We start from the raw sequence: 144,179 nt of genomic DNA, 5'->3' as shown, positions 1-144,179 counted from the left end.
GGGAAAATACTTAGTATCGTAAAATGAGTTGCTCCGTTTGTATTAAGGTCTGAAGTGATGATTCGAGGGTCCGTTTTATCCAACAATACCTGATTGCCAATCTTAATTTGGTTCGTCCTGTCATCAAGCTCGTCATGGAGTCGCTTTGGTTCATCATGAATTCTAGGTTTCTCCTTGACGTGTGCCCGCCATTCATCTAGTTCATCGATTTGTAATCTTTTTTCTTTGTGATTTGTTCTGTTTTTGTCATGTAAATTGGACTGCGGCTCTATCACATTTTTCTGAGGTGTTTCCTCGAAGAATGTTGAGCCATAAGGTTATTGAAATTAACATAACTCATAATATCATCTCGATCATTATATATCGTAACAGAATCACGAGCTTGGAGTTTAATCGTGTCATCACCTACACGAAGTATTAACTCACCTGTACCAGCATCTATAATAGTTCTAGTAGTTGCTAAAAAGGACCGTCCTAAAATCAATGGTACGTCACTATCCTCATCCATGTCTAAAATAACAAAATCAACTGGGAAAATAAATTTATCAATTTTGACGAGTACGTCTTCAACAATATCCCTAGGAAATCTAATTGTTCTATCTGCCAATTGAATGCTCATCCTAATTTGTTTAGGTTTCCCAAGACCTAGTTGCTTAAACATTTTGTAGGGCATGACATTAATACTAGCCCCTAAATCAGCCAAAGCAAAATTAACACTTAACTACCAATTAAACAAGAAATAGTAAAACCCCCTAGATCTTTCAATTTGTTGGGTAGTTTATTCTGCAAAATGGTGGAGCACACTGCATTTAGCTCAACGTGCAATGAATCATCTAACTTCTGCTTATTTGCTAAAAGCTCCTTTAAAAATTTAACAGAATTTGGCATCTTTGAAAGAGTTTCAATAAACGGTAAGTTAATATGTAATTTTTTCAACAATTTAAGGAATTTACTGAATTGTTCGTTTGTATGGTTTTTTCTTATCGCATTTGGATATGGCACACGAGGTTTATATTCCTTACCGACTGAATCTTGCTTATTTTGGCTTACCTCAACCTTACCATTGTTTACCACAGTTTCTTGCCTTGGTTCAGATTCAGATTCAATTAACCCTTCTTCATCTCGAACAGTGATCACATGAATATGCTCTCTTGGGTTAGCTTTGGTGTTGCTTGCCAAGCTACCTTGTGGTTGTTCTGAAATCATCTTTGCCAATTGACCGATTTGATTCTTAAACCCTTGAATCGACGCTTGTTGATTTTTGAGTGCTATTTCGGTGTTTTGGAAATGAGTTTCTCACACCGCAACAAACTTTGTCAACATCTCCTCAAGGTTTGGCTTCTTCTCCTGCTGGTAAGGTGGTTGAAAGCCTGGAGGGGGTTGTGGTCTTTGATTTCCTTGACCACCCCAAGAGAAGGTTGGATTGTTCCTCCAACCTGCATTATAAGTACTACTATAGGGATTATTCTGGGATCTAGAATTATTACCCATATAGTTGACTTGTTCGTCTTCTGTGCTTAGGTTGTAGGATCGATTTTCTAAATGGTTCCCTCCTCTATTTGCGTCATATTGCATCACCAGATGTACCTACGTAGAACCATATAAACCATCAATCTTTTTATTCAAAATTTCTACTTGATTTGACAACATGGTGACCGTATCAACGTTAAAAACACTGGCTACTTTTATCGGCTTTGTCCTCATGACTTGCCACTGATAATTATTCAGTGACATCTCCTCTATAAACTCGTAAGCCTCCTCAGGTGTTTTATTATTTAGAGTCCCACTAGCGGATGCATCGATCAATTGCCTAGTTGAGGGGTTCAAACCGTTGAAGAAAGTTTGAACCTGTAGCCATAGAGGTAACCCATGGTGAGGGCACCTTCTCAATAAACCCTTATACCTCTCCTATGCATCATATAGAGTCTTTAGATCCATTTGTACGAAGGAAGAGATATCATTCCTCAGCTTGGCTGTCTTAGCCGGTGGAAAGTACTTCAACAAGAATTTTTCGATCATTTGTTCCCATGTTGTGATAGAACCTTGTGGTAGGGAGTTCAACCACTGTTTAGCCTTATTCCCCAACGAAAAGGGAAACAACCAAAGGTAAATGGGATAGTCAGAAAAGCCATTAATTTTAAAAGTGTCGCAGAATTCCAAGAAATTAGCCAAATGAGCATTTGGGTCTTCGTCCTGCAAACCATCAAACTGAACAAACTGTTGAATCATTTGAATAGTGTTAGGTTTCAGTTCAAAATTATTTGAAGCAACAGAAGGTCTAACAATACTCGATTTAGCCCCAGTTAAATTGGGCTTGGCATAATCGTACATAGTACGAGGAGTAGGATTCGGATTTACATGATTTTCAGCAACCACAGGAGGTAGCTAATTATTATGATTTTCTGCCATCTTATCAGTATTAATAACAACGTCCTCTTGCTCTTCTATTGTACTCTGTCGACTCTGCCTCGCTTCTCTACTGTTTCTGCGAGTTGTACTTTTGATCTCACTATCAAATACTAGAGGTCCTGACGAGTTTCTTCTAGTCATAAACTAAAGGAACCTGCCACAAGCAAATAAAAGAGAAATTCGTAAATTAAAGTAAAAACAAAAATAAAATGCAATAAAAATAAAAAAAATGGCTAAAGTAATAAAAATTAAGTGTTCCTAATATTTTAGTCCCTAGCAACGGCGCCAAAAACTTGATGACTTCACGAACTAACTAAAATACGACAAAGGTAAGCGCACCTATTGAATGGTAGTATAGCTACGGTGAGTCGGGAGTATCGTATCTACAAGGACTAAAAGTACTAGTAATTACTATCTTTTTATTATCTATCCTATAAATGAAGGGTTGTTTTTAATCTAAAATTAAACTAAACTAATTACTAAGCGACAGAGAGCGAATTGGGAAAATAATCGAAGAAAACTTATGAGAGAGACAATACCCAGGAAAGAATCCACCTAAACTTCACTTATTATTCTAAATCTGAATTAAATGATTTATTCATTTGACTTGATCAGTAGAAATCCCTAAATTATATTAATATCTCTTTCGAGAGTAAAAATAACTGACTCTAGATTGATTAATTAAAAATCTCTTTCTAATTAAAACCCCTATCGTCGCATTAACTCGATCTATGAATTCCCCTATTAGATTTGACTCTAATCCGGTAGATTTATGTCATCCTATTTCTATGATTGCAAGCAACTCCACTCAATTATGCCAGATCTACTCTTAAACAGGGACTTTTGCTCCACTGAGTAAGCACATCAATCATGAATTAATATCCTGAAAACGTTAAACATAAAGGTAAGTAAACATAATTGAGATCAAGAACAAATATTTATCATGTAATTCAGAAAAATCAAATAATAAGATCTGTCATAGGTTTCATCTTCCCTAGGTATTTAGGGAATTTAGTTTATACTTGGAAAGGAAAACATCTCAAAAATAGGAAAATAGTAAAACATAAAGAAACCCAAAAAACCTCTAAAGAAATTGAATGGAGATCTTTAGTCTTAAAGGAGATCCTGCTTTTGAGTTGAATCCGTCGGCGTTCTTCGAGTAATTTCTACCTTTTACTCTATGTGCCTCATTTAAGTCCTCTTCTAGTGTGTATTTATAGCCTTTAGAATGCTCAGAAACCATAAAAATTGGGTTTTTCCGTGTAACAGGGAAGCAAGGTGATAAATCGACACGGACTTACACTTGGGTGTGTGGCCAGCCCGTGTGGCTCACATGGGCGTGTGGCTAGCCTGTATGGAAATGCCTAGGCCATGTGGATCCTGGAAACAACTCTTTTTGCTCGATTTTGGCTCGTTTTTTGCTCCTTTCACTCCCTTATGGTCACCTAAGTACAGAAACATGAATTTAAAAGATTAGGAGCATCAAATTCACTAATTCATATAATAAATCAGCCAAAAAAACATCACGAATGAGATTAAAAACATGTTACTTTTATGGCTTATCACTCATACTTGCTTGTTCGATATTTGTAGCAATTCAATGATAATAAAACATATATAATTCAATTCAAAGACATTTATTTGCATATTAACTTACCTTATAGTCGGAATAGACGAATCGGATCGATTACACGATAACTTTCAATTTCCCTCGATCTAAATGCGATTTCATTCTTTCAGGATCTATATAAATTAAAAACTAACTTTTTTATTCCTCAATTCATTCAATTTCATCCAAAGCACACAATTTGGGGCATTTTAAACATTAACCCTTATAATTTCACATTTCTTACAATTTAGTCCTTATTTCACAAAATCACAAATTACACAATTTCTTTCTAAGTTCATGCTAGCCAAATTTCATATAGCTTCATATCAACCCGTATTTTTATTTATTTCACACATTTAACCACACATTTTCCTCTTTTCACAAATTAATCCATTTTATGCAATTTCACTAAAAATCACTTTATAAAACATAATAATCTATCAACAAATACTCATTTTCCATCATTAAACATTCAAGAACTCAAGCATTCATCAATGACAACTTTCAAAATCATTAACACTGTAAAAAATTGAAGCATGGGCTAGCTAGAACATAAAGTAACGATCAAAAAACGTAGAAAACAGCAAAAACCGAGCTAAAACAGACTTACACTCAAGCTTAAAGATGGCCGAATGCATGAAAGCTTCCCAACCCTTATTTCTTTCCTTAGTGTCGGTAAAAAAGATGAATAGAGATGAACATTTGGTTTTGTTTTACTTTAATTATCATTTAAAAACCATTTTACAATTTTAACCTTAATTAAACCATTTAAAAACAACTTAATGGATGCCCATTTATGACAATTTTCACTATCAATGGTCTAATTATAACATAAGGACCTTTCATTTAATAAGCCATGACAATTAAGCACTTTTAACAAGTGGAATGCAACTTTTGCATTTTACGCGATTTAGTTCTTTTTCTCAAATTGAGCTATTAAACGATAAAATTAGCCCACGAAATTTTCACATATATAGATTCACATACTGTAAATACCAAAAATAATATTAAAATAATTTTACGACCTCGATAATGTGGTTCCAAAACCACTGTTCCAATTTAGCTAAAACCGGGCTATTACACCCATTCCTCATATCCATCATCCATCATTCATCATCTCTCAAACATTATTCATTCCTCATTCCTCATTCAATATTCAACATTCATTCTTCATTTCTCATTCTCTCCTTCACATTTTCTCTCCCTTTCATGCATAACCATCCCCATTTTCCCTCTTCATTAGCTGGAAAATCTTTGATAAAATACTCTATTGGCTGGCCACCTTGAGGAGCACTTTTCGAAAGGGCAAACACGAGGATTGAAGAAAGCCACTACGATTGATTCCCAGAGAACTATCGAATCAATTAAAGTTTATTTTTCTCTATCTTTGTTTTATTTTTGATATTAATCATGTTCATAATTTGTTTTGTTATTTTTTCATCAACAATGGTAGCTTAATTTTGTTTAACTGGAATGATCACATCAATTAAATGAAGTTCATTTACATCATGTTTATGATGTTCTGTGCCTCAGTTGTTCATACTTTCAGTTAAAATCATGCATAAATTTCAGTCATGAAAATGTGATTGAATGCATTAGAATTAGTTGATTAGTCCTAACCAGATGGCGATTAAGGGATGCAACAATTGAAAGGTGCATGCTTAATTTAGACCCTAACCTGATTATATTAAAGGTTCATAATAACTCGAGAAAGCTCTATTACCTTGCATAGATTATAGATTTATGTGATTAAAATTTTTCAAACCTAGCCCATCCCTGTTACTTTACATGAATTCTAAGAAACCCTTAGTTAAATATGATCATGGTAGTATGTGTAACACCCCTCACCCGTATCCAGTGCCGGGATAGGGTTCGAGGCATTACCGGAACTTTTCATTTAAAACATGCTGACTCGACTCACCAGGTTTAGCTCCGAACTGGAACTTACAAGCATTCACATCTCGTCCTTTAAATGGGCCTCCGAGGCCTTAAATATACATAGAGATGATTCGGGTTAAGACCGGGAACGTTTCATAACTTTAGAAAAATTTCCTTATTTAGAAGTGTCACACGCCGGTGCATGAGGGGCTGTGTGATCACCCACGCCCTTGTGGTCTAAGGCACGTCCATGCCTTTAACCCGTCGGCAACACTGAATTTTAGACACGGCCAAGGCACACCCCCGTGGGCTCACCCTGTCTCTAAAACTTGAGCATTCTCTTAAATTAGCACGACCCAGACACACGCCCGTGTGTCATACCCGTGTACTAATTTGACTTAAAGTTTTAGGTGCAGGGGACACACGGCCAAACCACACGCCCATGGAGATAGGCCGTGTGTCACACACGGCATAGACACACGCCCGTGTGTCTAACCATGTGGACTTTAATAGGCTATTTACCAAGCCTTTAATCACCACTTTCTACTTCTTTTTCTTAAAAGATACCAAATTCAAAGTAAAACATGATTATAAGTTTGTAAATGATCTTGATGAAATTAGTTGTATTGAAACCTCATATCATTGGTTTCATTCAAAAAGGTTATTTCCCATCTAGTATTTATGGGTTATTATGTTATTAAAACATATTCAAAACTTGACTCGTTTTTGAACTCATTGCCACTTGAAGCAACCCATCATAATGGAGCATAAACATACATATAAAGGCATGTCATAGCCTACTTTCAAATATGCAAATTTCTATGGCCTTGTACAAAAAGATGAATGCATCTTTACATGCCTTCATTTGGCAATTCAAATGACTCATATGACAAAATACTCAAAGTCCTATACATGCCATTAACAAAATAGAAGTGTCTTTATACCAAAGCTTGACTAGTTGATAGTGTGTTGACTTTCCAATCGTCTTCCAATCTTTATGAGTCCTCGAGCTCTATAAAACAGGGAAAAGAGAGGGGGTAAGCATTTTCATGCTTAGCAAGCTCAAATAACTGGAAATTAAACTTACCGAGTAATTAGCATACATCCATACTTAATTCATGAAATCATCCATTATGAGATGATTTCCTATCACATGCACTCAATCAATGAGTTAGTCACATAATCATGCATCATATAATCTAACTAGATGAGCTCATCATTCAACATTTCATTCATATATGTATATCCCATGTTAATCTCGTTGAGTTTATAGGAAATCTCGATGGAATACCCATTATCCGTCAATTCATAGGAATGATCATTCCATATATGTACTCCCGCGAACTTCACATCATATAGCAGGATTACCAGTCCAGGTTAAATCCCACATATCATGAACTCGTAAGGTGATCTCAAGATTACCAGTCCAGGCTAAATCTCTTATAGCGACAACACCCTTAATGAGCTTGGATCTGAATTACTAGTCCAGGCTAAATTCAGACCCTAATCAGATTACCCGTCCGGGCTAAATCTGTAATGCATATATATTCTTCGGGAGGCTCGATCATTCAAGGAACACCCGTTCGGGCTAGATCCTTTTCATAATTGATACCAACGGATTACCTGTCCGGGCTAAATCCTTACTGCAACACATACAGGATCTCGTTACACATATCAATCAGGGTTTATCCATCGAATCCCCTTTATCAACCTCAACCGAGATGATTATCAACAAGTCATTACCAAAGATGCATTTCATGCATCTTCATACTATCAATAAATGCAAATTCCATGCATTCATAAATCATACAATTATGCATATTAGGGGTTTACTTTAAGTTATCCGAACTTACCTGGTATTCTCCTCGTGATTGTGTTTCGGTTATTCCGAAACCTTGCGTTTACCACGATCGACCTCCGGAACTTGTTCCTCGGGGTTTATAACAGCAAAATTAACTCATTAATACCCCATATAATACATTTCAAGTTTAATATCCACCCCCAGTCTAATTGACCGTTTTGCCCCTAACCTTTGACATTTTTACGATTTAATCCCTAAGCTCGTATAATGAAACACATGCAATTTCTATCTTACCTAAGCCTAACCGAACATTTTTCTCTCTTATGGCAACCCACATTTTTCCTTATCTTCTCCATTTCTACCACACATTTACATCTTTTGCAAAATAGTCCCTATAAGGGTTTCTCATGAAAACCAACTTGGAAAAGATGTTTAACACACATTAATCTTTCATATTCCTCCATAATCCATCAAAAAACCAATAAGTCATGCATGGGTAAATTTTTGAACATAAACTCTAGCATGAAATATGGGTAGAAACTAGGATTTCAAAAATACAAAGAACATGAAAAATAGGGCTTGGGGGCACTTACTATTTAGTTTGGAAAGCTTGAAAACCCTAGCTATGGTGACCCTTGAAATTCGGCTGGATAAAGGAGAAAATGAGCTGATTTTGGTTCATTTTTTCCATTTTAATTCATTAAAAAGCCTAATGACCAAAATGCCCTTATGCCCTTTCCTTAAAATTTCATCCATGCAAGCCCATTTTTGTCCAAAAATTTCAAATTTGGGAAAATTACTATCCAAGACCTTCTAATTCATAATCTAAAGCAATTTCATACGAATTGCTTCTAGAAACCAAGTTTTGCAATTTATTCAATTTAGTCCCTGATTTCCAATTAGACACCTTATACTTAAAATTTCTTCATGAAACTTTAACACATGTATATACTCATATTATAGGCCTCATAATAATCATAAAATAAATATTTTGATGTTGGATTTGTGGTCCCGAAACCACTATTCCGACTAGGTCCTATTTCAGGACGTTACAGTATGCATGTTTTTCTAAGTGAAAAATTCTAAAAGGACTTAAAATTGATTTCAAGCTCATGAAAGATCTAGTTACCATGGAATATTTTACAAAACATTATTAAGCATGATGTAAATGAATAAAGTTGAATGATTTGATTATTCTAGCTTATTCATGTTATTGATTGTTGAAGTTTTTTGAATTTTTTGGTAAACTCAACTCATTCATTCCATTGCATACATTACATTTAGGTTAATTTGCATTAGAGATCACTTTATATCTAGATTATTTAATTTAATTTCATTATCAATCACCTCATAAAGATTGTGTTTTTCTTACCAAATTGTTAATATTAATTTTATAATTAATTGATCAACATACACAGTCCCTGTAGAGACGATAACTCTTTTACTTACTTATTACTTGATAACAACTATGTACACTTTCATAAACCACGCATTACAAGCACTCACCTTTGTGTTTTGTCATTTAGGCATTGAGGCCCCAAGATAAGTTGGAGAGATAAGGGAATATTTAACTAAGCTCCATTCATTGGGACATGCTAGTATGTTGGAGAGTGTTTAATGCTACACTTTTGGGACATGTTAGACTTTTTGAGTCATTGGTGTGATGGAGATTAGTTTATTCAATTTGTGGTGATTAAGACCATCTATATTTTCATATTCCTAGGTTTCCAAATTATCATTATTTGAAATATATATATATATATATATATATATATATATAAGTTGTGTTGTATGTGAATATATGTAAATGAATATGATAAACTCATGAGATAATAAAACATGAAAATGTTTCTTTGAGTTGATAGGAAAGGATGCAAATGTGCCTTTGTAATGCCCCAAACCCAGCCTAGACATAATGGGCGAATCTGGCAATGTCACATAGAATGGAATTTTGAAAACTAATTTATTACGATAAAATCGTGTTCGTTTGTTACTCTTTTTGATTTCAGAAATCACTTAATCTAGTCAATTGTTTTAAAACATAATTCGTTGCGGAAGCTTTAGCAGTCATTTATTTTAAAAATAGTTTATTTTATGGAAAACATTGGTTATTAGAAAAATTCGTATTTTGTTAAGTTTGAAGTTGTAAGTGCGTACAAGCAGTTAAAATTTCCAAAGTTAAAGCAAAACAGTCCATAAATTCCAACTACATAAAAATACCATATAATCAATAAAACCTTAAAAGAGAGTAAAGCAGTATAAATACGTGTGGCAACCGTCGAGTAATCCGTCGCACCGAACCGTCAGGTCTGGGGATTACCTGTAATATTAAAATAGAAGAGGGTGATTTTACGTAAACTTAGTGTGTAATCCCCACAGAAAACATTCATACAGTCAATCACAATCAAATAGTCAAATACAGTCTAAGCCTAAACCCATTTCACTATCAGTAGCAGTTCGGGCCTTAGCCTATTTCAGTTCAGTGTCGGATATGCATGGGGGGTTTAGCCCATCACAGTAACAGTAATGCTAATAGTATCAGCGAACAGAGTCCTACCTAACCAGCCTCTATACACCATCTCTGTCCAACCCTATACTCCATGTGGGGATTAAATCAACCCATTCATCCCTACACTCTAGGTAGTACCGAATGCGGTACAAGGCAGTAGTTTGCAGCTAAGCTGCCAGTATATTAGGCTTAAGAGCCTTTCTGCATATTTCCTCCAAATAAATTCAACCCAACCTCATGCAATGCAACATATACTGGAATGTCATGCTATCATAGATCTATCAGATACACATACAGTTCAGTATATATGCTTTTATATATAACATGCTCGTTACATCTTTCACATAGTCAATTTCACACAGATAAGGGTCTAAGTAGTACTTACTGACCCTATGGAAGGTTCACAGTTGGCTTGCTCAACCTGTGCCACCTTAACAAACATTTCAGTGAGAATAGGCTCACACCTATGTAGCCTACCCGTGTGGGCCTACACGCCCATGTGGCCTACACTGCCCAAATTTACCTTGGCCTATGAATCACATGGCCTGGACCAAAATCTAACACGCCCTAGTGGACTACCCGTGTGGCCCACACGGCCCAACTCAGTTTGGCCCGTGTGTTGCACAAGGCCAACTTGGCCATCACACGGTCGTGTCGTACTCGCACGGCTTGGCCTCGTCGAACACACGCCCGTGTTCCATCATACGGCCTACCACAAAAGCGACCACACGTTCGTGTGGTATCGATAGTGAGGTTTTTGGATTTCGTCGAAACTTCGTTTTTTGTGCAATTGAGTACACACTAGTTTTAATTGAAGCTTAAACGATCTCCGAGCACTCAAAAACTTATAATCGACAATACCAAAGCCCGAATTTAGTAAAATGACAAAAAATAAACCAAAAATATTTTCCCAGCTTAGAACGTCAAAAAGTAAACTCGATCACTTACCGACAACTTACTAAATCCCTAACATTCAAATCTCCATAGAAGCATTAGTCGTTGCTTGATCTTTACCTAATCCAAAAGAACCAAAAGTAGCCCTCTATTAGAAAACCAATTATGGAATGATAAAATAGAAACAAAATGGTACTTACCGAATGAGCGAATCCAATAGTTGAGCAAAACGGAAGCAAAATGGAAACTAAAAGAGTAGAGAAAGGAAACAAGGAAAAATTCGGCAGGAAAGGGAAAAACAGACGTTAGAAGAAGCAGATACAGATTTGTGTCACATTTTAACAGAAACAAAAATAAAATTTTGGGGCGTTACAACTCTACCCCCTAAAAGAAAATTTCGGCCTGGAAACTTACCTGATCAGAACAGATGAGGATACTACTGACGCATTGAATCCTCAGGTTCCTACGTAGCTTCCTCAGTGCTATGATTATGCTACAACACATTCACTAAAGGAATAGGCTTCTTCCGAATAACTTTACATCGCAATCCAGAACCAGAACCGGCTCCTCCTCGAAGGTCAAGTCTAGCCTAAACTCAATCTCCTCAACAGGGACAATATGCAAGGGATCAGAGCTGTAGCGCCTCAAAATTGTGAAGTGGAACACATCGTGGATATGGTCTAACTCTGGAGGTAGCTCCAACTGATAAGAGGCCAGTCCCACTCGCTTCAGAATACGGTAAGGTCCAATAAACCTAAGGCTCAGCTTGCCCTTAAGATCGAACCTTAGAATCTTCTTCCATGGAGAGACCTTAAGAAAGGCCAAGTTCCCCGAAGAATACTCAATCTCACGCCTCTTCAAATCAGCATAGGATTTCTATCTATCAGAAGCCAGCTTTAGACGATCTCGAATCAGTCAAACCTTATCCTCTATCTCAGAGACCAACTCAGGACCCAATACACGTCGCTCACCCAATTCAGTCTAACATAGCGATGTACGACACTTACGATCATACAGGGCCTCGTAAGGTTCTATCTGAATGCTAGACTGGAAACTGTTATTATAAGCAAATTCTGCTAGCGGTAGATACTCCTCCCAACTGCCTCCGAAATCAATAACACAGCTCCTCAACATATCCTCTAATATCTGAATTACCCTCCCGATTAACCATCAGTCTGAGGATGGAACGCAGTACTGAAGTCCAACCTTAAACATAGGGCCTCATGTAGCTTTTCCAAAATCGAGACGTGAAGCGAGGATCCCTATCAGAGATAATTGAAATCGGTACCCCATGCAGTCTCACTATCTCAAAAATATAAAGTTTTGCCAACTTCTGCAAAGAATAATCTGTTTTAACCGATATAAGTATGCAAACTTTGTCAATCGATCCACGATGACCTACACTGAATCCTTCTTAGTAGGTGTTAAAAGCAACCCATTAACAAAGTCCATCGTTACTCGTTCCCACTTCCATAACGGAATCTTAACCGGCTACAGCAAACCCAAAGCTAAATGATGCCCAGTCTTAAGTTGCTGACATGTCAGACATTTAGCCACAAAATCAGTAACCTTTGGCTTCAATCCTGGCCACCAATACAACTCTCAAAGATCTTGGTACATCTTATTCCCACCAGGGTGATAGCGTAAGGGCTATTATGCGCCTCTTTCAATATAGACTGTCTCAAATCAAAATAATTCGGTACAAATACCCAACCTCGGAAACACAACACACCCTCATAGTTCAACCCAAAGTTCGTACTGTTACCACTCTTAATCTGTCAGAACCGAAGACCCAAAAACTCATTCTCCAGGTGTTTAACCATAATCTACTTGTTCCAAGTCGGTTTAACTTGTAGCTCAGCCAAAAAACTCTTATTGTCTAATAGGCTAAGCCGAGTGAACATTGCTATCAGATCAGTTATAGCCCTACGGCTTAATGCATCAGCCGCCACATTGGCCGTGCCTGGATGGTACTCAATGGTACAATTATAGTCCTTGAGCAGCTCAATCCATCTACGCTGCCTAAGATTTAACTCCTTACAAGTTAGGAGGTACTTAAGGCTTTTATGATCAGTGTAGATGATATACTTCTCACCGTACAGATAGTGCCTCTAAATCTTTAGAGCAAAAACCATGGCGGTTGGTTCCAAATCATGCGTCGGAGAGTAAGCCTCATGTGTCTTGAGCTGGCGAGATGCATATGCCACAACCTTACCATCTTGCATCAACACACATCTCAAACCGACATGTAAAGTATCACTATAAATTGTGAACTCCTTTCCATGTTCAGGCTGTATCAAATAGGAACCTGAGTTAGAACTGTCTTAAGCTTCTCGAAACTCTCTTGCTGTGCATTAGTCTAGAAAAATGGTAAACCCTAACGTATCAGCTTATTTAAGGGTACTACAATCAGTGAGAAACCTTCTACAAACTGTCGGTAACAACCTACCAACGCTAGAAAGCTGCAGATCTCAGACACATTCTTAGGCTGCTTCCAATCCAGTACAGCTCCAACCTCTCGAGGATCGACTTGAATACCCTCAGTAGACACCACATGACCCAGAAACATTACTTAACGTAACCAGAACTCACACTTGCTGAACTTAGCATAGAGCTGCTTTTCTGTCAAAATTTGAAGAATAATCCTAAGGTGCTCGTCATGCTCATCCTCAGTCCTCGAATAAACCAATATGTCATTGATGAACACTACCACAAACCGATCTAGATAGGGCTAAAATACTCGGTTCATCAGATCCACTAAAGCTATCGGTGCATTAGTCAACCCTAATGGCATCACTATGAACTCGTAGTGACCATAATGAGTCCTAAACGTCGTCTTATGTACGTCAACCTCCTTAACCCTTAACTGATGATACGCAGATCGTAAATCAATCTTAGAGAATACAGAAGCCCCTCAGAACTAGTCGAACAGATCATCAATCATTGGAAGTGGATACTTGTTCTTAACGGTCAGCTTGTTTAGTTGACGGTACTCAATACACATCTGCATGGATCCATCTTTGTTTTTTACAAACAGCACTGGTGCTCTCCATTGAGACACACTAGGGCAGATGTACCCATGATCCAATAATTCCTGAATCTGAACTTTAAGCTCGACAAGCTCTTTCGGCGCTATTCGGTAGGGAGCGATGGACACTGGAACCATACCAGGAAGGAGCTCTATCCCAAACTCCACCTCACAATTCGAAGGTAACCCCGGTAGCTCTTTAGGGAAGATATCCGAAAAATCCTTTACCATTCTGATGTCCTTAACAGTAGAATCCCTAAAATCAGAAACACTTACGTACGCCAAAAATGCCTCACATCCCTTACGAATCAACTTTTCTGCCACCAGCGCAGAGATCATATTAGATAAATAATTCCAGCGCTCCCCAACCATGACTACCTTATTATCCTTTTCAGTTCTCAAGATGACCCTCTTCATCACGCAATCCAAACTTTCTTGGTGCTTCACCAGCCAATCCATCCCCAATATCATATCGATCTCCCCAAACGAAAGCTTCATCAAGTCAGCCAGAAATACCATCCCTTGAACCTCTAAAGGAACATCCCTATACAGTTTACTAACTCTAATCGATTGCCCCAATGGGCTCAGTACGGTGACATCACTCATAGTGCTCTCAACCGATAACCCCAGCTTTTCAGAAATAGAGTTGGCTATACAGGAATGGGTAGATCCTACGTCTGTCAGAGCAAAACATGGTACATCAAAAATAAGGAACATACGGATTGCATAATTTCGTGATAGATTTTAAATATTTATAATTAATCGTTTTTGAAACTAACTATTATCGCGATGTAGGCAAGTGTACCTATCGAACAGTAGTATAGTTTTAGCAAGACCGGATTGTCGAACCTAAAGGAACTAAAAGTACTGGTAATGACTGTCTTTTTATTGTCTAGCCTAAGAATAATGGGGTTTTGTTTTAACTAACTAATTATCTAAACTAAGAACTCACAGAGAATAGAATTGGGGAATTTTTTTTGGGAAAATCGATTGAATTAAGACAATACCTAAGGAAAAATCCACCTAGACTGTACTTGTTATTCTAGCTCCGAATCGGACGATTTATTCATTTAACTTGTTCCGTAGATATCCCTAAGTTATGTTATTATCCCTATTCAAGACTAATAACGTCTAATCCCTAGATTGAATAATTGAGACCTTTCTCTAATTAACACCCTAGGGTTGTATTAAATCGATCTATGGATCCCCTTATTAGGTTTCACCCTAATCCGACAAAATCTTGTCACCCTATGTCTAGGCGCGCAATCAAATCCGCTTAATTCTGAAAAATATTCTCTTAAACAGGGTCTATTCCTCCTCTAAATAAGAGCTTATCTTGAATCAGTATCCTGAGATATCAAAACAAGAATTAAGAACACATAATTAAGAACAAGTTAAATATTTATCATACAATTCAGAAAATAATAACAAGATTCGTCTTAGGTTTCATTCCCCTTAGGTATTTAGGGAATTTAGTTCATAGCTAAATAAGAAAACATTTCAGAATAATAAAGAATACAAAACCTAAAGAAAACCCAAACCTCCTGAAGGAGAATTGAGGAGAGATCTTCAGTCTTGATGATGAATCTAGCTTCTCAGATGAATCAATCGGCTTCCTTGTAGTAATTCCTTACTCCCTATTCTGTGTGTCCCCTTTCTTCCTCCTCTAGGGTGTATTTATAGGCTTTGGAATACCTAAGAGCCTTCGAAATTAGCCTTTTCTGAATTGGACTCAACTTGGGCTCGACAGGGACACGCCAATGTGTGATTACTTTAGGCCGTGTTCGAGCCTGTTAGAATGGCACGGGCGTGTGTTTCTACCCCTGTGAGTCGTGCTTCGATTCTGCCATATTGACACGGCCATGTGGGATGCCCGTGTGAGGGAGTCCAGGTCGTTTTGATTTCATACTTTGGTCGGTTTCACTCTCCTATGCTCTCCTAAGTATAAAACATGAAATTAAAGTATTAGGAGCATCAAATTCACCAATTCTAAGGAAAAATCATCCAAAAAATGAGTTAAGCATGGGGTAAAAATATGTATAAATTACGATTTATCAAATACCCCCACACTTAAGCATTTGCTTGTCCTCAAGCAAAATCCTCAACTCATAATCAAAATAAATACTTCTCAACTTATAATTTCTATCTATAATATCTTAAAATAATCCACAGGTAATCATACATTGAGAATTCAACTAAAAGAACATAAAAGTTTCAAACGTTCCCAGTTGAGTATTTAATCCTGCAAACATAGGTGTCTCCCCTCATCTAACTACTTACCTTTGATTTAGAATATCACAGAGTTTCACATCCTTACTAAATATTCACTCAAATCACTCAAGGTGTTTAAGGACAATAACTGAAGCACTCAATAGTCAATAATGAAAAGTCATTACCAAAGGCTTGCATGAAAATGAAATCCCACCACTATAATTTAAAATGATACATCAATCAAAAGGTATTTAGAGGTTTGTAGTGAGGCTTGGTTAGGGGGTGTGGTCACAGGCTAAAAGAAAGGTTTAGAATCGAGATTGAATTGAAAAATTGCCTAACTAGAAAAAGAGTTAATCATTACTTGCGTACAACAGAGCTTCTTCTCAGAATATGAAATTACTGATATGTATACATAGTTTTTTTTTTAAGAACAAGTTAAATATCATAGCTAAGTGAGACATAGCTAAGCAATTTACTCAACTTAAATCTCGACAAAAATAGGGATCAAATTAATTTAGGGGATTTCAACAATAATGGGTTAAGGGTTAATATTGAGGTTAATACAAGGAATGGCTTGTTAGGCTCAAAGGGGTTTACTAAGGGTTAATCGTGGAGGTAGGCTTTTCATGGAATGAGTGGGTTAATCCTAGGTGCCTTAATCATTTTGACATATCAAATCAAATGGTATGGTCTTGACATGTATACTCAAGCAAGTTCTAGAATAACAATTCGATATTGACGCACTCAAAGCAATAATAAAAGTGAGCATGAAAGAATTAATAGATGCTCAAAAGGCTAAAAAATCTCACAAAAATTATGGCTTTTTTATTTTTAGACTCGTGAATACCAATTCAAGGTAATTACCTAGACTTAGGGAAACAACCTATAATTTTAAATTCTTAAAAATCAACTTATCATGCTTGATTCTCTAATGTCTTAAAGTTTAAACAATCAATGCATAAATCCCTATGTTTTAATTCAAGATATATCAATAAAAATCATAAATCAATTAAAATTTATCCTAAATATGATATGAGAGCTTTTCAAGAGAACAAGGTAATCATTCAGGGATTTTTCTGATAATGAAATGAATGCCCCCACACTTAAGATGTACATTGCCCTCAATGTATAAAGATAGACATTTAGAATATAAAAATAAGATAGAGAGAGAAGTGAAACTTCCTGTATGATGAATTCCTCGAACTAGAGTTTTAGAGAGTAATCGGTGCGAGAGTGGAGGAGGATACTCCGGCGGTGGTAGAGGTTCATTAGTCCATAAGTCCTACGCAAAAAGAATATTATATCTAGTGGTAACTATGGTCGTGGTCGATCAGGACATGGCAGTCGTGGAGAACCTTTCCTGGTGGAGTTTTTTAGTTCCTATGCGATGATGAGCTTAAGAGCTCTATTTAATTGTGATAAGACCAGGAGCTCTTTAAGGGATATTAGGAAGAATAATTAGTCATAAAAAAATAATCGAAATTGATAATTAAAAATAAAATTCTAAAATCTAATAAAAATAAAAAGTAGTTTTTGTAATAATTAAAAACAAAAATAATAAATAAATGTTTTTAAACATCTTCATCGCTGGATGATTCGCGAGGTGGGACTGGCAATGAGATGTGGAGGTGCTGACAAATCTGCTGTAGAGTAGCATCAATGTTGTCAAATCATTGAAAACACTGTTGCTCGAATCGAGTGAGGCGCTCAGAGATGTCAGCGTATGAAGCCTCCGCATGAATTGAACGAGAGGGTGGTGGCGGCTGAGTCGGTGGGTCCTCGTGCTGCTAAAGGACATATCAGAAATGTCCTCGTAGGCCTCCTCCTCGGTAGATTGGGCAAGACGATATTGAGGATGGTAGGTTCCTCGGCGCCTCTCGATTATCCTCATGCTAAGCATGCTCGAGATGCCTTGTGGAGACATCTGGCCAATGAGGGTCAAGCATGATTCTTGAGCCGCGATGTCGAAGAGCCCAAAGTGTCGAGCCAATCGCATCAAATAGGGGCCAATAGAGATGACCCCATTTCTATGCCACTCCGTCTAGTGCTAAATCGCAAGGGCGGTGAAATAGGCAAGGTCGATGACGTGCCCGTGCGACATACACATAAAAAGTAGGCATCGTGAGTGTTGATGACGCCAGTGCTCTCTTGCCTTCCTGTAATTGTGTGAGCCAAAATGGCGTGTAGGCACCTCAGGGAAGGTGGGGGAACTGATGCCTTGGAGCTGCTAAGATTGTAGGAGGCCGCGCCAGGGGCCAAAGTGTGCCAGCACTTCGAGGGGGAGAAGTGTATGTGGCGAGTGAGAGTATGTAGTTTATTCTCTTCCTTGAAGTCCTTCACATATAAGCCCAGTGCAGCACTGAACTCTGGGATGCCTAGCTGGCGGATTAATCCACCTAGGCAAAATTGGACCATGCCGGGATCATCGTAGTTCATCATTACGGTCTGAAGATGGAACGTTGAGCATAGTTCTATCGTGAGCTCGAGGTATGTTGGCTCGATGATCCCAAAGAACAGCTCCCAAGGGTCGGTGGTTAGGAGGGCCTGAATTGCATCAGCCAACTGAACTTGTTCTACGGTAGCCCAGTCGATGTAGCGGCCCGCAATTAAAGGTCGAGCCCGAAGTATTTGGAAAAGCTCTTCTTGGGGCCCACAGGGGAACTGTCAGAGAGGTTGATGAATTTTCGCGGTTGGACCTGCAGAAGAGGAGGCTCCCTTCCTCTTTTTTGAAGCAAGTACGACGGTCTTCTTTCCTCATGAAAATGACATGGTACATGCAATCAAAACTATTAATTCATCTTGAGGAATGATCAAAGTAAAATGAAGAAAAATAACAATCATAATTTCAGCAACTACTAAGACTAACAAGTTAATCAAACAATCAATTGTGTGGTGTAAAAATGGCAAAAAAATTTCATGGAATACAAAATGTGTGATGGATGAAAAATGTTAACACTAAAGGGATGAGTATGTCTATTGTTCTAATTATGAATATTCACTTCTAACTAATCAAATAAAGTGTGAGTGATAGAAAGATGAAAATAATCATGAAATATGCATAGTTCTATGATAACTAACATGAAAAATGAGTGCAATTAAAGGGAAAAAAGTAAACAAACTCTAGAAAAAGGTGAATGAGCGGCAAAAATGGAGTTGGATGCGGTGCACGGGTGTGAAGAGAGGTCGTCTGGACTTGCAGCTGCTAGGGTTAAGGTTTTTTGGTGGGGAAGACAATGAATAGTGCAGGGTTTTTATAGATTTTGGAGCACACGGCCAGGTAACATGCCCGTGTTCCCTAATTTCAACCCGTGTGATTCACGAATTTTTGAATTTGGGCACGTCTGACATTTAGTACACACCCGTGTTCCTTGGGCGTGTGGGTGCACACGGCCGTGTCAAACAACCGTGTCTAGCTTCGTTCACTTCTCCCACACCCGTGTATGCAAGGTCCACACCGTGTTAATTTAATAGGTTCGACCACGGATACTAGACATAGGCATGTCGCATGCCCGTGCTATTTTGGCAGGTTCGACCACGGCCATGTCGCACAGTCGTGGCATTTTATCGTAGCCCATGTTGGGGAAATTTTTTACCTTGTTTTCATACGGCCCTAAGCACGCCCGTGTGCTTAGCCTTGTCTTTGTGGAAAAACCTATATTCAAGATTTCTATTAGTAAGTTAGGTGTTAAATACTAAAATTTAAAGAAATTAATATTGTTAATGCTCAGGTTGCCTCCCGATAAGCATTTATTTATAGTCTAAGCTCGACTTACCTCTCCATTGAATGGTCATGGTGGTTCGAGGAGTTTATACTCCTCATTCCTGCTATTAATCTCATCAAAATAGGGTTTTAAACGGGTGTTGTTTACTTTAAAAGTGCTGAATCTGGGATGACTCACCTCTACCGTACCGAATGGAAAAATACTAAGTACCGTAAAAGGGATTTCTTCATCCGGTCTGGCAGTGACAATGTGAGGATCTGCGGCATCTAATAAGACTTTATCGCCAACCTTAAGTTGATTCGGAAAGGTATAGAGCTCGTTTTGGCGCAGTTTTGGGTTATCGTGTTTTCTTAGTTTATGTGTTCGCCATTCATCTAGCTCCTCTATTTGCAGTCTTCATTCTTCGTGAGTAAGTCCTCTATTATTGCTTGAGAATGACTCATGTGCTTCCTTCAGACTCATTTCCTGCAAAGTAGGTTGTACGATATTGTTAGTTTTAGTAGAATGGGTTAAACGATCACGTTCAATTTTCGATGTGTTGCCAGAATTGCGAGCTTGAAAGGTGATTGTTTCGTCCCCCACCCGGAGTGTGAGTTCACCTGTGCCAACATCAATGATCATTTTAGCAGCTGTTAAAAAGGGTCTTCCGAGAATTAAGGGAGTGTTGCTATCCTCTTCTATGTCTAGAACAATGAAGTCAACGGGAAATATAAATTTATCAATTTTAACTAGCATATCTTCAATAACACCCCTACGGAATCTTATAGTTTTATCTGCTAATTGAATGCTCATCCTAGTCTATTTGGGCTTCTTGAGACCTAGTTGCTTAAACATTTTGTAAGGCATGACGTTAATACTAGCCCCTAGATCAGCTAATGCATTATTAACATCTAAACTACCAATTAAGCAAGGAATCATAAAACTCCCTAGATCTTTTAGTTTGTTGGGTAGTTTATTTTGGAGAATAGCCGAGTAAACTACGTTCAGCTCCACATGCGACGCCTCGTCCAACTTCCGCTTATTTGCTAAAAGCTCCTTTAAAAATTTCATTGCGTTTGGCATCTGCGATAGAGCTTCAATAAACGGTAAGTTAATATGTAATTTTTTTAAGAGTTTAAGGAATTTACCAAATTATTCATCTGAGCGGTCTTTCCTTGTCGCATTGGGGTATGGCACATGAGATTTATATTCGACAGTCACTGGTTTGTTTTTATTATAATCTACCTCACATTTACCTTTGCTTACCACCGTTTCTTGCCTCGGTTCTGGCTCGAGTTCAACAAATCCTTCTTCATTTTGAGCATTATATCGCGTTGAGCTTTTCCCTTGGGTTAGGTTCAGTATTACTTGGCAAGCTACCTTGTGGTCATTCAGAGATTAGTTTAGAAAGCTGGCCTATCTGAGTTTCGAGCCCTTGGATTGACGCTTGTTGATTTTTAAGTGCTGTTTCAGTGTTCTGAAAGTGGGTTTCTGACACCGAGATAAACTTTGTGAGCATCTCTTCAAGGTTCGGCTTCTTTTCCTATTGATAAGGTGGTTGTTGGTAGCCCGGAGGTGGTCGCTGATTTCATTGGCCTCCCCATAAGAAATTGGGGTAGTTCTTCCAACCTGCATTATAAGTGTTACTATATGGATTGTTTTGAGGTCGAGGGTTATTACCCAAGTAATTTAATTGCTCGTTATCCATGTTGTGGCCATAAGGTTGGTATTCCGAATGACTTGTTCCACCTCCACTTGCTTCGCACTGCATTACTGAGTGAACATGTGAAGAACTAAGAAAACCATCAAATTTTTTTATTCTAGAGTTCTACCTGATTAGAGAGCATAGTGACTAAATTGACATTATAAACACCGGTTGTTTTTGTTGGCTTTGTCCTCATGACTTGCCACTGATAGTTATTCAGTGACATCTCCTCTATGAACTCATAAGCATCTTCAGGTGTTTTACTGTTGATGGTTCCACCAATAGCTGCGTCAACCATTTACTGAGTCGAAGGATTCAGGCCATTATAGAATGTTTGAACCTAAAGCCAAAGCGGTAACCCATGGTGAGGGCACCTTCTCAAAAGGTCCTTGTATCTCTCCCATGCATCGTAGAGTGTTTCTAAATCCATTTGCACAAAAGAAGAGATACCATTACGTAATTTAACCATTTTAGCCGGCGAAAAATATTTTAGTAAAAATTTTTCGGTCATTTGTTCCTAAGTAGTAATTGACCCTCATGGTAAATAGTTCAACCAATATTTAGCCTTGTTCCTCAATGAAAAGGAAAACAACCGAAGACGTATGGCATCATCAGAAACGCCATTGATTTTAAATGTATCGCATAGTTCCAAAAAGTTTGCTAAGTGAGCGTTGGGATCTTTATCCTGCAAACCATCAAACTGAACAAATTGTTGTATCATTTGAATTGTGTTAGGTTTCAGTTTAAAAGTATTTGCAGCTACAGCAGGTCTAACTATGCTTGATTCAGTTCCTGTTAAAGAAGGTTTAACATAGTCATACATAGTGCGTGGAGCAGGATTTTGATTAGCCGCAATTGCAGGAGATAGTTGATTGCCTTGGTTTTCAGCCATCTCTTCAATTGGGGGTTAAGTATCGTCCTCTTGCTCGTTCTCTGTGTATCTTAAGCTTCGCCTTATTTCTCTTTGGTTTCTGCGAACTGTGAGATTGATTTTTTCGTCAAAAAGTAGTGGCCCTGACGGGTTTCTTCTAGTCATAAACTATAAAAATCTGCCAGAAGAAAGAAAAAGAAAATTAGTAAATTAGAATAAAATTAAAAATAAAATTAGATTGCAAGAAAAATAAATGGCTAAAGTAATAAAAATTGAATGTTCCTAATATTTTAGTTCCCCGGCAACGGCGCCAAAAACTTGATCGCTTAATTTTGTGACAGGTTTTAAATATTTATAATTAATTGTTCTTGAAACTAACTATTATCGTGATGTAGGCAAGTGTACCTATCGAACAGTAGTATAGTTTTAGCAAGACCGGATTGTCGAACCCAAAGGAACTAAAAGTACTAGTAATGACTGTTTTTTTATTATCTAGACTAAGAATAATGGGGTTTTGTTTTAACAAACTAATTATCTAAACTAAGAACTCACAGAGAATAGAATTGGGGAATTGCTTTTGGGAAAATCAATTGAATTAAGGCAATACCTAAGGAAAAATCCACCTAGCTGTACTTGTTATTGTGGCTCCGAATCAGACGATTTATTCATTTAACTTGTTCCGTAGAGATCCCTAAGTTATGTTATTATCCCTATTCAAGACTAATAATGTCTAATCCCTAGATTGAATAATTGGGACCTTTCTCTAATTAACACCCTAGGGTTGCTTTAACTCGATCTATGGATTCCCCTTATTAGGTTTCACCCTAATCCGGTAAAATCTTGTCACGCTATATCTAGGCAGACAATCAACTCCGCTTAATTATGACAAATTTACTCTTAGACAGGGTCTATTCCTCCTCTGAATAAGAGCTTATCTAGAATCAGTATCCTGGGATATCAAAACAAGAATTAAGAACACATAATTAAGAACAAGTTAAATATTTATCATACAATTCAGAAAATAATAACAAGATTCATCTTAGGTTTCATTCCCCTTAGGTATTTAGGGAATTTAGTTCATAGCTAAATAAGAAAACATCTCAGGATAATAAAGAATACAAAACATAAAGAAAACCCAAAACTCCTGAAGGAGAATTGATGAGATATCTTTAGTCTTGATGATGAATCCGGCTTTTTAGATGAATTAATCGGCTTCCTTGGAGTAATTCCTTACTCCCTATTCTGTGTGTCCCCTTTCTTCCTCCTCTAGGGTGTTTTTATAGGCTTTGGAATGCCTAAGAGCCTTCAAAATTAGCCTTTTCTGAATTAGACTCAACTTGGGCTCGGCAGGGACATGCCTGTGTGCGATTACTTGAGGCCGTGTTCGAGCCTGTTAGAATGGCACAGGCGTGTGTTTCTACCCGTGTGAGTAATGCTTTGATTCTACCAGATTGACACGGCCGTGTGGGATGCCCATGTGAGGGAGTCTAGGCTGTTTTGATTTCGTACTTTGGCCTGTTTCTCGTTCCTTTCACCCTCCTATGCTCTCCTAAGTATAAAATATGAAATTAAAACATTAGGAGCATCAAATTCACTAATTCTAAGGAAAAATCATCCAAAAAATGCGTTAAGCATAGGGTAAAAATATGTATAAATTACTGTTTGTCACATACCAACAATAATGTCCGGAGTATCTGTTTCCTATTGACGACATGCAGCATAAACAAGAGCAGGCTGCCTCACCTCAGTCTGTCCAGCACCTCAGCCCGGTGCTCTTTGTCCATGGCCCATATCGTTACCACTCCTAGCCTGTCCACGACCTCTCCATGGCTACTGTGCTACCTTCTGTGGCTGTACAATACCAGTACCCTGAGCTTGCATCTAATCAGCCCTCAACAGACACTCCCTAATATGGTGATCCATGATCTAAACCTCAGGTATGCTTCAGTCCTCCTCCAACATTCGCCCTGATGACGTCTACCACAATCGGCACATGGCTACAGTCCAGCAGCAGTAACAGGGGGCCCAGCTCGAATCGGCCCATCAGATCTGGCCTTTTTCTTAGGCCTCTGTATAGTACTCGAGGGCTCCGAAACACTCTTGTTCTTACCTCTCTCTCTGTCACGGTTTTGGTGCTCAGTACGCTTAACCTCCTCGGCAATCTTCGCCTTTTCAACCAGTGAAGAAAAATCACACTCCCTCTGCGGAGCTATCAGGACTCTCAAATTATCCTTGAGGATATCCTCAAAGCGGATACATCGCTTATACTTAGCCTCTACCATACCTCGCGTTTAGCGGCTCAATCGTAGGAATTCAGCCTCATACTCAGCCACAGATCGATCTCCCTGAATAAGATTTAGGAACTCCCTCCTACAAACATCCGCGTAGCTCGCCCCCACATATTTTCCCTGGAAAGCAGTCTTAATGAATTCCCAGGTCAAATGATCGGGCTAAGTGCCCTTCTTAATAATCAGCCACCATTGGTAAGCCTCATCACGTAGTAGCGAAACTGCACCCTTTAATTTCTGCTCAGGAGTACAATCCAGATCGTCCAAAATCTGCTCTGTGGCCTTAATCCAGTATTCATCCATATTAGGGGCGACTCCCATGACACCCCTGAAAAGCTCAGCTCTATTGGGCCCGAGTCATTCTGTAACCGACCATCAGCCCACAGATCTAGTATTAGGCTCAGCAACCCTCTCTAATATTCTTAACATAGCTTAGGACAATGCTTCGTCCCCAGCCATGAGATCTTGAGACCCAATCCTAGTGGCAGATGACATCGGCGTCTCACTCGTCTCCAAATTCGGTATACTACCCAGGGAGGAGGACTCAGTTTGAACCCCTCTACGGCCTCTACCTCGGCCTCTGGTACCTCATCTGTGGATACCTCGTGCACTCATGACTAATCGAATTTATCTGTATTACAAATTTTATGAGTCAATTACGGTTTTAGTATTTATTAGTAGATGATTTGTGTAACAGTTTCAATAATTCAGAGTGATTTTCGTAAATCGCATTGTCTATCAGTTTTGCTACAGTCTCAATATACATTAACTAGAGTGTTTTTACAGTATACAACCTACAGTAGTTTCAAAATCTACTATCTATAGTATTTTCAGTTTAAACTTGTCACAGTTTTAGAAAACTTACAAGATCGGCGCCGGAGACTCGGTGTACCACACACTAAGTCAAATCATTTCAAATCATCTGAAAATCAGTTATTAAAACCAAATTTTAAAACCCAAATCCATAGCCAAATTTTGCAACATGACTCTGATACCACTAAATGTAACGCCCCAGACCCGATCTAAACATTATGGTCGAATCTGGTGATGTCACATGGAATGGAATTTTGAAAACTAATTTATTACGATAAAACTGTGTTCGTTTCTTACTTTTGTTGATTTTAAAAATCTCTTACCCATCTAGTCGATTGTTTTAAAATATATTTCATTGCAAAAGCTTTAGCAGTCATTTATTTTAAAAATAGTTCATTTTATGGAAAACCTTGGTTATTAGAAAAATCTGTATTTTGTTAAGTTTGAAGTTGTAAGTCCATAAAAGCAGTTAAAATTTCCAAAGTTAAAGCAAAATAGTCCATAAAGTCCAACTACATAAAAATACCCCATAATCAATAAAAGCATAAACGAGAGTAAGGCAGTATAAATACGTGTGGCCATAGACAAGTCCTCTACCGCACCGAACCATCAGGTCTGGGGATTACCTATAATGTTAAAACAAAAGGGAGTGAGTTTACATCAACTCAGTGTGTAATCCCCACAAAAAAATACATACAGTCAATCACAATCAAACAGTCAAATGCAGTCTGGGCCTAAACCTATTTCAGTCTCAGTAGCAGTTCAGGCCTTAGCCCATTTCAGTTCAATGTCGGATATGCATAGGGGCTTTAGCCCATCACAATAACAGTAATGCTAACAGTATCAGCGAATAGAGTCCTACCCAACCAGCCTCTACACACCATCTCTGTCGAACCCTACACTCCATGTGCGGATTAAATCAACCCACCCATCCCTAGACTCCAGGTGGTATCGAATACGGCACAAGACAGTAGTTTGCAGCTGAGCTGCCAGTACATTAGGCTTAAGAGCCTTTCAGCACACTTCCTTCAAATAAAATCAACCCAACCCCATGCAATGCAACATTTAATGGAATATCATGCTATCACAGATCTATCAGATACACATACAGTTCAGTATACATACTTTTATATATAGCATGCTCGTTACATCTTTCACATAGTCAATTTCACACATATAAGGGTCTAAGTAATGCTTACCGACCCTACGGAAGGTTTACAGTCGACTTGGGCGACCCGTGCTACCTTAACAAACATTTCAGTGAGAATGGGCTCACACGCCTATGTGGCCGTGTGAATCACACTGCCTAGCCCAGAATCTTACACGCCTGTGTAGACTACTCGTATGGTCCCACACGCCTATGTAGCCCACACAGCCCAACTTAGTCTGGCTCGTGTGTCGCACATGGCCAACCTAGCCATTACACGGTCATGTCGTACGCGCATGGCCTGGCCTCGTACAACATACGCCTGGGTTCCATCACATGGCCTACCACACGAGCGACCACATGCTTATGTGGCGTCGACAGTGAGGTTTTCGGCTTTCGCCAAAGCCTCATTTTTTATTCAATCGAGTATACACCTAGTTTCAATTGAAGCTTAAACAAATCCTTGAGCACTCCAGAACCTATAATCGACAATGCCAAAGCCCAAATTCAATAAAAAGACAAACTAAACAGGAAATATTTTTCCAACGAAACCTTAGAATGTCAAAAAGTAAACTCGGTCACTTACCGACAACAAACTAAATCTCCGTCGTTCAAATCTCTGCAGAAGCACTAGCCATTGCTTGATCTTTACCTAATCCAAAAGAACCAAAATCAACCCTGTATCAGAAATCCAACTATGGAACGATGAAATAGAAATAAAGTAGTACTTACCGAATGAGCGAATCTAATAGTTGAACAAAAAGGAAGCAAAACGGAAACCGAAAGAGTAGAAGAAGGAAACAAGGAAAAATTTGGCAGGAAGGGGAAAAACAGACGTCAGAAAGATGGAGAGAGTTTTTGGAAAAAGATATGGATTAAAATTCAATCCCCACTAAAGCACAATCCCTAAATTTCCTCCCCTTAATTCCACTACTCAGAATTCTTGTTTGACTAAAATTGTCTCAGTCAAACAAGCAAAAATAAACTCCTACACTCGTGTAGGGATTCGAACACAAAACCCTCTGCAAACTTACACTCCACTTAACCACCAGACCAGTAGGCCCATTCAGATATGATTTTACAAATAATTAAATATAAGCCCATTGCTCAAGTATTAGGCTTAACTCAGAAAAATACCAAATTTTTCCAAATGCAAGACTTGAACTTCGGACCTCCCACACACACCCAAAACACTTAACTACCGAAGCAGATACAGATTTGTGTAACATTTTAACAGAATCAAAAATAAAATTTTGAGGCGTTAGAGCCTTAGTGCTCTTGTTTAACTTTTGTTATTGTGTATGCTTAGTAGTACTTCCGAACATTCACGAAGCTTGTTTGAGCTTAAACTCTTTATCTAAATCCTATAGATAAATAGTGCATTCAGGGAGTGTGAAGTGGCAAGGAAGTGATCCGTACAAGGCTACGTGGTTAAGTATGTTTTATGGTTTTGAACTTTAAGAATAAAAGCAATGTGGGATATTTTTGTTAGAAATAGATTTTCTTATTGCTGCAAATGATTTTAAGTTTTGATTTGTGGGTTATTTTCTTATGGTTTATAGATGATGTTTATTGGATTATAAGTTAGGAAATTGAAGCATGAACATTTTCGGAATACTAGATATAGGCTTGGTTGAGTTAAGTATTATTTGTATATTAAGTAGGAACATTGCTTCAAGCACAAAATACATTTTAACTTATGAATTTTTAGCAAATTAGATAGAAGTATCGATACTCTAGACCAAAGTATCGATACCTTGCCAAATGGAAAGTTTTCAAAAATTGGCAATAACCAAGTTTGGTATTGATACACAAATACTAGTATCAATACTCATAATAAAAATACCAATACCTCTACAAGGTATCGATAAAATATTTTGAACCAAATTTGGGAGAGAGCTAAAATGGTATTTATATGTACTTTAGTATTGATACCTAACACATAAATAATGATACCTACTTGTCTGGTATTGATACTTATGTTGGGTTTCAATTTTTTTTCAAAATGGTCCTTATTTTTCGAATAAATCTATTTCTATTGTCACCTAAAAGTTTAATTAGTGATGATTTCATCTTTAACGGTTAATTGTGATAACAATTATACTTATTTTTTATTGTCTATGTATCTGTATAAGTTCCGAAAGTTGTTGTAGCATCCTATAACTTTGGTCCATCAACCGAACCGACTGAGAGGTGTTACATTAAAGTCTAGTAAGCACTTATAATTAGACCCAATACATGAAGGGCCCAATTTGCTTCACATAAACATGTAAGGGGTGACAACACTAATAGAAATGGGAAGGTGTGCCCCCTTCTAGTTAGACTAGAAGATTGTTTTTTTTATTAAATAAATCTTACTTATGCTATTCTTATTTAACCAAGATTTTCCTATCCCTCCCTATAAATAGATAACACTGGTTGAGCTATTAACATAAGTTTTTTTTTATACATAAGTTTCATATATTGTTATTCTACTAGAAAGTAGTGGGAATTTATTTTCTAAAAAAAAATTCTATTTTCTGGAAATTACAATTTATATCGGTTTTTATATGAGAGAATTACTTTCAGTATTAAATCATTTCTTGTTATGTGTTTCGTTTGTGTTGCTTGAGCACACACTCGACATAATTCGAGATACGAGGATAATAGAGAAATCCGTTCTATTGAAAACCAGGAACAATACACATCCTCTTTGTACAAAGCACAAGTATTTTTCAAGAAAAAGTTTATTACTATAAATATCACAAACTAGTTCGGTTTTCAAAATTTTAAATTTCAGCCATGATTGGAAATTGTTTTTTAAACCGGATTTTTCCAACATAAACATATTCAAGTTAAATAAAAAATCAAAGTTCAATTTAAAACCCTAACATGGGTTCAAAATACAAATAAAATTTACAAATTCCAAATTCAATCTAAGTATTTGTATACATGTCAAGATTTTAATACCAATGGCAACCAAAATAAATGAATTGCAACCTCAAGACTTGAATGGTGATGCGATGCTCCCAAGCCAAAATCCAAATATTTTTGGGAAGTTCTCAACCTACTCATTTAAGCAACTAGCACGTGAGCTCAGTAAGCATACAATGATAAACCTGTTTTTCTTATTCCTTATTAGTGCTAAGCCCTTTAAAAGTGATTATTATGGAGTTCACTAATATCACATTTTAGTGTTACTAATGAATTCATTTCTTGTTATCAAATTATAGGGCTCAACTTACATATTAATAATTTATTAGTCTAGCACATTATGAAGTACAGATAAATGACTTTTATGTAGTGCTAGAATGGTCTTTTTAATCACACATATGTCTAATTTTTATTAGAGTTCGTTTAACATAGTTACACATAAGTTCTTTCCTTTTATAGCCAAATGTTTATAAGCTTTATTTAGGAGTTATACATTACACTTTTGTTTCCTTTATTAGGAGAATAAGTTTTAGAATTTTAGTTCTTGTAATTTTTACTTACGGACTTTATGCTTATATAATAGTCCATAGTTTTTCCTTTATTAAGGAACATTTTATCTATCATCTTAATTTACTCAAGATAAAAATCCAATTATACTACAATTAATTAGAACATATATCATGTCATATTCTTTATTTGTTTACTCATTTATTCAATTTCTTTTTCATTTATTTAGCTTATAGCCCTTAGTAAAACTCTAATAAAATGTAACTCAGATACTCATAACCTATTAGACACAACTAGTGCACACATAGTGCTAAGCCCGAGGGCATCAGAGGATGCACATGAATGTAGAGCCTAAAGGCGACAGAGAAGCTCTAAGTAGATCATCTCCCAAACCTAATTTGCATCAAATCTCTATTGGCATGCCAAACATACTATCCTACTATTTCACTAAGTTTGCAACGACACCTTACATCCACAAAAAAACTTATATCAATTAAGGTCATTGACATTTTTATTATTCATACAGAGACAGATTCAGGGTTTACAAAGTTTAGAGCATGTTAGACAATACTTTGTCTAATTACACATATAGGCACGGTAAGCACTTTCACATATACGTTCCTATTCGTATATTACCATAGGCTATACAATCATATTCTTTACGGATTCAAATAAATAGAGGTTACAATTTCATTTATTTATTATCTTATACGTAGTCGAGTTTTGAGAAGGATCATTGTGACCTCATATACATGGTCATACCTCTATTGTATGTCATACACACATTATCACATATCAATTCCATCTAGTCTACAAGATGGTTATATTAAAAAAAATAATTATTAGAGTGATCATGTGACATATTAATACATTGATTTCATTAATACCACATTTCATGCTTGTTCACATATACCAAGTCACATTTATTGACCATTCTATGGCGACAATGTTTTCATATCACATTATTAGTTAATATGGCATATATGGCTAAGGCTTACTAAGTCACGATTTTTCAAGCCATTTATTTCTAATACTTTACGCTACGGAACTTACACATACTTATTTCATAATCAGTTTCATATTTAACATACAATTTTATCATTTTCCTAAACATATTAGTATAGGAGAAGTAAGAGTCTTCAAGGGTATTTACCTTTTGAATGCACTTATACTCAAAACCAAGCCTCCAATCACTTGTACCCATCCTTATCCTAGCTTGAAATCTCATTTCTCATCATTTTCTCATTTTCTTTTCAAACATAAAAATATAACCAAATTTTAGCATATAAGCTTTACTAGCTTTCTCATAGTAAACAAATTCAAATATTAAACTAGTAGTGATGGAAAACACCATTACTTACCTTAATGAAGCTTTCTCTCTCTAGCTTCAACTTCTCTCACTAAACACATCTAAGCCCTAAGTCTAAAATAGAGAGATTGATGATGGAAATGAGATTAGAAGATAATTTTCCAAGTTATTTTAGCAAGAACTCAAGGTTGGGATGTGGAAAAGAAAAGAAAAGAGAAAATTTTCTCTCTTCTTCCATGGGCTTCGGCTAAGCAAGGTAGAAGATAGCGGTTTCTCCTTTTTTTTCCCTTTTTTTTATCCATTTAAAAAGAATCCCAAGTCAAAGTCCAACTTAAACTTGTGATCCATATTTAATGTCTTTATTTTATTCTCATCCAATTGTCCAAATTCATTCTATATATCAAATATCTTATCAAAATAATATTTCCAATATAAAATCTTGAAAATGACTAAAATGCCATTAGGTGGTAAGATTACCATTACCCATTTTTGGCTTTTAGCACAATTTCTTCACATTGAATAGGCACTTAACAAATAAAATTCTATAATTCAAATTCCATGTATGGTGAAAATTACACTCACGCCTTTTTCTCATTAAAAATGAGAAAATTATAATCTACTCTCTTTACTTTGAAATCTTCTCCAATGTGGTCCAAAAGTGATTTTCATCACACCAATACACATTCCAAATTATTCTCATGCCAAATAATTGATAATAGCTCACATTTTCTCTTTTTGGTCAAATTACATTTTAGTCTTCCAACTTTCAAAATCTTATAATTTGATCCTTTATTCACATTTGTTTTCACTAATTTCCATCTCCAATATCAATTTAATTTGGTAAGAACTCTCTATCTAGCTCATTATTTGAATTCTCTCAAAATTTCATTGTGTATGATCTTGGAACTGTACCATGTGTCATACTGGAAATTTGGAGAGTTACAAATTAGATTATTGACCCATTTCTTTTAGAGAAGTAAGAACCAATAATATCAATTGGACGGAATATTGATCTATTGATCATAAAGAATTAGAAGAAACTATTCTTGGATTATTATAATTTTTCCAAGATGAAAAAGAGAAAATTCTCTAAATTTTATGTTCATAATTCAAAGTTGTTCTTAAAAAAGGCGGCCAATGCCTATTTGAAAGAAAACTAGAGTTTTGATTGAAAAACCTACAAGCCTAGCTTAGTAACCATAAGCCCAATTAAAAGTTTTAATTAAAAAGAACAATGCAATTTAAATTTTCGATGTCAGTAAAGCAGAGAAAATAGTTAAGTAGAACGCGTACAGAAATCAACAAGGATTCTAGTGATGCAAAAGGACAAAATATGTAAGGACGTTAGTGGAACTAAAAGACTGGTTTGGTTTAGCAAGCAACCAAGTTTGTAGATAAAATCTTTATAGCATTATCTTCCTTGTTGACCACATTGGTTTTATAACCCGGTTTGTCTAAGTGGGTTCATTTTCAAGAATCCGTAACATCAAGCTAGAGCATGATTCTTGTATCTTCCTATCTCATTCTTCCATATTTGAACCCATTGGTACGTACATGTCTTTATCATTATCACTAATCTTTGTTACAACTTGAAGCTCAATTGTATCGAACTTTTAATCCACCAATAGGATCATATCATCGATTATGTCAAACTTTTGATTTGCTATCAGGATTGTATCATATCAATATCAATTTAGGGATCTAATGATGATCTTATTGAATTGAATAAATTCATTTAGAATTATTCTCTCCAATGCTATGGTTTCTTAGTTCCCACTTATAATGATTTAAAATATAAGGTTGCTTGATTTTTATTTGGGATTTAAGATTCGACCGAAGGAAAAAAAATCTAACTTTACAATATAAAATAATAAGTAAGAACCCAACTCTTCAAAATGAAAAAAAAAGTAGGTCTTAATTTATAAATAATAAATTCCCATTATTAAGGATTTAAATCCATGTTCTTCAATATACAAAAGCTTAATGATTTGTTATGTTACATCCCAAAAATTGAGAGTTAGTAGAATCGGGTTTGTGAACCGAGAGAGTGATCACGCCTTGATTTTTGAGATTGTCTTTGCATTTTTAGAAAATAAATGTTGTAAGTTTTTTAATAAGGATGAGTAATTGGGTTAGTGGTTAATAACGAGAGTGGTTATCTTTGAGACTCAAGTTTAATTTCTTTTGCTTACAAATTTTTTTATTTTTACTTTTGAGGTTATCATTTCTCTTCTTTTTTCCTTTTGTGTCGTCTCTCTCTTCTCTTGCTTTCTGTTTTCTTTTCTTTCTTTTCCCCTTCTCTATTGTTTCCACCCAAGTCTAGCTTTCTTTTTATTTTTGTGTTGTTCCTCCTCTTTCTTCCTCTAGTTGTCATGGCTGTCACTTTCACTATTGTTTTCTCTTCTCTTGATCCTAATCTTTCTGGTTTTTGTGTTTTCTCACCCTTGTCCAAAACTCCTTGGCCCTCGTGGTGGTTATTCAGGTCATTCCTTGTCTATCATTCATTTTAGAGCTGAAACAGGTAAAGTGTAAGTGTTGATTCTAACAAGATTTAACGTTGTGTCCCTTCTTCTTTTTTTTTGATCGATTATGTTTAATGCTTTAATCGATCTTCTTATATTGATTTTGTAAATTATTCTCATTGAAGAGATGAATCTAAACATTCCAAATTAGTGGTGATAAAAGAAGTTGTTCGTATCTCTATTGTTAGTCAAAACAAAGTAAGTAGGAATCCTAAAAATGAATCTAAGTGGTCACTATATTTTCCCTATTATGGTCAAACCCTATAGGGTTATTTTGGGCTAGTTCTAACTCATGTTATTCTTAGAAATGTATAGATCTAAATGAAATTTAGTCGGATCTCAGTCCTAGGAGCTGCAATGTTAAGTTAGGACATCATATTCATGTTAATCTGGTGGGGGTCTTCCCTGAAACTAAATAAATTAAATTTAAATTAATATACTTAAATATTATTGTTTCCTTGGTGATTGTTGTTTGACTGAATGACCTAAATGTTAATAAGTGGGGTGCCGAATCAGGTACACAAATATTTCAAAAATTGATTGTTAAACATTGTTTTTGGGTGACAAATGTGTGAGCTGAATGCAAATATAACATGATAGGTTATGTATCCTTGTTTACGTGTGTCTATGTTGCCATGACTGAAATTGTGATATGTATGAAATTATGTTACATGCCATATTTAATTTTAACCGTATTAAAAGCATGTACATATGCCACTGATTTTGATTATTGAAAGTATGTTAGATGTACACTGTTACTATTTACTGAAAAGCATGATAAGCATGCTACTGTATCAAAGCTTTACTAATAATCATGATGTGCTTTACTGATGGTATGTCAAAATTGCATTTGCATGGAATGGGTTTTTGAGGTTAGCGGAGGAGTTCTGTAGAGAACTAGGCGGCATTTAAAGTCCGCATTACTACTGCCAATGTACTGCAGCGGAGATTTAAGGTGTTTGGGCGATTTATCGCATTTATACTACAACTTGTCTGCAATTAATTTTTACTAGTAGTTCTATCTGTATATTGATATTGGTGGTTTTAACCACAACGGGCTTAAGCGCATACTATTTTGGAGTTCGATTAATGGGTTCTGGGGAACTTGTGGTGTGTAGCGGATGAATGTGTAGGATTGTTGCATTGAAACATTTAGCATGTCATACTCATATGTTGTAATGCCATGACAGATTGGTTGAACTATGTAATAAATGAATGTTTGTTTGATTGATTGAATGTTATACTGTATGGACTCAGACTGAGCTTTTTAAGCTCACACTTAGTTTACTCCTTACAAATAATCCTCTGGACTAGGCTCAGATTCGACATTTGAAAGCCAATTTAAGGAATTTCTGGCACACAAATTTTTATTAAAATATCTTTAATTATTTTGGTTTTATTTGGGATTGTAATTTTTTTTAAAGTATAGACTGTGGTATGGGACATTTTTTAATTGAGATTTTTGCATGCATGAGTTTTGATGGAAACTAAACAATTTTGGAAACTGGTTTAAATATGACTTGAAATATAGAATTTTCTATGAAAATCAAACACGATAATTTTCTGTTGCACAGTGGTAATACTAAGATTTTAACAAGGGATTTTTCAACGTAATCAACTAAGCTTTCTTCAAATGACATGATTATTAAATAAATCGAATTTAACAATGGATGACCTAATTAACCAGTGTTTTCAATAAAGCTTTATGCAAACACACTAAGTTTTGAAATTTAACAAAAATGTGGTTTTAAAACAGGACCTTTTTTTCTTAGCCATTTCGATGACTAATGTAACCTTCAGAATTTAGCCATAACGTATAGGTCGGGTTTGGGAGGCTAGATGTGAATAGCTAGGGATTCGAATCCCCTTTGTAAGGATTCTAGTAGCCTATTCAACTTTATTGGAGTCATCTATTTGAAGACAATTTTACAATATATTTAAATCTAAAAAAATTCAAATATTGAACCCAAATCGAAAATTTCTAAATAAAGAAAAACCTCCTCAAGATCTTAAACCCAAATCAAAAATCTTAAATTAAGAACTCTCAAATTGGAAACCTCTTCCAAATCTTAAACCCAAATCGAAAATTCCTAAATTCAGAACTCCCAAATTGGAAACCTCTTCCAAATCTTAAACCCAAATCGAAAATTCCTAAATAAAAAACTCCCAAATTGGAAACCTCCTCCAAATCTTAAACCCAAATAAAAAATTCCTAAATAAAGAACTCCCAAATTGGAAACCCATAAATCACCATACTACCCCAAATCAGATACCAAATGGAGAAAAGGATAGGGAAAATGACAATCACATCAAATATGGATTTTTGGGAGGATTTTTTTTAATCATGGGTCGAGTTGGGTTAATGGTGAACCAATTCACTATGAGTTTATTTAAACCAACTCATCAAAATGTTATTTCAATTATCCATTTAAAAAAACAACTCGTGTAACATTTAATGGCATAGGTGAATAACTTAACTACAAATATTTTTTGACATCCTAATTTAAACCATTTATTAACATTAAAGGCTTGATTTGAAGAATTTTTAGTGAAAGGACTAGAATAAATCTTGACTAGTGGTACAAAGAACCCTAATAAATTTTAATAAAAATGCAAAAATAAGAGCTATGGTATTGTAAAAAAATCAATTTTTTTAGGCATAATTGTAAAAAAAAAAAACTCAACGTCTGGGGGTTTTTAGTTTTGTGCCATTAACTTTTTTATTTTTTGATTGACGCCTTCAACATTACAACTTTTTCATAAATCAGTCCACTTTTAACGTTCAATGTGAGTTGATCGTTAATCACACTATAGGTCAACATAATAGCCCATGTGACATGCTACATAAACGCACGACATCATATATGACGTCATCTATTTAACTTTTTTTTTCCATTTTGTTTCCATTTTGTTTCTTCTTCTCTCTTTCTCTCTTCCCCTGCAAATCGCACCATTGAAGGATTCTTTTAAAACCCAAAACTCTAAATTTGCTCTTTAATTAACAATTTAAAGCAAACACCTTTAAACCCCTTAAAATTTTAAAGGTTTTATTAATGATAAGATCTACCTAAAAAGTAGAAAAGATAGATGAGAAAGCTTCCTTTGTTTCAAGATAATCGAAATTCAAATGCAATTGAAACAAAATCAGATGATAAAGAAGAAGAAGACCATAGGATTAAAGTCCTTATTTTTCCATTATCTTTACAAAATTCCTTAAAAACAAATAAAAATCCAATCCTAAAAGATAAACTATTTATCACAAATCTTTATCTTTCCCAATTTCACCATTTCTACTAATTTTTTTTCTTCTGCTCTGAACATAAAATTTCAAAAACAACAAAAAAATTACCCCATTTAGAACAGAGTTTAAAACCCAAGCTCCAATTTCATTACACCCACCTTTCATAAAATGTAACCTTAAAACTCCAATATGACACACCAAATTGCAGCTTAATAACACAATTTGACAATTAAGGACAAAAGGGAAACAAGCACTTCTCACTTCGATCGTAGTCCAAACCTAGGTGGCCGTACCACGGAGTAAACGAGGGTGGTGAATAAAATAGCCAATACTTGAAACGATTGTGAGAATTCAAGCCAAATGAAAGATTTAATGGTTAAAATGGAGTTATTGAAAAGGTGGAAGAAGGTGAGTTTTCTGGTTTTAAAAAATAGAGAAGATTGTACGGAACATATGGAGGAACTAAGAAAGGTAAAAGATATATCACCAGAAAAATACACGGTCGGAGGGACACATTAAATATGACCCGGATAATGGAGAAACTTAGAGGCTAACTGGGTTTTATGGTAATCCTGATGAACGTTCTCAGCGGGACTCTTGGAATTTACTTCGCTTTCTAGGCCATGATTGTGCAGTTCCTTGGCTAGCTTTTGGAGATTTCAATAAGATTACTAGCTCTTTCGAGAAGAAAGGTGGAAGGCTTCGACCTGAGGGACAAATGGCAGAATTTCGTTCTGCTTTCGAAGATTGTTCACTTCATGATATTGGTTTTAATGGCAGATGGTTTACTTGGGAAAGGGGGAGGTTTTCGTTTACAAATATTCGTGAAAGACTGGATAGAGGTGTTGCCTCTTTTCAATGGATAGACCTGTTCCCATGGTTTTCTTTGGAACATTTGAACCATTCGTTCTCTGATCATTGTCCAATTCTTGTGGACACTTTTGGAAAGTTGCGCCTTGACAATAGTCGAAAACAAAGTTGCTTTCGTTTCGAAGCTAAGTGGTGCTTGGATAATTCTTTTGAAGAGATTGTTCGTAAGATATGGGCTGTTCAAAATGACTGTTTACCGGTAAAATTAACAACTGTGGGTCTTCATTTTCAACATTTGAGTCACTTAAAATTTCACGATCAAAAAAGAAATCGGTTACAACTTAAAAAAAGGCTTTCTGCTCTTCTTGATCAGGATCCGACTGATGAAATTTTGGCTGAAATTTTAGAGGTGCAACTTGGTTTGAATCTTGAAGCGGATAAAGAGGAGTTCTACTGGTCACCACGTGCTCACATAAATTAGCTTCAAAATGGGAACAGGAACACTAGTTTTTTTCACAAAGTAGCTATGGCTCATCATACTTGTAACCGGATCCTTGGATTAGAGGATGAGTCCGGTCAATGGGTCTCTGATCCAGAGGAATTGCTCAGGGTGGCTGTGAAATATTTTGGTGATCTTTTTACAGCTTCTGCTTCAGGAGCTAATGACAGGGTGCTTGATCTTGTTGAGAATAGGATTCCAGATGAGATGAATGAGAACCTTCTTAAACCTTTCACGAAGGAAGATATTTGGTGTGCGGTCAAATCAATGTCTCCCTTAAAGGCCTCAGGTATTGATGGTTATCCCGTACTGTTTTATCAATGGTACTGGCATATTGTTAGTGATGATGTTTGTCATTTTTGTTTGGAAGTTTTAAACGGGAGGATTGTAATGGAAGAAATTAACAGAACTCACCTGGTTCTTATTCCCAAAGTTGACAAGCCAAAAAACATGGCCCAATTCTGGCCCATAAGCTTATGTAATGTCCTTTATAAGATCATTGCAAAAGTTATTGTGGATCACATGAGCCCTTTTTTGGGTTTCTGCATTAACGAAGCCCAAGGAGCTTTTATTTCGGGAAGGCAAATATCAGACAATACTTTAATTGCCTATGAGGTTCTTCACACCTTGAAGATGAAAAAGAAAGGCAAAAAAGGGAATTTTGCTCTGAAACTCGATCTTAGCAAAGCTTATGATTGAGTTGAATGGGATTTTTTGGCAGGAATGTTAACTCGATTGGGCTTTCATCAAGATTGGGTTTTTCTCATTATGCGTTGTGTCTGCTCCATTACATATACAGTGGGAATTAACGAGTCTAAAAGTGAGTGTTTTGTGCCGTCTAGAGGTCTGCGCCAAGGTGATCCTCTTAGCCCCTACCTTTTCCTTATCTGTACGGAAGGTCTTTCTTGTCTTTTAAATGAGGCCAAAGCCAAGAATTGCTTAAAGGGTGCCTTGATTGGTAAAAGAAAGCTATCAATTACTCATTTGTTATTTGCGGATGATTGTATTATTTTTGGAGACGCCTCAGATGAGGGAGCTTACACTGTTCGTAACATCCTTCGAGAATATGAGGCTGTCTTGGGGCAAAAAATTAATTTGGAAAAGTCGCTCATTTTCTTCGGCGCTTGTGTTGAAACGGATGTTAAGAATTCAGTTATTAGCATTTTGGGTGTTAGATTGGCTTCGAATCCTGAAAATTATTTGGGCCTGCCTATGATGATTGGAAGAAAGAAAAAATAGGCTTTTGCTAAATTTGTGGATAGATTTCGAAGACGTATTGAGGGCTGGAAGATTCGGTATTTATCGATGGGTGGTAAAGAAGTCTTCATTAAGGCTGTTCTTCAAGCAATTCCAGTTTACGTGATGCAATGTTTTGCATTGCCAAAAACGATTTGCTATCAACTGGAGGGCATTTTAAACAAATTTTGGTGGGCAAATAGTAAAACTGCCAAAGGAATTATTTGGAGCAAATGAAGTGCATTATGTTTACCGAAAGCTTATGGTGGTATGGGTTTTAGGGATCTTTCCTTGTTTAATAAGGCTCTTTTAGCTAAACAAGTCTGGAGACTTTTAACTCAACCTGACTGCCTTCTTTCGAAAGTTTTTAAATCTCGCTATTATCCTTATTCTGATATACTTTCGGCAAAAACTGGATCTTACCCTTCTCTTACCTGGAGGAGTATTTGTGGGGCTCGAGATTTGTTCGATGACGGGCTTCTGTGGAGAATTGAAAATGGTGCTAAAGTGAATATCTGAAACGACCCCTGGCTTCCTGGTCCTGGTAATGGTAGACTGTTAGTTACGAATATTGATATTCGTTGGTCTACTGTCAGTCAGTTGATTAATGTGGATTCTAGTACCTGGAACAAGGAGCTAATTCTAAATTTCTGTGATGACTTTCAGGCTCGACGTATTTTCTACATTCCTCTTGCTTCAAGCTATTTACCAGACTCACTTGTCTAGCGTCATGATCCTTCAGGGGAGTATTCAGTGAAAAGTGGGTACCGAGCACTAATTACAAAAGAACCTCAACATGCAGAAAACATTTTGGTTACAACTGATATTGACAAAAAGCTCTATTCATCTATCTGGGATCTTCAAATCCCTACAAAGATCAAAATTCATCTTTGGCGTTCTCTAAAAGACTACGTACCCCATCTTTCCAATCTGGTTAAAGGGAGACTTCGAGTTGATTCTGCTTGCCCTTTGTGCAAGGAGGCTCCAGAGACCTTGCACCACCGATTATGGTTCTGTAGAGTGTTACGCCATCTTTGGTAAGCTCTTTGTCTCCCTCTGGTCACCAGAATAGACTCTTCAGATGGAAGATCACAATTTGTTAGTCTCTTTCTTGCAGGTAATGGGAATAGTAAGAAGCTTATATCTATCTCCTTGTGGGTTCTTTGGCACAGGAGGAATAGACTGGTGAATGAAGGTCTTAATTTCGCTTTACATGAAGTTGTGAGACTTGTTCAAAGCTTTGCCCAAGTTTCAAATTTTAGTCAAGTTTTCGCCTCCATCATTACGCATAGGACTCTTCTATGGCGACCTCCTATTTCGGTTTTATTAAACTGAATTTTGACGATCGTTCCTAGAAAATTCTAATACTTCTATTTCAGCAGTTTTAGCTAGAGATGAGGAAGGGCAAATTTTAGGTGCTTGTACGTACCCGATAGCGGATGTGGCAAATGCTTTTGTAGCTGAGGCGAGAGTGTGTGAATGGGCTCTTTATTTTGTGCTAGATATGGGTTTCAGAAATCTCATCCTGGAAGGTGACTCTCTTACTGTTATTAAGAAACTGACATCAAACAAAATGGATAGATCTATTCTTAGCCCAATTTCACAGAATATTCTTTCTCTTGAGAGGTTTTTTGAGAAAGTGTCTTACCAGTTTGTCTCCAGAGAAATAAATAGAGCGGCGCATGCTTTAGCGATGGAGGGACGACATCGGGTATCTCCCTGTTTTTGGGTTGAGGAGGCTCCTTCCTCTGTTGCAAATTTGGCTGAGATAGACCGCTCTGCTTTCTTCCTTTGGGTTTGAGATGTGAGTAGACTTTGAAGTTTGGAGAAGGTTCGCGGAATCTCCTTTGCTGGGTTTCAAAGTCGATTTTTCTGATCTCTGTTTTGTGCTTCTAATGGGGTTTTTTCTCTGGAAAACTTTTGGCTGATATTCCTCTTGTTTTCTGCTGGTGGTTTTCTCCTTCTATGGTTGGGTTTGTGTTGGTTTGCTTTGTTGGTTTTTTCTTTTCTGTTTGGATTTGATTTGTTAGCTTCTGTAGTGGTTTATTTTTGTCGTTTCTGCTTCTTTTTAGACTTTCTTTACTGTTGTGTCAGTTTTTTTCTACCACTTTATTAATGGAATATCAGCTTTACTTAAAATAAATAAATAAAAAAAGGTTAAGGGCACAAAATTAAAACTCAGGTTTTTTTTTTTATAATTATGCTTTTTTTTTTTAATGTTTTGTGAATATCAAGGCAGAATAGCCCTCGATAAGCATAATCTAAACCTTTGTAAATTATTTTTTAAACAATTTGTGGATTACTTTTGGAGGTAAGTAAATGGTTTATCTTAGATGGAGGTATGAAATTTTGATTTTGTAGATTGGCCGGTAAAACATTTCATGTGATGACTCAATTATTACAATGTTGTTTTAGTTGTGTTAATTTATGTTTCATTTTGTATTTCAACTTTCAGTGGCTATGATTTGAATTTCGATATTCAATTATTGTACACATATACCAGTTTTACATGTTAGTACCGTTTCATTTCGATTGCTAAAAGATTTTGATTTTTTAAAGTTTTATTCACTTATTTAATCTTAAAACCAATTTTATGTATTTCTTCTTGAAATTTAATTTTTATAATAAAATTTAAAAATAAATATATCATTAAGTTTTATTTTCCATGTTAATTAATAATAAGCTATTATACTTTTATAAATATTTAATAGACTTAAAGTTTATATTATAATTTAAACATATTTGTACCATATTATTGAGCATCCACAAAATGGGTGAAAGAAGAAAAAATGTAATAAGTAAAATATATATATATAATTGTGTTTTTAAATGGAAAAATAGATTTCAAATTGCTTGAATAATTCTACGCATATTATTTTACTAGTTATCTATATAATTTGGATTGCATATTAATATACATGTTTAATTATTTATGTTATATAGTAAAATATTTTTATTTTAGGTAATTAAAATAACAATAAATTAATTTAAATTATAATTAAAGTAACAGTACAATATTAAAAATAATTTATTATGTTTAAGAAATATTTTATTATTTATTTTTGTTTAATTTTAACATGTTTAGACACTTGGTGTAGATTATGTTGCAAACAAACTTGTGGTAACGTAGGCAACCATAAAAAGATCACAACTTTGTATTAGTTGACCCTTTTTGATGAAGTTTTTTTTTAGAATATTGACATTGTACACAACAAAAACATATTTCTATTTGTTATTGTAAACAAGGTAAGAAAAAGGTCAACTAGAGAGTCCTAATGCATAAGAAGACTGTGGCGATCAACATAGAAGTCTAAGATAAGGTTCATAATTAGATAATGGGGGATAATATTTGAAGGAGTTCTTATCACGAGAAAGATAAGAAGATCAAACTTATTATCAATTATTTGTTGGTTTTTTATACTTCCACTCGCTAACTAGATGTTTGTAGAAAGAAACTTAGATTAACTCGAATACTCATTTTAGGAACAATTTTTTAGTGATTTGCCATTTTTGCATCACTTAGGTTCAATTTACTATTGCTTCTCCAAAGTGTTTTTGGGCCAAAAAGTATTTTGAGCAAAGGCTAAAATTTTTTACTTCTGCTTTTAGCAAAAAAAGTGATTTTGCAACGTATTTTTTGTCTCAAAAGCACTTTTGAAAAACTGAAAAGCATCTTATTTAGCAATATTTTTATCTCAAAAGTATCTTTTGTCCCAAAAGTACTTAGAAGTAATGCTAAATTGGCCCTTAATTACCTATTGTTTAGTTGGAGAGTAGGTTGAGAGAATTCATTTTATTGTATAATGGTGTGGTAGGTTTTTTTGTGCATTAAGCATAGTAATTTCATCATATTTGATAAATTATATAAATGGTCAAACTGAGTATTCATATAAATATACAAATGTCTTTCATTATCTCTATGCTAAAATGTCCTCAATGATTTTAGATGTAAAGCACATGGTTAAAAAAATTAACTTATTGGTTACTTAAGGTTTAATTAATATTAAGTTACAATACAATGAGTATCTGTATGTCGAAAATAACATATACTAGTAGGTAATCTAAATAGTTCGTAATCTATGGGATCATAAATGAGAAAATGATTCATGTTAGGACATTATGTCATCGGTCCATAAGTCCAAATGGGTAGATAGCTTGTCTTGGCTATCAGAGTTAGATTAACTCCCAAGATAAAAACATATGCGTGGTTGTCTAAACTGGCAATGCATTGGATTGGACCCAAGTTGAAGTAATCATTGATTCTTTTATAAATTAACTCACTTGTGATGTCCATGGTATGATTTACCTAAATCTTGAGTAAGTGAATGACTATGTGTGCATAAATTAACTACTCTGATGTATTGAAAACCTATGTGCCTTACAATAGTAGGTTGGAAGTTGTGATAAGTCATAAAAGTAACATGTTTTTAATCCTATTCTTGATGCGTTTTTCGATGATTTATTATGTAAATTAGTGAATTTGATGCTCCCAATCCTTTAAATTCATGTTTCTATACTTAGGTGAGCATAGGGGAGCGAAAAGAGCGAAAAACAAGCCAAAATCGAGCAAAAAGAGTTGTTTTCAGCATCTACACGGCCTAAGCATTTTCACACGAGCTGACTACATACCCGTGTGAGCCATACAGGCTGGCCACACGCCTATGTGCCAGCCCGTATCGATTTCATACCCTATTTCCCAAGCAAGTAGAAAAACTCAATTTTTAGGCTTTTTGAGTATTCTAAAGTCTATAAATAGCAATTAAAAGAAGACCTAAGAGAACACACAGAGAAGAGCGAATAAAAGACTCGAAGAAAGCCACCAGATTCTACTCAGAAGCGAATCTCCTTCAAGATTGAAGATCTCCATTCAATTTCCTTAGAAGTATTATTAGGTTTCTTTATGTCTTGTTGTTATCCTAACTTTGAGATGGTTTTATTCCAAATTATGAACTAAATTCCCTAGATACCTAGGGAAGATGAAACCTATGATGGATTTTATTATTTGATTTCTGAATTATATGATAAATACTTGATTCTTGTTCTCAATTATGTATGCTTACTTCTTGTTTTAATATTTTTGAGATATTGATTCAAGTTTAATGTGCTTATTTTAGTGGAGCAAAAGTCCCTGTTTAAGAGTAGATCTAGCATAATTGAGTGGAGTTGCATGCAATCCTAGAAATAGAACGACATAAATCTACAGGATTAGAGTCAAATCTAATAGAGGAATCCATAAATGTAGTTAATGCGACCATAGGGGTTTTAATTAGAAAGAGATTTCAATTTATCAACCTAGAGTCAGTTGTTTTTACTCTTGAAAGAGATATTAACATCATTAAGGGATTTCTAAGGATCAAGGCACAAGTGACTAAATTGTCTAATTCAGATTCAAATTAATAAGTGAAGTCTAGATGGATTCTTTCCTAGGTATTGTCTATCTCATTGGTTATCTTCGTTTATTTTCCCAATTCACTCTCTATTGCGTTCTTAGTAATTAGTTTAGTTAATTTTACATTAAAAACAATTCCTTCAATTTATTGACTAAATAATAAAAAAACAGTAATTACTAGTACTTTTAGTCCTTGTGGCCCCTTTAGGGTCCCTAAAATTTCCAAGATATATTCCACTGCGGATCCTTAGGCATCCATGACCTTTCTCGAATATGCTAATAAGCACTTTTAAGGAAAAAAAAACCTTTTGAAGTCCGAGTCCAAATAATCATATCAGAACCAGCAGGCAGGTTGGGTGGTGGGATACCCACAATACGTTTGATAATTATCTTCGAAAACCAAAGACGAAAAAGTTCCAAATTCCAAGAATGCTTTTCATAACGATGTCACTAAGCATACAATCTAAATTCAAATTAACATGGGTCAAAATATGATCAATCAAAGGCCTCACCTCCAAGATCCATAGACCTTTCCAACATCTAACACTTGTTACATTACCCACAGACCAACACAAATATTCTCGGATTAAAGGCCAAGCAATAGCTTTCCAAAGTACAGAGTATTTCACTCATGATATATTATTAGGTAGGGTCTCCTTCATACCGTATTTGGACCGAAGGACTTGAACCCATAAGATATCTTGTTTAGAAATTAAGTTGGATCCCAACTTTATCATGATAAGGTATTTTGGTCTCTTAAGTGTCAATGCCAAGACCTCCACAAATTTGAGGTTGGCACACAAACTCTCATTTAACCAAGGACGCCTTCTAACAACTATCAGATGAACCCCATATAAATTTCCTAACAATGCACTTGATCTCGTCACATATTCCTATAGGAATCAGCATGGAACGCATCAAATAGTTAGGAACATATAGAAGAATTGACTGTGCCAAGGTAGCTCTACCAGCTATAGAAAGTTTCTTGGCATCCTATCTATTAAGTTTACTGCAAATCTTGTCAACAACAAAGCGCAATGTGCTATTCAAAATTCTTTCATGAAAAAGGAGGACCTCAAAAAACATGCTAAGACTATGAACCTTGTGAAAACCAAGAATTTCTCTCAGCTGTAAGCTAATAGTATCATCCATACCTTTGGAAAAATAAATATCAGTCTTTCTAGTATTGATTTGGTGCCTAGAATACCTACAAAACCTCTCTAAAATACCTTTAAGAGACGAAATTTATTGAAACATCAGCATAACCAAAGATAACAAGATCATCAGTAAAGAAGAGATCTGAAAGAGTCGAACCAGATCACGACAATCTAATAGGCTGCCAGCATCCACTCTCAATGGCATGATGGAAGCTATGGCCAAGCCATTCCATACATAGAACAAAGAGGTATGACGAAGCGAACATCCTTGACGAATTTCTCTTGCGAGCCTAAACTTCTGTGTTAAAGCTTCATTCTGTAATACCTGTGTAATGCCCCAAAATTTGTAATTTCGTTATTGTGAAAATATGACACAAATATCTGTCAGTTTTAATGGTTATGTGTTCTGGGAGTGTTTGGGAGGTCCCTAGTTCAAGCATTCGCTTGGACAAATTTTGGTATTTTGAATGAATTAGGCATTACTCTTGTTCAGTAGGCTTTTATTTGATTGTTGGTAAAAATATATCAGAATGGGCTGCTGGTCTGGTGGTTAAGCAGAGTGTTAGTGTGTAGGAGGTTCTATGTTCGAGTCCCTGCGCAAGCAGGGGAATTAATTTTTGTTTGAGACGTATGGCGTAGTGGAGTTCAAATTAAACTGGACTGCTGAGTAGTTGTGTTTTATTGGGTTAATAGGGACTGTTTTTAGGAATTAATTGGGGAGAAGTTATCAAAATAAGATTTTCTTCTTATCAGTTTTTTATTTTCTTTTTTCCCAACAAATTTTCTGACGTTAGACTTTTGTTTCTCTGCCATTTTTTCTCCCTTCTTGTTCACTTTTGGTTTTGGTTCCCCTTTGGCCGAATCTTGTCTCAATCTTTCCCCTCTCTTTTCGTTTTCTTGATTGGTTTATCTCTTGCTCTATAGCCGAAATTTTCTTCTCTTTTCCCTACTCTTTTCGTTTCTGTATTTTTTACGAGTCATCTTTTTGGGTGCAACTTTCGACTTCATTTGTTTCGGTAAGTGGAATTTTCCCCTTTAGTTATCGTATTTCGATTAGGCAATTAACAAAGGGTTCGTTTTACTCTCATTTAGGTGCTGTTCAAAGGTTTTAAGCGGATATTCCAGTGTGCGGAGACGACAAGTTATCGGATTCATCGTGGTAAGTTTTCGAATCATCGTTGATTTAGTTTCTCAAGTTTTATGTTGGGGATATTTGGTTTGATTGAAGAATAAAATGATTAATTAAGGGATATATTGGTCAAATATAGGTTTTTGAAAGCTCAGGTTATTTTACACAGCGAATTGATACCAGGTGTGTACCCAAAACGCAGAAAACGGGATTCGACGAAAAGCCAAAATTGCTTGTTATCGAGAAGTAAGAGAAATAAGAGAAAATGATGCGAAAAATTTTAGAGAAATGAAATAAGGGTGTTATAAACTTGGAAATCAACATTTTGCACTAAAATAGTTTTGGACAACAACAGTAGTCTAAATTTGAAAAATCATCAAAAATAGTGGAAATTGAGTTAGAGATTGAATAAAATATGAAATTAAATTTTATTGAGTCTAGTTTTTCATGGAAGAGGTGCAAGCAATGGAATTGTAAATTATGAGATATAATAAATTTTGTGAGACAAGGTCAGAATAATTTTGGGTTCCCCTGTTTTGAATTTGGAAAGGCATAAAAAATTGTAAAAGAATAATTAGAGGCTTAAATTTATATGTTTAAATCCTTAATGAGTCTATTTTTAATAGAAACAAACGGAAACATTGTCCAAATTTCGTACTAAGAGATAAATATTTTTTAGTAAGGAGAGGTTGAAGCTGTCAAACAGCAGAATAGGGATAAACTTGAAGATTTTAATGTACTTATTTGATAAACTATAAATTAAAAAAAAATTTATGGTAGAAAGGTATTTGAGTCTAGTTTCAAAAACATCAAGTGGATCTTAATTTGGAATTTTGTAGCTCAAGATATAAATAATTTAATGACAATGACTCAAGTAGACAGCTTTGGATAAACATATAAGTAAATAGGGAAAACATATATGAATATTTAGGTAGCATGGGTTACATAAAAAATAAATCACACGGCCAAGGCCAATTTGGGCCGTGTGGGCCATACAGGTGTGTGAGCCTTTTTTTTTGAAAAGTTGTCTAAGGTTGCACGGGTTGCCCAAGTCGACTATGGACCTACTGAAGGGTCGGTAACCCTACTTAGACCCCTATATGAGTGATCTGTCTATCTGATTTCTGTACCGGGTATGAATTATGATATCTAAATGTATGTACTGTAATTGCATAATAGCATGAAATTTTTTGTATGTTGCATTACATCGGGTTAGGTTATTATTATCTGGAAGAAGTGTTTGAAAGGCTATTAAGCCTGTTATCTAGCAGCTCTGCTACAAATTTCTGATTATATGCCGCATTTCAGTACAACATAGTGTGTAGGGATAAGTGTGTTGATTTAATCCCCACATGGTATGTAAGGATGGATAGAGATGGTGTATAGAGGTGATGGTTGCTAAACTAACTAAAAATTCGACTAAGGCAAGCACACCTATCGAACAACAGTATAGTTATGGTGAGACCGAAAATATAGTATACACAAGGACTAAAAGTACTAGTAATTACTATCTTTTTATTATCTAGCCTAAGAATTAAAGGGATGTTTTTAAACTAAGATAAACTATCTAATTAACTAAGAACACGACAAAGATTAAAGTTGGAAAATACTTTTGGAAAACCGATGAAGAAGACAATACCCAAGGAAGAATTCACCTAGACTTCACTTATTACTTTTGAATTAGATGATTTATTCACTTGACTTAATCCGTAGAAATCTCCGATTTATGTTAATATCTCTCTCGAGACTAAAAACAACTGACTCTAGGTTGATTAATTAAAATCTCTTTCTAATTAAAACCCCTATTGTCGCATTAATTCGATCTATGGATTCTTTTATTAGATTTGACTCTAATCCGGCATATTTATGCCATCCTATGTCTAGGATTGTATGCAACTCTGCTTAATTATAGAAGATATACTCTTAAACAGGGACTTTTACTCCACTAAATAAGCACATCAGACTTGAATTAATATCCTGGAATATTAAAACGAGGATTAAAACTCATAACTAAGAATAAGAAAAGTATTTATCATATAATTCAAATAATAATAAGATTTGTCTTAGGTTTCATCCCCATTAGGTATTTAGGGAGTTTAGTTCATAATGATAAGGGAAAACATCTCAAAATTGGGAAAATAATAAAACATAAAAAAACCCAAAGAACTTCTAAGGAAATTGGATGGAGATCTTCAGTCTTGAAGTAGATCCTGTTTTCGAGTTGATTCCGATGGTTGTCTTTGAGTATTTTCCGCTTTCTACCCCTCGTCCCCTTTGATCCTCTTTTAGGGTGTTTATATAGACTTTGGAATGCTTCGAAACCCCAAAAATTAACTTTTTCTGAGTAAAATTAGACTTGGGCTCGACAGGGACACGGTCGTGTGCCACTCCCGTGTGAAGGTGCTCAAGCCGTGTGTAATTATGAGTTGGTTTTTAGTCGATATGACCATGCCACATGGGCGTGTGACCTGCCCGTGTGTCTCACATGGGCGTGTGGTTTACCCGTGTGAAAGTGCTTAGGCCGTGTGAAATACTGAAATAGACTCATTTTGTCTGTTTTTGGCTCGTTTCTTGCTCTTTTCACCTTCTTATGCTCACCTAAGTATAAAACATGATTTGAAAGGATTAGTAACATCAAATTCACTAAATCTTATGATAATTTATCCAAAAATACGCCAAGCATGGGGTAAAAATATGTATATATTATGGTTTATCAAATATCCCCACACTTAAGCATTTGCTTGTCCTCAAGCAAAATCATCAACTCACGATTAAAATTAATTCTTCTTAACTTATAATTCTCATCAATAATGTTTTGAAATAATCTACAAATAATCATACATTGAGAATTCAACTAAAAGAACATCAAATTTTCAAACAATCTAAGTTGAGCATTTTAATTATAAAATCATAGGTATCTCCCCTTATTTGAATAATTACCTTTAATTCCAAATCGACAAGAGTTGACATCCTCACTAAAGATTCACTCAAATCACTCGAAGTGTTTCATTAAAAGTTATTACCATAGGCTTGCATGAAAATCAAATCTCTACCACTATAAATAAGATGATACACAAATCAAAAGGTCTTTAACAGGGTTGTAATGGGGCTTGGGTTAAAGGTATGGATAAAGGCTGAAAAAAGAGGGTTAGAATCGAGATTAATTTAATAAATTACCCAACTTAAAAGAATACAGCTAATTACTGAATTACAAACAGGTGCCAGAATATAAACTTTCTAAAATGAAGTGAGCTTTCCCTCAATAATAATAAATTTAACTTATCCAAGCCTTTTAAAACAATATGTAATTGAGTGAATATGACTATACAATTTTTTTTAAAGAATAAGAACAAGTACGGAAAGTACATAATAAGAAATAATTCAGCAACTAAAATGAACGAAGATAGTTAGGTAACTAAACAAATCAAATCTCGATAAAAAAAAAGGGAGTTAATAAAAAGGGATAAATTCTTAACGAATCAAAAAGGGTTAAGTTGTGGGTTAACATTAAGGGGAAAATCAAGAAACAATGGTTAAGGCTCAAAGGGGTTCACTGAGGGTTTTGAGAATTAAAATTTCTAGGTTATTTCCCTGAATTGAGGTATTATCTTGAAGTTCTAAGTTTACAGGATTGACATCAAATACCTATAATTTTTGTGAGATTTTGAGCCTTTTAGAGCATATATCTTCCTTGCTCACTTATTTTATTAGTTATGAGTGTGTCAACAGTGATTTGCTATTCTAGAACTTGCTTCGATTATGCATATCAAGACCACACCTTTGATTTGATATATTGAAATGATAAAGGCACTTAGGTTTTAACCCATTTACCCCATAAAAAGCCTACCCATAACAATCAATGCACAATTACCTATGTTTTGATCTAAAACATATCAATAAAAATTATAAGTCAATCAAAAATCATTCTAATAGTAATATGAGAAAATCATTTGAGAACAAGATATAATTTAGGGATTTCATAATATCATAACCCTCCCTACACTTAAGATGTACATTGTCCTCAATGTACAAAGATAGATAATAACAATATAAGCATAATATCATAACAGAGGGGAAGAAGCGAAATTGCCCTGAATTTGGATGTAGTCCTTAGAATAGTGGGAACGGATTTGTAGACATTGTGAATGAAATGCATATGGAACTAAGCAGAAGTGAAGGTGATGGTAGAGGTTGGGTTCCACAATCACAGCACCAAGCGAAGAGGTTATCGTGGTGGTCGGTGTCGTAGTGGCTATGGTCGTGGTCGAGCAGGACATGGTAGTCGTGGATTATATGTCCCCATAGGATTGTGTGTGTATTCCTGAGTAGAACCAATCGACTAAACCTTTTGAAACTGCGATATCATCAGTAATTTAGGGAGTTATATCGATGGTGTTGTTATGGTTACCTATAAAGAAACAACCATAAAATAAAGGGATTTAAAATATACTAATCAAAGTCTTTTTTTTAACATGAAAAATGGAAATGGAAATAAAAATAAAAATAAAAAGAAAAGGAAAAGAAAAATAAAGTGAAAATAGATGGACTCAAAAGCCCTTATCGGCAGCTGAAGCATGAGATGGTGTGCTGAAGGCGAAATGTGAAAATGCTGACAAATCTGCTGCAGAATCGCCTCTATGTTGTCGTATCGCCAAGTGAAATATTGCTCAAATCGATTCAGGTGGTCAAAAATTTCTGACAATGAAGCAGCCGTATGAACTGGTCTGTAACTCGGTGGTGGTGGAGAATGTGGGTCCTCATGAAATGAAGGGATATCGTCAGGAATATCCTCGGGGTCATCCTCATCGGTGGCTCGTGCTAGTCAGTATTGAGGAGGGTCGAACCCACGACGATGCTCTATCATCCTCATATGAAGAATACTTGAGATGCCTTGTGGGGACATCTGACCAATGAATGTGAGTGATGAAGATTGTCTCAATGTGTTCAATAGCCCGAAGTGTCGAGCTAGACGAGTCACGTAAGGGCCGATGCTGATGACTCCCTCTCGGTGGCGTTCGATCTGATGGCGAAAGGCGAGGGTGATGAAGTATGCGAGATAAAAAATATGCCATTGCTTCATGCTCCACAAGAAGTATGTGTCGTGAGTGTTAACGAGCTAGTGCTTTCTCATCGCCCTGTTAAGGTGTAGGCTAAAAGGGCGTAGAGGTAGCGTAGTGCTGGAGATAGAGCCGATGCTTTAGAGCGGCTGGGGTCATAGATGCCTGTATTAGGAATGAGGGCTACCCAACATGAGGAAGATGCGTAGTGAATGTGACGGTGGAGATGGGGAAAGTTGTCGGCCTCCATAAATTAGTCTGTATAAAGCCCCAAAGTAACTCTGAATTCTGGGACACTCAATTGCCACACTAGACCACCGAGACGGAATTGGACTATGCCTGGGTTGTCATACTCTGCCATAATCGTCTGCAGCTGAAAGGTCGAACAAAGTTCCAAAGAGAACTCCAGATATGTTGACTCAATAATGTCGAAGAACCGGTCCCAATGGGTGGTAGCGAGGAAGGCCCAAACTGAGTCAGCCAGATGGACTTGTTCTAATGTAGTCCAGTTGATGCATCGACCCATGCCAAGGGGTCGGGCACGTATAATTTGAAATAACTCCTCATGAGGTCTTGGTGGAAATTGGAGGAAATGATGGCGTATCTCAGTGGTCGCAGTTGAGGATGTCGCTCCCTTCTATTTTTTAGAAGCAGGGACTGCGGTTTGGTCTTTTCGCGTGGATTTGTTATCGTGTCCCTGAGATAATGCAATAAAAATATGAGGAATGAGAATCTACTAAGTCAGAAAATTCCAAATAATGAATCATAATAATATGAAGATAGTGGGCCTAGCAGGGAATAAAATATGTGCATAAATAAGAATTATTGGCTTAAAAATCTAAATAGAGAAATTAAATATCCTAACTAAAGTAATCCTAGAGGGAACAATGAACTATATTGCAATAAAGAGTTGTATGTAAGAAAACTCTAAAACGAAGTTCAATGTATAGATATGTAAAATTCAAATGGTAAACTCACTATCAAATAAAAGTTCCAGTAATCATAATATGGCATAAATGAATGATAAAAAACAAATAATGGGAAATATTCTATATTACAAAATATCAAGTAATGGTTTAAGATAGCAATCAAAAAACTAAATATGTAAATAAATAACTAAATATGATAAGGAAAAAACCAATGGGGAAGGGAAAGAACCGATGGAGAAGTGAACTGATAGAGGTCGGCTGATGTTGGGGTGTGGGGCTGAGCTTTGTGTGAGGGAAAAAGAAAAAGAGGGGGTTATGGGGCGTAAGGCTGAGCAAGGATGGAAAAAAGAGAAGAGAAGAAAAGAGGGAAGCAAGGAAAGGAGAGTAGGGTGTTGGTCGCCGGCGGCTCGTCGGAAAATGGTGGCCGGAGTGGAGAAAATGAATAGTGAAAGGGTTGATGAATAATGATAGGTGAATAGTGGGTTTTAAATAGGAAAGGGGGTGATTTTAGGCTTAGGGATTTGAAAAAAAAATGGGGCTACAGTCGTGCAGGCCCTGTTTTGGACCACACCGCCGTAGCCCATGCCCTTGTGGTCTGCTCTTAGCCTGTGTTTTTCGTGAAATTTTAAGTCACTATCGCACATGGCCTTTTAGACACGCCCGTGTCCTGAGGCTGTGTGGAGCTCACGGCCGTCTCGCATGGTCGTGTGCTTTTTCATTCGCTTCTCCCACGCATGTGTTAGGTCCAGCACGCCTGTGTCTTGATTTGTGCTTATGGTCTAATGATTTTAGTCAGTGTCGCATACGGCCTGTGCCCGTATGTCCAGGCCGTGTGTCCCATACGGCCGAATTACCCAGTCATGTACTGATACGTTCGCTTCTCCCACGCCCATGTTAGGTCCAACACGTCTGTGTCTTGTAATCAGGATTGCACATGGCTTTTGGGCACGGCCATGGCATCATGCCGTGTTGCATTCGACTTGTTAGAAGTTTTAGTGTTTGTGCAAGTTCCCACACGGCCTTAGGCGCATGACCGTGTGCCTTACACGGCCACCTCGCATGGCCATGGTGATTTAGCACATGTCGTGCCTATGCTAATTTTTGGGGAATTAAAGTGCAGTTTCAACACGGTCTGGGACACGCCCGTGTCCCTTAGCCATGTGGTACACATGGCCGTATCGCACGGCCGTGGCTATTTATCGCAGCCCGTGTGTCATCCTGTCTTAGGAAAAATATTTGTTCTGTTTTAACACAGCCATGGACACGCCCGTATGTCTGGCCGCGTTCGTCCAAAATACCTGTAGTTAAATTATGACAAATGAAAAAATTAGATTTATTTAGTGGAGTTAGTGCTCGGGTTACCTCTCGAGGAGCGTTTGTTTAAAGTCTAAGCTCGACTTTTACCTTGTAAGCTTATTTAGGCAGGTTCGCGGAGCTGTAGCTTATTTAGGCTTATTTAAAATCCTCACTGTTATAAAGTTTAAGATGATGTCCATTTACCTTGAAAGTGCCGTAGGTTGGATGACTTACCTCTACTGTGCCATATGGAAAAATGGTTTGGACTACGAATAGACCTGACTATCGTGATTTTAACTTCTCAGGAAACAATTTGAGCTTTAAGTTGTATAGTAGGACAAGATCTTCAGCTTCAAATTGCTTGTGTTGTCTTAAACGAGTATCTAGTGGCACTTCGTGGCTTCCTTGTATAACCATGAGTTCTCATATGCATTAGCTTGCCATTCATCTAACTCGTTTAGCTGCATCAATCTCTTTTCATCTACGAGTTTTGGGTTAAAGTTTAGGAATTTTATAGTCTAAAATGCTTTATGTTGTAGTTCAAATGGTAAATGAAAACTTTTCCCATAAACAAATTTGTAAGGAGATGTTCCTATGGGGATCTTATAAGCAGTTTTATAGGCTCATAAAGCATCATCTACTTTTACTGCCCAATCCTTCCTATTTGACTCTACAGTTTTTTCTAAGATACGTTTAAGCTCTCTATTTGTGACTTCAACTTGTCCACTAGTTTGAGGATGGTAAGGGGTAGCTGTTCTGTGGTAAACTCCATATTTCTTAAGGGTTTTATCAAATTGAGCATTACAGAAATGAGTGCCCCTATCACTGATAATTGCTCTAGGTGTTCCAAATTGAGAGAAGAGTTTCTTAAGGAACCTCACCACCATTCTAGCATCATTAGTAGGCAAAGCTTGGGCTTCCACCCATTTGGACATATAATCAACCGTTACTAAGATGTATTTATTCCCGAATGAGCTAGGGAATAGACCCATGAAATCAATAGCCCATATATCAAATATTTCGCATGAAAGCACGTACATTTGAGGCATTTCGTCATGTTTAGAGATATTACTTGTTTATTGGCATTTATTACAAGAAGTAACATACCTGTTGGCTTCTTTGAATAGTGTGAGCCAATAAAAACCTAATTTGAGCATTTTATGTGCGGCCCTAGTTCCACTGTAATGTCCTCTAGTCGGTCCTGAGTGGTAATGTTCCAAGATCTTAATTGCTTTTGACTTCGTGACGCATCTTCTAATTACTTGATCTGTACATATGCAAAAAAGAAAAGGATCTTCCCAAAAATAGTTTTTCACATAAGTGAAGAATCGTTTCTTTGCTGATGTGTCAACCCTTTTGGTGTAATGTTAGTAGCTAAATAATTCGCAATGTCTGCAAACCAAGGTTCCTCAGAGTCAAATATAGCAAAGAGTTGTTCTTCAGGGAATGAGTTATTTATCTCATATTCATCAAGCTCCTTGAGATGTGGGTTTTCTAATCTGGATAGATGATCTGCTGCAAGATTTTCTGCTCCCTTCTTATCTTGAATTTCTAAATCAAATTCCTGCAACAATAAAATCCATCTTATTAGTCGAGGTTTTGCATCTGTTTTAGTAGGGAGGTAACGAAGTGCTCAATGGTCAGTATAAACGACATCTTTAGATAATATTAAATATGGTCTAAATTTATCAAATGCAAAAACCACAGCCAGTAATTCTTTCTCAATCGTCGTATAATTTTCTTGTGCGGCTGTCAATGTCTTACTAGCATAATAAATCAGTTGAAAATGCTTGTCTTTTCGCTGTCCAAGAACCGCACATACTACAAAATCACTCGCACCACACATTAGTTTAAATGGTAAATTCCAATCAGATGCTACTATAATTGGAGCATTAATTAATTTATCCTTAAGAGTATTAAATGCTTCTAAACATTCCTGCCTGAAATTGAAAGGCACATCTTTTTCTAGTAAATTCGTTAAAGGCTTAGTTGTTTTAGAAAAATCTTTAATAAATCTTCTATAAAATCCAGCATGACCTAAAAGGCTTCGAATAGCCTTAACTGAATTAGGGGGAGGTAATTTATCAATAGTTTCAACTTTTGCTTTGTCAACCTTGATCCTCCTGCTAGAAATTTTGTGACCTAACATAATCCCTTCACGAACTATGAAGTGACATTTTTCCCAATTTAGTACAAGGTTCGTTTCCTCACATCTCATTAGAACTCGTTTTAAATTTTTAAGGCAAAGATGGAAAGAGTTACCGAATACCGAGAAGTCATCCATAAACACCTCCATAATATCTTCTACGAGTTCATCAAAAACGGCCAACATGCATTGCTGAAAAGTAGCAGGGGCATTACATAATCCAAAAGGCATTCGTTGATAAGCAAACAAACCGTATGGATATGTAAATGTCGTTTTCTCTTAGTCTTCAGGAGCTATTGGGATTTGAAAATAACCCGAGAGTCCATCTAGGAAGCAATAATACATATACTCAGATAATCTTTCCAACATTTGATCAATGAATGGTAAGGGGAAGTGATTCTTTCTTATGACATCGTTCAATTTCCTATAGTCAATGCAAACTCTCCACCCCGTGACTGTTCATGTTGGGAGCAATTCGTTCTTCTCATTAGCCACAATAGTCATGCCTCCTTTCTTATGGACAACCTGCACAGGACTCACTTAAGAACTGTTAGAAATAGGATAAATAATTCCAGCATCTAAAAGTTTAATTACCTCAGCTTTTACGACTTCTTTCATATTAGGATTTAGTCGTCTTTGAGCTTGCACGCAAGGTTTATATTCATCTTCCATTAAAATTTTATTTATGCAGAAAGAAGGACTGATCCCTCTTATGTCAGAAATCTTCCAAGTTATACCTCTTTTATGCTCCTTCAATACTTGAAGTAATTCGTCCTTCTCGGTTGGCTGTAAATCTGAAGCAATGATCACTGGTAATGTGGAATTATTTTCGAGAAACGCATATTCTAGGTGATTTGGTAGTTACTTCAATTCCAATTTAGGAGGTTCTTCAACAGATGGTTTTAATTTTAATTTATTGTTTACCTCAATGCCCTCATAACTCTTCTATCTCAGTGAAAGCTCATTAAAATTTAGTTCAGCTTTTATCTCACTTATCGCATAATCATCTTCATTTACCTCCTCTCCTTGGGCAAGACACAATTCTAACGTGTCTTTATGTATGATTTCCTATAAAGAATCTTGAGTAGCATGATCAATAGAATCAATAAAATAACATGAGTCATCTTGTTCTCTAGAAAATCTCATGGCATCATAAATTTTAAACATAATCTCTTCGTCACCTTCCCTAAGCACAAGTTTACCATCACCCACATCAATAACAGCACTAGTAGTGACTAAAAATGGGCGACCTAAAATTAAAGGCACCTCAACATCCTCATCCATGTCAAGCATAACAAAATCAATAGGGAATATGAATTTATCTACTTTTATGAGTACATCTTCAATAATCCCCCTGAGATATTTAACAGATCTACCAGCTTGTTGAATACTCATCCTAGTAGGTTTTGGCTCCCAATGGTCAAGTTGTTTGAACATTTTGTAAGGCATTAAATTAATGCTAGCGCCTAAATCAGCTAGTGCCTTCTCAACATTTAAACTACCAATTAAGCAGAGAATAGTAAAACTTCCTAGATCTTTCAGTTTGATTGACAGTTTATTTTGGAGTATGGCTGAGCATTCCTCTTTGAGTTCTACTGTAGACAACTCTTCAAACTTTCTCTTATTTGTTAGAAGCTCCTTCAAAAATTTTGCATATGTAGGCATCTGCGAGATAGCTTCAACAAAAGGTAAGTTAATATGCAGCTGTTTAAAAAGTCCAAGAAATTTATCGAATTGTGCATCCATGCGGTCTTTTTTCAACTTTGCTGGATACAGGATTAGTGGTTTATATTCTCTCAGCATCAGTTTTGCATTGTTCTCAGGTTTTACCTCCGCATCTTTGTTTCTGTCAGCTTCTTGTGGTAGCTTCTTTTTAGATTCAACTAACACTTTCCACTCCTTAGTGTAACTGCTTTCACATGCTCTTTTGGATTGGGTTCGGTGTTGCTAGGTAGAGTCCCTGGTGGTCTCTCTGAAATCATCTTAGCCAGTTGTCCTATTTGATTCTCGAGCCCTTGAATTCACACTTGTTGATTTTTAAGTGCAGTTTCAGTATTCTGAAAATAGGTTTCCACTACTGAAATAAACTTTGTAATCATCTCCTCAAGGTTCGACTTTTTCTCTTGCTGGTAAGGTTGTTGGAAGCTTAAAGGGGGTGGTGGTCTCTGATTCCCTTGGCCTCCCCATGAGAAATTTGGGTGGTTCCTCCAACCTGCATTATAAGTGTTACTGTAAGGATTATTTTAAGGTCAATGATTATTACCCATATAATTCATTTGCTTGTTCTCCATGTTGGGGCCGTAGGGTGGGTATTCTGAATTGCTTATTCCACCTCCACTTGCATCGCACTGCATTACTGGATGTACCTGTGTAGAACCAAACAAACCATTAATCTTTTTATTCAAGAGTTCTACCTTATTTGAAAGCATAGTAACCGAGTCGATGTTAAAAACACCGGCTGCTTTTGTCAGCTTTGTCCCCATAACTTGCCACTGATAATTTTTTAGTGACATCTCTTCTATGAACTCATAAGCCTCTTCGGGTGTCTTATTGTTGATGGTTCCGCCAGCAGCTACATCGATCATTTGTCTAGTTGAGGGATTCAAACTGTTGTGGAAAGTTTGAACCTTTAGCCAAAGAGGTAACCCATGGTGAGGACACCTTCTCAATAAGTCTTTGTATCTCTTTCATACATCATAAAGTGTTTCTAAATCCATCTGCACAAAAGAAAAGATATCATTCTTCAATTTATCCGTTTTAGCCGACGGGAAATATTTAAGTAAAAATTTTTCGGTCATTTATTCCCGAGTAGTGATTGACCCTCGTGGTAACGAGTTGAACCACTATTTAGCCTTATTCCTTAATGAAAAGGGAAATAACCGAAGCCGAATGGCATCATCAGAAATGCCATTTATTTTGAAAGTATCATTGAACTCTAGGAAGTTGGTCAAATGAGTATTTGAGTCTTCATCCTGCAAACCATCAAACTGAACAAATTGTTGAATCATTTGTACAATGTTAGGTTTCAATTCAAAATTATTTGCAGCAATTTTAGGTCTAACAATACTCGATTCAGCCCCCGTTAAATTAAGCTTAGCATAGTCGTACATAGTACGAGGAGCAGGATTCTGATTCACTAGATTTGCGGCAACCACAGGAGGCAGCGGATTATTTTGATTTTCAGCCATCTCCTCGGTATTAGTGGTGTCGTCCTCATGCTCTTTCTCTATATATCGTAAACTTTGCCTTATTTCTCTGCGATTTCTACGAGCTGTGCTTTCAATTTTGCTGTCAAAAAGTAGAGGTCCTGACGGGTTTTTTCTAGTCATAAACTATAAAAACTTGCCAGAAGTAAATAAAAGAAAAGTTAGTAATTAAAATAAAAACAAAATTAAATTGCAATAAAAATAAAAATGGTTAAAGTAATAAAAATTAAGTATTCCTAATATCTTAGTCCCCGGCAACGACGCCAAAAACTTGATGGTCGCTAAACTAACTAAAAATTCGACTAAGGTAAGCGCACCTATCGAACAGCAGTATAGTTATGGTGAGACCAGAAATATCGTATCCACAAGGACTAAAAGTACTAGTAATTACTTCTTTTTTTATTATCTAGCCTAAGAATTAAATGGATGTTTTTAAACTAAGATAAACTATCTAATTAACTAAGAATATGACAAAGATTAAAGTTAGAAAATACTTTTGGAAAACCGATGAAGAAGACAATACCCAAGGGAGAATTCACCTAGACTTCACTTATTACTTTTGAATTAGACGATTTATTCACTTGACCTAATCCGTAGAAATCCCTAATTTATGTTACTATCTCTCTCGAGACTAAAAACAACTGACTCTAGGTTGATTAATTGAAATCTCTTTCTAATTAAAAACCTTATTGTCGCATTAATTCGATCTATGGATTCCTTTATTAGATTTGACTCTAATCCGGCAGATTTATGTCGTCCTATGTCTAGGATTGCATGCAACTCCGCTTAATTATAGAAGATCTACTCTTAAACAGAGACTTTTGCTCCACTGAATAAGCACATTAGACTTGAATTAATATCATAGAATATTAAAACAAGGATTAAAACTAATAACTAAGAATAAGAAAAGTATTTATCATATAATTTAAATAATAATAAGATCTGTCTTAGGTTTCATCCCCCTTAGGTATTTAGGAAGTTTAGTTCATAATGATAAGGGAAAACATCTCAAAATTGGGAAAACAATAAAACATAAAGAAACCCAAAGAACTTCTAAGGAAATTGAATAGAGATCTTCAGTCTTGAAGTAGATCCTGTTTCTGAGTTGATTCTGATGGCTGTTTTTCGAGTATTCTCTACTTTCTACCCTCCGTCCCCTTTGATCCTCTTTTAGGGTGTTTATATAGACTTTGGAATGCTTTGAAACCCTAAAAATTAGCTTTTTTTTAGTAGAATTAGACTTGGGCTCGACAGGGACACGACCGTGTGCCACTCCCGTATGCCACTCCCGTGTGAAGGTGCTCAAGCCGTGTGTAATTCTGAGTTGGTTTTTAGTCGACACGACCATGCCACACGGGCATGTGGTTTACCCGTGTGAAAGTGCCTAGGCCGTGTGAAATACTAAGATATGTTCATTTTGTATGTTTTTGGCCCATTTCTTGCTCTTTTCACCTTCTTATGCTCACCTAAGTATAAAACATGATTTTAAAGGATTAGTAGCATCAAATTCACTAAATCTTATGATAATTCATCCAAAAATATGCCAAGCATGGGGTAAAAATATGTATATATTATGGTTTATCAAGAGGCTAGTGGGTAAGATTCTAATTTTCTGCTATTGCATATTGTATCTGAGATGGGCCAAGGCTCTAAATTATATCTGAGATTGTATCCGAATGGGCCAAGGCCTAAACTAAATCTGTAACGGGCCAGACTGTAATTGATTATTTTCTAATGTGTATCTGTATATATGTTTTCTGTAGGGATTACACACTGAGTTTGCAAAAATTCACCCATTTTTCTATTTAATCTGTATAGGTAATCCCCAGACTTAGGCGGATCGGTGCAGCGGAGGGCTTAACGGTGACCACCACTACTAAATTACTTTATTACAGCTTTGATTTTATATTATCTTTGGGTATTTATTATTGTAATGTTGGGACTTTGGACTGTTTGGTTTAAATTGGGATTTTATACTGTTTTTATGGATTTTTAAACTGCAACACAACAAAACACGGTTTTTTCTAAAAACTAAGATTTTTGGTTTCGTAAAATAATTGGTTTCAAAAGCTTCTGCTTAAAAGACATGTTTTAAGGCAAATCAACTAGATCACATTTTTCTGAATTAAATAAAAACTAATTACCTAGAACAGTTTTAACTTGTCAATCTCGATTTCAAACCCCATTCTATGTGACATCGCTAGATTCGGCCATAACGTCTAGGTCAGGTTTGGGGTGTTACAACCTGTACAGTGGAACACGTAATAACAGACATTATAACATTAATAAGCATATCGAGGATACCTGCTGCGTGAAGGGAAGCCCCAATGAACTCACACTATACTCTATCGTAGGCTTTTTCTAGATCAATTTTGACCTCCATCTAATTCCTATTCCTATGTTTGCTTCTCATTGAGTGGATGACCTCCTAGGCAATCAGGATATTATCTGTAATATTACGACCTGCAATGAAACATGCCAGTTCCTACCCAATGATCTTAGGAAAAACCAATTTAAAACGATTAGCAATAACTTTCATCACCAATTTATACATCACTGAGCACAAACTAATCGAACAAAATTAGAAAAAAGTTCTCAGGATTAGGAACTTTAATAATAATGACTAGCAGAGTGTTGTTCAACTCAGGCTCAATACTCTTACCAGGAAAATCCACTTTAATCCACTCAAAAATCCCAGAACCAATTAAATCCCACTGAATCTAGAAGAAAATTGCCTAAAAACCATCATTTCCTGGTACCTTCAACGGGGCCATATAAAAAAGGGCAGTTTTGATCTCATCACTAGACACATTTTTTCCTAGAAATTGAATATCAAAATTATCAATGTTAGAGAAAGAGCTAGGAGGTAAAGTGCTGATGGGGTCAGGTTGCTCACCATATCACTTCTGGAAGAAATTGATAGCTTCGAGTTGAAGGGCTTCATCATCATAAATCCATGAACCATTCTTCCTTTTTAAAGCTGTGGTACGATTTTGCTTCCTTCTTTGTAGACTGCGGCAATAAAAAAAATTTAATATTGCGATCCCCTAGATTTAACCACTGACATATAGATTTTTGCTTACAGAGAAGCTCCTCATGATGAAGAACACTATCCAATTCTTCACGAGTTTCCATATCCATCTGAAGGAGTGCATTAGAATCAAATCTCTCCATCATCCTTTGAATCCTTGAAAGCTTGTTTATCAGGTGATTTTTACGAGTACCTAAATGCCCTATAAACGGTACGATTCCACTTCTTAAGGTTAGTGAAAAGATTAGAAAGGGAATCATCCAGATTACCATTAAAATCCCATTGTTCCTTAACATAGTCATGAAATTTCGGATACTCTAGCCAACTAGCAAGAAATCTCGAATGCTCCAGCCAACCAACAAGAAATCCAAAAGGCCTCTAATTGGGAATCCTAAGTCCTGGTTTCACAGAAAGCAAAACTGGTCTGTGATCAGATTTAAGCATTGAAAGATGAGTGACTAAAGTGTCTGAAAACTCATTAAGCCAGACATCATTACTGATAGCTTTGTCTAACCTCTCAAAAATCCCCTATTTACACCTAGTATAAGATGTGCCTTGAAACCCTAAATTGTGTAAAGCTGTAGAATTCATAAAGCTCCCGAAAAAAGGACACCTTATATCTCGGATCTGTCCACATTTTTTCTCACTGTCATACAAGATGGCATTAAAGTCACCAATAGCAAGCTAGGAGACATTTCCAAAAGGAATAGTAGCATTTAGCCCCTACCGTAGAATTTTATGTTTCTGTCTGTTAGGATTGCCGTAAACAAAAGTAATAAGAATAGGAACCTGTTGAGAACGCCCAAGCACCTTGACAATTCCACAAAAAAATAGATAAATCCATATAAAAAAAAAAAAGGAGTTTAGATTCAACTAAACAAAAATAAAAAAGTGAGTGTAGATTCAAGGTAGAGGTGATCATGGGCCAGTTCGGGTCGGGCCCAGACAAAATTTTAAGCTCGTTTTCTAGACCCGGGCCCAGCCCAGCCCGAAATATATGCCTGAAAATTTGTTCAAGCTATGCCCGAAATAAAATTGCTAAGCCCGAGCTCGACCCATATTAATTTTTTTAGCTTATTTCATTAAATAAAAAATTAAAAATATAATAAATCAAATACATTTAAAAACATAAAACAAATATTAAAACAAGAAACAAATAAAAATGAGACTAAAATAATTCTTAAAACAATACACAAATTGAAAATATAATAAAAAGTTGTTATATTAAAATTGAAAATAAAAAAGTAAATGTGATTAAAAATAAAAAAAAATATTTAATATATAATTCAAGTGGGCTCGGTAAAAAAAATTTTACTCGAGGCCTGACCCATTTTCTAAATGGGCCTCATTTTTACCCAAACTTATATTTCGGTCTATATTTTACCCGAACCTCCCATTTTTTGAGCAGACCGGGTAGCCCAACCCATATCACCTCTAACTCAAGGGATTAAAATCATATTTTAACTAAACAAAAATGATACAACTATTGATACGGTATTAAATACCATCAACTGCTAATCCCATGTTTAGATTCGACTAAAAATAATGAAAGAAGAGGAAAGTAGGAAAACAATAGCTCTTCCTTTATTTGGATATATATATATATATATATATATATATATATATATATATATATATATATATATATTTTAATTTAAGCAAACGTATAAGAAGTTAAATATCCCTTATTTTATCTTGAATTATTTAGTTTTTAGTTACCTCAATTTGTGTGAAAAGCTAAAGAAAGAAAAGTAATATTTTTTTAAAGGTGAAATATCAATTTTATACTATTAATATTTTGCATAATTATTTTAATAAAATGATATATTTGAATAAAAAATATTATAATTAATCATTTCCTTTATTGTTTATAATTTAACCAAAAAATTTGTGAAAATTCCTTTACTATCATAATTTGTATATAATAAAAGGTTTTCATAATTTTTAAAATATTTATATATTTTAATTTTAATTTCATAAATTTTTTATTTTTGAAATTATTTTGATATAAATAATGATGAGAGAGTGCTTATATAATTTTTATGCCACACATAACCATGTGATTCAACCAATCATTATTGACCATCTTTGACAAATGGCTCGGGAAGGCCTATGTAAAAAAATTTAAATACTAATTTAAAAAAAATAATTAGCTACCAAATTGAAAAGGAAGTATAAGTTAAGGGACAGTTTATAAATTAAGCCTAATTTTTTTACCTAAATAGTGTAAAAAAGAAAAAAAACGGAAGCTAAAACTAAATCCGGAAAAGTGAAAAGAATATTGGACACGGTAAAAAGCCCTCGAGTCTCTCTCGGCCCCGTTTATTAGAACAGATCAAGCCGACTAGCTCATATCACTCTTCAAAGAGCTGTTCTTCTTCAAACCCTAGACTCTATCTGGGAGCCCTTTGCAATGGCTTCGCGTCGACTCCTCTCCTCTTTCCTCCGCTCCACTTCTCGCCGATCTCTCTCCAAATCTCCCAGCCCTACCCCTCGCCTCCCTTCACCGTCCCCCACGCGCCGCCCTTTTCCGTGCCCCTACTTTCTCTCACGCGATGCTGAGTACTCTACATCTGCGGCTGCTGCCGCTTCTGCTCCATCGCAGCCTCCTCCCGCTAAGAAGGGCGGAAAAGGTAAGATCACTGATGAGTTCACTGGTGCTGGAGCCATCGGTCAGGTTTGTCAAGTAATCGGTGCCGTCGTCGATGTTAGATTCGATGAAGGTTTGCCTCCGATTTTGACTGCGCTTGAAGTGATGGACCACTCGATCCGGCTTGTGTTGGAAGTGGCTCAGCACTTGGGTGAAAACATGGTTAGGACCATTGCTATGGATGGAACGGAGGGACTCGTCAGAGGGCAGCCGGTTCTCAACACCGGATCTCCTATCACTGTAAAGTCTCTTCTCTCTTATTGTTTTCCTTTTTATCGGAGATGATAATCTTTTTGGATTTCTTGTGTTTTGGTATTGTTTGGTGTTTGAAACTAGAAGCTTGGATATGAATTGAAATTCAGGTGAACATTTTATTCATTTTATGGATCTGAATTATGTTTTATCGGAATCTGGTGTGGAATAAGTGAAAAATTTATTATCAAAATGTTTCTCTTTTCTTAGTCCATTTTTCAGTGGAATTTCTTTCGAAACGATTGTGCAGCTAATTAAAACCCATTACTTGTTCATCCGTTGGTCAACTACATACAGCTGATGTTGCCCTTTGAATTGAGAATAGTAACACATAAATGAACGCTCTTGTTTTGACTTGTCTTACCCATTATTTGGGTGTTTTGATCAGGAACTTAACGTATCTCCCTTGTTTATTGAGCTTAATAATTTCCTCTCTTGGTCTTTTGGCTTTCTTCTTTTCATTTAGTCTTTGTTCTTTTATGGGCTTTTAACCTTTCGAAGTTGTCTAGTGATAACACTTGTTTGAATGTTGTGAACCTCTTAATCATGTTTGTTTGTTCTTGTTAGGTGCCTGTCGGTAGAGCTACTCTTGGTCGTATCATAAATGTCATTGGAGAGCCTATTGACGAGAAAGGCGAACTCAGTAAGAGACTTTCCAACTTTCTAATTATTTGAAATGTTTACTTTATAGTGTAGAGGCGGCAAAGTCTAACTGAGTTAATGCTTAACAGAAACCGACCATTTCTTGCCCATACACAGAGAAGCACCAGCCTTTGTCGATCAAGCTACTGAACAACAGATCCTTGTCACTGGTATTAAGGTAGTATTTATTGCTTGTGATTATGTATCCCTTTGATGCTGTATCAGGATGAGCTTGTGTTCGCACATTGTGTTGTTTGAATCCAAATGAAACTGTTAGTCAGGTTCAAAATTTTATTCTCTTGATTTATTTTACAGGTTGTGGATCTCCTTGCACCATATCAAAGAGGAGGGAAGATTGGACTTTTTGGTGGTGCTGGTGTAGGGAAGACAGTGCTTATTATGGAACTTATCAACAATGTTGCTAAAGCCCACGGTTGGTTTTACATTATATTTGTGGCTGCTTCTTACTTTGTTTATTAATCTTATATTTTTCTTGCTTTGGTACATAGGTGGTTTCTCAGTGTTTGCCGGTGTTGGAGAACGTACTAGAGAGGGTAATGACTTGTATAGGGAAATGATTGAGAGTGGTGTTATTAAGCTAGGTGAAAAGCAGGTAAATGCTAAACATAAATTCATCCTGCCCCTGTTAATGTAGTTTTTACCTTACCACCAGGATTTTTTATTGTCATCATTACAGGCTGATAGCAAGTGTGCTCTTGTTTATGGTCAAATGAATGAGCCCCCTGGTGCTCGTGCTCGTGTTGGCCTTACTGGTCTGACTGTGGCTGAACATTTCCGTGATGCTGAAGGGCAGGATGTGCTTCTCTTCATTGACAACATTTTCCGTTTTACTCAAGTAAGATGGTGTATTATATAAGCTTTTGAAGCACTCAAAGAGTACATGTTGTGTGTTCCTGATGGTTTGGATTGTTTTTTTCCCCTTCAGGCAAACTCTGAAGTGTCTGCCTTGCTAGGCCGTATTCCATCTGCTGTCGGTTACCAACCAACCTTGGCTACTGATCTTGGAGGTCTTCAGGAACGTATTACCACCACCAAGAAAGGTTCTATCACTTCTGTTCAAGCCATATATGTGCCTGCTGATGACTTGACAGATCCAGCTCCTGCAACAACCTTTGCTCACTTGGATGCCACAACTGTGTTGTCCCGACAGGTATCGTGCACATCTGTTTTTAGCTGTTGATGAGATGATCCATCTGGTGTTACATTTTCATTGGTTGGTGCTTTTAGATTATGACACTTGCTTCCTTTTTTCTGGTTATTGTCAGATCTCTGAGCTTGGTATTTATCCTGCTGTGGATCCTTTGGATTCTACATCTCGTATGCTCTCTCCTCATATTTTGGGTGAGGAACACTACAACACTGCTCGTGGTGTTCAGAAGGTTCTCCAAAACTACAAGAACTTGCAAGATATTATTGCTATTTTGGGGATGGACGAGCTTAGTGAAGATGATAAATTAACTGTTGCACGTGCTCGTAAGATCCAAAGGTTCTTGAGCCAGCCTTTCCATGTGGCAGAAGTGTTCACTGGTGCTCCTGGCAAGTACGTGGAGTTGAAGGAGAGCATCACCAGCTTCCAGGTACAATTATATCCCTGCCCAGCTTGCTTCTATCATACCATAGTGTGTTTATGGCATCTAAGAGCAAGTGATTAATTTCTAATAATAGGTGGATCCATGGATTGATATCATCTATTATTAAAATTTTTGGTGTAGCATTTAGAAGTTTTTAAATGCTTCAGCTGGTGCCATAGTATTCTGGTGATGTGTGCGTTAAATGAATAATAATCTTAAAAGTGAGCAAATAGTGCAATGTGCTCCATATAGTGAGTTACGAGACGATGCTAATTTCTTGGGTTAGGTTGTAACAAGTCGACTTGTGGTTCGGATAGATATAAAGACAGTGAATTGTCTTTAGATGTGGGATATTCTGACCCTCTTCCTTTTTTTGAGAATTCATTGGCAAGTATGTGGAGTTGACCTGATTGTAATAGGTCATGTTAATGTTAATTTCTGATTACCATACATGAGTGGGCAATTAAATTGTCAAGTATTGGTAGATGGCATTCTTCATACATAATCTTTGAATTGTATGCAGGGCGTGTTGGATGGAAAGTATGATGACCTGCCCGAGCAGTCGTTTTACATGGTTGGAGGAATCGAGGAAGTGATTGCCAAGGCAGATAAGATTGCCAAGGAATCTGCAGCCTAATCAAATCCACATACCTTAATTTCTGCCGAGTAATTTCGAAAATAATCTAGGTGGTGTTGGTAATGCCAGCAACAGAACTGTTCATTTATTTTGGGGGTTTGTTGTTTATGTTTAATGATGTTATTCAAGAGTGTAAAAGAGCACTTCGGCCCCGCTTTTTTCTTTGCTTAAATAAGGGAAATAGAAGGCGGATGTGTACATTTTTTTTGTTCGAAAACGCTGGCTGCTAAAGCCTTATCCTTTCTGACTGCCGTTTATTCGGAACTACTGATGTTTTGAAATGCATTCGAGACTAATGTTTCCTGAACCCATGGGGTTTCAGTTTTCTTTTTCTTAATGAAGAAATTGGCGAATTTTATCCTCAATTTCATTGTAATTTGGCGTAATCCTTTTTCATTAAGGTATGTGAACTCCGGATTTTGCAATTTGCTGGTGGTATAGCTAAAATGTCATTGGCGTATAAGTAGATGGTGTAAATAAACAAGCGATCATCGAAGGAAATGGTAGCTATATATTGATACTTAAAAAAAATTTACACGACTGGCATGTTTAGAGGCGGTATGCTTATTACATTTTAGAAACCAGTGAGCGAAATTTATAAAGTTTGGACAAGCATGGAACAGTGATTGGAGTGAATTGCTTGATGCAAATATTGATGCAAAAGAATGGACCCGTAGACGGAAACTCCCTTGCTCTTTGACTTTTGCCTTGGTACTCTTGAGTTTCTTTACTGACAGGATGATTGAAAAAGCTGCAGATATTTTTGCTGTAGCTGCCAATGAAATTAAGACCAATGTTCCTAACAGCATACCCACCCAATGGAGGAAACTGATGCCAGGTTCGTCAAAACAGACGGTTCTGCCTTGGGAAACCTGGGGTGAGCGGGAGCAGGGACGGCCGGCGTTGTGGGACGCTATTAACCTGGCACTTAAACAATTACTCAAAGTCGAAATAGAGATAGATGCAACTGCTGTTTCCAGCAGTGGACCCTGAACCTGAAGCATATATTTAGAGAAGCGAAATGCGGTGCTGATGCCATGGCAAGGAAAGGAAGCAGTTTACAACTATCGACTTACTTGGATAATTCCCATCTTGTGAACTCTTGTTTTATCTGTAATGAAGCTCTGAATTAACTTCTATTTTGTTGGCTGATGCCACTGGTGCTATTATGTATCGTAACTCTGTTGGAGATCTTTTAATATTAATACTGCTTTATGGATCCAAAAAGAAAACATGAAGGTATTATTGTCACCTGTCTAAGAGTTAGGTATCGACACCTATACGTTGGAGGAATCTGTGAACTAGAATGGTATTATTGCACTTGATGATGTAGCGGTAATTCGAAATAAGTTATAGCGGCTACATGAGCTAATATTCACCTTCCTTCTAGTTCTATTTGGACCTCCCGTTGAAGTGCTTTATTTTACAAGTCGTCATGAGAGAATTAGGATGAAGAATCCCAAGACAGATATTAAACTTCAGTAAATTGAGACCCGTGAATGATTTTATAACTCTTTCTGCTATCTTACGAGTTGCAGGAACAAAAAATAACATTAACATGGCCTGTCACGACCTTTTTCTCTTGTGAAATAAAGGTCCAGTGCAAGCTGCTTTTTCCAGCTTCAATAATAGGATTGGATGCTAGTGCTATTGCACTGGTATTGTCACACAAAATTACTGGTTTAAAAATGTGGAATCAATTCTCAATTCAATGACTAAGGCCTTTATCCACATTACTCCCTCAACTGTCTGCCAAGCTTCTATAGTTAGCCTATGTGATTGACTTGGACAATACATTGGAGCTCGATGCAATTAAGTTTTCCCCAAAGATATGTACAATAGCCCGAGGTTGGTTGTCTATCTTCACTGTTCTACCCCAATCAACATCAGATAATCCTGTTATTAAGGAATGTCCAGCTGGCTTGTAAGCTAACCCATGGTCAATGGTTCCTGTGAGATAGCTAAGTATTCTTTTAATAGCATGCCAATGTTTATCAAGGGGGCTGTGCAAGTACTGATTAACCTTGCCAACACTATAGCAAATATCTGGTATGGTGAATCTAACATATTGAAGAGCCTTTATAATACTCTTGTATAGTTTGGGGCTCTCAAATGGAACTGGACCAATCAAGGTCAGAGAAGGGTGTCCAACCGTAGACATTCATTCATGCCTTTAGAAGTATCTTAGCAAATATACTTCTTCTGACTCAACAGTACTGTCTCCTATATTTAGAATTTCAATTCCAAAAAAATAGCTGAGTTGACCAAGGTCCTTGGGTGATAACTTATTGTTGAGGTGTTGGATGAGACCTTCAACCAACTTTGTATTATCCTTTGTGATTCATCAACATACACATCAAGGTAGACGGAAAAGTACTATGGAGGCCTTTATATTATGAGTTAGATTACATTTTGTCTTCTTTATTTAAAAATGAATAGACTAATCTTTTTACGTTAGATCAAAAGCAATTTGATCCTTTATATTAAAATTTTATTTATTTCTATTATTAAGAACTGACATTATTGACGGAAAAACTAGATATTTACACGTAATATATTATATGTACTTTATGCTAACGGACCAATTTAAAACAGTGGCATAAGGTTAGTGGCATAAGTTTTAGGGTTGAAAATTCTAACCTTAGACATGGAGATCTATTAAAGGTTATAAATGGTTAAGTAATAGAAATAGTAGTGGAGGTTTCTTTAGGATGACTAAGGTCAACAAATAAAGATGACGGAGGATGGGATGTGGGCTGATTAGTGAGGTTTACAAATAGGGGTTTTGCCATTTTCATATTACTAAATTGTTTATTTTTTAAATAAATTTAATTTTTTTTAATATTTTTTGAACTCAATCTTTTTTCATAAAACTACATAAACTTATGAAAATAATTTTATGTGTTTGATTGATTTTTTTTTTAAACAATTGAACCCAACGATTTATTTATATGGTATACTTATTATTTGTCTTGAGGAATTTTATAATTTTTTATTTATAATACGATATTATAAGTAAAGGATAGAATCACATTATTTAAATCTATATCAAATGATTGTCTCATAATAACTTTGATAATTATTAATAAATTTTAATAGAACTACCTCTATATTATGATTTGGAATGTAATCTAATAAATACTAATAAATTTTAATAGAATTACATCAACTTTTGCAAAGGAATTAATTATCCTTTAGCTCGATGCAAGGAATTACAGAAGCTCATTTACTTACATTAAAGAGAAAAAATATTTTTTATTAAACTTATAATTTATTTCCATTAAAAGATGAAATTTATTAAAATAGCAAGAGAAAAAAATTGTTCAACATAAGGAAAAAGTGACATTGAGATCACCTTCTATATTTCAAAATCTTAACACAATTAGTAATGTGAATTTACTATTTCAAAGAAATGTTTGAAATTTATACATGATAAACATATTCCGAAATTTTACATTACAACTAATTATGTAAGGCTACGCTAACCAAACAATCTCAATATTTAATTATACAAAGCAGGTTAATTAAAAGTAGGAAAAAAATCGGGTAAATTATCCAAAAATGCTAAAAATTTAGAAATATTATTAGATTAGGTCGATTTTTTCGAATTTTATCGGATTAAGTCGATTTTGGAGAGAGAAGAAAACGCATCTAATTATATGCTTTTTCCCTAACAGCTATCCCCCAACGGTCGAATTCCAACAGCTCCCCCCATGGTAGGTTTTTTCTCTATTTAAACCCCAAATTCCCACTTTTTCAATTCACTCAAAACTCTCTCTCAATTCATTCTCAATCCTCTCTCAATTCTCTATTAATTCTTACTCAATTCTCTCAGTTCAATCTCTTTTTTATTAAAATTGTATTAAGTTTTTTTAATTAATTTTGTATTACGATTTTTTTGTATGTATTGAAAGTAGTAATGACAAATTCTCTAATTCGTTATGATCGCAAGCACATTTTGGTAGTTCAATTGCAAATGGTAAGAATTATTATTATTTTTAATTTAATTTAATTTAATTTAATTATTTTTTGTTATATTGAAATTTAAGATTTTGTATTTTTTTTTATAATTAGCCGGAAGATCAAATTTTGGAGACGTATATTCTCAATCTATCCGCTCCTCCATTGTCTTTAATCTAACCATACTAGAGAGATGCGACATTTTTGCATGTGGCTCGTATGGGTAGGGGTGTAAGTTGGACCCCACACTTATAAGAGCGTTGGTGGAAAGATGGATATCTGAGACACACAAATTCCATCTTTTATGTGGCTAGTGTACTATCACACTAAAGGACATGCTATTACAGCTCAGGTTATCAATGGATGGGTCAGTAGTGATTGGGTCAGTTGTCGTTGTCGATTAGAGAGATGTATGTGAGCAACTTTTAGGAAGGGTTCCAGACACGGTATTCGAAGCCCGGATGGATATGAATTGGTTGAAAAGAAATTTTGATGGGGCTCGATGCGAAATTAAGTGAAGTTGAAAGAGAATAACACGCTCAAACGTACATCATTAGGATCATAGGGGATCTCTTAATGCCCGATAAATCGCGAAATCTTGTCCATTTAAGGTGGCTACTAAAACTCGTGGACCTTAGAGAAGCGAGTCGACTCAGTTGGGGATCAGTTGTGTTGGTGACGTTGTACCGAGAGATGTGTCGAGCGATGCAATCATAGAAAATTAAAATCGGTAGTTGCATGCTCCTACTACAATAATGAGTGTGATACCGGCTACCATTTTTAGGTTATCGAGTGGACTACCATTAAATATTCCCACTCGTAACAGAGTAAAATTCATTAGATAATATATTTACCATAATAAAATTATTAAAATTTAAAATTATTGTATTAACATATTATTTCAATAGGTGGAATTGCGGGTTGAGTTATATGGGACTACCAGAAAAGCTTCAAGTTATACGGCTCCTGTTAGATCAACGATCAAAAGCGGAGGTATGTATTTTTAAAATTTTAATTATATAATATTAACGTAGTTGATTTAAAAATTAATAGTAAATATATAATAAAAATTATTATTTTACTATAGTTTGAATGGATATCATACTCCAATCCGAAACTTTAAGCATGCATCCCATCCAAATTCTTGGTGAATCCCAACATCTGGCACGTGAAGATGCCATTGGTAGTGTACGCTACGGTGAAGATGCATGAATCTAATAAAGTTATGCGGCAGTTCGAGTTTAGGCAAACAATTTCATCGACACCCCAAGACATCGAAGACCTACACAATATCGACTTGCAGGAAAGAACCAATGAAAATTGAGTTACATTCCATGCGCAATATATCAATATTTGGAACCATAGGTACGACTTTATACCTAATCGTGAACCCAATATCACTCTAGAATCAGTTTACAATCCAAAGTAGATGTCATGGTTTAGACACCATGGCAAGTCATATCTACTATTAGAGGAAGCGAGGGGTAGGCAACGTCATACGAGGAGGCCACGATGAGTGCTTTGGAATCCAAGGTTTAGAGCAACTACTAAGGCGGGTACATCATCTACACCAATGCAAGAAGATGCACCAATGGTCGCACCACCCCCGATCAATATGGCTCGATTTATTCTGGTGCTTTCACTAACCCTGTCATTTTTACACAAGCACCACATCTTGCACCATATTTTTATGTTTCTACACTATCTCCAGGTATTATTTTTGGACCACAACATCTGTCCCCACAATATTACACGTTGATGCCATTGACGTATCAGATGATGACGATTCCGACGACCACATATATGTTGACTATGTTACGGCATTGACAAGAATTCTGTTTTTTTTTTGTCATCAATGTATGGGACACAATATACTTATATGCCTACGTCGATAGTGTCACAAACACCCTTGGGATCATTGTTCGACAAAGGTGGGCCATATTCACAACCACCTATTCGTAGAATGGAGGAGACACGATGATAGCTAAGGAGTACAACGCAATCAACCATGGATGAAGGCAAAAAAGAGGAGGGGCTGGAACCACAACATGTACCCGAGGGTGGAGGTGACAAAGAAGAGGACCAACCGGGTTTACAGCTTGAACGAAGAAGAAATTCGTCTAGCAACCGACGACCACCCCGTTGTGCACACATTCTGCTTGACGACATAGATGATTTTTTTTTTGTACTTGTCATGTAAATCTTAATTGTTTAGCTAAGTTTTAGTTGATAAGATTGTACAGCTATTGGATATGAAATGTTTTTTAAAAAAAAATTGTTTTTGAATCGAAATTGGTTGTTGTTGTCATTTTATATTGTTAAGCCAAGTTCTAGGGAGTCCATCATCCTTTCCTGTATAATTGTCGGAACAACCAAAACTGCATGCTGATTACCCACCAGTGGAACTGGACGACATACCCCTATAAGTGTTCCCGACGCCAAACATCGGCTGACCGAAGTTAAAATCAAAACCACTAAATGAGTGTTGTGTCAGGGCTCAGCATTCTTGGTTATCTCCAAACTCCGACTGCTGGACGTTCTATCTGCTACGGTTGAAATCTAGGGCTGGAACCGATGAGTGTCTTCCCATTGATGATTCTAGGATATCATAATGGGAACTTCCTAACAAAGCCATGAACGCACCATATAACTATGTCGTTAGACTCTCAACTTGCTCTTCCGTTCCGGCCTCTCGAACTGGAACATATGTCGACCTCCGACCGCCTTCATCTGTGTTTGCAAACCCCGCATATAACTCGAGTATTGGTGATCCACTAGCAATATGCATCTGGATCGTCACCTTCATTCCCATTGCACCTCTAATATCAAAAGCCTCATATTTGATGGGATTGACCGAAGCACAAAATTGATATTTCAATGACGATACGCTCATCTAGTTGGATCCGATGATTTTTTGCCTAATTTTTGCACGAAGATCCGTTAATTGTATGTTCGAGTTGAAAGCCAATCGCGTTGTATTATCTGATGAAAAAATAACCCTAATGTCGATGTCACGAATTTCATCGTCGTAATAAACAACAACATTAATTCATCCACTCATTTCAACAAAATAACCTATTTCACATATTGAAAACAAAAACATTATGCAGAAAAATAGAGTTGAAATTATACATGAACAACAAAAATCGAACCTTATTTGATGCAATTACATGTTTGCTCGAAATTATGCCTTATGAAACGTCTTGCGAACTTCCTCTTCATGGGATTCAGTATGCTTGAAATTGGCTTATGGCACTAAATGCTAAAAATGATTCATTCATACAATAGAGGTGAGCGGCAAAATGATTCACAAAATATTATCTCGAGATATTTGATTGGTGAGTGGGAACTTTGCATGGGTTGAAATTTGGAGAGTGAAAATGCACCGTACAGGGTGCATTTTCAATGGCATGTAAAAAAAATGCACTGAAAGCACGTCCAACTAGAAGCATTTTCATGCCATGTCAACTGACCTCTACCTACCATAAACTACAGATGACTAAAACTCGATTCAATTTTAAAAAATTGAAAAAATACGAACTTTGGGTTAATCGAATCAAACAATTCAAAATTCGATTTTAAATTGAGTTAAATTTTATAATCCGAATAACAAATTAGTGTAAATACCTTTTTAGTACCTATCAATTTTGAAAATTACTAAATTGATTAAATATTTTATAAAGTTTTGAAAGAGTATTTTCAGATTTATATATATATATATTTTATTTTGGAGATTTAACTTCGTAATTTTATGACTTTAAAACATTTCATAATTTTATTAATATTAATTTTAAAATTTTAACAAATACAATCACTCTACTATCCTTAATCGTTCAATTTCAAATATTATAACTAAAATACCTCAATGTGATTAGAGACTAATAATTAAGTCATCAACAACCACCTTTTTGCTTGAAAACTAGAGCTGCATTTGTTTAACTGAAAACAGAAAAAAGTCTGGCATCCGTAGTCTTCCAACGAAAAATGTACATATCCGCCTTTTATTTCCCTTATTAAACAAGTAAAAAGGGGCCCAAGTTCTATTCCTCTTTCTCACTCTTGAATAAATCATTAAAACTTGAATAGGAAAAATATCCCAAAAAATGAACAGTCCTGTTGTTATTGGCAACGCCAACACCGCCTAATTATTTTCAACATTATCGGGGAGTAAACAAAGGCATCAACATTGAAATTAATTAAGCTGCAGACTCCTTGGCAATCTTATCTGCCTTGGCAATCACTTCCTCAATACCTCCAACCATGTAAAATGACTGCTCTGGCAGGTCATCATACGTTCCATCCAACACTCCCTGCACAGAGTTCAAAATTTTATATGAAAAGATTACCATCTACCAATTAACACAGACACTAAAAATGCATACTTTTCAACGTTATACTAATTTTAATAATAAAGTATATCAATCCATGGATCCACCTATCATAAGAAATTAATCACTTGCTCTTAAGACGTCATAAACACACTAATATGATGCAATAGAAGCAAGCTAGGAAGAGATATAATTGTACCTGGAAGCTGGTGATGCTCTCCTTCAACTCCACATACTTGCCAGGGGCACCAGTGAAAACTTCTGCCACGTGGAAAGGCTGGCTCAAGAACCTTTGGATCTTACGAGCACGAGCAACAGTTAATTTATCATCTTCACTAAGCTCGTCCATTCCCAAAATAGCAATAATATCTTGCAAGTTCTTGTAGTTTTGGAGAACCTTCTGGACACCACGAGCAGTGTTGTAGTGTTCCTCACCCAAAATATGAGGAGAGAGCATACGAGATGTAGAATCCAAAGGATCCACAGCAGGATAAATACCAAGCTCAGAGATCTAACAATAACCAGAAAAAAGGAAGCAAGTGTCATAATCTAAAAGCACCAACCAATGAAAACGTAACACCAGATGGATCATCTCATCAACAGCTAAAAACAGATGTGCACGATACCTGTCGGGACAACACAGTTGTGGCATCCAAGTGAGCAAAGGTTGTTGCAGGAGCTGGATCTGTCAAGTCATCAGCAGGCACATATATGGCTTGAACAGAAGTGATAGAACCTTTCTTGGTGGTGGTAATACGTTCCTGAAGACCTCCAAGATCAGTAGCCAAGGTTGGTTGGTAACCGACAGCAGATGGAATACGACCTAGCAAGGCAGACACTTCAGAGTTCGCCTGAAGGGGAAAAAAACAATCCAAACCATCAGGAACACGCAACATGTACTCTTTGAGTGCTTCAAAACCTCATACAATACGCTATCTTACTTGAGTAAAACGGAAAATGTTGTCAATGAAGAGAAGCACATCCTGCCCTTCAGCATCACGGAAATGTTCAGCAACAGTCAGACCAGTAAGGCCAACACGAGCACGAGCACCAGGGGGCTCATTCATTTGACCATAAACAAGAGCACACTTGCTATCAGCCTGTAATGATGATAACAAAAAATCATGGTGGTAAGGTAAAAACTACATTAACAGGGGCAAGATGAATGTATGTTTAGCAGTTACCTGCTTTTCACCTAGCTTAATAACACCACTCTCAATCATTTCCCTATACAAGTCATTACCCTCTCTAGTACGTTCTCCAACACCGGCAAACACTGAGAAACCACCTATGTACCAAAGCAAGAAAAATATAAGATTAATAAACAAAGTAAGAAGCAGCCACAAATATAATGTAAAACCAACCGTGGGCTTTAGCAACATTGTTGATAAGTTCCATAATAAGCACTGTCTTCCCTACACCAGCACCACCAAAAAGCCCAATCTTCCCTCCTCTTTGATATGGTGCAAGGAGATCAACAACCTGTAAAATAAATCAAGAGAATAAAATTTTGAACCTGATTAAACAGTCTCATTTGGATTCAAAAAACACAATGTGTGAACACAAGCTCATCCTGATACAGCAGTGCATCTTTCCACACAAAGGGATAACAAACAGCACAGCATCAAAGGCATACATAATCGCAAGCAATAAATGGCACCTTAATACCAGTGACAAGGATCTGTTGTTCAGTAGCTTGATCGACAAAGGCTGGTGCTTCTCTGTGAATGGGCAAGAAGTGGTCGGTTTCTGTCAAGCACTTACTCAGTTAGACTTTCCACCTCTACACTATAAAGTAAACATTTCAAATAATTAGAAAGTTTGAAAGTCTCTTACTGAGTTCGCCTTTCTCATCAATAGGCTCACCAATGACGTTTATGATACGACCAAGAGTAGCTCTACCAACAGGCACCTAACAAGAACAAACAAACATGATTAAGAGGTTAATGAAATTAAAAAACGTGTTATCGCTAGACAACTTCTAAAGGTTAAAAAAAGCCCATAAAAGAACAATGACTAGATGAAAAGAAGAAAACCAAAAGGCCAAGACACAAAATTGTTAAGCTCAATAAACAAGGGAGAAACGTTAGGATCCTGATCAAGATACCCGAGTCATGGATAACACATAAAAAAAAAGCTTTTATTTATTACTATTATCAATTCAAAGGGCAATATCAGCTGTATGTAGTTGACCAACAGATAAATAGTTAATGAGTTCTAATTAGATGCCCAATAGGTTCGAAAGAAAATTCCCTGAAAACGGACTCTAGGAAGAGAAATATTTGTATATGAAATTTCGCACTTATTCCAGATCAGATTCCGATAAAATGTAATTCAGATCCATAAAATGAATACGATGTTCACCTTAATTCCAAAAATACCAAAACACAAGAAATCTTCAAAAAGATTATCATCTCCTATAAAAATGAAAACAATAAGAAAAAAGACTTTACAGTGATAGGAGATCCAGTGTTGAGAACCGGCTGCCCTCGTACAAGTCCCTCCGTTCCATCCATAGCAATGGTCCTAACCATGTTTTCACCCAAGTGCTGAGCCACTTCCAGCACAAGCCGGATCGAGTGGTCCATCACTTCAAGCGCCGTCAAAATCGGAGGCAAACCTTCATCGAATCTAACATCGACGACGGCACCGATCACTTGACAAACCTGACCGATGGCTCCAGCACCAGTGAACTCATCAGTGATCTTACCTTTTCCGCCCTTCTTAGCGGGAGGAGGCTGCGATGGAGCAGTAGCGGCAGCAGCCGCAGATGTAGAGTACTCAGCATCGCGTGAGAGAAAGTAGGGGCAAGGAAAAGGGCGGCGCGTGGGGGAAGGTGAAGGGAGGCGAGGGGTAGGGCTGGGAGATTTGGAGAGAGATCGGCGAGAAGTGGAGCGGAGGAGAGAAGAGAGGAGTCGACGCGAAGCCATTGGAAAGGGCTCCCAGATAGAGGCTAGGGTTTGAAAAGTGGAGCTTTTTTGAGAGTGAGAGATCAGCTATTCCGCTTGTTTAATAAGAGAGGCTGAGAAACTTCGATACCGTATTTGTAGTGGTATATTGGTAACAATAAGTAGCTATACTATTAATGTATTTTGACCAACTATATGAAATTTATCCATTTTTATTTATTTTTTATGATAATAAATTTAGTTCTTCATATTTATATATTTTATCAATTTCTCTTCTTTTTTAATTAAATTTGGCTCTTGACCTTTTAAAAATTATAAATTTGAATATCAATCATTCAAAAATAGTCGAGTTATTATATGTTTAATGGAAATATAAACTAAATCGTTAAATTTTAAGCATGGCAATTTACATGTACTTAGGCTAATTTTTTAATGAAATTTTTATATATATTTTTTAATTTTAAGTCTTTTGAATATTTTTATAATTTTTAAATTATTTGTTAGCATGGTATATAAAACAAATAGTATCATATCTTAGCATGGCATATAAAACAAATAGTGTCATATCTCGTATGAATTGCACATTAACGCCATGTTGGTTGTCACGCCAATATTATTTAAAAAATTAATATTTTAGTCAATATTTTCATTAAAACAAAAGTAATTTGACTTTTGTGAGGCACCCAAATCTCAATTATGAGTAATCTAACTCTTTTAAAAAGTTAATTATTAAATTTAGCTTAAAAATAATAAAGATCAAATTGATGAAAGATATAAACTTTAAGGGCTAAAATTATCATTATTCTAATATTTTTACATGTATTAAAATTTTTCTTTAGTTTTTGATAAAAATATTAGGCTATGAACACTGCATGTATAGGAGTGGAAAATTTTATGTAATAAATATATTATTAAAAGTTTATATAAAAATGAAATTTTGATTAAAATGGTAAAATTTATATGTGAATTTTATTGATTTTATATAAAGACAAAATTACTCTTATAATAATGTAACTTATCTTGTATAGACAAAGACATTTTAATCATTTTTCAGTTGAGTTGATGTCATATTGATTTATGAGTTTTAATATAATATAGATAGATATATCTTATTTATCACTATTCTTTGACTTCCTCAAAGATCAAAATTTAAATAAGAATGCATTTTTAATTCACATATCATTTTATTTCAAATAAATTATAATAAAAATCAAGCATTATAAAAATATAATCAAATTAAAAAGAATTCACACATAATGAAATTTAAGTTATAATAAATTTGAAGAAAACCCACCTATAATTTGCATATGATGCAAGTATTCAATGTCATAATATTAAGTAGGACTCCACTTGAATTTATAAATAATGATAATTTATTATGATTTTAATTATAAATATAAAATAAATATTATTTGTCCAAAAAATATATACATATTTTATTTTTCAAACCTTTAGTATTGTAGCCAAAAATGCTTTAAGAAGTTAAAAGTTCATTTTAAATATGAATTTGTGAATTAAAATATATATAATTTTAAGTTAAAAATATATTTAAAAGATATTTAAATTCATTAATACAATCAATTATCTCTATAACAATTAACTTTAATAACAACATTTCACTATAATAGTTAAGCTTGTTGTAGGACCGATTTTTATATTTTACTTTTATTATCTATAACAACTTTCCATGTATAATAACAATAATCATCAACTATGAAGTACGCTATTTATTAAATTTGCACTTTATAACATTACATTATCTAAAAATTTAGTGAAATCAATTATATTTTTAAGTGAAATAAAAATCGTAAATTTTAGTTAAGATGTTATTTTAATAAAATTGTTTGAATTTTACATAAAACTTATTAATCATAATTAATTAAATGAAAATAATATTTAATAAATAAATTATATAATTTATATTGATGGAGTAACATAATTGAGTGTATATTTGCATGAATTATTTGTTACTTATGTAATTTTTTGAACTAGGTAGATTTACTTTGAAAGTGCATAAGTTTGTTAAACATCAATCTTAAGTTGCATATAACAAATTTCTTGTACCAATTCAATCCTCGATTGTCATGCATTTTATTGCTTAACAAAGTTTAAGGGATGTCTTGTGTATCTTTCGTGTGTTTGCTTAAGGAGAAGCAAAGACTTAAGTAGGAGGAGTTTGATATGTCGTATTTCGAACGACAAATTAAGCTCTTTTTCACACCTAAAGAGCTTGTTTTCAGGCGATGTTTCGAGTATTTTATCCTTTTTTTCATATGTTGGTTAGGATTTGTGATTAATGTATTTTTTGTTGAAAAAATTCAGTTCGAAAATGGTTTTCTTGTATAGTTTAAAATTAAAAATTTGAAAATCGAGCCGGTTTGTGATATTTATAGCAATAAACTTTTTTCCAAAATCACACATGTGTTTTAGGTTATTCTTGTACCACGAACTGCTTCAAATGTGGGCTCGAACGAATTCAAATCAAACACATAACCATAAATTATTTACTTTACTTTTAGTGGGAAAGTAAAACTCTCTCTAATAGAAACCGATAGAACTGTTATTCTCGAAAAATAGAATTTATACTTAGAAATAAATTCTCACTATTTTCGAGCAGGATGACAATATCTCAAAGTTGTGCAAAAGTTATTGTATATTTTTAGCCTTACCGATGCCATCTATCTATAGAGAGAAAAAGTGAAACCCTTGTTGAATTAGTAGAAGCTTATTTAATATAAAAACGATCTCCTAGTTGAACTAGGAGAAGTAGGGAGGCAACCCTAGATAAACATACTAGGGCTTGTTGTCCATTGTATTCAATATGAGGGGCTTTTGGGCCTTTCCTATACTAGGTCCAATTATAAGTGCTTCCTAAACTTTTAACCTAACACTTTATAACAATCCAACCCCATACATGTTTTTCTATTTTCCAAAATAAACATCATAAATTAATTTTAATTAATTAATTAATTTTCCAATTAATTAATTTTCTCAACTCGATTCTTATTCCGTTAAAATCATGGCAACTTTACCGTAAAAGAATCTATGAGAAAATTATATTTAATTTTCTACATTCATTGGATTCAAAATGACCAATTAATTTAATTTCATTTTCGAACTTCAAATAATTAATTATTTCCTAAAAAAAATATAAATTAATTCTCGGGTCATTTCCATACTTAGTGAGAAAACCACATTCATTTTCGAATGTTTGTCATTTCTCTAACTTTACCATTTCTATCCATTTCTATTCATTCAATTCAACATGCAATTCATTTTTGGTTTCAACGAGCTAGTGGAGGGACCGATTCAACATATGTGATTAAGACTCAAATGGTTTATAATTAAGTTTTAGATTTCCGCCTCTTAATTATAAGCTAATTTAGTTTTGCTATAGTATTGTGGTTGATCTCTCTCTAATGACATATCATTATGAAAGCTACTTTATCATTGCTCGTCTAATGACCTTGTTACAAGTGTGTTACCCTTATAGGATATCTTTAATCTATTTGGGATAAATCTACTCTTCCGATGTAATCCTATTTTATCTCGTGATAACCATACATCTTCTTTCATGAAAAGTCAATTACTATCAAATAGTAATTAAGTCATTCATCATAAAGACAAACAACCCATGACCACATTTACTTTTCATCTATCATGTAATGCCAATGAGAGGATATTATTTACCTATGTCTTGGGCTATAAATTTCACTACTATGAATGATGCTACATACTGCAGAAATCGTATACCCAACACACCAACCTTTGGTTCCTTATCTATTTAAATTCAAGCTTTTACTACATCAATGTATACAAGTAATGCATACATAGTGTAACACCCCTAACCCATATTCGTCGCTGAAATAGGGTTTCAAAGTATTCTCAAAGTTTACCAATCAAACAAACATAAATTTCAAGCATTTCATATCATCAAAAGAAGTCATCAAAGCATCATTTTAATTCAAATTATAAACATGCCAAATCCAAATCAAACTGCCTAGTTCATAGGCATTTAGACATCAATTTAACATGCCATAATAAAGCTTAAAAAACAAACATGTGTTTATATGTATATCCCAAACCAATATTAAACTTATAACCTCATTTACAGTCAAACCAAAAAATAACTATTATTTAGACACCATAGGTATATGCCGACACAAAGGATAAACATCACCACGTTTGAGTTCAGAAGCGTTGTTGGATGCTGAATCGGCGATCAAAATTAAAGTACCTAATCTGCAAACGGAAAACCAAACCGTACGCTGAGTAAAACTTAGTGGTATTTCTATAATCTGAATATTTAAAGACAAAATAATATAATATGCATATTTTAATTATAAACACATTTGAATATTTAAGACCACATTTATTCATACAATGGCATTAGCCATTCAATATTCAATTCATAAATACATCATTCATACCATTCTCAAATCTCATCACTTGCTATATAATAGCTTTTCACAATTTAATATATATTTAAACAATAATATTATTCAATCCATATTCAATTCATGAATAAGTAATTCATATGTTTCATTTTCATGTTTCATGTAACAGTCTATTTTCAGTGAAATTGGAACAGTGGCTTTGGGACCACAAATCCGAGTCTGAAAGAAAAAATTATTTTAATATTATTTCATGATCTGCATTATGATAGGAATGTCGTATGAAAAATTAGTAAAGAAATTTTATCGATTACATGTTTAATTTAATGGAAATGACCAAATTGCATAAAATGCAAATGTTGAGTTCTAGTAGCTATAAGTATCAAATAGCTATGAAATTCAAAATTGGAGGTCCTTATATGGCAAATAGACCATTAAGAGGAGTTAGTAGATAAGTATAATTAGTCATCCATGGAAAATTAAATAAAGAAAAGGACTAAATTGGAAAGTAAAAGATGAAAAGATGATAAATAATAAAAAAAACATAAAATATCATCATTTTATCATCTTTCCTAAAATTAAAGACATAGAAACCTTAGTTTGAAATTTAAATATAGACAAGCTTACTTTGGCTCAATTAGATCCGGCTAAACTAAATATGGAGTTAGATCGAGAAAAAGAAAAAATATCGGATTAGTAGATTTTACGTACACGAACAATTGTCGATGTAAGTTCGTGTAACTAAATTTTGTATATTTATATGTTTGAATTGAATGTTGTATATGTTAATGGTGTAAATGACATATATATGAAATTGATCACATATCTGATAATGCCTGACAAATATAAAGTCCCGTTTGAATAAATGAAATTCGATGGGTACTGAGTTCCCATATTGGTTGTGGTCCTGCATATGTTGCAGACACACCACAACTCGAAAGAGTGTCCCGTTACTAGCCCTTTCGAACTTCCCGTTTTATGGTTCTTGTAAGCTTCCCGTTAATAGCTCTTCGAAGCATCTCGATTGGTTGTGATTCTACATGTGTTGTAGACACCCCACAGCTCTTACAAGCGTCCCGATATATGGCTTTTCGTGAGCTTCCTGATTAAAGGCTTTTTGTGAGCTTCCCGTTAATGGCTCTCCAGAGCTTCCCGATATCGGCTCACTTGAACTTCCTGATATATGGCTATCCGGAGCTTCCTGATTAATGGCTCTTCGGAGCTACCCATTATTGGCTCGTATGAGCTTTCTAATTATGGCTCTTATGAGCTTCCCTTTATACAGCCCGGATAAGCTTCCCGTTACATGGCTCACATAAGCTTCCTGTTATATGGTTCAAGAGAGAGTTTCTCGTTTATGTGCTCACATGAGCATTCCCGAATATGAATTGATGGATTACAAATTTGTACACTTCAAGTGTACTACCCAAGTACCCATCAATATTTTAAATGATTTAACGAACAAAATCCTAATATGAGAAAATAAATGAATTCAAAGTGAACCATTACCCGTATATACATGAAGTATATGGAGTTGATATATGAATACAAGAAGTGGAAAGTTATAAACATGGAAACTTGATATTGTTGAGCTCATACATGTTCCTTGATGTTTATATGAAATATGTATCTAACATGGTTGATGAGGATATGTGCTAGGGCTTTTGGCTATCTTGCTTGAGTATGCTTTATATGCTTACCTTAATTTTGATTAAATGGTAAGTTAAATTTTATGTTATACGAACTTACTAAGCATTAAATGCTTACCCTGTTTTCTTTCCTCTGTTTTATAGTAATTCAGAAGCTCGTAAAGGTTAGAGGTTGGTCGGAGCATCATCACACTATCCCTTCGCTCATTTCGGTATAAATAGTAAACTCATTTTGGTTATAATGACATGTGTAGGTTAATTAGCGAAAATGTTGGCATGTAAATGTTTGATTGATAATAGCCATTTGAATGGCTTATGTTTGTTATGTTTTTATGTATATATAAGTGGATTTATCATGTTAGAAGTATTGAGCTTGATTTTGCATATATGCATTTGGTTATTTAGGTAAATATGAACACTAAGTAAACATGATAATAAATTGTCATTTGAGGTGCCTCAGAGCACATTGGTTGTGTGTGGTAATATGTTATGTTTAAGGCATGATTTTGGCTTGATTTGAATGTTTTGAATTGGTTGGTGAATGTGTTTAAGTGTTAATGTAGGTGGAAGACAAATTGGGTGAGAAATGTGGCCTTAGAAATGACCTTATTTTATCCACACAGGCAGAAACACGAGCGTGTATCTCAACCATTTGTGACACATGGCCTAGCACATAGGCGTGTGACTTGGTCGTGTGTCCTCTGTATCTTTAAAATTTCAAAATAGAATGCACATAATTGATCACACGGCCTGGCACACGGGAGTGTGGCTTGGCCGTGTGACCCCTGCACCTATTTAATGCAAAATATTATGTTCACACGACCTAGCACACGAGCGTGTGACTTGGCCGTGTGACCTAAGTCAGAAAGTTACATGGGTACTAACACAGGCTGGGACACGACCGTGTGCCCTATTATAAATGCCCATACGGCCTAAGATATATACGTGTCACTTGGTCCTGTAAGCCACACAGCCTGGTCACACGGGCGTGTGTCTCCTGCACCTTGGAAAAATTTTTGAAGTTTCACAAAAAATTTTCTAAGTATCCGGCTTAGTCCCGATTTGTTTCTAATGTGTATTTTGAGCCTCGAGGGCTCCTATATGGGACATTATGTTTGGTCTTGATTATGAATAATTTTTGATATGAATGTTAAATGATATGAAAATATCTAAAAATTGATCTGTATATTCCGGTAGTGCTCTGTAACCCTGTTTCGACGACAGATATGGGTTAGGGGTGTTACATTTCAATTCACTATCCCATTTTCATTTCACATACAATATCATCCAATATCAATCATAGTATTATTTTATTTAATTACCCTTATTAACACGACTCGGACTCAAACGAATACACGGATCCAACCAACACACCAGTTTGGCACCTAGTGCCTCATTAGATAAATCTGAAGTAATAACTGCGCCCAACGCTATATAAATTTGACACCTAGTTTCTCATCGGTTAAACCGAAGTAAATTGGCACCCAGTGCCTCATCGACTCAAAGTTGAAGAAATCCCTAAACTCTTCCAATCCTATGGCATGCCATCTATATCCGACTCAGCCTTGATACAGTTAATAGGGTTTAATTTCACTTTCCAAATACAACCAATATTCAATTATCATATTTGCACATATATATTCATTTCAATTCAAATAATCAATATATTAATAATATATATATCAATTCAATCCATTCAATCAACTTTTAATTCAATTCAATGTCAAAGTGCCAAATACTTACCTCAACACTCACCATATGCATTAAATAAAAAATACAACAATTAATAACTAGTTTCAGATTATAGAAATACAAATTAGGAATTTCGAGCTATTCCCCGTCAATTTTATTTTTCCCTTTTTAGTTGGGGATTTCATAATGATGTTAGCTACGGAAGTAAAACAATTAAAATTCATCAATACAACACAATTCAATTTTATATTTAATATTTCAATTTTTATTCAATATTTGCCTAAATTCCAATTTAATCCCTAAATCGAGACTAATTTTTATTCTTCACAATTAATTCTATATTTTCACACAATTTCCATTTTAAACTAAATTTAACTCCTTAATTTCACTTAAATCCCTAAATTTTAAATTTTTCACAATTTAGTCCCTATTACTCAATATTTACAATCCATTCTACAATTTAATCCTTTTTTTTCATTTCTAACTTAAAACCTATCAATTTAATCTCTAATACTAAAATTATTCAACATTAACAACACCTAAAAACTCAATAATTGCTAAAATTTCGACATGGGTTGAGTAGTACTTAACACCGGGATTCCAAAAACATAAAAATTACAACAAAAATGAACTAAATTGACTAACCAATTGAACTTGGAACTTTAAAACCCCTAAGTCGTGGGTTCTTCTTTCTTTCTCTTTCTCTTTTTCTTTTTCTTTCTTTTTGTTTCATTTTGCTTTTGTCTTTATTTATTTCTTTTATTACTATAATATATATTTATTTAAATATTAAGTAAAACATATTATAATAAATATATTTTAACTTTAATTTATTAATAATATATATAATAATTTTACACTTTATGTCGCCTCATTAAAGAACAATGGCATAATTTCTTATTTAGTCCCTTTAATTATTCTTTAATCTATAATTCAACTTTCACCCTATATGCAATTTAGTCCTTATACCTAATTACTCTTAATTCATGCAAATTCACTTAGCCAAAACCTAATTAACTATACAACTTACTTCATAAATATTTTTAATAAATATTTATGAGTCCGATTTACGAAAACGGAGTCCTGAAAATGCAATTTCTGACACCCTTGACTATCGGGTCGTTATACATAGTCCATCATCCACTCAAGATTAAGGTATGCCACACTATGAACGTCACAAGTGAATAAATCTATAAATAGATTTAGGATCTATATTGCTTGGGTTTGGTCCGATGTACTGTCAGTCCAGTTAGTCACATCTATTTCTTTATCTTCAAGGAGTCATCCACTCCGATACCCAACACAAAGCGTCTCCCCAATTGGACTTGATAGATGACATATTATTCTTTCAATCGGTTTCTCATTTCCGATTAGACTAAGGACATGTTTAGGTTCATCTACTAGTATAAGTTGTCTTTTCGTATTACAATCAACTATATAATGCCACTTAGTATTAATTAAACATTAGACAACCAGTGAACTAATATTTGTTTCTATTTTTCTTTACATGCAAAAGCCACGTGAGGACAATATACAAAGGGTATTAATGTAATTCATGAATAATTTTATTAACCAATCTATTTGAAAAAATTACAAGCGTACAAACAAATATACTACACTTAGGGCACTAGATCCAACATTTTAAAGTTATTTTTATATTACTTTTAATAAAAAACGCATCAATTATATGTCCATTTGAGCTTAATGTGTGGCTAAGGCACTTTTAGCAACTTAACTAAATAAGAAGAAGAAAAGAATCAAAAGAGCAACTTCGGTGTTGCAACCTCGAGATATTAATGTTGCAACACTCAGTTTTCTGACTCTTAGTGTTGCAACATCACTCCCCTAGTGTCGTGACATCACCCCTTCCATCATGTCCAAGATGTTGCCTCAAAAAGCCTTGGTGTCGAGACCTTGGACCTATGAAGTCGCGACACTGAGCCTCTTGACTTGCAAGGTCACGATATTGCCCTTGAAGTTAGACCAAGGAAACCGGTAGTGTTACGACATTGGACCTATGATGTCGTAACCCAAAGCTCATTAAGTAGCAGTGTCTTGACATCACTTCCCTAGTGTCGTGATATCAAGTCCGTAACAGCCAAATCAGCTGAGATTTTGGAAGGGCAAAATGTGGAATTCTTGGTCAACCTTGCCATGTGTAAAATTATTATTGAGGGCACTTTTGTAATTGATGAATTATTAGTTTTGCAACTATAAATACCACTTAAACTCAGCCATTGGGTAGGGGTGAAAATAGGTTTTTAGTGTTAAATTAGTTTTAGAATTAAAAAGCTAATAGTTATTAAAATAGAATAGTACATGAGCTTGTTAGTGAATTTCTAGGATAGTATTTCTTTTACTCAAACTCTTTATTTTTCTTTACAATTTTTATTTCAATTAAAGAATCGATTATTGGGGTTTCAACATTTGGATTGGGTTGAAGATTATTGAAGATCAAAATCAAGAAATTATACATGTTATTAAGTATTTCTAAACTTATTCAATTCTATCCTTTTAATTTAATTGTATGTAATTGCTTTTTATGTTTAATTTTTCCATGAATATGTCTAAATTTCTTGGGTGATTGGTTTATGTGTTTGTAAGCATGTGATTTTATGCCTACTTACTCAATTGAACAATTTGAACTAAATCGAATAATCTATAAAACTTGGAATTGACAATTCTAAGTGAAAATTTAGATAGGTGAGACCAAAAGGATAATCAACCAAGTAAAAATTGATTTAGTTTGGCTTAATTGAGTGAGATCAAGAGAAGAATTTGATTAAGTTCTTCATTTCATTAAATTGAGCCCGAGAGGTAAAATTAGTTAAATGAGAAAATTATTAATTGAGTCCCTTAAGTATAATTCATTACTTACATGAAAATTAGCTGATCACTATTATTGCTAATTTTATTTTCTATTGATTGAAAGTTTTTATGTTTATTTATTTTTTCATTTTTACAAATTCACTTGTTTTGGATTGTTGTACTAATAAATTGCTTAAGTAGCTTAATAGACTTCCTCATACATGCTAGTCTTGTTCATTATTTTAAATTGCACAATCTCTTTTGGGTTTGATCATTGAAATACTTCCGGTGTTTCATTGTAACACAACTTTATTACAATTTGACTTGTACATTTGTAGTACAATCGCACTTTATTATATATATGCATATTTTAGCGCATGTATGCTAGTGGTCAAGTTGTTGGCACCATTTCCAGGGATTGTAACGATGTGAATGCTCTAATCAAGTTAGTTGCTTGTGGGAGAAATATTGGTTGAAAGCTGAGGGGATTAGATAGAGCCTAGTTTTTTGTTTTGTTTTTTTTTTTTTTATTCTTTTTCTTGTTTACCTTGTTGATATTTAGGTTTAATCATGTCTAATAATGGTTATAGGTGATTGAGTGACCGATTCGAATATGAACAGAGGTCTAGTTCAGTGAACAAATATTCGAGGAGCAGTTGGAGTTATGATGGCGATTATGGAGGGCAAAGGTATTCATACAAGTATTCTTATGGTTCGTATGGCTATGCAAATGAGATGGGTAGCTACAATCATGGATGGTCGATTAGCTATCTAACATATTATTTGTATCCTCTATATTATTATCTAGATGGTAATATAGAGAGTGATGAGTATACCAAAGACCCATTCCTTACTACACGGGTTGGTATATTGGAGGATGGCATGTTTTCATGCCAAGCTACCATGTCTTCCATGTCCAATACATTCGAGCAATTATTGGAAGTTGTCCAACACCAAGCCAAAATGAGTGCTCTGATTGAGGAGGTCGAGCATGATATTCCTGAACTTGAGGATGAGGGCCATTATATTGTTATTGAACATAAAGAGTTGAACATGGATGTTCAACAAGAGTTGGAAGTTGGAGACCGTAACAAGGTTGTGAGAAATGAAGAAGACGTCTTCACTTCGATTGACATAAAAGTAAGAGTAAGAGTAGAAATAGATGTAGAGGAAGAGCTAAACTTGGAATTAAGTGCAAGTGTGAAGGAGCCAACACACTTGCCAATTATCGTTGTAGAAAAGCTAACCAAAGTACTTCATGATTATATATTTCTTTAACCCAATTAGGGAAGTGACACTCGAGAGGTTACGAATTTGGTTATTCCCAAGGCTATAGTATCTTAAAATGAGCTATAGAGTTGGTTAGGCTTTGGAGATAAATGGCTCGTAATGTGATGTCTCGACGATTAAAGATAAGAAGGATAAAATGTGTACAATCATCGAGGGAGGTCCTTAGCTTTTTATGCAAGAACAAATGTCGAATCAAAGTTTTGAGGATCTCTTTAAAGTTCTTCTATGGAGGCAATACGAATCATCCAAAATTTGATATGTTTTCTTTTTCTAATTCTTATTTTGTTTTTAGTATATACTTTTTTTTGGTGTGTTTTGTTTGTTTTTCTATGTAGGACTACCCACCAAATGCTACATTACATTTTTGAAGCCTCAACGAGGTTTGAGCACTACTCCACCATTTTTTCATGCATATCATGTATTGCGGGAGTTTTCTCAAACTTATCTTTAGTTGGGAACACATTAAGGGCAATGTGTAACTTAAATGTGGAGGGGTATACATAGAAGTTACATTTTCTTGTTTTGTGTGCTTATTTTCAATTTTTGCTTTAAATTTAAAAAATTCACAACAAAAATTAAAATTTTCTTTAGGTTTTTTGTTTGAATTATATGGTGCTTGAATTATGTTGACAATTGGATTATTGGTTATTGATATTAAATCTTGTATTTTGATGTTCAAACATGTAAATTGTGATTGATGTTAGTTAATTTAGTTATTTAAAAGTAGATTAGTTAGTCAAAATGTTAAATTGCATAATAGATTAGAGGTGATTGTTATCTATATGAGTATTGATAAACCATAATATATACATATTTTTACCCCATGCTTGGCATATTTTTGGAAGGTTTATCATAAGATTTAATTAATTTGATGCTCCTAATCCTTTAATTTCATGTTTTATACTCAGGAGAGCTTAGAATAGCAAAAAAAGCAAGAAACGGGCCAAAAACGGACAAAATAGGCCTAATTCAGTGTTTCACGCGGCTTAGGCAATTCCACACGGGTAATCTACAAGCTCGTGTGTGACACACGGGTAGGCCACTCGCCCGTGTGTAATGACCGTGTCGACTAAACACCAACTCAGAATTACACACGGCTTGAGCACCTTCCGTGTCCCTGTCGAACACAAATCTAATTCTACTCGGAAAAGGCTAATTTTTAGGGTTTGAAAGCATTCCAAAGTCTATATAAATACCCTAGAAGAGGATCAAATAAGGGACAAAGAGTAGAAAGTAGAAAATACTCGAAGACAGCCATTGGAATCAGCTCAGAAGCAGGATCTACTTCAAGACTAAAGATCTCCATTCAATTTCCTTAAAAGTTCTTTGGGTTTCTTTATATTTTGTTGTTTTCCCAATTTTGAGATGTGTTCCCTATCATTATGAACTAAACTCCTTAAATACCTGAGGGAGATGAAACCTGAGACAGATCTTATTACTATTTGAATTATATGATAAATACTTGTTCTTATTCTTAATTATGTGTTCCTAATTCTTGCTTTAATATTTCAGGATATTAATTCAAGTCTGATGTGCTTATTCAGTGGAGCAAAAGTCCCTGTTTAAGAGTAGATCTTCCATAATTAACCGGAGTTGCATGCAATCCTAGAGATAGGACGACATAAATCTGCCGGATTAGAATCAAATCTAATAAGGGAATCCATAGATCGAATTAATGCAACAATAGGGGTTTTAATTAGAAAGAGATTTCAATTAATCAACCTAGAGTCAGTTGTTTTTAGTCTTGAGAGAGAGATTAACATAAATCGGGGATTTCTACGGATAAAGTCAAGTGAATAAATCGCCTAATTTAAAAGTAATAAGTGAAGTCTAGGTGAATTCTTCCTTGGGTATTGTCTTCTTCATCGGTTTTCCAAAAGTATTTTCCAACTTTAATCTTTGTCGTGTTCTTAATTAATTAGATAGTTTATCTTAGTTTAAAAACATCCCTTTAATTCTTAGGCTAGATAATAAAAAGATAGTAATTAATAGTACTTTTAGTTTTTGTGGATACGATATTTTTGGTCTCACCATAACTATACTGTTGTTCGATAGGTGCACTTGCCTTAGTCGAATTTTTAGTTAGTTTAGCGACCATCAACTTTTTGGCACCGTTGCCAAGGACTAAGATATTAGGAACACTTAATTTTTATTACTTTAGCCATTTTTCTTTTTATTGCAATTTAATTTTGTTTTTATTTTAATTACTAACTTTTCTTTTATTTACTTCTGGCAGGTTTTTATAGTTTATAACTAGAAGAAACCCGTCAGGACCTCTACTTTTTGACAGCGAAATTGAAAACACAGCTCGTAGAAATCGTAGAGAAATAAGGTGAAGTTTACGGTATATAGAGGAAGAGCACGAGGACGACACCACTAATACCGAGGAGATGGCTGAAAATCAAAATAATCCGCTGCCTCCTGTGGTTGCCGCAAATCCAGTGAATCAGGATCCTGCTTCTCGTACTATGTACGACTATGCTAAGCCCAATTTAACAGGAACTGAATCGAGTATATTTAGACCTGCTATTGCTACAAATAATTTTGAACTAAAACCTAACACGATTCAAATGATACAACAGTTTGTTCAGTTTGATGGTTTGCAGGACGAGGATCCAAACACTCATTTGGCGAACTTTTTGGAATTCTACAACACCTTTAAGATCAATGGCGTTTCTGACGATGCCATTCTCCTTCAGTTATTTCCCCTTTCATTATGAAATAAGGCTAAATAGTGGTTGAACTCGTTACCACTAGGTTTGATCCCTACTTGGGAATAAATGACAGAAAAATTTTTGCTTAAATATTTTCCTCCGGCTAAAACGGAAAAGTTAAGGAATGATATCTCTTCTTTTGTGTAGATGGATTTAGAAACATTTTATAATGCATGGAAGAGATACAAAGACTTATTGAGAATGTGCCCTCACCATGGGTTACCTCTTTGGCTACAGGTTTAAACTTTCCACAACGGTTTGAATCCCTCAACTAGACAAATGATCGACGCAGCTGCCTGCGGAACCATCAATAATAAGATACCCGAAGAGGCTTATGAATTTATTGAAGAGATGTCACTAAATAACTATCAGTGGCAAGTCATACGAACAAAACCAACGAAATCAGCCGGTGTTTTCAACCTAGATGTAGTTACCATGTTATCAAATCAGGTAGAACTCTTAAATAAAAAGATTGATGGTTTGTATGGTTCTACTCAGGTACATCCAGTGATGAGTTGTGATTCAATTGGAGGATGAGTGCACAACACAAATTATCCATCCTTCAACCCTGGCACCAAGGAGAAGTAAATAAATTATATGGGTAATAATCCTCAACCTTAAAATAATCCTTATAGTAACACTTACAATGCAGGTTGGAGGAATCATCCAAACTTCTCATGGGGAGGCCAAGGGAATCAGAGACCACCACCCCCTCTAGGCTTTCAGCCAACTTACCAGCAAGAGAAAAAGCTGAACCTTGAAGAGATGCTAACGAAATTTATCTCAGTGTCAGAAACACATTTCCAAAACACTAAAACAGTGCTTAAAAATTAGCAAGCGTCAATTCAAGGTCTCGAGACTCAAATGGGTCAGCTTGCAAAGATGATCTCAGAAAGACCACAAGGTAGCTTACCCAGCAACAGCGAGGCTAACCCAAGAGAGCAGCTTCATGCGATTACTATTCAATATGAAGAAGGGTTAGTTGAGTACACACTATAACCAAGGCAAGAAACTATGGTAAGCTAAAAAAAGGTGGACAAAAGCCAGAACAAACAAAAATCGGTAAACAGAGAATACACACCTCGCGTGCCCTACCCTAAAGTGACAAAGAAAGATAGCACAGACGAACAATTCGGTAAATTTTTTAACATTTTAAACAAGTTACATATTAACTTACCGTTTATTGAAGCTCTTTTGCAGATGCCCAGCTCACTTAAATTTTTAAAGGAGCTTCTAGCAAACAAACGGAAGTTAGATGATTCGGTGTAAGTGGAGTTAAATGTAGTTTGCTCAGCAATTCTACAAAATAAACTACCCAACAAGTTAAAGGATCCAGGGAGTTTTACTATTCCTCGTTTAATCGGTAGTTTAAATGTTGATAATGCTTTAGCCGATATAGGGGCAAGTATAAATGTCATACCCTATAAAATGTTTAGACAACTAGGTATTGGGAAACCTAAACAAGCTAAGATGAGTGTACAACTGGCAGATAAAACTATTAGATTTCTTAGAGGTATTGTTGAGGACGTACTCGTTAATACTGATAAATTCATATTCCCAGTAGACTTTGTTGTTTTAGACATGGAAGAGGACAGTGACATTCCTTTAATTTTAGGATGACCTTTTTTAGCGACTGCTAGGACTATTATTAATGTTGGTACAAGTGAATTGACACTTCGTGCAGGTGATGAAATGGTTATTCTTCAGGCTCGTAATTCAATTGAGATACCAAATAATGAAGATAGCCTTATAAATCTAGCTAATAAGAGTAATCATGTGATTCAACCCTCCTTGTAGGAAAAATTTTTGAGTAACATAAATAAGCCACGTTTTAGTTCATTCGCTAACAATGAAACCATCCATGAACGACGAATGCTACAGATAGATGAACTAGATAAATGGCGGACTCATGGCAAGGAGGAGCAAAAGCAACACCGTGATGAGTTCAATGAGAGAACCAATCAATTTAAGGTTGGGGACCAAGTCTGGCTAGATAAAAAAGACCCTCGAATTACCACTACAGAGCTTAATGCAAACGAAGCGACTTCTTTTACGGTATTCAAAGTCTTTTCACACGGTACAGTCGAGGTAACCCATTCGCATTTCAGCACTTTTAAGGTAAACAGTACTCGACTTAAATATATTTAATTAAAGGATTTGACAATGAGAAAGAGAAGTTTCAACTCTGTGATCCATTGTGACCATGTGAATGCGAGGTAAGTCGAGGTTAGACTTTAAATAAGTGCTTCTCGGGAGGCAACCCGAGCACTAACACCACTAACCCGTTTATTTTATCTATTTTTCATGTTTTTATGTAGGTACAGTGACTCATATGGCTTGGACACATTGGAGTGTCCTTCGCCGTGTGGAAACAGGGCTGAAATTTCCCAAAAATCGACATGCACATAGCCTGCGATAAATCCACACGGCCGTGGGAAGCACACGGCCTGGACATATGGGCGTGTCTTTGGCTGTGTGGAAGTAGGGCTAAAATTTCCCAAAAATCGACATGCACACAGCCTACGATAAATCCACATGGCCGTGGGAAGCACACGGCCTAGACATACGGACCTGTCCTAGGCCGTGTAAAACCTGGAGCTTAATTTTTCAAATTTTAAAAAAAGTCAAAGGGCTCCACGGGTTAAGCACACGGCCGTGGGAGAAGCGAAAAACATATCACACGGCTTGGATATACGAGTGTGTCTAAGGCCGTGTAGCGAATGGGAATAAAATATTCGCGACGAACATGGGCTAAACTCTAGCCACACGGCCGTGTGGCCCAACAAGGACCGTTGCATGACTGTGTCTATTTTAAAACCTCCCCAAACCCTAACCCTTTCTTTTGTCTTCTTCCCCAACCCTAGCCGCCTCAACACCTCACCCCCACCGTCCGGCCACCCCTTAGCTCCCTCTCCCATTTTTCCTTTTTCCTTACGCTTTCTTTTTCTTTTTTTTTCTTCCTTCCCCCACCCATTCTTTCCCTTTCCTTCCCTTTCTTTTCCTCTTCTTCCTCTCCCCTATTTTCTTCTTTCTTTTCCTCATCTTTCCCTTCTTCCTCATCTTTCCCTTCTTCCCCTACGACGCAGCACCTCTTTCAACCTAATCCCTTCCTCCTTTCCCTCATTCGGCCCCAAACCCCACCCCCTCACCCTCACGCACCACCGCGTGCCCCACCCTTTTAGCCGTACCTCCGGCCGCCACTTTTGGTTTCCCCCTTTGCCCTCTCTTTTTATTAATGCTAACATCATTATTCTTCTTATAAATTTTATTTGTCTTAATCATTTTTGGATATTACTATTACTATTTTGTTTTTATTTTATATGCATTTACTATTATTCATTTTATTGTTCAATTCATTAGATATATTTGTTTTGCATAATTCTATCTTTATAGAGTTAAATTTATTCCGTGATAGTATTCCTAGTGTTCCTATTAAGAATTATTTTTAGATTTCTTTCCTGGTCTTAGTTTACTGAGTATTTTTTTGGATAGAATATTGCATTACTTCCTGATCAGCTTCTTCTTGCTTTTATTCATATTATTCTTGCTAATTTATTAGTCATTTGATTAATTATTTAGTTTTATACTGTAGAGCAGCATTCTATTTTTCACTAGGCCAAAATTGTTCAGCTAAACCTAGCTGTTGCAAATTTATTACTATGTTGATTCGTTAATTATCATTTTATTACAAATTTATTATGATGAACACACACGGAAAGACCAAAGTTGTTGTCCCCGCTTCGAAAAAATAGAAAAACCCAAGCACAACCTCTTCGAGCGCTTCGACTGCAACTCGCCACCCTTTGCTCCAATTTCCATCGAGCAACCAGGAGGATTTATATCAGCTTCTCAGCATACGACCCCTCGGTGTGGGTCGCTGCATTGACTGGGCCACACTAGAGCAGGTCCGTTTGGCTGATAATGTGCTCGCGATTATTACTACAACCCCGTAGGATAGGTTCTTCACCATCATCAAGCCCACCTACTCGGAACTCACCTTAGAGTTTGGTGCCACATTTTTAGTCCAGCAGGTCATGTCAGTCCATGACGAGCCTGGCGCTATCACCTTTTGCCTTGGTAGGATGGTGCGACACATGAGCATCCCAGAGTTCGGTGCTACTTTGGGACTTTACACAGAGGAGTTCATGAGCGCCGCAAACTTTCTTCAGCTTCATAGACATATTCATTACTCACCTTCGCGATGTTGGACTGAGCTCACGGGTGGCTAACTTACTATGACGCGAGTCGTTCGAAGGCGACGCACCTCTCTCCGGCCCTACGATATATTCATGCCTTACTAGCTCACACTTTGACAGGTCGGAGAGAGAGGACAGGAGTGGTTAGTACTTATGGCGCCTATTTCCTGTGGTGCATGACTATTGGACATGTATTTTATTTAGTATATTTCATCGCACTTGCTTGCCCCAACCAAACTAAATGCCATAAGAAGGGCCCCATCTTTCTAGACCCTTACGTGACTCGTCTCGCTCGGCACTTCAACCTTTTCGACACTCCAGAGATGTCATCGACACTCACACTAGTAGGCTAGATGTCTCCTCAAGGAATTTCTAGTATGATTCACATGAAGATGATAGAACGACACCGTGGATTCCACCCCCTCAGTAAGACTTGTCCATTCTAATTATTAGAATGATCCAGAGGACATTACTGATGATGTTCCTCCCCTTCATGAGGACCCACCTCCACCATCATCACAGAGTCACCGCCCCACTGCTGCCACTTTGACAGATATATCCGAGCAACTCACTTGCTTTGAGCAGCAGTGTTTTAAACTGTTCAATAGCATTGATGCCACTCTTCAGTAGATTTGCCACCACCTTCACATCTCTTCTTCAGCACCGTCGACCCACGAGGCATTCGATCATGAGGACCTTTGAATCCATTTATTTTATTATTACTACTTTTATTTTTAATTTTATTTTTAATTCTCTTTTATTTACTTTTGAAGACTTATGTTTTATATTTTGAACTATGTTTATCTTTATGGTTATTATCGAGTAATACCTTAATTCTCTTCCACAGTTGTGTTTATTTTCTTATTAATAATTCTGAATCATACCATTCATTGGCCTTATCTACAATTCTAGCCTTCGCTATTCCAAGGATTTCATCCAAAATTTCAGGGCAGTTTCGTTTCTCTCCCTTTCTTCTAATATTATACTTATATTGTTATTATCTATCTTTGTACATTGAGGACAATGTACACCTTGACTGTAGGGAGGTTATTTATATGATTATCAGAAAATCCCTGGATTTTTATCTCATTCTCAAATAATTTTCTCATATTATTATTAGAGTGAATTTTGATTGATTTATAATTTTTATTGATATGTTTTGAATTAAATCATATGCAATTGTGCATTGATTGTTTAAACTTTAAGACATTAGAGAAGCAAGCATGATAAGTTGACTTTTGAAAATTAAAATTGCTAGGTTGTTTCCCTGAATTGAGGTATTATCTTTAAGTTTTGAATTTATAGGATTGATATCAAATACCCATAATTTTTGTGAGATTTTGAGCCTTTTAGAGCATATATATTTCTTACTTACTTATTTTATTGGTTATAAGTGTGTCAACATTGATTTGTTATTCTAGAACTTGCTTCGATTATGCATGTCAAGACCACACCTTTGATTTGATATACTGAAATGATAAAAGCACTTAGGTTTTAACTCATTTACTCCATAAAAAGCCTACCCACATAATTGACCCTTAGTGAACCCCTTTGAGCCTTAACCATTGTTTCTTGATTTTCCCCTTAATGTTAACCCATAACTTAATCATTTTTGATTCGTTAAGAATTTCTCCCTTTTTATTGACTCTCTTTTTATCGAGATTTGATTTGATTAGTTACCTAACTATGTTCGTTCATTTCAGTGCTGAATTATTTCTTATTATGTACTTTCTATTATTATACTTGTTCTTATTCTTAAAAAAAACACCGTATAATTACATACTGTTAGAAAAAGCTCGGATAAGTTAAAGTTATATTATTGAGAAAAAGCTCACTTCATTAGTTCGAGCACTTGTTTGTAATTCAGTAATTAGCTTTATTTTTCTAAGTTTGGAATTTATTAAATTAATTTTGATTCTAACCCTATTTTTTAGCCTTTATCCACACCTCTGACCTAAACCCCATTACAACCCTATTAAAGACCTTTTGATTTGTGTATCATCTCATTTATAGTGGTGGAGATTTGATTTTCATGCAAGCCTATGGTAATAATTTTTCATGTTTAACTATTGAGTGCTTAATTATTAGACCTTAAACACTTTGAGTGATTTAAGTGAATCTTTAGTAAGGATGTCAACCCTTGCCGATTTGGAATTAAAGGTAATTACTTAGATAAAGGGGGATACCTATGATTTTATGATTAAAATGCTCAACTTGGATTGTTTGAAACTTTAATGTTCTTTTAGTTGAATTCTTAATGTATGATTATCTGTGGATTACTTCGAAACATTATTGATGAGAATTATAAGTTAAGAAGAATTAATTTTAATTGTGAGTTTAGAATTTTGCTTGAGGACAAGCAAATGCTTAAGTGTAGGGAAATTTAATAAACCATAATATATACATATTTCTACCCTATGCTTGGCATATTTTTGGAAGGTTTATCATAAGATTTAATTAATTTGATACTCTTAATATTTTAATTTCATGTTTTATACTCAGGAGAGCTTAGATAGCAAAAAGAGCAAGAAACGAGCCAAAAACGGACAAAATGGGCGTAATTTAGTATTTCACACGGCCTAAGCAGTTCCACACGGGTAATCCACACGCCCGTGTGTGACACATGGGTAGGCCACACGCCCGTGTGTAATGACCGTGTCGACTAAAAGCCAACTCAGAATTACACACGACTTGAGCACCTTCACACGGGCGTGGCACACAGCCTTGTCCCTGTCGAGCCCAAGTTTAATTCTACTTGGAAAAGGATAATTTTTAAGGTTTGGAAGCATTCCAAAGTCTATATAAACACCCTAGAAGAGGATCAAATAAGGGGACAGAGAGTAGAAAGTAGAAAATACTCGAAGACAGCCATCGGAATCAGCTCAGAAGCAGGATCTACTTCAAGACTGAAGATCTCCATTCAATTTCCGTAGAAGTTCTTTGGGTTTCTTTATGTTTTGTTGTTTTTCCAATTTTGAGATGTGTTCCCCTATCATTATGAACTAAAATCCTTAAATACCTGAGGGAGATGAAACTTGAGATAGATCTTATTACTATTTGAATTATATGATAAATACTTGTTCTTATTCTTAATTATGTGTTCCTAATTCTTGCTTTAATATTTCAAGATATTAATTCAAGTCTGATGTGCTTATTCAGTGGAGCAAAAGTCCCTGTTTAAGAGTAGATCTTCCATAATTAAGCGGAGTTGCATGCAATTCTAGAGATAGGACGACATAAATCTGCCGGATTAGAGTCAAATCTAATAAGGAAATCCATAGATCGAATTAATGCGATAATAAGGGTTTTAATTAGAAAGAGATTTCAATTAGTCAACCTAGAGTCAGTTGTTTTTAGCCTCGAGAGAGATATTAACATAAATCTGGGATTTCTATGGATTAAGTCAAGTGAATAAATCGTCTAATTCAAAAGTAATAAGTGAAGTCTAGGTGAATTCTTCCTTGGGCATTGTCTTCTTCATCGGTTTTCCAAAAGTATTTTCCAACTTTAATCTTTGTTGTGTTCTTATTTAATTAGATAGTTTATCTTAGTTTAAAAACATCCCTTTAATTCTTAGGTTAAATAATAAAAACATAGTAATTACTAGTACTTTTAGTCCTTGTGGATATGATATTTTCGGTCTCACCATAACTATACTGCTGTTCGATAGGTGCGCTTGCCTTAGTCGAATTTTTAGTTAGTTTAGCGATCATCAAGTATTTATGAATTTGAGCCCAATGATAGATAAATCATATAGATTATTATAGATAGATAATGCTTGAATCAATTATTATTCATTTGTGAAATTTTTGAGCATGATTGAAATTGTGTTTTGTGAATGTTTAGGGATGACCTAAGGCATTGTTTGTTTAGCCAATAGCCTAAATGACTTACCTTTATGCTATGTGTAACAGCCCTTTACCCGATCCGATCATCAAATCCAAGCTACAGGATACCACATTTACTGCCGGAGCAACAACCATCAGTTATACATAAATAAATCATTCAAATGTTCCATCATGTCAATAACACACTTACATTATGATATTCAATTAAATACGAGCCTTAATTGAGCTTACGAAAGCTCTTTTGTTAACCTAAGCATGAAATAGGACCAAATTGCAAAGTTTTCAAAATTTCAGATCAGGTATCTATACCCCCACCTAATACCGATAACAATTCAAGCTTCAATGTTTCTGAAAATTGAATTAAAACCAAATGTATCAATACCATTCATAAAGAATTGATACTTTCTTCAAGGTATTGATGATGTTTTGAAAATTTTAAGAAAAATAACTAAAGTAAGAGGTATTGATACCATAGAGAAAAAAATGTCAAAATTTCACCTTTTGGTACCTTTTTCATGCCAACTTAACAATATGTATAATTGGTGCTTATAAGCACACATAAGCTTACATAAAACCAAACCAATATCATACCTAAACACTTTATTTCAACCAATTCTCATCATACAACCTAATATGCCACAATTTGGAACCAAAACTTTATTCAAGACTTAACATATATCATCTTGCCTTTTTTCCATTTAAACGAACATTACCATTCCAATTCATGTTCAAATTTTCCATTCAAAGTGCCACAATATGTTATCGAAACAAACACATATACATATAGGCATTAGCTATAGCAAAGATCGACATGGTTCAACTAAAGCTATCATTTTAGGTTAACATAACAACACCTATGTACATGTCATATAACCGAGTCGAAAAATGATAAAATCTATTGAGTCGACAGCAGGATAGTGTGAGCTTTGAGACGATTAGATCGACACGTTCAGCAAGTTGACAAATACAAGGAAAAGAAACAACGATATAAGCATATTGAATGCTTAGTAAGTTCAAATGAAATTTAATTAACTTACCTTGACATTACAACAATTTAGCACTTGAAACACATTGGTACAAACAAGTCATCTTTTGGCAACCTTATACTTTCATGCACAATCCAATCATACAAATACTATGTCAGTTCATTTGCATATCCAACCATAATATTAAAATCATATGCATATATATAACCATTTTATATTATATCATATACCATCTCACTATGCTCAATTTGCAAACATAATATTTCAATCCACAATCAATCATTCCATTTCCCTTTTAATTATCGTTTTCATTTCTGTATCCACTTGGAGAACTATAGTAAATTATCGGATACACGAGATTGATTTGCTCACACAAGCTTCAAACCAGGGTTGCTCACACAAGCTTAGTTCAATGCTACTCACACAAGTTTCAAAGAATTCGCAACCTTCAGAGAATTCGCAACACATGTTGGATCTCAAGCCATCGTATTAATCCTTGATCAAACACATGTTTTTCTTTTTGGGACCTTAATGGCATGTCATTCGTATCCTAATCGTTTACTGAGTTCACACGGGCACCGTTATTGTTTCTGTATCATTCCAAACCTTGTAACATCATCATATGCATTTCATCCAATCATATAATAATTCACATCCATTAAATACAAAGTACTTATTTGAATTTGTCATGTATTTCATATTTTACGATTTAGTCCACTTGATGCCAAAAGACATTGTATTCATATCAATTTAAACTAAAAAACAATACAATACAAGCATATAATGAATTAATAAATTAAGTCTCATATGAACTTACCTTGAAAAAAAAAAGAAACAAACAAGGCATCAAGGACTAATCGATAAATTTGTCTTTTACTCGATTATCCTTCGATTGGTTCAATTCTGATCTATATGATAATTCATTTCATTTCATCAATCCCAAATAATTTATTTCTTCCTATTATAAGCACACGTCAGTTCAATTTCACTTTTCAAATTTTCTCTAAAGTTTTGGATTTTATTTAATTTAGTCCTTAAAATCGAAATTACCATAACTTTCAAATTTAAGCTTCGATTTTGAAACCGATCTCAATTAAACCAATTTCAAAATTCATGTTTTTTAGTCCTTATGTTTAAAAATTAGCAATTAGACTTTACAAACTAGTCCTTTTTCACTTCTAAGCTTAAAATCTAACAATTTAGTATAAAAAACTTCAAGAAATATAAAATGAAAACTTTTGAAAACTTGAAAATTTTTGCAAATTGGTACATGGGCTAGCTAAATTAAGCTCTCGTGACTATAAAAATATAAAAATTATAAGAAACAAACTTAAAATCACATACCATTTATCAACCAAAAGTTTGAAGCTTAAAAACCATTCTCCTTTTATTTTTCTTAGCTAAAGACGGTTGAATAAGAAAAAGAAACAAAAAGATGAACACATTTTCACTTAAATTAATATATATACTTTGATTAATTCATTAATCATTTGCTTAACTTAATAAACCTTAAGTAATTAATCTTAATTAACACAAGTTAGTAGATTTTAATTATCCACTACCACCGTATGTAGCAATTAGAATCCACTAACAAGTTAGTGGACTCAAACCCTTCTTTTTCCTATTATTTGAATTACACTATAAAATGGACATTAGGCCATGGATATAGGGGGCTAAGTAGAAACATCTTGGTGGCTTCAAAACATGTACTTAAGAGAAAAGAGAAGAAATAGTTTAATATAGTGAAGTATAAACTCATGCTAAATGTGTTTTAAAGAAAAATCCTTTGAGTGAACAAAGGCAAACTGAGGGTTAAAAGCATAATGAGTGGATAAAGGGTAGAAAGTGTTAAAAGCATTATGAGTGACAAGAGTGAAACATTTTAGAAAGCAATCAAATGATGAAACATTTTAAAGCTTAAAAATAACTCTTTTGCTTTCTTAATGCACAAAAATCTTCTAGCTTTTTTGTACTTACTAATATTGAACCATGTCTTCCACTTTTTTGGAGAGAAAAGGGACGTGAGAGAATAATAAATAAGGAGGTAAGTGATCTACCACAATTCATTGTGGAAAATTAGGCTCTTTTCACCAGTTAATGAACTTGTATTCAAGTGATTTTATATCTTGTAATTTAGTTTTTAGAATTAGTTAATTTTGAAATTAAGTGTAATAAATTGAGCTTTTAGTGTTGTTTTATGACCTGTTAGGTCGATCAGGGCCTAAGGAAGAACTAAAAAGTTGATTAAGTGTGCACAATAATATTTTTGGCCAAAGAGTTAGTGGACTACCCCAGATGTCGCAACATTCCAAGAGAATGTCACAACATTAAAGCAAGCATCAATATTTAGCTGAATTTCAAACACAAGTCTAAGAGGTGAGCTACGAGAGGCGATGTGTAACACCCTTCACCCATATCCAACGTCGGGACATGGTTCGAGGTGTTACCTGACTTAACTCAATCAATTATACAAAATCGGGCCGTAAAATTTTGATGATTTGGTTAAAACTTTTACTTTCATAAGCAATTCGTTCCTTAAATGGGCTCACGAGGCCCAAAACATACATTCGAGACGATTTAGACTTAATTGAGAATTTAAGAAAAAAAACTTGGTGAAATTCAAGCTTTAGGGTACCACACGCCCGTGTGACTCGAGACACGCCCATGTCCTCAGCCCGTGTGCGACATTGACTTTAGGGCATGGCCATGACACACGCCCGTGTGGCTACTTGTGAGCAATACTGACTTATAGACACGGCTATGGCACACGCCCGTGTGGCCTAACCATGGACAATACTGATTTAAAAATTTAAGTGCAGGGGGACACACGGCCATAACACACACCCATGGGGGTGAGCCATGTGTCACACATGGTCTAAACACACTCCCGTGTGTCTTGCCCGTGTGAACAAACTAGGCTATCTTCCAAGCCATTTTGTTACCCAATTTGCACAACCTACAAAAGATCATTTCAATATGCTAATTCCATCCCAAAAGACATCAATTCATCCATAGTAGGAACATCATATACATTTGCCAAAATGAATAATAGCCATTATCTAGGCTCAATACAAAATGAAGGGCTTTTATCTTAAGCCAATATACATAAACAATTCTCAATAATACAACTCCCTAGTCTAGCCCTATACATGCCATAATCAAAAATATAAATCCAACTATACCGAGTATTACGGCTGGTAGTGTGATCGATATCTCTGAATTCAAGGGATCCTTGAGCAAATGGTAGTACTGAAAGAAAAGGGAAAGGAAAGAAAGTAAGCATAAAGCTTAGTAAGTTGCATATAAATATATATACAACGAAAACTTCACCATTTATCAATTATGCTCATAGCTCAAAGGTAAGTATAAACTGGACTTACTCATTTCCATCAACTCAAATCATGTTTTCTAATCGAGCTCATTACTCATGCATACCAAATAGGTACCTGTAACACTTACAACATTATCATACTTTCCTTTTTAAATCTCTTTCTTAACTCTTAAAGTTGAACCTTTTGGAATACTACCGTATATTCTATAAGCCTTAAACATGGGTTAAGTTGCAGCTGCCATGTCCTAGACATGGTCTTATGCTGGCTATCTCCATCGAGGCCGATACCATGTCCTAGACATGGTCTTACACTAGCTCTCATTTATACGTGCTGATGCATGTCCCAGACATGTCTTACACTAGCACGAAACTTAGCTGATGCATGTCCCAGACACGTCTTACACTGGCTAACATCATCGAGGCTGATGCATGTCCCAGACATGTCTTACACTAGTACTCACCTCTACGTCGATGCCATGTCCCAGACGTGGTTTTACACGGGCTATCATGATGCGGCTGATGCATGTCCCAGGCATTTCTTACACTAGTCCTCGTCTCAATGCCGATGCCATGTCCCAGACATGGTCTTATACTGGCTCTCACATAACCCAATGTCATGGCATGAATATCCGGTTTGTTTCTTGGGGTTCTTACTGGATCTTTCGACTTTCTCAATCATAAATACATATGCTTAGTTCCAATTCTAGAAATTTATGCTATATCAAATCAATAACAATCGAATACATGTATTAATAATATAGTTGTATTATTTACATACAACTTACCTCGGTTTACAAAAAGTACTTGACTAGACGACTTAATCGGATTACTTGGCTTTGCCCCGATCTAGATTTGGACTTGGTAAATCTTGATCTATAATAGCAATATACACCCATTTAGTCACTAAGTACAACTAGGTAATCATAAATTTACATCTTTGGTAAAATGACCATTTTGCCCCTAGACTTTGACAAAATGGCCATTTTACCCCTATGCTCGAAAGTCAATTTTTATCGAATTTCTTTGTATCTCGGGCGTATCTGAACTATTTTTACTCTTATAGCAACTTCAAATTCTCACTATTTCACATATTTATCAACCAATTTACAACTTATGCAACATAGTCTCTTTTAGGTGTTTTCCATGAAAACTCCTTCACCAAAGTTGTTCATGACACAACTAGGACTCATTTTCTTCCATAAAAACTCAGCAAATATCACAAATCCTTTCATGGAAACACCATAATCTCTCAATCATTTTGCAAAATAGACCCCTCATTTGAAAGCCCATGAAACAAGCATACTAAAAATGTAAAAATCACCAAGAAAACCATCAAGATCACTTACATTATGAGAGGAATAAGTTGCTGAAAATTTTCAGCTTATAGAACTCCATTTTTTACTGATAATTTCGGTGAAGAAAGAAGTTGGAGAAGAAGGAAATGATAGCTAGGCTTTTAGGCATTATTTATCACCAAATCATGATATCATCTACCTAATACTTTGACTATTTGTTCAAAATCCATCACATGGTCGGCCAACACTATTAAAAAGGGTGTAATTGCCCTTTAAAAGCCCTCAATTTTGATTTTCTAGCTATTTAACACATTTGGGTAATAAAATGTAACTTTTTCCCTTTTTGCGATTTAGTCCTTTTTCTCAATCGAGCTTGAAAATATTAAAATTAACTCACCAAATTTTTCATGCACTAATATAATCGTACTATAACCTCATAAAAATAATAAAAATAATAATTTTTTTCTTTAAATTTGTGGTCCCGAGACCACTGTTCCGACTAGGCCCTAAATCGGGCTATTACACGATGTCGTGACATCAATAAGCCAAAGTAGCGACATTCTATCCAAATTCCAAAAAGGAGCATACTGCCAATGATGTCACGACACCAGGAAACCAATGTTGCAACATTTCATCCACTCCAGAAAGACCAATTAGTCTTCCATCAAAGTTGCAGCATTGACTATAGGGTCTCATGACACCAGTTTGACAAGGCCCATATAACTGCCAGGGGTGTTTTTATCCGTAAAATTTTAATTAACTTGTTACATAACTTGTAATTAACCTAATTTGGTCATATAACACAAACACTATAAATATTAACTCTTAAGACTTAATTAGTAGAGTTTAGAATTTAGATTCCTGTTCTTAATTTTAGTTCTTAGAATTAATTAGGGTTTTAGTTTGTTTTCAATTTTTTTTTTCTTTTTAGTTGTTAAAACATTTATTTTCAATTTCAATATCAAGTTTTTTTCTATTTTCTTTTTATTACTTTTCCGTTATTTTCTTCTCCACCAAATCAAAGATCAACATTACTTGAAGGTTCAACGATCCAAGCTACAATTCAAGATCTTTGGATATTGAGCATTCTTTTTCCCTTCTCTTTATTTTTACATTTATTTGGATGTTTAATAATCGGGTAGGAAAGTTTACATTTAGAATGGCCAGGAGCTAAAACTCTAAGAAGGTTGGCAATCTGAAGTGGGATTGATTGGCTTGGGTTAAGGGTTTCACAACTAATTAGCTAGAGTAGGTTAATTAGATTAAACCCTAAAATTGACGACTCTAGGAATTCACTTAGGTAGATGAGGCCAAAAGGATAGTTTGCTTGGCACCAACTTAATATAATCCAGTTTAATCTATTAGGTCGAAAAAAAAGTAAATTAAATTGATCAATTAATCTAGTTATAGATCGAAAGGTATTAATTAGGTTAGTTCTTAGCTAATTAGTGAAAAACCCTAGATCTAAGTTAGTCATGAACATGGAAGTGAGTTATCCTTCTATTTTCTTTTATTGATTGAGATTTTGGTGTTTAGTTTTTATTTTATTTCGTGAACTATCTTTTTATTATTCTATTGTAATATAATCTATACGTGAGTAGTATTTATAACTAGTTGGTGTGTTATTTATTACTTGTAATTTAGTTTAAATAAACCTCCCTTGGGTATGATCCTCGGAATACTTCCAAAGTGTTTCATTGTAAAACTAAACTATATAAAAATTTGACCTGTACACTTGCAGACACCACGCTTAATTCTTTATTCAATTTCATTTTCCTAAGCCTCGGCGCAAACACGCTAAGGCACGTTCAGCAAGCTTAATGATTAAATTGGGGAAGATAAGGAGTCAATGTTATGTGTCTTTTTATTTCTAGTACTTGAACTATTTTAAGCTATCTTTTCCTTTGAATTCAAACTGTCCTAAGCCTCAGAATGTTTCAAGCCTAGGAGACCTATGTGACCTAAACATTTCCTTTGCATAAACTTCTTGACTTGTTTATAGTTAGAATAACGAATGCGTTGGATTTAGATTTTGCATCTATATTGTATCTATATAGTTTGTGTTGATGGATAAAGACGATTGCGTATGTATTTATTTAAGCTACCTCTAGGTTTGTTATCTCTTTAATTTAGTAAACTAGGAAAATTTACTTTTAATGTACTTAAGTTAGGTAAACACCATTCCTAAGTTGCATGTGAGGTATGCCTTTTACAAATTCAATATTCAATTGTCATACCATCTTGTTGCTTGACATAATTCAAGGGTCATCTTGTTGTGTGTGTTTTGTTGTTTGTTTGAGGATAAGCAACTACTTAAGTGGGGGGAATTTGATGCATCGTAATTCGTCATGATAAATCGAGCTCTTTTTACACCTAATGAGCTTGTTTTCGAGTAATATTTTTGAGTAATGTTTTCTTTTTATTACTTTTTTTTTAGTTAGAATTTACTTTAAATGTGTTTTTAAGTTATTTTTACACAAGTTTTAATAAAAATATCAACTACTTGAGAAATTGAGCTTAATATATGGCTAAGGCATTTGTAAGAGCTCAAAAGGAGAAGAAAGAGAAGGAAACAAGAGAGTAGTTTCGGCGTTGCAACCTCAAGAAGCTAATGTTGCAACATCAATGCAGAATAGTAACCTCCACCTTTCAGCATTGTAACACCAAGCCTTTTGACTTGTAGCGTCATGAGCTTCATCTCCCAATGTTGCGGCATTGACCTCTGAACTGAACCAAGGAAACCATGCAACGTTGCGAAACCAAGCCTTTTAAGAACCAACATCATGACCTCCAACACTAGTGTCACGACCTTGTACTCATAACTGCCAAAATCAGTCGAAATAATGAAGGGCAACCAAGGGGAAAAGCTAGTCAAACTTGTCGTTGTTGAATTTATTAGTAGGGTAAATTGAGTAATTGAATGTTTTAATTATTTTCTACTATAAATATTACTCTTTCATCAGTGAAAAAGAAGAAGTTAGGTTAGGAGGCTGTAGATTAGTATGGTAAATTTTAGTTTTCTTAGTAGATATTTTATATTTTATTTTTTCTTTTCTTTTTGATATTTTCTATAGTGTAGATTTTATTTCATGATTGTTAAAGACTATATAGATAATTATCAATCGCGCTTCAACGTTCAATTGGATCATTCTCCATAAATGAACATTCTTAACCTTTACAGTTGCTAGCTGCCTTTTACATGTTTGTTAAAATACGTGTGTAGATTTTGATCATTATGATGTATTAGATAGTATTGATGGTTGATGGTAATATTAATTATTAGTTTAGATTAATATTCGTGATGTTGGTTTAATGGTTTTTCAATTATATTAAAATGCTTAATACACTAGAATTGACGCATTTAGTGGAAAATCTAGATAAATGAGACCGAGAGGAGAGTTTATCATGTAGAATTTTAATATGATTGTGCTGAGTAGTGAGACCGAGAGGAGATTCTAGGTGGTAACTTCTAATTAGGATGAGACCGAGAGGAGATTTCTAGATAGGAGTGACAAATGATATAACCAAGTGTTGGATCTTGTGCTATATTTATTTGTATGCTTGTAATTTTTTCGAACAAATTGGTTAATAAAATTATTCATGTATTACAGTAATATTCTTTATATAATGTCCTCATGTGGTTTTTTCATGTAAAGTAAAATAGAAGCAAATATTAGCTCACTGGTTGTCTAATGTTTAACTAATACTAAGCAGTATTATGTGATTAGATTGTAATATAGAATGACAGCTTGTATTAGTAGACAGACCTAAACATGTCCTTAGTTTAATCGGAAATGAGCAAACTGATTGAAAGACTAATATTTCATTTATCAAGTCCAACTAGGGAGATGCTTTGTCTTGGGCATCAGAAAAGATGACTTCTAGAAAATAGTGACTGGCTGGATTAATAGTACATCAGACTGGACTCAAACGGAATAGATCTTGAATCTGCTTATGGATTTATTCGCTTGTGATGTTCATAGTGTGACATACCTTAATCCTAAGTGGATGATGGACTATGTAGCGTGACTAGCTGTCACCCAACATGTGTGTGTTAGGGATTAAGAATGTGCAATTAAATATGGAAGTGAAAGTGCGGTATCTGTAAGTGAACAAGTCAAATTATAATATATTTATGTGTTACCATGGAACACCGGGAAGTATTCTGAGGATCGTTGACCGCTATCTTGCGTGTGCATTAAAACAAGTGATTTTGGAAAGACTATTTTTGAAAAGTGATTTTAGCTGCAAGCATACAGTGCCAGATGTAATATTTATAGTTTTAATGGAACACGAAGTATTTCAAGGAGTTGAACCCAGAGGAGGCTGTGATTGAGCAATTCCTAACTAAGCACATGCAAAGAAGGAGTCTAAACAACTACTTGCTAAAAGCTATATTATGACAAATCATAAAACGAAGGGTGATTATGTAACACCCCTTACCCATCCCCATCGCGAACTCGAGTAATAAGATGCTACGACATAAATCAACAATTCAATAAATACCTTACTTAAAGAAAATTCAATTATTTATCAATAACTTATGAATATAACTAAATATATTAAATAATTATAATTCTACAAGGACTTAATTATAAAATACAAGCATATACTAAGATTGGATTGTAAAATTATGAAGTTAAAAGTCAATATTGGGAATTCACAGATGGTATCGATACAAATCAATACCTTCTGAAAATCAATACCAAAATTCAATTCTGTTTACCTGAAAATCAATTATATCGATATTTATTTTATGGTATTGATATTTTATGAAAAAGTATTGATACTTAAATAAAAATCGATACCATTTTGGCATTTTATTTTTTAAAAAACTGTTCATATGGTCAAGTATCGATACCAATGCCAAAATATCGATACCTAACATCAAAATGATAAAATTTCATCTTTTAAGAGTTTATACCATGCTAAATTTACCTAGCAATCAAAAGACAATAATATCATATATTCAAACACTTAAAATCCAACCAATGTGCCCTCATTAACACCACAATTCAATATTTGAAACAATATCACATTCCACACCAACTAACAACATTCAAATTCGTATATTCATACATAAAGCATACATATAAAATTTCCATATTTCAAATGCCATAATAAAACCTTTCCAAATGACCAAAAACAAGCTCATATGGACATATACATATTAAAACTAAAATTATATATATGCAATTACTTATCTACTTTGTACTAATTAAAGTTATACCACATGAAACCATTACTCAATTTATGCACCTAACATACTTATTAAATTCATACTAACCTATATAAACACATTAATTATATATTTTCAACCAAAATACAAAATGTCCATTAACATACAAAATAGGCTTATAACCTAAAAGACTTCTTAGGTACATGCCAAGAAACAAAATAGGAACATCACCAAATGTTGAGTCTGGGGATTATCTTTGGATGCTAAGTCAATGTATGAACCAAAAAGTACCTAACCTGCACAACAAGTTAAAATGTATGCTGAGTATAACTCAATTACATTTCTATATCCAAACATTATTAGCAAAATACAAATACATTTACATGCTCAACTAAAACTAAATAATGCTATGCTAGTATCAAGTCAAATGTGAAATATCATACAAATATTATTTTATCTTAAACATTTTACTAATACCATTACATGGCAAACTCAATTCATACATTTCTATTTCTCTTTTGACTTCTAATACATATTTCATTTCATGTCATTTGTTATTTCAGTAGCATTTCCACTTCAACATCATTTGTCATTTCAAATTCAATAATTCAAGTTTACCATTTACTTTCCCTATTAACACAACTCGAACTCAGACGGATACACGGATCTAACCAACACACCAGTTTGGCACCCAGTGCCTCATCGGATAAATCTAAAGCAAATAATTGCGCCCAGCACTAAAATAAGTTGACACCTAATGTCTCATCGTTTAAACCGAAGCAAATTAAGTATCACCATAACTCAACTTATTATTTATTTTTCTTTTTAATTTCATTGTTAGGTAAATTTTTCAAAACAAAGGAAGTTATGCATGAATGTCTGACTAGAAATACAATATTGAGATTGATTATTGTGATAAAGAGTTAAATTGCATAAAAATTTGAAATAGTATAATAGTAAAGTTGCGCATTTAGCTTGAACGTGAGACAAATCATGCCATATTTTATATGAAATGACATTCAATAGAAAAGTTGTTCTTGAGATCAATAGAATGGAAATTGAACTGAGAATGAAATTAGACCATGGGTTGTTGTAGTAATTGTTGGGAAAAATTGAGAATACTTATTGAGTTATAGAATCAAGTAAAATAATAGTAATAATAATTGCTTCAACTATAAGTCGATGAGCTTTAGGCACATTTTCCTTCGAACGTCCCAATTCTGGCTTTCACAATTACTATTTCGGCTGAACCGCTGAGCGCAGGGCGCGAATTGTTTACATCAGATGTAACAATATAAAATTACTTCGACTATAGGTCAATGAGTGCCAGGCGCACTGACCATCAGACATATCACCGAGTGTTGGGCACGATTATTGCTTTGGATTACCCGATGAGCACTGAACATAATTTGTTTAGTTCGGATGTATCGATGAGGTACTGGGTACCGAATTATAGTATTAATAGGATCTGTAAATTAGTTTGGATCCGAGCTATGTATTAGCAAACATCAATATTGAACAAGAAGAATTGTTTGATATAAATTGGTAATGTAATGTAATATGAAAAAATGAGACAAAATTGAAAAAGGTTGCATACATCGTTAGCAAAAAGTTTTAATAAGTTTGTTAAAATAGATTGGTTAGTTAAAATATCACATTTGGTTTGTTTGGGATACATGTGTATATTAATGTTTTGGATAAACTTTGATATAAAACATACTTGAATTGATCTAAGGAAGAAATAAATCAACTGAGTCCAATTATTTAAATGTCATGCTATATTGAGTAAGTTATAGTAATACCATTTGAAATTAATACTCACCAAATGGTCTTGTTTTCATATGCAGGCTAGGTGTATTTTGAGTTTTTGTACTCAGAGTGACCAACATCCAACTGACAAATCCTAGACTCAACAAAGTTTGTATATTTTGTTTTGTTTCAAGTTGGCTTGTACTTGGTTTTTAGTAAAGTCATTTGGCTATAAATATGTATTTGTGACATAAAAAAGTAACTTTTTGTTGCTATAACCATAATATTATTAGTTAATTAAATGGTTTTAATGTGATATGCTTAGTTTGCGTTATGTTTTAGAATATTGATGTGTTATTGATTTGAGAGATGATTTGAATATGAATATATTGTGACATCTAAATTTTGTCGGGGTTTTTATGTAAAATAAGCAGACATGCTGCCGAAATTTTTTTAAAAAATAATTTTACCACTACACTACCATTCCAATAAAGTAAAATAGGTTGTTTCGGCATTTGAATGTGACATTTTATATTCAGATCCTCTAACTGGGTCGGATATAAGGGGTCACATATGGACTACGTTTTGGGATTTTAAAGGTCCCCAACGAATCAATCAGTTCCTATAGATGGTTCTTTAAGGCAAGTTACTTACAAATAAGGAAAGACAGAAGCGTGGTTTCACGGATGATCCATCATGTTGTGTTTGTGTTGCGACTGAGGAAATTGTTCTGCATATCCTACGAAACTGTCAATAAGCTTGAAGGGCGTGGCTGCAGTTTCTTTCCTCTCAGGTACCATCTTCGTTTTTCGATACATCTCTCTTAGTGGATCTATATGAATCTACAAAACAGTTTCGACTTTCATTTTCACAATGCCTACTGGCCAATGATCTTTGGAATGGTTATTTGGAGACTATGGAAGCAAAGGAATTTATTGATTTTTAAAGGGGTGCATCTTGAACTCTTTTCTTTTCTGAGAACCTGTTGGTTTTGGACTTTAAATATCAGTGAAGGGGAAGTTACAATTCCAAATGGTAGGACTTGTCAAGATATATGGCAAGCTCCACTAGTGAATTGGGTCAAGCTGAATACCGATGGTAGTTGTTGTTCCAATTTGTGTCTTGCTTCAGCAATGGAGGTGGTTAGGGATCAACATGGTAAATGGGTTATAGGCTATGGAAGGAACATCAACAATTGTATTGCGGTTGTGACGGAACCGTGGATGATTTTTTATGGTCTGCAGCTACTTTGGTCCAAAGGTGCTAACCATGTTCTTCTCGAAAGTGATAGCAAAGTTGTTGTCCAAGCTTATACCAATGAAGATGACAACTATGGGAACTACGCGTTGACCTTGTGCATCAAGCAAATTCAACATAGGAATTGGATAGTCCATGTTACTCACATTTACAAAGAGTCCAACACTGCTACACATACATTGGCGATTCTTACAAGATCCTAGTGTCACGGGCCATAGTTCAATCTAGCCCCGTGACACTAAGAGCAAGGATTACAGGTTCATACAACTCCAACAACTCATTACTTTGTTAGGCACTAATTCTAGGCCTACATATGCTATGTAATTAGCTTTCCTTCTATTCAACCAAAAAAAGTTAAGCACATCCCTGGCAAACAAAACATTCTTGCAGACTTACTCTCCAGGCCCAAAGAAAATCCAAAAGTCCTAGCCTATAAAAGAGTTTATTGGCCCAGACCCATCATGATGTATAGACCCTATTCCTCAACATCCACATCACCTACTCCTTACACTGTCACCCCAAACCTTCACCCAGAATACCCACCAGAGGTCATCACTCTTGTAGAAAAAAACTGTTTTCACTAGAAAGCCAAAGAGATGATGCTTGAATACCAAACCCAAATTTTCAAAAATTTTGGAGGTCTTATAATTAATATGAGTAAAGGACAAACTTGTCAAGATTGGTTTTTGAAAATCCAATTAAATTGAGCTCAAACCGCAGATGGTATCATCGATAGCTCACAAGTTCACCCGCCCAGGTTAAAAGTTAAAATGGAGTACGAAAATAAACCGATTGTTTTCATCGAGCTTAGCCGGTGCCGTTTTGGAGCGAATCACTAGAGAATTGATGACTCCTGCACGAGGCTTAATCAGAAATGAAACTGTTTGGAGTCCAGGGCTGGAATTAGAGGGGTTCGGGCTTTGTTTTCATTTTGCCAACTTCCTCCCTTTCCCTTTGCCGGCGAAGTAACATGGCAGCAGAAGAAGATGATGTATGGGCAAAAGCCACAAAAGTAGCTGATGATTTGTACGAGATTAGAGACACTTTTTTCCCTCAAAACCCCGATGATAAAACCTCTAAACTGCAACACGAATCCGATCTCGCTCTCAATCTCCTCGATTCCATTCCTGCTGGTATTTTCCCTAATCATACTGTTCATTTTTTTTCTTCTTGCTTGCAACCAAATGGTTTGGGTTCTACTTTTTATTTATGCTATCAAATTTGTTGCTGCCATCCCTCTGCGATTACAACAACTCTGCATTGAATGCGGATTTGAAGCTTCTTGCTTGAGAACACTGAAGACTTAAATACCTATTACTAGAAATTTATACAAATGTTTATGTCAGAATTTGGCACTTCTACTAACTCTAAACTATTCTAACTGGATGTTTTACTTGATGCTTGTGCTCCAATTTTTATTGAGTTTAATACTTGCGCTCTTATAAATTTTTTTTGTTACTTTGACTCTCGAGATCAAACTATCGTGAAATTTGTTATAGGATTTTATAGAAGTGTACATGTATATATATATATATATCGATATAGATGATTAACCATTATGTCATGCCACGCCATGACCGAAATGCTGCATTATCCAAATTAACAGTAGAGTTTTTCTCAATTGTCTTTCAAGTAACTTTTAATAATAGTGTAAGGATTAAATTCGTTAATATTGACTGAGAGAGTCTAAATGGTCAAATTAAAATGGTGAAGGGAGTGAATTCGTACTTCAACCTATATATTTCTGTTAGATTGGTGTTCTTATATATATTTTGATCATGTTGGATATAATCTGCTGATGTGCAACAGCACCATGGAATTACAAACAGAAATGGGACCAGAAATTCTCATCTTTTATTTTTTAGCCTTATGTTTATATCAAACTTTTTTGGCTCATTAAAACATTTAACTAAACATCTTTTACTACAGAACAAAGAAAATTACCTGCACGGCGTGCAGCATATGAGTATCTACGAGGGAAGATATTAGATGTAGTGCCTGACTATAGGAAGGAAGCAGAGGATCATCTTTCAAAAGCAGTAAGCAGGAATAGAGTGTTCACTTGTTTTTATGGCTTGCTATAATACTTGGGCTCTGAATAAGGCTTATGCTTTTTATCTAATATTTTTTCTTGTCCAGGTTAAACTGAATCCATCTCTTGGAGATGCTTGGCTTTGTTTGGGTAACTGCATTTGGAAGAAGGGAGATTTGACTTCAGCAAAGAACTGCTTTAATCTTGCATTAAGCAAGGTTAGAATCCACATTGGAGTTTTTACTTTTAAGTGTGTGTTTTTAGTTATTATACTTTCTTTATAGTTCATATCAATTAATTGTATGTATTGATTCTGTATCATACAGGGCCCGAATAAGAAGATACTTTGCCAATTATCAATGCTGGAAAGAAGAATGGCTCAAGGCAAGGGATTTTGTTCCTTTTTTTTTCTTCTTAATCACTTCTGGTTCTTCTCTTATGCATTGTTTCTGGATGCTTATGGAGTTCGGAAGCCAACTTATCCGTTTTTGAACTTAAAATCAGCCTTTCAGGGATTAGCAGTAGTCAATCAGTCATTTTTTAAAGTGGTGTTGGAATGCTTAGCTAGGTGGGTTGTGGAAGTTGAGAATCTGATCCTGAGAAATCAGGCAAAACACATAGTAGAATTTCTCTTTCAAAAATGAGTTTATGTTTACTGAGAAATTAATCACAAATGTATTAAAGAATTTCTTGTGATTTATATGGAACCAACTTGTTTGAGCTGATGAACAAATTGACATGCTTGATATTGGTATAAGCCCACGGGTTTCTTGATCTTCTGTATGTCTTAGCTGTTTTTGATTCCTTATCCATGTCTAAAAGACATCGCTTCCTTAAGGCAGGGTAACTTGCTGCTGGCACATTTGGCAATTTCTGTTGGATCCTTGCTTTACTACTAAACCCATAAAATGCTGGATTTCAATGGAAGCAGTTATTATTCTACTTTGACTGAGGGGCAGCCACATTTTTCTTTTGTTAATGGCAGTTTAAAATAAGATACCTATCAAATTGTTGATGCTTTTAGGTCATGATATATCCTCATTTTTAGTGCTTGGTGTGCACTCCCTCTGTACATTGTTGGTGGCATAAAGTTTGGCATGAAGATCAATTCACTTATAGTGCTTTGGATGCTTGAGCTCGAGGAGGGATCTCATTAAAGAGAATTTCTAAAATTCTAAAATAAAATTATCTTGTTTGGTTACAGAAAATTTTAACTGTCAAAATTCTTTGAATTTGGATGAGAAGTATCGAAGGCCAGAAATAATATAAATATGCTTAACTATTGTTACATTAAATTAATGCATTTTAAAGTGCCTTTATTTTAATCTAAGTGGCTGTTTTTAGGTAGTTGAGTATTCAGAACTACCTTGAGGGTTTCCCCTCATGCAAAAGAAATTAAAAAATGACTTGGAAAACTATATTATCAACTATCAAGCAATACGGTTGCTCTTATTTGGGCTTTTTTTCTGGTCTTATCATAAACAAAGATGCTTCATTGTTTCTTACAAAGGTTTTCTGTCTTCTGTAGGTGCGGATAATCAGGCAGAAATGGTTGAGGAAAGTATTCAACATGCCAGGGAAGCCATAACTTTGGATGTCAAGGATGGAAATTCTTGGTGTAAGATTCTTCAAACCTGTATCATGCTTTAAACTTTACGTATCCAATTTTCTTCAGCCTTAAATATGAGTCTGAAGCAAAGTATGACAAAAGTCTGTACCTTCAGTTAATTTTATATTTTAATTAGGGTAATGGTCAAATTTACCATTTGTATGAGATTGTACATACAAATTTACTACTTTTTTTTTGGGTGCAATGTTAATTTAAGCTTTTTTTTTGGTACATTTCCTGTCACGTAGGGATGAAAAAGAATATTGTGTCAAAAGAATTTATTTTCTGATGCTATTATTTGTTAACAAAGCATTATTAGTTTGGGGTAAAATGTAATTGAACTCTGCAATTTGAGAGGATGGGTTCTTTTCCTAATGTTTTCCCTGAAATATCAAAAGGGAAATGGAAAGAAACAAACAAAAGTTTGTTTTTTTTATAATTTGTGACATTTAATAAACGTTGCAACTTGTAAAACATTTTTACTTTAAATAACTGTATTCTTAACTTTAAAATGTTGAGATTGCACCAAAAGTGAAAGTATGACGCCATTGAATTGCACCTGGAAAAAAAAGATTAAAATGTACATTTGGAGCTCTAAATTTGGTAAAATACCATAACCTGATATTGTTGCCTAACTTTTATTATGATTAGTGTACGACTCCTATCGAACACAAAAACATTTAAAGTTCTATTCTATGTTTGGTCACTGAACTATTTCGAGTTGAGCATTTTAGTCCCCCCACCCCAAAAAAAAAAAATCCCGAATTCAGTAATTGACTTCAAAACATGTGTTTTCATTTTTCATTATATGTGCATTTGTTAGAAGATGCCATTATTGCCTTTGCTTTTAATTATTTTAGAAGCCTTTTAAGTTTTTACCATGCAAACTGTGAATGCTGATCATGGAATCATTTTTCTCTGACAGATAATCTGGGAAATGCTTGCCTGACAAGTTTTTTTGTCACCGGAACTTGGGATCATAGCAAACTTCTTCAATCCTTAAAAGCGTACCAAAATGCTGTAAGTTGGTGGCTTGAGAACTTCACTGCAATTTTCAACTATATAGTCTTATCATATGATAGTCAGTGTACCGTCAATAATGGTTTTTTTTTTCTTAATCGGTTCATATATTTCTACTTACAATATTTATGCAATTATGTTACAATGTATTCATGTTTGGGATGTGGTTTAATTATTTGATTGCATGTTCCAGGAAAAGGATGAAAGAATGAAATCAAATCCGGACCTGTATTTTAATTGTGCAACTGTGAGTTTACTACATCCATCCACCTTTTTCTTTGATCCTACGTCTGGAAAGATGAATCTGAGAGTGAATTTGAATTTCATTTGCTATATAAATAATGAGAATGAAATGACCACATATGCACAGATTAGTTAAGATTTAATATTGCTATATATTTAAAAGGTATTTAAAGATGAATTTTAAATTCACAGATACCTTATGGATTTCAAATTAACTAATAATGCTTCTAGCAAATCTGTAAACTTAAAAATGATTCATGAAAGTTATACTTACATATGTTTTATGGCACAATTTACATTAATTCTGAATTTCAAATCCTTGTTATCAAACATAATCTGAGTGTGTTTCGAACGAAAATCTTGCTGAGAAATAGCTTTTTAGATAATGGGTGCCTGATCTGTTTATGAAAAATGACTACTACGTTGGTATATGGCTCCCTTTTCAGTTTCAAAGATTGATAGGCTGAAAAAATTACTCTCTTGTCAGATGAAATGCATACCTCACTTTAATAAAGTTATCTTATGCTGTAAACTGGTCGAATAAAGGGTTTTCTTCTCCACATGATAGAATGTGCTGCATGTCATTTCTGCTATGGTTTTTTATGGACTTTCTACGTTCAGGTAAACAAATATCTAGAGAATTATGATAGGGCTCTTGCTGGCTTTGAAGCTGCTGCCTTAAAGGATCCTAGTCTCAATGCTTCTGAAGAGGTTGAAAAGATGGTCAATCTCCTCAACAAACTAGAGATTTTGCTGAGGGTAATGTTTTCTTTTTCCTCTCTGAGAAGCCAATAGAATGGCCATGGATAAATTCCGAATCAGTTATCTTATGCAATGGCCCTTTTCCTGGTGATTTATTTTCAGTAATCTTTCTCTTTGGAGAAATAACTCCCCGTATTCTGATCAGCTTGCACAGATTTGTTTCTTTTTTAAATATGTATTTTCAAACCAATGATTTTGACTCATTTGTCTTTGGTTCTATTGTTGTCTCTTCTTAATAATCTTGTGAACATCTATTTCAAATTTGTTGATTTTTCTTCACTTTCACATTGATATACATGCGTTCATGGATTGCTTTTGAAAGAGAAATGTGGTTAATGCAAACTTCTTTTGTGGAACTGCTAGTGACAAAGTATAGTTTCAGACACTTTCAGTGATTTGGCTATCACAGTATGGGAGAATTCTTGCTTTTCCTTACTGTTATTGATTAATGTTGTGTGGTTGTTGTGAAATATCATTTTCCACTGAAAATTTGATAGATAGGTTTGTACAGGGACATTCTAAGTCTAAAAGACTTGCTTCTTTAGCATCCAACATTGGTGCTGTTAATTGTAAGCAACCCGATCTTTCTACTGTGTTTTAGTCATTGGTTTATATAAAGTTCAAGTGAGCTACGTGCTAAAATTTTTATCAATTTTTGGAATACACTGAGTACCTTTTATTTGCATCTTCTTGTGTTAGTGAATTCCTCATATAAAAGGGCAACTCTAGATGCGCTGTCAGAACGTCTAAATAAAGCAGTTGCTGTACTGGGAAAAGTGCTATTGTTTGTTAAGCATGAGAACATCACCCCCCTGTAAGAGATCTACTTGAATCCCCATTTGTTCTATTTATTGAGTTTCCTTTTTCAGTGCTTATAAAGTTATCCTATGTTAGCATATATAACTTGTATGACTTGTCCTTTGGAGCCATAATCTCAAGATGTTATGGATGTAAGCAAATTTAAAGATCATTTGTGTTGTTAGATACTCAAAATTTGTGCTATATGGTCAATTTTTCTAAATCATTAGATGGACTTTCGCAAGCAACTTGCTAGTCTGCAATATTGCGGCAAACTTAATTGCTATTGGGGTTTCTTAGGGGCTAAAAGTAAGTTCCAAGTGGGATCTATATAAAATGTTAGTGCTGCTTCTTGAGATTAAAATGCTAATTGCCAACCAGCAGAATTTGGTGGAGTCTACCTTGTTTTAACTAAGTTATATGCCATTATTATGGGAAGGAAAAATTCTTTCGACTGAATGAGAGTGCATTGCTGTGAACTAAAGTATAGGATCAAATTTGATGTTGTGGGTTGAAAGATGATATAGGATTGCATTTGATACTGTGGACTATATTGTTCTATGAAACTCCCGAGTATACAATTCTGAATAGGATCACCTGAATTGGATTTGAACCAATATCAGGGTATTTTCCTTTCAGTAATTCTGAGGGGGATTTCCCACCCAACCTACTGCCCAGGTAGAGTGGATTAAATTAGGCACCTGTCTCCTCGAGTACCTTTAATGCCTTGTAATTTCTATGCACCATTCTTTGCTTTTATTTATAAGTTAGATTTTCCTCTCGATTCCTACCTGATGAGTTGTCAAGCAAAATATGAGCTAAATTTATTTTGGTTTAGCAGTTACTTTTTGGTGTGCGATTCTGATCAAAGTTGCTTTGTGCTATCAGTATATGGTATACGCAATGACGCGGTAAGTATTCTGCTTCAGTGTTTACATCACCTCAAGACTACTTTTTCTCATTTTTTTTTGAAATATGGTTCTAATTATCAGTCATTCAGAGCTGTATATATGAATCAATTAAACCTTCTGGTCACAGATTAAAGAAGGAGATCAACTAACATTGTTGGAACCCCATTTCCGTAACATTGACTTTTCTTGGAAAGGAAAGGTATTTTCTCCTAGATTTTACTCTTTTTTTGGTGGGGAGAAGGAGCTCAAAGTATGAACATGCTGCATTGATGACCTGTTCATGAAATCTGTGTTTGTGGTTCTCATTAAAACTATATATAATTTGCAATCTGAGTAATTTGATGAGTGAAATGATTGCAGTGTTACAAATTCAAGTCAATTCGTGTGGATTTCTTGGAGCAAGTGCTTGTGAATGGCAAAGCTCTTCCCCCACATCAGGCCATTCGCACATCGATCTATGCTCAACATAAACCATAAATGTTGTGTGGAGTTTTAACGATTTATGTGTGCCTATTGTTTACAGTCAATTCTTTTTTTAACTTTTTCCTAAATTTTTCTCATTTGTCCTACCTTAATACTTTTGTGTAAATAGATCAGCTGATAAACAAGGAAATGAGAGAGATTTATTGTCTGTCATATGGTTTCGATTATGATTGTCACGTTCATTCATAATTTTTAATGCCTTTTTCTCTTGGCATGAAAATGTTATTTCAGCTGCACAACTATTCCGTCAAATGTACATTACTGTTGTCCCCTCAGCAGTTGCAATATATATATTTTAATAGTTTCTTTGTGTGGTATGTATTATAATTATAGTCAAGAAATTACATATTCGTGCATTCATTATAGAAATTGGCATATTTGTGCGTTAAAAAAAAATGTATGTCGTTTTTTAAATTGATAGAATTGGCATTATCCAAAAGAATTTCCAAAGAAATCAAGATTTAAATTTTTGATGCTTTATGTTAAATTGAAATTTAATGTTAAAACTCAAGGACCAAAATTTCGATACAATATTGGTAAGTAACATTGCACTACTAATGGATGAGGGAATATCTCTTAAAAAATAAATCTGAAAGGGAAAAACAATAAAAGAAAAGAACAAGGGCAAGGAAGAAAAAGTTGAGAGGTTGAGCCAGCTGGCAAGTAAGGGGAAAAGAAGACAAGACAAGGCAAGGCCAGCGGGCTGGCAGGCTGGAGCAGTTGTCTTGTTTTGGGCCCTTTATGAAAATCTGTAAACTCAACATTCCGACCCTTCCCGCCCCTCAGACATTGATTTGTTCGGTCATGCTCTGCCTCTCCTCTCTTAGGATTTTACATCTTTTCTTTCTTCCTTCCTTGTTTCTTTTTGTCCTTGTAATACCTCAACATAGTTTAACTACAACAACAACAACTAAATCATAATTTAAATGAGGTTTAATGGTATAAAGTCAAATCCCTATACCCTCCCATTATCAAGAAAATAAAAAAAAAAAAATCATGGAGGAAGATGTCAATTCTTATACTATTTATGAGTAATCTAATTTTAATTTAGTTTAAAGCCTTGCAAAAGGTGGAAAACAAAAGTTGGGTATTAAAAGATAATAATAATAATAATAATAATAATAATAATAATAAACCGGAGAGGGGGGCAGGGGCAAGGGCAGTGGAATTTGGGTGATGGGTAAAGGTGTTGGAGGAGTATATGAACAATCAAAGTCTGACAGCCAAAATGTAGGGTCCAAAGATCTATCCAGTATCAGCAGCTATGCCCCAATAGTGACAGTGGTAGGGAAGTGAGTCTCCCCCCTTGGCCTTGGATAGCCATCCCCATTTCTATTCACTTGAAAAAGCTCTCTGCATTTTCCTCTCAAAATAAATACATAATCTTAGAGAGGTAGTTCCCACTTAGTCCCCTCTTCAGGGAACATCTCCTTCCCCTTTTCCAACACCTCTCCCCCCCTATTATTATTATTATTATTCCCCTCCTCATATTCCCTCTCCTATCATTTCTCCTCATTTTTATTTTTATTTTCTTCATTTTAGGTCTCAAGAGATTTGGGATTTCGTTTTTCATTTTATATCAAATACCCAAAAAAATAAATAATGAATTAGATTAAATGTAATAATACTATTTAGCAAAATAGGTAAAAGATTACCTACAGAATGAGGGACATTTTATGTTAAAAGGCAATACAGAAGTGACATTTTGGCATAAATTTGATTCATATGGCGCTTTTGGCACAAATGTGATACATTGAACTTTCTCAAACTATAAACGGGATAATACGACAATGAGCCCTTAAAGGTTTATCAAATTTGTCAATGTAGTCTTTTCACTTTAAATTTATATTTAAAATATTAAAAAAATATTAGTTACCTTAAAATTATAATTATAATTATTAAAAAAAAAATGTCAACTTGACGTCAAGCCAGACTTGTAAATCTTTCGCCACTGTATCAAAACAATGTTTCACTCTTGTCAGTTGATTCTTCTTTTTTATCTACTAGATCTAATTCATTAAATATTTCATCTAATGAAAAAATAATAATCCCCTAGAGATTTAGATCATAAATAGATAACAAAATATTAAATAAATTAATCAGAGTCATCCATTCCAAGCCAAACCCAAAAGAAATTGGCCTCAAATATATGTAAAAAAAGAAGAATAAATATAATTTAATCTGAGTTAGTAATTGGAATCCCATTTTGTTACATTATATAAATATAATTAACAGAAAGTACAAAAACTTAGAAAGAAGAAGAAAAGGGAGCTTTGATTAATTTGCAAAGCGCAACAAAAACCGTCAAAAAATATTAACGGGAGAATTGCAGGGAGGGGTTTGGTCTAGTCTTCTAAAAGTTGAAATCCTTTTTATTAGTAGTAAAATATGCTGCTCTATTCAGAGCTTGTCATTTTCAGACGTCTGGTGGGAGAATCCAGTGTTGAAGGAGACGACGGTGCTGTTGCTGATTGAATCGAGGATGATGGTGACGATGATGTTGATGATGATAAAGTGGACGGTGGGGATGATGACAGATCGTCATCTCCTTCTCTTTGCTTTCTTTTGTTGATTCCTCTTCTTCTTGCTCTTGCTCCTTCTCTTTGTTCTCCCTCTCTTAACTCTGTGGTCGTGTAATCTATTATGCGTTTCACATCTGATAATTTCACTGGTTTCACTATAAAATCCTCTGCTCCTTCCTCTAAGCATCTGTTTATCAACAATTTCAAGATCCATTATTTTTTTTTAACCCAATTTTTTTCAATGATTTAAGGCCATAAAAGTTACTTAAAAAAACAATACCTGTCGATTCGAGCTATAACGTTCTCAGATGACATGATAACAACTGGGATTTCTCTAAAAGCTGAAGATTCCTTTACCTTTTTGAGCAATTCGTAGCCGGTCATTCCAGGCATACAATAATCGGTAATAATCAGATCAACCTTCAGACCCTGAAAATCACAAAAAAAAAAAAAAAGCTAACAAATGAGGTCAGAAAAATCAATATCTGGGAAATTTTGTGATGAAATTGCAATTATTATTAGTACTCACATCAAAACCATTCGTTTCTTTCTTTTGAATCTCCTCATCTAATCCCAGGTATTGCAAAGCTCTCCTCCCGCTATCCACTGCCGTCACTGCAGAAATCCAAAACCAAACCCCCATTCGATTCAAATCCAAACTAATTAATTTAAAAAAAAAAAGTCGAAGAAAAAGAAGGGAATCTGGATGAACAAACCTTTACAAGAGGAAATTCTGAGCAAGCGTTCAATGACTTTCCGATCAACGAGGCTATCATCAACGGCAAGAACATGAACTTCTTCGGTATCAGACGTAGAAAGATCGTAGCCGTCTATCTTCTCCGTCGTCCTCATCCAAGCAACGCCACCGTTCCTAGCCATCTCAGAGACAACAAAATCAAAGAGGGAGATTTCTGTAATGCAAAAAAAGGAAAAAGGGAGCGAAAAAAGAGAAGGGCTTTAATAAACAAGGCTTCCACCCCTGGTTCAATGGTCTGGCATTTTATACGGTGTAATGTTTTTGAAAAGAAAAATGGATATTAAAATATAAAATTTCTCTCTCAAATCAAATCTTTCTCACACTAAGAAATCCCCGCAATCTAATATTTTAATGCAAAAGGAGAGAGGGTTAATAGTCGCTGGGATTCGAAAATCCACTTCGGTGCCCTGCCCCCTGCCCTTTTCACTTGCCTCTTTCCATTATTTCGTTTAAATATCGTGGTGACAGATAAGATAAATTGGTCAAAATAAAAGAAATATTATTGAGGGACGTGCCAGTGAATGGTCGGAATCGAGCAGGGAAACTGACCGGAGGTCAATGGAGGAAGGCGCCGTCAAATCCGACACATCTCCCGAACCGGCGGCATAAATAACAACAGCTTAAAAATATGTTTCTTTTCTCCCTCTTCAACCGGCTTTGAAAAGACGGATGGAATTGGACAAACAGCATCTTTACTATTTCTAGGAAGGGTGCACACAGATTTTTATTAACAATAACAAAAACATCCAATTTTTTCAAAATTAATAATTACCCTAAGTATAATATTTTAAATTAAAAATTTTATCTTCCTCGTTGCTTGTTTTTCGCAGGTACCACCCCACCTAGTGTTCTGTCCTTTACACTCCCTTTTTTGGTCTATTAATTCTTCTGTATTTATTTAATTACACGTGCTGGGTTTTAACCCTCTCAAACCAATAATGACTTTGATTCTCTTAATACACCATTAATCAACTTTGGTTTCTTTTTAATCACCTCTTCTTCTACCATTCAACCTTTATGTCTTCATGAAAATTATACTGATTTTATATCATTTTAAATAAATTACATATAAAAATAATTTAATATATTTATTTTTTAAATATGTATGATTGAATCAAAATTAAAATTTTATATGTATAATTGTATCAAATTTAAGTTCATGAATTAAATTGTACTTTGAATTAAAGTTTATATATAATTTTAAAGTTTATCTCTTTATATATACTTATTGAGTTAGTTTCATTAATCTATATAAGTAAAAATTATTAAAATATTTTTATTTTTATAAAATAATAAATAATAATTTAAGGGTATTTTAAATAGTTTATTTAATGCCTGTATACCTTGTATAAATATATGATTTACCTAAAAAAAATTACCCACAACATGCTATAAAGCTGGTATATATTAACTTCTCTAAAAGATAATTGAAGAAAAATGAAGTGAGATGGGTGAATATACCAAAAATGAGTAACGAGAATGTGTAAATAAGTAAGAATGAAAAGAGGGAATTAGTTAGGGAATAGAAATTAGAAATTGAAAAGAAGAATGAGAGGATAAGGACATGAAATAGAGGTGATCAAAGGGATTTAGGGAATATTAAAAACGCAGAAATGGAGTTGAAAAGGTGGCCAAAACGACGAGAGAGAGAGAGAGAAGGGAGAGATTTGGGGGAGTCGAAAACAAATCTGGGGGGTGGGGGGGACCAACAAAGCTTTTTCTAATCTTTTGGACTTTTCTTTTAAGTTTTGAAAACTGCATATCAAATCTTGGAGATCGCCTTAACCTTGCCTTGAAATCAACAATCATCGGATCCGATCCGATCCTTAACTCTTACCCCGCCTTTCCTTTTTCTCGCCATTTTTTCTTCTCACGATTTGCCTTTTCTACTTTACTTTCTATTCATTCAAGTTTTATTTTCTTTCCAAATTTATTTAAGCTTCCATTCAACCTCTTTTTAAGGTTTATTAATATATTAAAAATCTTAAATTATTATCTTTTGTTTAAAACAAGTCAATCTACTTTTTTTAATTAAATAAACTCATATTTTTATTAGTTCACCAAGCTTCATTAATAGAAAATAATATATACACAAATTTCTAGTTAAACATTGATTAGGAAAATTTGGAGTCAAATTTATTTATAAACATTGAAGAGAAGTTATAATATCTAAAAACAAATTTATTACAAAGAAAAACTCCTTTCATTATTCTCTGCTTTGATTCAAGGATTGTCTAGACTTTGATCTAAGATTAATACGGTTACTTTAAGGGTCATCAAGACTTGACCCGTAAACTAGGTCTGGCGAGATACTTGGTTGAAAATTAGACTTCATTGAATTCAAGGGCTTTTGAGACTTGATGTTGAATCAATTATGTTCACTTCAAAGTTTATTGAGACTTGATCTTGAAAACAGTTATAGAGAGAATTTGGATTGAAGAGTTTTTGAAACTTGATATTGGATGGTTTAGTTTGCTTCAAGGGTCATCGAGACTTTATTTTAAAAACAAGTTGTTATCTCCTTTATGTTGATGCAAAGAGGCTAACGAGAGCTTTGATCCAAAAGCATTCTAGTCTTGATCTTTGATGGAAGAATGACTTCACTTCTAGGCTTGATCTCGAAGAAAAAAATCGATCAAACAAGATAAAAAAACAACTTTCTCTAGAATGGCTATGTTGTTCTTCAAATTCTTTAGAGATTTCTTGGGATTTTGGAGAAAACTTCTAGTTATCAACATATTCTTTTCAAACTTTGATATCTAAACTCAAAGACTTGTGAACTTGTGAAGCTATGTAGAATTGTTTGGGGGTGACCCTCTTTTATAGTAAAGCCAATAAAAAAAAAAAGATTTCATGTAGAATATAAATTCTTTATATGAGTTATCCATAAAGACTAAACTCTTTTATTTATATTTATCTCTTATTAATTTAATTAATTAGAAATAAAATAATCATTTAAAATAATAACTTAATTATTTTAATTTAATTAGTGATCATTTATTTTTTAATTTTTCTTAATAATTTAAATTAATTAGAGAAAATAATTATGATATCATCATTTTCACCAATGGTAATTTCGGTCAAGGTTTTCAAAAATAGATATGATAGTTGAATCAATCCGACCATCGATTCACCCGGTTTAATTGAATAAATTATTAAAAATAAGAAAAATAGAAAATAACTTATCCAACTAATTAGTTCTTAGTTTATAGTTCAATCGGTCCAACCCCTTATTCTGGATCAATACCTCGACCGATTCTTAACCCAACCAGTTTGACTGGTTGTCCGACTCTGAAAATAATTATTTTAGCTTGATCCATGACGATTTTACCTTGACACATGACACTTTATAACTAGTTCGAAAATTTCTTTATCTACAAATAAATTACAAAAAGCTGATGAGAATTAGAATAAAACAACAACAATAACAACCAAAAAAGGAAAGAAAAAGGGGAAACACCCTAATTATAATTTTCATTCAATTTGTTAATAGTGTTAAAGGTAGGTTGCTAGATGCTAACTAGAAATAGTCAATATCAATTCATTAAAGCATTCAACACATAAAATAAAATCGTGGAAGAGAACTACACCCAAGCATACTAGGAGACATAACCAATACTCATAATTTAACTGTTAAGGTAATATCGTTTGTAGTTGTCTTCAATGGTTTTTTTACGCAAAGTAAAATGTATAAACAAATATTGACTCACTGGCCTAAAGTTTAACTAATATTAAGTTACATTACGTGGTCAGATCATAATGCAAGAATGCAACTTATATTAGTAGGTGATCTAAATAGTTTGTAGTCTAAAGAATCAAAATTAAGCAAATCAATTCAAGAACTATTATATTGTCGATCAAGTTCAATTAGAAGGGTACATTATATTTGGTATTAGAGTGGATGACTCCTAGAAGATAGAGTCATAGATATGATTGTTTGAATTGACAATATATCAGATAAGACCCAAGTTGAATTTATCCTAGATTCGTTTATAGATTTATTCACTTGTGACATACCTCAATCCTGATTAAGTAACTGACTATACATGTGTGACTTGCATATTTTGATGTATTGAAAACTTGAGTCCAATTGGTAATAGAGCCGAAAGCTGGTATGTTAGGTATATGACTTCTGCATTACATGACTTCATTTACAGTAGTAGAATTTATAACCTAATAAATGTTAAATGGTATCCTTTCATAGGCATTACATTGTTGATGAAAAAAGTAACGTGACCACAAGTAATTTGTCTAGAACAAATGATTTAATTACGATTTGTTAATAATTGACATTTTCATAAAAGAAGATGTAATGGTTAATATGAGATAGGATTACATGGTTGATGGAAAAGTAACGTGACCACAGGTCATTTGTCTAGGACAACTGATTTAATTACTATTTGTTAGTAATTGACATTTTCATAAAAGATGTAATGGTTAACATGAGATAGGATTATATTGGGTGAATGAAATTAACCCAAAAAGATTAAGGATATCTTATGAGGGTAACACACATAAGGTCATTGAACGAGCATAAATTAAGTTACTTTCGTAATTGTATATAACGAGGAGAGCTTAGTCGTGGTACTTTTAGTGGATTGACTCTATAACTCAATAAATGTTGTAAATAATAAATGAAAAGTTAGAACTTAGTTACAAATTATTTAAATCCTAATTACATAAGTCCAATCGATCCCTCCGCTAGCTTGGTACGACCCTTGAAGATTAGCATCTAAATCGATGAAATGAATGAATGAAAATGACAAATTAGATAAATAGATCACATTGTCACAATCCACAGTGAATGCATTTTCTCTCTATGAGCAAGAGATGACTTAAAGATTAAATTAATTTCTCCAAATTATTATGCAATTGATTGCAATTAAATAATTAGAGTTCGGAGTAAAAATTAAATTAAGTACTCATCATAGTTTTATTGAAAAAGATAATTAAATTTATTTACTCATAGATTCTAGTACAGTAAAGTCGTAGTGAATTTAACAGAATTAAAGTTTGGTTGAGAGAATAATTTAATTAGGAAAATTAATTAATTTTTAATTATTTAAATAAATAATATTTTGGAAATAGAAAACTAAGTTATTGAGTTGGTAAAATTATATGGGTAAGTTTAAAGACCATATGACACGGGGTATGCTGCCCACCCCTTGTGGTCCTAGTGGGATTAATTTTTTTATTAATTTATTTCTTCTTGTTCAACTAAAACTCTTGTAATTTTCTCTAAAAAAAGACTAAGGGCTAGATCAAATAAACGATACTAATCGTCATCATTCTATCAAATTTTAGTGAGATTTATTCTTTAAATAAATTTTAACTTTAAAAGAGTTTTTTTTTTATTCTATAGAGAATAATTGATTTTCCCCACTAGAACATCAATTGATATTTCATTGTGTTCATTGATTCATGAGTTGGAGCCCAAACTATAAACAAGTCGATGTTCAAATATAGCGAAGAAGATTATGTTGGTAGAAAGCTGATAAATGACCTAGACTGCCTATTCCTAAACATATGTACGAATTTGGTAAATGGTTTATTGTTGTAAATAACACAACTGTTTGATTTCATTGTATAATAAAATCAATTTCTAAACCCAATTTTTCCAACAAAAGCATGCATAGATGAAGAACGTGAGGCTAACTTTGCCTTGTCCGTGCCTTATATTTCAAATTCTTGTGAAACAAAAGCCAAATATTATTGAAAAGGATGAGATATATGAGGATAAGTTAGCTGAGTTTAACTCTTCCTCGAAATGGACAAAAAGGAAAGCATGTTGTAGTAGATGCGGAATTGGATGTCATAGTTGATGATATTGAATAAGATGATGAGCATGCATTAGTTGCTACCCTAGTCACAACTAGCTTAACATCTAACCGAGTTTCGAGTGTAGCACAAACTAGGCATATGGAACATTTGGATGAAGAAGTTGTTTGTCTCGAAAATAATATTAAGTATCATGAGTAACAATTGAAGCTTCTCCAACATTAGATGACTCAAGCTTTTTGTTACAAGATGGATCTACTTAGGGACTTTAAGACCTTTGTATCTGTGAACAAAAGAGGGGGAGTGAGTTCAAAAGAGAAAAGTTTTTAGTTTTATGAGTTTTTTTTTTGTTGAAATTGTTTATTGTTTTGTTAAAGTTGTTTGTTGGTTTTTTATGGTTATTTTTTTTTTAAAAATTGGATAGTATTTTGTTGGGTTTTTTTGGTTGATGATACTTTGATACTTCTATTTTTAGGACTTTTAATTGATGAGTTGTCCTTACCTCATATTTGCTATGGTATTAGATTACTATGCATTTTGATTGTTAATGTTTTTGTTATTTCGTATTAATAGTGAATTCAATAGTTTTAATTCATTATTGATTGGTTGGATTAAGAGGGAGTATTGAGTTGATATTGGTTGATGTGTTGTTAAGTTTTTGTTCAAAATGCCAATGGGAGATTATTAGTGCCAATTACAAGGGTAGATGCAATGCCAATTGCAACGAAAGGAACATCTGGCAAGTCATTGGAAACTGCCTTATTTGGTTGGCATATTTTTACCAAAATAATTTGAGCTTTTAATTGTTTGTTTTTAAGACTTTTAGTTGCTCTTTATTGAAGACATATCGTGTAAAAATCAAGCTAAGTAATGATTTTATTAAGATTTTCAATGTGATTGAAGATCCTATAAATAAAAGATTTGATCTCCAAGGAGTTTGATGTTGAAAAGAGCTTTGCCAATATGTTCTTTATTGAATACATATTCGAAGGTTACTTTTGAGGAATTAGATATTCACATTGATTGTATTTTAACAACCCATATTATGTTTATATATAAGAGGGCTTGTTAGGTTTAAAGTGTGTGAAAAAAGCACTTGTTCATTGAGGAACTGATTTTTTATGCATATTTTGTACATAAATTGTTTTTTCAATTTACAGCTAAGCTTTTAAAAGGAAAGTCTTAACGGGAGAGTGGTTTAGAGTAAAGTATAAGATCAAGGTTATGACTTGGTGAGTGAGTGAGTGGTTTAGAGTAAAGTATAATAGTGGGGTTACGACTTGGTGAGTGAGTCAAACTCAAATCATTTTCTAATAGTTGATTTATAGTAGATTACCCTTTAGGCAAGGCCCCGAAGACGTAAGGAGATTTTGAATTAAGTAATCAATCCTTTGTGCCCATCTCTATTTTATAACTAGAAGTAAGTTCATCGAATTGCAAATGAATGAATATCTAAAAGGTAAATTCAATGATTTTGCAATATGATAGGAACAAAAAGGCACCATCTATATATTACTGTAAGCAAAATGTCGAAGGGCATATTACTACTATAGAAGAAAAAGTGATATATTGTAACACCCTTTAACCCCAAGCCGTAACTGGAATAGGGTTATGAGGCATTACCAGACTTATACACTAACATTTATACAAAATCGAGTCATAAACTTTACATTCCAGATCAATTTTTTATCAAATTTTATCTTAAAGTCCCTAATATGGGCCTACAGATGTTTTAGAAGTGATTTGAGACTAAATCGGGAACTTTGGAAAAATTTTCTTGAAGATAGGGCCACATGCCCGTGTGGCTTGGGACACGCCCGTGTGGCCTGGAACATGCCTGTGTACTGCAGCCGTGTGATACATAGCTAGCTACTGACCGTGTAATATTTAGGAGGTTACTAATTTTCTTACACAGCCATAAGGCACGCCCGTGTCCTCTAACCGTGTGGCACCATGTAGGCTTGATTTAAGCCAATTTGCCACCCCTTTTTGAGGTAATTTTCACAAGCCATATTATATAACATTTGTACCTAAAAATTTTTTCAACCAAACAATTATTTCAAACCAAAACATGTATATTTCAATTTCCAATCACAAAACATCACATTCAACATAGTTTGCATACTTAATTATTCATATAATCACATTACTAAATCAAATCCTATACATGCCATATAAACCAAAAAGTTATTTAACAAAATCTACCGGAGTAAATCTGGATAGTGTGACCCTTTATGTAGATCCAATCCTCCGTATGTATATAAGTCAATCTACAAAACAAATCACATACACAGGTAAGCTTATAGAAGCTTAGTAAGCTCATAGGCATAATAACACAAATATTACCGAACACTGTACACAATTATATATGTATTAGTTAAACTATTTCATCCTGCAAATCACAACTTCATTAATAAACTCATTTGAATGATTTTCATGATGCAATTCACGAACTTAATTTTTTTGGGCCCGTTTCTTATTTATTTCCATTTTCAAATTAGGGAACAATAATGGAGTTGAGTGCTTCATTATCACATTGCCATAGTAAACTATGGACTTTCTCATTATCACACATCACACACTGAAGCCATAGCATACGGATCACATATCATACCGATGCCATATCCCAGATATGGTCTTATACGGAATCACATTATCACATCACACCGATGCCATAGTCCAGTTAGGGTCTTATATGGGAACGCGAATCACATTGTACCGATGCCATAGCTCGGCTATGGTCTTATACGGAAGTATATATATTACATCTTTTCCATCAATTCATTATCGTCATAAAATGAAATTACTCAAACCATTGTTCCAACTAATTTGTTCTTTTAGTTACACATTATTCATTAGTTAATACAATTTGATAATATTCATCTACAATAAAATACTTTAGAAATCATAAGATTTTCATATCAAACATTGAACTTTGTCATATGAACTTACCTGGGCTAATTTGCAAAAGTCGTAGAAATTCAGGAACTATTCTTAAATTTTTTTCTTCCCACAATTCACTTCGTTTTCTTGATCTATAATTATAAAATCATTCCTCCATTAGCATCTATTTCAATTCCATTCTATTTCACAATTTATGCCCTTAATTTTTAAAATTTCACAATTACCCCGAACTTTTTAATTTTTACAATTTAGTCCCTATTCAATTTATTCATCAATCCAACTAATTCCTTTCAAATATTATTTTATCTAAACACTACAAACTACTTCACAGCCTTCGACATTCCAAGATTCAACACAAAACCCTAATTCCATCAACTTTCACAATTAGGTCCTAAAATAAATTTCTATGCAAATTTCTTCATAAAATCATCATATAATGAAATTAAAACCTTAATTCCATGATAAATCATCATAAAATTTCAGCACTTACTCATGGTAACTTTCTAAAATATTCATAAAAGCAAAAACTATTGAATTAGATATTAGGACCTAGTTGCAAAAGTCTCAAAATCACAAAAATAACAAGAAATAATCAAGAATTGAGCTTACATGTAATAGAAATATGAGAGACCAGCTTAAAAGAACCCTTCAATGATGTTTTTGCTGGAGAAGATGAAGAAAATTGAAGAAAACTCTAGACTTTTACCTAATATATCATATTTTACAATTTAATATTTACCCAATTCCAATTTTGCCCCTTGTTCACACTTGATTTTTATTTTCCAGCACACACATGCCGTCCAGCCCAATAATAGGTGTTTAATTGCCTATTTAGTCCTCCTTTAATAATTACTAGAGCTATTTAATCACATTTCACAATTTTGCACTTAATTAAATTTAGTCATTTTTACCCGATTGACTACCAAAACCTTAAAATTTCTTGACGAAACTTTAAGTCTAACTTATTAACACTCCATAAATATTTATAAAAAATACTTATGGCTCGTTTTATGAATTTGAGGTCTCGATACCTCATTTTTACCTTATTTAATCTACAAATTTCTTTTAATTCATAATTTCACTAATTAAAAATTATTTCTAAAACCAGACTTAGCATTTACTTACTAATATCTAAACTCACATGTCGGATTTAGTGATCTCGAATCACTGTTCCGATATCACTGAAATTTGGGTCGTTACATATATAGGCTCTATAAAAGACACCCATACCACTCGCCACAAACTACATACATGCTACCATATTTTCCAACACATTTCACAATTAGAAAAAAATATGTTGATTAGTTTCCTTTTCTTTACAGCAAAAAGAACAATATGTTAACTCCTGAAAAATAACACTGCACTTTACCAATTCAACTTTTGTAGGTATCCTATTCTTAAGAAGTTTCCACACGAAAACTTCAACTTTTTGGCAACAAACAATTGACTTGAATAAACTTCCAACAACCTATCCTTGATGCGATTCTATAAAATACACTATAGAAAAAAGATCTAGGGTTGTTAGTTGTGTTGTTAGATCCTTTCCAAAGCATGTAATTAAGAGAGGTAGAACTATTAGATTGAGCATCAAACATACAACAAAAACCAAATCCATTGTTGTACCTTCCAATCGAAATGATTCCTTCTCATAGTCACATTCCATTTCTATTTTGAATACAAAGATAACTAACTTCGACCCCTTCCTCAATTTCTTGGTTGATAAAGTATGTATTCATAAGAATAATTTCAAAATAAATAACCCATTTATCTATCCAAAAAATGCATTTCCCATCGGTAACCCTAAGCACCAAATCTATTTGGAAGACATTGTTGATCACATTTAAAGTTGAAATCAAGTTAGGAATGACTTTTTAAATCCATGATTTACCCTTGTAAAAGTAGAAGGCAACATGTAACACCTCTATACCTGATTCAACCCTCAGAACCTAATATAGGAACATTATATTTGGTGCCAAAGCGATTTTGGCTAATAATTAAGAAATTTGACCGTTTAAAGATCAAATTTTAACTTATACAACTCGTTATTATCATTACAAACATTTGGGTATATTACTGGTTAATCGATTTCATTTGGAAATGTAACAAATATGGTTTTCACTTAAAACAAGGGGCAAGTATCGATACTAAATCATAAGGTATCGATACCTAAAACAAGGTATTTGTACCCCTAACAAGTATCGATACTAAAATCGCTTCTGGAATTGAAATTTTTTAAATCAAAGTGCAGTTATTGATACCTTTACCTCAAGTATCAGTACCAGGCCTTAGGTACTAATACCAAGGTGTGGTATCGATACCAAATTGGCATTCTATTTTCTAAAATCTTGAAATCAAGCTCTAGGTATCGATACCCAGCCCCCTGATATCGATACCTTGAGTTAGTTTAGTTAAAATACCTTGAAAAAATTGCTAAAAACCCCAACAAGATTATCAAATCAATCCAACAACTTAAAATCATTAACATTCCAATATGACCCCATTTATCCATAATTCATAACACATTCATTTCTATAAGCATCAAACTTGTGGAATCAAACTTTAAACATGCTATAATTGTATATAATTCAACTTAAACAAAGTTCAAATAGTTAATGATTTAGTCCCTTTTACTAAAATCTACTTGTTAAGCCTATATACATGCCATACCATCATCAAAATATAAAATCATACTATTAATCAAGCTTGGAGATATGATGGGATGAGCAGGTCTCAGACCACTTCTAACTTCTTTTTCGATTTCAACCTACGCGTTAAAAGAAAACATGTTAAGCTAAAATAGGTTAGTAAGTACTACAAGAATTTAATCGTAAATCTAAGGGTTTATTCTGAAACATAGTATTAATAAAGAATTATGTACATATTGAATGTCAATTTATTATATAAATACTTGTAACATTAATCATACTCGTTCAAATTTACACTTACCGATTTGTATTTCGTTCGCAAAGCCCAAAGTAGATTTAATAGAATAGTTAGGATAATAGAACACTGTCGAAGTGGATAAACAAAGAGTACGCTAAATATTGCTTAATGGCATGCCACTACTATCCTAATAGTTCTAATTTTGTCTACTTAGGCTCAACATCAAATATGTTATCTTTGCCTTCATTTCAATTTCATCATATTTTATAAATTATAAATATAACTTGTAATTCACCATACTAGGAATATTCATAACATAGTTACTTTTACTTATACTTCACTATACCATTTTATTATTAACATTAACTCTCTTGTAACATATTTTACCTTCATTACAATTTAGTTCTCTTTAACACCTCTACATATTTTTAAAACTAAATAATCTAAATAACAATTTCTACTAATAATATTTTAAAAATAAGATTAAACCCTTGCAGTACTTAAAACCAAGGCTTGATTGCAGAGTTCCTTCTTTCTTCACTTCTTGGCTACACCTTTTCCCTTGTCTACAATTTGGTCCTATTCTTTCTTCTCATTTACTTCATTTCCATGACAGACATATAATATTTACTTATTAACACCATAACTATACAACATATCTATGCACAACTAATGAAACTAACATGAATATCATGAAAATTCTTCATCTTCTTACCTTGATTTCTTGATGTAACAAACTAACTCTAACTTTCTCTCTTTCCTAAACAATTATTGACTTTCTTTTCATGAAATTAATGTATCTACTAGTCTTCTTTAGTGATTTAACTAAGAAAACATGAAAGAAATGTGAAGAAACAAGCTTAAAGGGTTCAAAAATAAAGGAAATGTCTTAAATGGTATTAAAATAAAAGTTTGGAGAGAATGTAAAAAGTGTCGGTTTTGCTTCCCAAGGAATGATGATGGCTTTCATATTTTTCTTCCAACTTTTACACCTTTCCATTATAATATTTATTGACTAAACAATTAATTTAATAGTTTTTCTATTTAGTACACCAATCACCAATTGCCACAATTTAATCATTTAACCACTAAGTTTCCATAATTATATAATTTACTAAATACCTCTTTAACCTTTAACTTTTTTTTTTTTACAATTCCTTCCATGATTCATGGCATGTTTAGATAAAAGTTACATCTCTAGTCCTTCCTCCTTTTTCATCAAATCTATGTCACTAACGTAGATTTTTAATTTTACACTTTTGCCCCATTACTTCCCATTTTCCTACAATTTAGTCAACACTACAATTTCTAATCTAATGTCCTTAATAGTCATTTTCTATTATCACCTCATTGCTATAGCTGTGTTTGAATCCAAACACAGCCCATCGCTGTTTCTAATATCATTGTTACTGTATCTAATCTCATAGCCACCGCTAATTTTAACTTTATTGGAAGTAAACACATCATCCGTCCAAACTAAGCTTAAGTTGAATTAATTACCTTTAAAAAAACATTTATTTGTAAGGAAATATTTGATAAATTTAATGCCATAAAGTGGTGGAATGCAAATAACCTCTGAGTTTTAATTTATAAAAATGACTTGTAATTTTAAGGTTTAAAAGAAAAACTTAAAAGTAATTAAGGCTTTGTTTGCTTTTTTTGAAAATTATTTTAATTTTAAATTTCATTTTAGAAAATATTTTTCATTTTTTATTTTTAAAAATTGAAAATGGGTTTGATAAATAAAATAAAAATCATTTTCAATAATAAAAACATATTTGGTATCCATTTTCTATAATAAAAGGTGAAGAAAATAAAAAATCCTTACATTTATATGGATTTGAACTAGGGTAATATGTTTGATATTAAAACGGTTAAAAATATATTTTGCATTTATATTGGTTTTGAATTAATTCGGTTCAATTAAAGTTTTAAAAAAATATTATTTTCTAACTTTTTCAGTTTTAGAAAATATTTTATTAAAAACAATTAAAACTTTTTTATTTTTTAATTTTGGTATATTTTATTTTCCAAAATAATTTTAAAATGTTAAAACAAAGAAATGTTTCCATTTTTATGAAAACGAAAACCATCCCTATTTTTAAAACCAAACAGATTTGAAATTAATATTTTGAGTAAAGTAGAAGCTAGAAATATTTCTTTGTTGTGAAATTCGAAGCATATTTGAAGTCAACTTTAAGAGGAGTTATTAAGATTTGAATTGTGGGTTAATATCAACGCAAGTTAGTTGTCTTTGAATTAATGATTTGTTGGCAAGCATCTTCAAGCCATTAAGTTACAGATAAATATTAAAATTATACATAAATTTTAGTTTAATGTGTAATTCAGTATATAAATTTTGATTTTATGTAATTATACATATGAAACATTGCTTGTGATTTATATGTTCACATAAAATTTAATTTTTATTCAATTGTACGCATTTAAATAAATAAATAAATCAAATTATTTTCATATTTGATTAACAAAATTATTTTTGTATGTAATAGATATATGTAAAATGGTGATAGGTCAATAATGTCATTACTAGTGGATAAAATTGAATCAAATTAAAATTACATAAAATTAAAGTTAATGTATAATGTAACAAATTAAACTATAATTCATGTCTAATTTTAATATTTATCCCTAAAAGTTAATATTTTTATTTCTTAAGATTTGGAATAGGGATGAGGATGTTAATATTCTAACAAATAAAACTCCTACGAGGTTAGGAGGGTGTTGGGTTAGATCCTTAATTTTCCTCCCTTTTTTTTTTTGTGAAATAAATTTAGTGGATGAGCTGTCTCTAGTTTTATGCCATCAACCATGGAGGTAGTAGTCCTTCGATATCCTAATTAAGAAAATTTGGAATTTACTATGTAATTTTTAATTTTGGATTTTTAGTTATATAAGTTTTATCAAATCAATGTTCAAGTTAAGTTAATATTTTATTTAGTTTGTTCGTTTGTTTAAATCTATATACTTATTATTCACGAACATATATTATTTATTTATAAATATATTTTATTTTATACCAATAAATATGTTTTATTTAATATTTTGAATAAATTTACTTAAAGAGTTTATGTCACGGTTGAATTATGTTATTAACCCTTATATTTTATGAAAGTTGTAGATTTAATTTCTATACTTTAATTTGATCAACTTTAGAACTTGTACTTTTTAAATCGATCAATTTTACTCCCACACACTCTTTGTGTAATGCTCTTGACCTAATACGATTCGTCGGATCCGAATCTTGGGTGTTACATTTTTCATTACAGATTTTTTACTGAATTATAAAATTTTACAACGAAATTAAAAAAAAAAATCTTTTAACTGAATTTGTATATGAGGCACAGTATATAATTACATTCACCATGATGGACTTTACATGATAATAGCATGACTTAGTATTCTAATCATTTACTTCTAAGTGCCATCACTGGCTCGACCGTATTACTGACATAGTCTGTATACAATCCTAAGCCTTATAAACGAGTCTCTCAGTTGTTTACATTATTCACATCAGACTTGATCACGCCAACTCTAACTCACTTTATATGCATAATATCCCAACACTCCCCTCGTTAGGCGTATCCCTGACGTCATCCCTCCTGGCTTAGCCTCGATCAACTTACTTGTGACATAAGAACATAGAGGTAAGTTCAATAGAAATTAGTGAGTAAGCCTTATTTACCTGAGTCTCATATGAGAACTTCTTTAATTCAACTCATTATCTCTTATTCTTCAACTTGAATTTAGATGATACATCCCTTAGATTGTATTCACTATACCATGAGTGTCATGATTTGCACTGAGGTAATATCTTGCCTTTCATATCTTATGTACTACTCTCATGTTCCTCGTCTTATTCCTTCATGATTCCTTAACCATTCCCGTTGCAAAGGGCCTTACAGACAGAATACTTTTGGTTCATCACTCATACTGGCGCATTGTTCTTACCTTGACACTATACGGGGTTTGCCTTAACACTTCATACAGATTTTTTTCTTTTAGAGTTCACCATACTTATCGTTCCTTTAGAAGACTTCATATGTCATTTTATCAAAGTTTTCCATAGGTTCATTTCTTTACATTCAGAGTCCGTCATAAATGCGTTCCATTATGTGATCACCACATGGATCATTCTTTAGACTGCGCCACACAGCCATTTGTTTTCAGAGATAATCACAAAGGCTTTCGTGTCTAGAGTTTTGCCACAGAGGCATTTCCTTTCAGAGATTCGCCGCATAGGCTTACCTTTCCTGAGTTTTGCCACAAAGGCATTCCTTAACATTTAGTACTCGCCACAAAGGCTTTCCTTTCCAGAGTTTTTTCATAAAGGCATTTCCTTTCGAAGGTTCGCCACATAGGCTTACCTTTTCTGAGTTTTTCGAAGGCGTTCTTTAACATTCAATACTCACCATAAAGGCTTTCTTGTCCAAAGTTTTAACATAGAGTCATTTCCTTTCAAAGGTTCGCTACATAGGCTTACCTTTCCTAAGTTTTGCCACAAAGGCATTCCTTAAAATTCAGTACTCGCCACAAAGGCTTTCCTATCCAAAGTTTGCCACAAAGATGTTTCTTCTACTGGTGGTTTAGGCGATAAGGATTTGCCTAGACTCACACTTCGTGAGGTTTTCCCCTCATCGTCTTGGGACACACAGAAAACCACATTAGGTAATAACGTTCATTAAATTTTCCCATATGATGCCATAACCCACTAGTTACGATCTTACACGATATGATATTTAGTGTCATGGCCATGGACTTGTCCTTTCAGACATTTGTGTTTTTAGTTTTGACAGACCCCTTTGATGACTTTGGAGACAGACATAGACTCATCATGTTTCAGCTCATCATACAATG

General features: G+C 34.5%; 6 protein-coding genes and 4 non-coding genes across 13 annotated transcripts; 7 read left to right on the top strand and 3 right to left on the bottom strand.

Annotated features, from left to right (window-relative positions):
- Positions 1–1,864: 1,864 nt before the first annotated feature.
- LOC128292003 (small nucleolar RNA R71) lies at positions 1,865–1,971 on the top strand. Its single transcript, XR_008281987.1, has one exon. It is a non-coding gene; the product is annotated as a small nucleolar RNA R71 (small nucleolar RNA).
- Positions 1,972–22,104: 20,133 nt separating this feature from the next.
- On the top strand, positions 22,105–22,211 carry LOC128292460 (small nucleolar RNA R71). The gene has a single exon (XR_008282445.1). It is a non-coding gene; the product is annotated as a small nucleolar RNA R71 (small nucleolar RNA).
- A 15,529-nt stretch (positions 22,212–37,740) lies between these two features.
- Positions 37,741–38,650, top strand: LOC108459195 (uncharacterized). Its single transcript, XM_017758549.1, has 3 exons — positions 37,741–37,767; positions 37,949–38,428; positions 38,543–38,650. Exons 1-3 carry the CDS (start codon positions 37,741–37,743, stop codon positions 38,648–38,650), a joined length of 615 nt encoding a protein of 204 aa, XP_017614038.1.
- Positions 38,651–38,695: 45 nt separating this feature from the next.
- Positions 38,696–39,367, top strand: LOC108459196 (uncharacterized). The gene has a single exon (XM_017758550.1). The coding sequence runs from the start codon at positions 38,696–38,698 to the stop codon at positions 39,365–39,367; it is 672 nt and encodes a 223-aa protein (XP_017614039.1).
- Positions 39,368–59,650: 20,283 nt separating this feature from the next.
- LOC128291913 (small nucleolar RNA R71) lies at positions 59,651–59,757 on the top strand. The gene has a single exon (XR_008281897.1). It is a non-coding gene; the product is annotated as a small nucleolar RNA R71 (small nucleolar RNA).
- A 5,772-nt stretch (positions 59,758–65,529) lies between these two features.
- Positions 65,530–69,324, top strand: LOC108460208 (ATP synthase subunit beta, mitochondrial). Its single transcript, XM_017759617.2, has 9 exons — positions 65,530–66,134; positions 66,714–66,789; positions 66,878–66,966; positions 67,104–67,221; positions 67,298–67,401; positions 67,486–67,644; positions 67,735–67,959; positions 68,075–68,386; positions 68,904–69,324. The coding sequence occupies exons 1-9, from the start codon at positions 65,658–65,660 to the stop codon at positions 69,015–69,017; spliced, it is 1,674 nt and encodes a 557-aa protein (XP_017615106.1). The 5' UTR covers positions 65,530–65,657; the 3' UTR covers positions 69,018–69,324.
- Positions 69,325–76,882: 7,558 nt separating this feature from the next.
- LOC108460244 (ATP synthase subunit beta, mitochondrial-like) lies at positions 76,883–80,367 on the bottom strand. The gene is made up of 9 exons (XM_053026508.1): positions 79,759–80,367; positions 79,142–79,217; positions 78,966–79,054; positions 78,670–78,787; positions 78,490–78,593; positions 78,247–78,405; positions 77,932–78,156; positions 77,505–77,816; positions 76,883–77,287 (listed from the first exon to the last, which is right to left on the bottom strand). The coding sequence occupies exons 1-9, from the start codon at positions 80,233–80,235 to the stop codon at positions 77,174–77,176; spliced, it is 1,674 nt and encodes a 557-aa protein (XP_052882468.1). The 5' UTR covers positions 80,236–80,367; the 3' UTR covers positions 76,883–77,173.
- A 14,508-nt stretch (positions 80,368–94,875) lies between these two features.
- On the bottom strand, positions 94,876–94,982 carry LOC128292266 (small nucleolar RNA R71). The gene has a single exon (XR_008282250.1). It is a non-coding gene; the product is annotated as a small nucleolar RNA R71 (small nucleolar RNA).
- Positions 94,983–117,264: 22,282 nt separating this feature from the next.
- On the top strand, positions 117,265–124,680 carry LOC108457825 (uncharacterized). Of its 2 annotated transcripts, none has more exons than XM_017756982.2 (13): positions 117,265–117,735; positions 118,532–118,641; positions 118,742–118,852; positions 118,961–119,018; positions 120,163–120,252; positions 121,169–121,263; positions 121,457–121,510; positions 122,128–122,265; positions 122,780–122,837; positions 122,968–123,082; positions 123,905–123,977; positions 124,105–124,176; positions 124,338–124,680. In XM_017756982.2, the coding sequence occupies exons 1-13, from the start codon at positions 117,573–117,575 to the stop codon at positions 124,452–124,454; spliced, it is 1,254 nt and encodes a 417-aa protein (XP_017612471.1). In that variant the 5' UTR covers positions 117,265–117,572; the 3' UTR covers positions 124,455–124,680. The 2 variants fall into 2 exon arrangements, with proteins under 2 accessions (XP_017612471.1, XP_017612472.1); XM_017756983.2 differs by having other exon boundaries at positions 117,266–117,735; positions 123,908–123,977.
- A 1,952-nt stretch (positions 124,681–126,632) lies between these two features.
- On the bottom strand, positions 126,633–128,613 carry LOC108458217 (two-component response regulator ARR5-like). 3 transcript variants are annotated; one of them, XM_053026507.1, is made up of 5 exons: positions 128,255–128,613; positions 127,699–127,853; positions 127,512–127,597; positions 127,263–127,411; positions 126,633–127,169 (listed from the first exon to the last, which is right to left on the bottom strand). In XM_053026507.1, the coding sequence occupies exons 2-5, from the start codon at positions 127,832–127,834 to the stop codon at positions 126,857–126,859; spliced, it is 684 nt and encodes a 227-aa protein (XP_052882467.1). In that variant the 5' UTR covers positions 127,835–127,853; positions 128,255–128,613; the 3' UTR covers positions 126,633–126,856. The 3 variants fall into 3 exon arrangements, with proteins under 3 accessions (XP_052882467.1, XP_017613015.1, XP_017613014.1); XM_017757526.2 differs by having other exon boundaries at positions 128,289–128,612; XM_017757525.2 differs by having other exon boundaries at positions 127,699–128,612.
- Positions 128,614–144,179: the final 15,566 nt, after the last annotated feature.

Source organism: Gossypium arboreum, chromosome 4 (genome assembly GCF_025698485.1).
Source record: "Gossypium arboreum isolate Shixiya-1 chromosome 4, ASM2569848v2, whole genome shotgun sequence".
Taxonomy (NCBI): domain Eukaryota; kingdom Viridiplantae; phylum Streptophyta; class Magnoliopsida; order Malvales; family Malvaceae; genus Gossypium; species Gossypium arboreum.
The sequence above is the reverse complement of the archived record's forward strand: the minus strand, read 5'-3'. Positions and strand labels throughout refer to the sequence as shown.

Bases quoted from the DNA above. Each gene is read 5' to 3' on its own strand.
- LOC108459195 (XM_017758549.1), top strand. From the start codon at position 37,741: ATGGAGTTATTGAAAAGGTGGAAGAAG. The intron at 37,768-37,948 runs GTGAGTTTTCTG...GAACGTTCTCAG, and splicing joins TATTGAAAAGGTGGAAGAAG to CGGGACTCTTGGAATTTACT. The intron at 38,429-38,542 runs GTAAAATTAACA...CTTCTTGATCAG, and splicing joins TTCAAAATGACTGTTTACCG to GATCCGACTGATGAAATTTT.
- LOC108459196 (XM_017758550.1), top strand. From the start codon at position 38,696: ATGGCTCATCATACTTGTAACCGGATCCTTGGATTAGAGGATGAGTCC.
- LOC108460208 (XM_017759617.2), top strand. From the start codon at position 65,658: ATGGCTTCGCGTCGACTCCTCTCCTCTTTCCTCCGCTCCACTTCTCGC. The intron at 67,402-67,485 runs GTAAATGCTAAA...TCATCATTACAG, and splicing joins TTAAGCTAGGTGAAAAGCAG to GCTGATAGCAAGTGTGCTCT. The intron at 67,645-67,734 runs GTAAGATGGTGT...TTTCCCCTTCAG, and splicing joins ACATTTTCCGTTTTACTCAA to GCAAACTCTGAAGTGTCTGC.
- LOC108460244 (XM_053026508.1), bottom strand. From the start codon at position 80,235: ATGGCTTCGCGTCGACTCCTCTCTTCTCTCCTCCGCTCCACTTCTCGC. The intron at 79,055-79,141 runs GTAAGAGACTTT...AGTGCTTGACAG, and splicing joins TGATGAGAAAGGCGAACTCA to AAACCGACCACTTCTTGCCC. The intron at 78,157-78,246 runs GTAAGATAGCGT...TTTCCCCTTCAG, and splicing joins ACATTTTCCGTTTTACTCAA to GCGAACTCTGAAGTGTCTGC.
- LOC108457825 (XM_017756982.2), top strand. From the start codon at position 117,573: ATGGCAGCAGAAGAAGATGATGTATGGGCAAAAGCCACAAAAGTAGCT. The intron at 120,253-121,168 runs GTAAGATTCTTC...TTTCTCTGACAG, and splicing joins CAAGGATGGAAATTCTTGGT to ATAATCTGGGAAATGCTTGC. The intron at 121,511-122,127 runs GTGAGTTTACTA...TTCTACGTTCAG, and splicing joins TGTATTTTAATTGTGCAACT to GTAAACAAATATCTAGAGAA.
- LOC108458217 (XM_017757525.2), bottom strand. From the start codon at position 127,861: ATGGCTAGGAACGGTGGCGTTGCTTGGATGAGGACGACGGAGAAGATA. The intron at 127,598-127,698 runs GTTTGTTCATCC...GGATTTCTGCAG, and splicing joins CAGAATTTCCTCTTGTAAAG to TGACGGCAGTGGATAGCGGG. The intron at 127,412-127,511 runs GTGAGTACTAAT...TGTGATTTTCAG, and splicing joins AAGAAACGAATGGTTTTGAT to GGTCTGAAGGTTGATCTGAT.